Below are 138,939 nucleotides of genomic sequence, written 5' to 3'. Positions count from 1 at the left end.
CGAGAGGGTTTGACATCGTTCTCTTTCTAGAAAACTTTCCCTCTAAACTTCGACTGTGTCGCTGTCTGATCGTTTATCAAATCGCATTTTCCACTGCGGATTGCAATTACATAAACGTGCTAAATGTTACCCGCAAGAAGGAAAGCGTACAAGCCACACAGTATCGGTAATGAAAGACTATAAAAATTAGACGAATTGATTGTTTTTCAACGATGCCACAGCAACGAACCTCACAGCGCTGGGACAGTGCATCCTCTCGGCTCGTGCACGTCCAAGCCCTGGCAAAAGAAAAGGGAAAGGCACCTGAACGTCACGGGCACGACAGCCACAGTGCCATGAGAATGAAGCGCAAAGAACAACACCGGCTGCTAAACAGCACAAAAAAAGAGCAAAACAAAACTAATCCAACAGCGAAAACCTCATCACAAAAGTGCAAACCCGTAAATGAGAGTGGTTTGCTGACATGAAAACAACATAAACCTGGCAAAACAACGACAGGTAACCGTGCACAAACCGCAACCGTTCGGTTGCCCTCGCTCAAGAGCGGAGCGCAGGAAAAATCGCTTTCCGCACCAACCACCACCCTCCCGCTGAAAATGGCTCGTTGATGCACGAGTCAGAGTCGGGCGGGTCGTAAGGTTAAACATTTGTCGTGGGTTGTCGTTAAAATTAGCGCTGCTTTATTTTTCGACTCCGGTGACTGCTGCACACGCGCGCGCGCGCTCCCGCATTCGACGGCAAGCTGAAGGAGCCACGAACGCGCCACAGTCGAAACCGATTGCATCGGCTCCTTATTGTCATGGGAAAAACCTTCCGCAAACCCCCCTCCCCCTCCCAAAATGAATCCTTTCATCTTGGCAACATGCAGGTGATAACTTTATTTCACCACTGCCGCTTTGATTTCTATTGCTGCAAGTAGGTACAAAAGACTGCAACGCTGGCAGCACAAACGAACCCATAAATAATATTAAACAATTTTCCAGAAATCACTGCAGAGACCCGCCGCAACAATGGACAATTAAATTAGCCGTGAAGATCAAATTTCACCGCGATCGTGGTGATCATTTTCCATAAATCTCATCCTTCGCTCGTGGGGGTTCGGGGGGAATGCCTTGCGGGAAGTTGGAAAAGCCGTGCCAGAGATGCCATTCACAATTGTCGTTCGGTACAATGGCTTAGCGCAGAAATGCTATATTGCAAGCCAATAGTGTTGCTTTGATCGTGCAGGCACAGAATAGAAACTCTCGTTCCGAATCCGCTCCCAACGAACTGGATAGCAAAGATTTCCTGCCAAAACAATAGAAAAAAAACTATATTCAAATATTGCCAACTACTACCAGCGCGGTGCGATTAGATATTTGTCGATGTAATGTACGATTGCCGTTTTCGATCGATTCTAAGCCTGGCAGTTGCAGATCTTATCTACCAAGCTAGCTTCAAACAACGGCTACAATGAAGGAAAAAAAGCTCATGAATAGGAGCTCCACCAGGGATAGAAAAATGGGACTCTCCCCCACCGGCTTCATGCCAATTCACTCATCCCGTTACAATCTACATCAGCGAACAAAACTGCACCGAGCGAAGATCACGTGCTAGAATCTGTTACCTGCGGGAGATTGCTGAACAAATAGCAGCCAGCGCATAAGATACACACTTACAACAACAAAAAAAGGCAACAACGCATTCGCAAGAGTGGAAAGAAAGCAGCGGAAAAGCGTGTAAAAAAGCCCTTTTTCGATAGATCAAAAGATCGATCACTATCAGCCGACAACGATCGGCAGCGTTCAGCGGCGATGCAAAACTACTTCCCCACCCCTGAAGAGAAGGGACTCAAAATCCCTTACTGAAAACGCTGGATGGTAGGGGCAGGGAGGGCAAAAGCACTCTGCAGATGTCATGCAAACTTCGTGTAGCGTAGTTTGAACCCGTGTTTTCCATCCTTGTTTTGCACTAGACCCATTTTCTTCGCGTACTTTTCCCCCGACAATCATCACCTTCGTAACCTGATTTGTTTCTATTTGAAGCTGCTCTGCTCGCACTATTTTATCGTTCTCACATTTGTGTTCTCTTTCCACTGTCCCGTGTGGAAACTCTTCTCCGATCTTACCGCTTTCAATGCTTGCTGATGAACATTATGTTGAATGCATATTTGAACGCATACAGATTCACAGACACACACACACACATTACCGGGGCCAATTCACACTCCCTAATCTCATAAATCATCGATGGGGCTGGTGAGTGTCAGTTGCATTTCTCGTGGCGCTGCCAAACGACGAATGCATCGCGGGAAGGTGTTTCCATTATGTCGGAATGAATCAGATCGGTGCGATCGATAGGATCGCGTACCGCGGTCTGGACTTTGTTCACCCTTTCGGCACGGAATACATTGTATGCTTTGCTGCCTCACAATACCGGTAGGATAATGGTTGGTTCGATAAATGCATACACGGTTTGATACACGGTGCCAAGCCCAAGTTAAGGTGTGAATTTTAGCTGCGAGGTGAAGCAGAGTGGTAATCGTAACAACGACAAACATCATCGTCACTGTCAGCATGGGTACGGTTGAGATCACGACGCACGAGTTCAGGAAACAATATGGTTCAACGGCTAGAGGAAGGACAATCAAGAAGCGGCCGTAAACCGTATGAAATTTGTGTGGGATTTTTAAAAAGATATAAAACGTTTAACCTGCTTTGAGGCCTGGCCTTTGCTTTCTTAATTAAAAAATAACCTAAGATTTAGATGGTTGGGTTATTACACCTCTTTCATTCATTTAAATACCAAACATAATCAACATAGCCACAGCAACTCCCGAATTCCTCTTCCATGCAATCACATCTCTATTACACGGCACAGCATCAAAAGCATTCTGCATCGGTTGCAAATAATTATATTTTCATGGAAATAAATTACTTAGCGCTCACTCAGGACACATTAAGCAGAGCGTGCACTTCACCAGCACCCAACCATTACCTGCACTCCGGTCCGGTAAGAAAGGAGAAAACCGAAGAGAAGCAAAAATCATAGACTTTTAACTACTGTCTTACCGAAACCATGCCGTCTTTAGCCTCGGAACCGAGCTGAGGTACTGCATTAGAAATGGAAAGCCACAAATCACTGCAACAACCACATAAGGTTCCAAAACCCCCAACGCTCGAGAAGTGGAGAAAAAGTCGTGCCTCGCCACAGCAAAGGCACGGGCCCCCACCCCGTCGCTAAACACAGAAATTATGCTAATTCAATGAATACAAAGTTTCGGGCTCACATAATTGAAAGGTGATTATAGACAAATACATATAATTGATTGGTAATTTCCTTCGCCTGTTTTTTACCAAACATTTTTCCCTCCCGCATGGTGTGGAACCTCCTCCGGCGGGAACCTCCTGGTCGAGGCCACCGCGAAACGGTTGAATATCTTGTAAAGCGCCTGCGGTTTGCACCGGTGCGGTCTGTCATGTCAAGTCAGCAGCAGCAGCAGCAGCAGTGGGCCGCTCCACTTTTCTGCTCGAAAGAAGAAAAGCAACCCTTCTCAGCTAGCTGCCCGCCGCGATTGCTCAATCGTTCGTGAGAGACGCTTTATCGTGCCCTGCAAAGGGGCTGACCGTGGACTAGAAAGCAAGTTAAAAGGATGGTTATTTTCCCCAGCGTTCTGTGGATGTAGCACTTTGTAGCAGTTCTGGCGGTGGCGATGGCTCACATGCAACGATCGTTCGAACGAAATGAGCGTTTATGCTGGGTGGTGAACGATGGAAAACTATTTCTCGTGCGGTTGGAGTGCCCTTAGTGCAAGGAAGGGACGCCGGTTCATTACTTACTTCCTTCAGCAGCAAGCATTTGGAGGGGAGGCAAGAAAAGGAATCAAATCAATGAGCTGGTCTGGTGGCGATCGTTCCAAACAGCACATGCACGTTTCACAATTAAATTATAGACCTGTACCGCACCTACCCGGCACGCTAATAGTCAATATCAATAGCCCACGAACAGCATCGCATTCCAGCGCTTTCATCCCCGTTCCCATCCGTACGCAGGTTGAAGAGATTTGTGAAAACATCAAAAGACTTCCCCCAGCGTACAAGCGACGAACCCGTCACTGCTTCCTCCCTGCAGTAAACACACGTTACGCCGATCGAAACGCGCACATACGTGCCCCGCGAGATTTTGATCTCGGCTGAAGGAATTTCTATCACTCCGCGTTTGTTCCGCGCGAGGGCAACTGCGCACGAAACCGCTCGGGAAGCGAAAGACGGAAAGATTCGCATGCAAATGATAGTTTCGTTCCAGCAGATTCTCCTTTTGAGCGGCTAGTCACCCCCAATCAGAAGAGTGTAACAAAGGGAAAATTTTCCTCCCTATTAAATTGATTGCCATCCCGTTGGCTGAGTGCAAAAAAGCCACCACCGTTTAGAAACACCCGCGGTGGATTGGTTCCGCAAAAGGAATGGGCAATATAGACGAAAAAAAAGCCACTCACTCCTTCTGCGTACAAAAACATGTTTTATCAATCAACCCAAATATTGCTTACGAGTGAAAAATGCACAGCCAGTAGCTGCAGCAAGTAGCAAAGGCAGCCAATAAAGCATTTAAAACATGATCCTTTTTTTTCCTCCCCTCAATCGTTTAATGTGACACTGCGAATGCATTCAGTGTAATTTACACGACAAAACACCGCACACCGCCGTAACGAGCTGGCAAGCCACTGGGCGAAAGGGCGATGGGAAGGGCGAAAAAATTACAGAAGAAAATCACTTCCCACCTCTCGTCTAGCGACTCAAAAGGATAGCTATAAGGCAGCCGCATCGTGTAATCAAACATGGGAAACAAATCTGCATTAGCAATCCACACTTGGCATCGGCAGTCGGCAGTCGGTGAGTGTCTGCCAGCGCCAGACCATCCGGTAAATAGGTGACACAGGCAATGGAGGACATGAAACAGCGCCCAAGGGTGTAAATCATTTGTAAACGGATCCCGATGATAGACTACACGGCATGGATACATTTCATTCGACTTTTTTGCATCTGCAGCCATCTTTTGCTGGCTAGCGAACGGTGTTTATGGTGATTACGGTCGCTTTGCTTGATTTTTATGTTTCTTACTTGAAGAAAACGAGCATAATGGTGTTTCTAGCGATGTTTTCTTTCAATGATTATGAGTATTCACAAATAAAAATTAATTTCATCACACATACAGTGAAATTAAAAGACTAGTTTAAATGTTTAAATTGCAACAAAATGCAATATTTCCCAAGGGCTTTCAACTATAATCAGTTACCAATAGCGCCGTACCGTCTTCCCTTCGAGCCAGGTGTAAACTAAGAACGTTGCTCCATTAAGACTGTCCCCAAGTGCTCAAAATGTTGTTAATTAGTGAATTTCTCCCTACTGTAGCATTGCCCATGGACACAACCATTTCCCCACATACACAGCCTCCGATCGTATATCATACCGCAAACTGCACATTGTCAGGCAGGGCTTTCTGGACCAAACCAACAGCTCACGGGTCACGGGCCGGGGCCGGGTGAGAGGGCAATCGTGTGTCGAATAATAAAACTGACTCACTAAATCGCACACCAAAAAAAAACGCTTCCACCAAACCAAGAGGATAAAAGCGAGCTACCCCCTTCCCATTTAAGGGCGAGCTGCGGTGGAACGACGTGTCAGCTGACTCTCGTATTTTCCCGCCATATTTCTATCGCTCCTTTTTGCCTAGGATTCACGAACGTGTGTGTGTGTGTGTGTGTGTGGCTCTGTGTGGTGAAAACAGCCCCACAAGCCACGCTAATCTATTCCACGAAAAAGCGCCCGGTCCTCACTCAACCAAACGACGACGACGACGACACGCCGCCCGCCCGAAAACAGCAATCGAAACAACGCCGCGCTGCCGTTGTGGATTTGTGGGAATATGGTTGCTCTATTTGACCCACATGAGCTTCCCCTTGGCCGTGCGGGGTGCAGCTCACGCTGTTTGCAACGCTCTGCCCATTCCTGTCCTCCGTATCTGCGCTCCCACCACAGCAAAATGGCTTATGCTAAACTGCCAGGAGCAAGCCGATTATGAGATGGAGGGACCCCGTACCATTCCGGTTGCAGTCGGCGAGCGATATGTGCTGCATTTTTGTGTTTGTTGTGTGTACGCTTATCATCAAACAGCAACAGACACAGAAAGCAGAAAAAAATCATTCGAAGGAATCGTCACCCGGAATCGAGCGGCGGAGCGGTAAACGAACTCGATCGTATTATGCACATTTATGCATACGATCGATCGATTATGAATTATGGCTTTTTTAGGATTTTTTTTCCTTTCCACCCGTCGTCGGCGGCTTAGTCGCCGCTTAAACCACCGGTTTAAATCAGTATTTGCTGATGCTACCTTCACGGCAGCCGGGGAGCAGCCGGCTTTGCACTCCGATTTTTATTGCTTACCAGTAGGCAGAAGGCAGTGAATCCGGTTCGATACTGGGTATTGGATTTCATCCGATTGCACGAGGTGCATCATCCGAAAGGAAAGCACGGAAAGCAGATTTGAAAATAGAAAAATTATTCATAAACCATACACGTTGGGCAGATGGCGGGATGCTTGGTTTTATTTTTTGCAGAAATAAAAACAAAATTCAACGCAAAATCGTTTGCTGCATATGAAACCATTTACGTAGCCGAGAAAGTGAAACCACCCAGACGAGGAATGAATCTTGTTATTTTTCTGTCTCGCAACTGTTCACTGCAAGTTCTCGCACATTATACTACGCCACACCGGAGCTTGAAATAGATGTTCAATATTAACCCCTGTTCGAACCCGGCCCAGTGGGAATGATGGGGCGCAAGGATGGAGAGTGGAGAGTGGATGGCGGCGCTGCCAAAGGTTGTGGAAAAGAAATCATTTCATCTTGAGCATGATTTCGATTTACCCACCCCTCCCCCCCTCTCCGAACACGTGGTGTAGTTCGTCCCCCTTTTCTCCTCAAACACCTATCCGTCCCATCCGAATGATTGCCAAGTGCACGATTCTATTATGAAACGGATCCGTCCACGGACTAGTGCCAGCATGGCCCAGGCGATGAGGATGCACATACACACACAGACAAAAAAAGAGGGCTACAGCAGAAACAGTATGTCTGCCTTGATTATGATTATCATTTTGACACGACATACAGCCCGCGAGATCGCGCCCACTGTGGGGGAGGGGGTGGAGAGTGTCGGAAAGATCCCCAAACGGAATGAGCGCCTGTGCCTCTCGTGTTTGCGCTGCTGCGCTTGTGCGGGATTAATGTTGCAACGACGGAGGAAACGGTGGTGTTGATCTTCTAGGGCGGACAATCCCGGACAACGACGCGGAAGCGGGGTGGAAGAGGGTTGACAGCTTTTGCTAAGCAGTCGAACAAGCGATCGCAAACAGCTGGCGGGTGTGTGTGCGGGAGCTCGCGCACTGGATCATGTTTCTCATGTTGTGCGATGCTGTTAACGTTTTTTTTATTCGTCCTCTTCTCCTCTTTTTTCTCTCTAGCGCACGGCTTTCTACGGGGCCGTACCCTATCGAACTTGGTCTCACACCTGACCAGCGTGCGCTTTTTGCAACGGCCGCACCACACCGAAAACCCTCAACACCCGCCTGAAGCCTTGTCGCTTTATCCTCACCGATTTCTGATAATCACAACCTGAGGAACCTTGCGGTTCGTTGCCGTTGCTAACGCTCAAGCCACCAGCGGTACGGAATCATCAGCATCAGCAGCATCATGGGAGAGTCCTACCTAGCCGTAAACAGGGGAGGAAGGCATAATCGAGACATTTTCAACACTTTGCTATTCATTCGCAGTAGAACCTTTTCATGCTGGCTCGGAGTGGCCCGCCGCAGCGGCTTGTTGGTATGATAATTTATTAAAATTATTAAATAAGCATTAAAATGGCAAACACTTTGTTGCAGATCGCGAGTGCTTTACGCTTCCCTCTCTCTCTCTCTCTCATACACACACACTCTATCTTGTGGGGCTAGTTTCAAGGGAAGGCTTGTGAGCAACCATTCTGACCCACGCCTGCCTCACGATCTACCACGCGAGCCTGCCCCAAGGGCTGGAAGCGATAGATTTTTTGATGGATGAACGATTACTAACACTGCACCAGACACATACATACCAAGGAGCCGGAGACTTTTCCAAGGTTTTCGCTATTACCACGGCGGTCAGGTTAGCGCAAAAAGAGGAATTGCTAATTATGAGCCATATCTGCTGTCCATAGCAGCTTGCGGCTGGCGGGCCAGGTTGCTGGTAGGTAGCTAAAATTAGCCAGCGAGTGGGTGGCCAGCTAGTGAATGGACGGTAATTTCTTTCTGACAGGGCACGGGCTAGTTCGAATAATTGTTTGTAACGATTATGGCCAATGGATTGTAAGATCCTTACATTGTTGTTTCAAAGATGATGTTATATCATATATTATTATGTAAAAGGATTTGTTTTAATTCTTGCTTAAGAATAAATTATGGTAACGTGCTCCAAAAGTGTTTGTAATATGAGCTTAAAATAACAAATCAGCTCTTATAGTTCAGTACCACATGCGTTATTTCTTCATAAATTTAATGCAGCAACATAACTAAAGATTGTCTTCCTAAAAAATGATATTGCACTGATGTTGCTGTCTTTAACACAAATTAAAAAAAAATGGAACAAGATAATAATTAACCCCACAACAAACATAATGAGTAATGCGATAACGGAAGCCATGGTGAGACTGCATCCTTAATAATTGAAGAATAACCTCCATCAACCTATGCAAACAACGCATAGGAACAGGTATTCTCCAGATATCAGTTTTTATTAATAACGTTTATCAAAATTGATTCCATAACAGACGTCTGGTTGCAATTTGTATCCCAAGATGTCCCTATGTTGCTCACAAAAATCACACAAAACCACCTTCCCACACAGATCAACCGTATGCGTGTACACAATGTGTACACTTTTGCGGCGCCTAGACGACAAAGAACTTTGTATTTCGTTTTCATCCTGCCTTCCCTTCTTGGTTCCACCTGTACCCTCCACTATTTCAGCTCCAGCATCGTGTCAGTTTGGTCGTAAAATCTCACTACCTATTCCAACATTATACATCGTCTTCTTGGGGATAGCTTCTCACCACCACCACGACGGGCATAAAAACAAAGACACCCTCCGCAAAACTGATTCCCCTTCTAGGAGGTTTCTTCTGTTTCGGAGTGGCGCATGTCGCGCGTCCACACACTCCCTCCAAGATCTGCCACAGACCAGACCATTGGTGGCGGTGTGCCTCATTTGTATTCCACCACATCGTCCTATCCCGGGGGTGCTGATCGTTTCCCTAACGCCCTCGTTTGTCACCCTCCTCCGGGGCATCCCTGGTGGCACGACTGCGAATGCTCAACTCCTCACTGCGCTCCCTACCGGAGGGGGGGGGGGGGGGGGAATCCTTTGGGGCACTAGACGCGGACTGCTGGCGGAAAGAAAGCGGCCGGCCCAAAACAAAACGAATGCGACGAGCCGCGCGATCCCAAACGCGCTATCGAGAGTCGCTTAGAGAGAAAACCCGAAGTCGTGACCAAAATTACACATTTAAATTCGAATTAAATTTCCTTAAATCCTCACTCCTATTTTCCCTCCTAGTTCTGGCCCGCGCGGACCAATGGGGGAGGTTTGCTTTTGCGCACCCTCCGTGCGCCACCTCGTCCTAGATCTTGGGGCGCTACGGCCGGTCTGTAATCTTCCCTCGGATTCTCCCGGGTTGGACCGGGGCGGTCGCGAAGCCCATCGGGCGAACGAATCAACCCGTTGTTGATATATGTACTTAGTCAGTTTAACATAATGGCAGCATCACTCTCTCCCTCTCTCTCAAGCACAGCACGCGAAATGATGAAAAACCCCTACCCTAACTACAAAGCCTCCGACACCGTGTTTGCAGCAGAGGGGGATGGACCCCGAGTGGCTCATCCCGAACGGCGCTAGATTGGGATTGGTGAGGGCTTGCCCGGGTGATTTTTTTTTCTCTCTGCATTTTGCACGAGCCGTGCGACGAAAGCCAACGGGTCTGGTGTCAGAGCGAACAAGCATGTCTCATTTCAAGCGACGCTCGGCAAGAAAAGCACGCGAACTGCTGCTCGGGAGGGAAATAGTCCTTCCCCGTGGCTGGATGGGAGCAGAGGAAGCGTGGTGGATAGAAAATCAAACTATCTTCTCGACATTAACATTACATGGCGTTAATGTTTGCCGAGACTGTCCGCGTCTGGCGGAGGCCCTTAATATGTTGCAACAGTCGCACGACGCTCCGTGATTTTAGTGCTTCGCTGGTGTGGCAGGGCTTTGCATGCACAAGATTGCAGAAATCAAAGCCGTTGCCAGAGGGGTAAAGGTAAGCAGGCACGACGTATAAACTTTGCGCGGAATAATTGTGTTGTTAAGGATTAATGATAGTACGCGGCACCGCTAGGAGTTAATTTCCAAATAATTTGCAAGATGATTTCAATGCTGCTTATTACTTTAGTTTGATCGTTCCGATGCCCCGATTGGTACAAAATCAAACAATTGCCTTTTATAGATACAAGCTCAAGGTAAACAAATTGGTTCATAAGCATTATAATTTTGTTATAAACCCATTTCTTTGGATAAAAACTATTGATATTTCAATGCTCTCCATGATAGAAGTTGTCTATTTAAAAAAACCAAGCTTTTCCCTTTTCTATTCTCTTTTCCCAAGGCTCACACAATCGACGAAAAAGGTTAACTTTTCATGCCCTCCCGAATCATCACGATGTGCCATGTTTGATCTAGCTCCTTAACCGTCTCACGTGCTTGCCATGATCATACAACACCGTTCTCCCGACACGGATCGCGTTCGGTCGATATAATCATCGAAGCACAACAACCACATGGAGCTACCCGACAGGCGAGTATCACGAAATAGAGAAATATTTCATCGTCCAGTTTGCCAGCGCCCCAGTTCGCCCTCCACCGGGATACCGGGATGTGTCGAACGGTGTAAATTGGCGGTGTAAATTATTTCTTCGCAAGCGCAACCTCCCCACAGCGGCTTCCCCGGGAACGGGTACAGAAATCCGATTCCGATTTGCACGGTGCACACTCCCACGGTGTACACACTAGAAAAAAACGAAATCACCACGATCGATGGCACTACCACGCTCAATACTTGGCTTCAGTTTCGCCGTGGACAGCCTGGACACAAACTGTAGCCTTTTCTCTCGGATACATCTTCCTCACATCTTCGCCAACTGCTATACGAGGAAGAGCAGCGGTACCGACCGGCTGCTGTTAAACCAACAGTTTAGACAAAATGATACACCTTTGCCCAGCGTGGCGTCCGAGTCGCGTTTGTACGCGATCACCACACACTTTCACGGGCCACAATCGGTCCGAATCGGTTTATCAATCGATTCCAGGCACTGGCGAGTAGTGCGGCGAGTGCTGGGAAATTATTATTATTATTGCACTCATTACCCAACGCCCCAATCGATTCTGCCAACCCAGGATGGTACGGAAACGGTGTACAGTTTCGTTCCGCGGCAGAAGACTATGATTCGGCACTCGGAGGATAGTCCAAAAACCAGGGCAGCACCGCAATAGAAAGTGTAAGCGTGGGAGTTGTTGTGCTGTGGCCCACCAAAAGCCCCGAACCTGAACCCATAATTTGCGGCGCTCGAGGAGCGCGCGCCGGCGGTGGTCAAGAAGAACGACGCGCATCGCAAACTGCCGAAAATGATATCGTATAATTTAACGATGCGCGTATTTTGTGCCCGGCGTTCCACCTTCTTGACTAATAAAAGCCGCTATGCCAGTCATTTTGGGGCGCTGTTTTGGGCTGGCGTGAGTATTGCTTTTTAATGAAGATATCGATATTTAAACGCCCTAAAGCGGGCTGAAAGTGATATTTTAATCGTAATGTGTATTTACGTCCTTACTTTACTGTGTGCTGTAAAGGAGCTTTAAAACAACATCACAGCAGAGGATTGCATATTACCGTCTGATACACCGTGCTGAGCAGCGCCGCACTTTTGCTCACAAAGTTATTCCTTGGGTCACGTTACAATGTATTCAAAACACATTTGCCAACCCGGAATGGCTACGGCACGAACGTACAATTAAACAAATCGCGATCTAAAGCGGTCCAGAACGTAACCCCCATCGGCGTAAATTTCTATTGGTCCATTTTTTTTTCTCTTCCAGCTGCTTCCCGCTGCTCTCATTTCCCGATCGCGCACACACTAATGGACTTCGTGAAGCGAGATGCAGGATTACGAAACTCCGGTCCCTCGCTCTAATGAATTTTCCAACCTCCAAAAACCCATTTCCCGAAAACCATACAGCCACAGCCCTCGAATCCCAGCGCGATAAGTGTGAGAAAAGTCGTTTGGCGCGGTACCTACTTCACGAAAAGCCATTCCGGCATGCATGAATGCAAAGTGCCCGCTGCGCTTGTTGTCCCTTGCCGCTGCCACGGCTGTAAGTTTAACTATTTTTCAATATTTATTTTAATCATTAACCTCCGAGGTCAAACAATTACCGACGGCTAGAGCGGAGCCAGCGATCTCTCGCTCTTTATCCCTGTCTCGAGGGCTGGCTGGAAGGTAGGCGACGAACCGGGCATGGGACAAACCACGGCCAGAAAGCGATCATAATGTGTGCCAGTGGACTGCGCCAGAGATGGTTGATGGTTTTGTTTCACAACACGCTATTTTAGCACGGGTTTGCAAGTGTAAAACTCGCTGTCAGTTTCACTTTCTGTGAACAGATAATGGAATAATGGTAAAGAATACAGAAAGCTTTATTGTTTTTGAAGCACATGTCGAAGATTAAGGATTACAGTTTAAAAGACGTTTCAAGTTCCAACTGGAACACTCCAAGAGGGCAGATAAAATAGCAATAATGATAAGAAATACTAGTAAAGGATACACGCAACATGTTGGCTTATCTTCTTAATAGCTTCAACAACGCATTTCCATACAGCTCCAGGCACTCTAAAGTGAAAGTGTCGCCCGGAAGCACCTCGTAGCGTCGGCAGATGCATCGCCATCATTGTGTGCAAAAATCACCCCCCAAAAACGCATAATCAAATTTGGCACACCCCTCTCCGCTGCTGCTCAATACCACGAACAAATCATCGGTCAACGAACTATGCAAATGTGTGTGATCCACCCGAAGCAGCCCGAACGACACATTTTGTTTTCTTTCTGGACGAAAATTTCATCCAACCGCACCCCAATAGCAAAGGAAAAAAAAAACACAAACACACAACCCAACAAGACAAGTGGATTTTAAGCTTTATTTCCGACAGGAACAGGTAAAACAGGGGGAGAAAAAAAATGAATCCCCCATCGGTATAACATACACGCATCCTCCTCATAACTCACGGGGAACGATTTTTTACGATCAACAAATTTTGCATTTGCCAAACCCGACGGCATTCCGACCCGAGCGAGCCAGTTGCGCTGCCATGTCGGTGAAAAAGTGACCTCAAATCAAGCGACCAGCAAGAAGATAACGCTCAACAATCGATTCACCATACGGGCTGTCCAAAACTGTATGCAAATCGGTCGGGTACGGCGGTGGAAACACGACATGCACACACACACGCAAACACGGCAAAGATGCGCCTTCCAGCAGCAGCAACGTGTCGACGGCGAAAGGAAACACCGAAAAATATTTTTAATCCAAATAAATTTGAGAGCCTCCCGTTGCACAGGCCGTTGTCTACGTTCGGCGTGGTTCATCGTCCCGGTGGACGGTGAAAAGCAAAAAGATCCGAAAGCTCTTGTCAGGCTGTGAAAACGATTTCATTTTTTCGCAAACCGTCCATCGGGTAGGTCCCGGTCGTCCCTATTGCAACCTCCGACCGTCCGACGCACCGCGAGAGGTCCTCAAGATCAAAGCGTACGCCACGAGCTTCACGATTGAGGTCTGGACTCGAACGGATTCAAATTAAATTCAACCGGTCAACCGATGGAAAGCAGCGAAATTTTCCTCGCTTCTCTCCTTGTTCCATTTGCGTTCCACGTGCTCGTATCGGTTGCTCAATGCCACCAATGTAAGCCGAAGCTTCCGATTGCAGTAGCAAGTCTGCATTCCCGGGTTTGCTGGATTCGCCGGGCCGTGCCGCGATCCAACTTTACGGACAGCAAAAATCGTAATAAATCGTGAAAAGCTTGACCTCTTTCGGTGACCCATCCACCACCGGTTCGGTTGGACCGGTGACGGTTGGTTCACCCTGTTACCGATATATTCGCATCCCTGCGCGATCGGCCGCGGCGGCTGAATTCAGAAGGGTGTAGAAGGCAGCGATCGGGCTCATACTGCACTGGAAGCGTGCGAGCGGACAAAAAGAAGCATACTACACTGACAATCCACTGCTGTGCAGCTTATTAGCGCAATGCCTACCCAGTCCGAAACGAGGTTTACGGCGTTCCCCTTGGCGTGACGATTGCGCATTGAAACGCAAGATTCGAGTTTAGTTTTATTATTTCTACTAAACGATTTTTACCCTTTTTTGCCGTCTTTGCTTTTTTTCAATTTCATTTCACCTCTCCCTCGCTTCTGTCGGCTTGGGTCTACTTACCCTGACCCAGCGGTTCACGGCTTTATCCCCGGTGATCGCGGGGCGATCATGAGGATGAATCATGAACCTCGTGCTCTGTACCAAAAAAAAATGAAACACAAAAATGCGCAAAATTCATAAAGCTTCATACCGCCGTACCGAACGCTGCGCCAGGCTGCATTATGTTATGAAAATTATTATTAATTATTTTACCAAACATCGTACACTGCGGCGGCGGCGTGATCGTACTCGTCTGGGTTTGCTGAACACCCGGGTCGCCGCGGACCGTTGTGTGCGCCCCAAAACAAAGTCAACAAATTATAGGTGCGCCATTTTTTTATAGACACTGTGCTCGTGAGTAAATACTAATTAATAGACAACTTGAGCATCGCGCAAAAAAAATCGACTTGCCAGAACCGTTGACCGATTATGAAATTTCGCTCACAAGCAACGCACGATCTGGTTTTGCAGTTGTTTGTTTGTGCGCTGGTCGTAAATTTTTGTGGCATATTATTTATGGGCGAAGAAATAGATCACGAAGTAGGTTCGTTTTATTATCTGAGCAATTTTACCATCCAAATTAAAGTATTCTCCTTTCGTATCACGAGCGGTTGTACTATTCAGCGTTACGTGATGTTAGTACTATTACAGTCCAATAGGTGGCGCTCTTGAAAGAACCCTAAATGATGTGTTTACTAATAAAAAATGTGTTCATTATTGTTGAAAAAATAATACTATCATTGTATTATCAAAATTAAAATTAAAATATTTTTCTGATAATAGGCAAATGCTTAAAGTATCTTAAAGAACTCATTTTTACCATCAAACACTGCTCAACCACCGTTAAGTTCGTTTCTTTGCGCTTCCCATTTATCTCAGCGCATGGCGCTTGTCACACTAACGCAGCGGGAAATCCCCATTTCCTGCCGTAACGAGCCACCCGGATCAGCTTGTAAACGCCTTCGCCTTCTCCTTCTCCCTAAGCTTCCCTGTTTCTACCCTGCCGATCAACCGCAGGGTCAGAAGGTGCCATATGCCACACGATGCTTCCGCGAATGGAACGGCAAGGAGGCAAAGCTAAATCGACAATATTTTCCGGCAACCTGCTGCGATGGGCTGGGAATAGCAGCAAGAAAGCACCAACAATTACAGCGTACATTTTCTAGCTGAATTTTCTCACTGCAAGGGCTGCAGTAGTTTGCTTCTCCGAACGGTTGCACGGCACTCGATACTATAATGTAGCTAGTTCGTTTCGCCAGTTGCCTGGAACTGGCTGCGAGATTCGAAAACGATTCGCGGCTGCACAAAAACAAACTACTTCGGTTTCTATCGTCACCCCTGAGCAGTCACCCAGTCACTGAACCTCCCAAACCAACGGAGCGAGGTGCGATAATCAACAACTTAACTTCTGCCAACTGTTTCGCTATACAGCTCGTGCCATTATCCCGCGCCACAGCGAAGTGTGTTGTTGCGTTTCAGCCCTCTGTGCAAGTGATACGGCCAGCATCCGTGAAACGGGCTCTTTTGTGAAGTTGCTCGATCGGATCAAAACACAGTTTCGCTCGAACCCATCTTCACTCTGGAACCACTTAAGGTGCCGCTGGCATTGATAATGGTGTGCAGGCCGGGGGTGTACGCCGGGTTTGCTTGCTACCGTTTGGCTTGGCTCGACTGCAAGACAGCGACAACTGCACCCAAGGGGGTTGCGAGTTGCTTTATCTAATTTGATTTTTACTCTCCCGAATGCTAGCTACCTCCGAACAGTGCACGACTTTCGTGTTAATCTACACCTCGTACTATCTCGGCACCAACGACATTTTGCACCGCCCCCGGGGTGAGGCGATTAAGGGGGGGGGGGCGAGGAGTGAAATCAGGAGCAAGAGAAAGACTAATCGGATAGACTTTGGTGCTTCATTATCGCAGGGAGCAGTAAGTGCTTACGTAGACATACGGCATCGTAAATCATTTGCTCTTGCCTGGGATTTTCACTCAGTTTTCGTTGCAATTGTAGTGTCAAGGAAATATTTTGTTTTAAATAAACGCAAAGATCTCTTGTAACATGCTTTGCAGTGACTGCAAGCAGACTAACAGCAACGTGGGGACGTGTTTTATTATTCATCATCCAATGGAAAGCTTTCTAAATTCTTAAAACTACAAGCAATCTGCGCTGAAAGTTGTAAAGTTCCATATAATTTTCAAGTCAATATCTAAAATGTCATCGCACTTCCCAAAGAACGACCTAATCCGTCATCGATCTCAAAACCGCCAAATACGAATAGGATGTTTTGATTATCTTTGCGAAAAGAAAAATTATTTATAACGAGTTCCTAAATTGTTGTGGCTACCATTTTGCCTTACCGTCACAAAGGTCTGCATGCTCAGTTCGATTGTAAAAATGTACTTCGCACTGCATTTTATTCCTCGAGCGGTTCTGGAATTGTGAAAAGCGTATTAAGAGTTATCACACGTAGAATACGGCTCTAAAAGCTTACATCTGTTGAAAAGCTATAAGAAGCTTTCTAGTTTTGATGTTCATATCCGGGTAGTTCACAAAGGCGGTCGCTTGATGCACCTTTTGAGCCTTGAATTGCAATAACGGTTACAAATACAGCTCTAACTGCAGTATTCAACTACTTACCATGTAGTTGATTTCATTGCCAAAGTAACAGTATTGTACCACTTGTATGACAAGGCACACCAAGTACATTACCGCCTGCATCGTGTCGGCCATTGTGTTCACGTCCGTAAGCAAACGAAACTCGGTAATACACAGGATGAACACGGAACAGTACAGCTGAGAAAGCATCGGTCCACTGAACAGGGTCAGCACTTCGCGAAGAAATCTGCAAGAAATAGAGAGTTCATCTAAGAGTTTTAGAACAATTCCAGGGCTTCATCCCTTTATCTATCTACCCAGTTACTTCCTGATGAAAGATAATACATTGTAGTAGTTCATTGTACACTACATCTGCATCTGATTTCATTGGGACGCTCTGAGTATCACTATCAATTGGAGAGACCGTAATCATACGCTTATTAGCATCCTTCGGCAAAATCAGGCACTGATGTCCTACCTAAAAACCACAGGTACAGATCAGTGTTGAATCAACTTAACTCTTTACACCAATACACCACCTTTAATAGCTGTATTTGCAGACGATGCAGATGAGCGTTAGTTAACGCCAACAGTGCTGCCACCAGTGAGTCCCATGATATGTTAAACGAAGCGTTGAGAGCGATTGCCACATACTGATACAAAATAACCATTAAAACCACCCAATACGGTGTGGTATGATCTACTCCGGGCCACACCGGTACAATCAAAGTAGTGAGCAACAGCGATATCACTAACCACTCCGTAACCAACCCATCGGAAAACATGAAGTACAAGACCCAGAATATAGTTGACTTCCTACGTGCACTCGCCAGTGGACTGCCAATCGATTACATAAGAAGGAATAGCAAATGATTCAGACATCAAACAATATCAGCAACTTACATGTCTTCTTCCGCATTTTTCGACTGGTAGAGCTTGCCATTCAGTCTACGGATGAGCTGTTGAATTTTGGACACGTTTTTGTAGAAAAACTCCATCTTCAGTATCATCACAAGCTGAGTGAGCAGCACAAACATTCCAGCAAACAGTTCCTGTACGGAAAGACCACTCAATTTAAATAGATTTTTTACCAAAATTGAGTACATCTGCCCATCGCACCTCACGACTAGTCACAGTGAAGTTGTAAGCTAGCTGTGTGGCTGCTGAAAAATATATGAAAAACACACGAAACAGCACACCCTTTGCACGGTACCACCAGAGAGCACTTTTCTCCAAATGCTCGTCCGGCCACGCGTAAAACATTCGAAAAATGAACAAAATCATACGCAACGATGGTAGAAACATCTCTGGCCTTTCATCCTTCCTAGTAAAGAGTTTGGTTACTCTAGAAGTAGTTAAACATATTCGTAAATTCGATTTGATCAGCACAGCAATGTAGTACACTAGAACATACCTTGTTCTGCGGAAGAAAAGCCTAACCATGTCTTCACGCGCTCAAAAGCCAGTTGCAAATGTCCTCACACGATTTTGCATTTGCTAACTGCGCTTCAAATCCTTTTGATCTATTGGTCCTCATAATGGGTGCTGTATTATTTACCATGCAAGATAAACGTTCGACGAAAGGTGTCACACACATGGTCGCGATTCGATTATATATGAATATTTGAATGCTCCCTATTTTAATATTTAAGTTCGCACTTCATCCAATTCTATTTCCGCTTTCGTGCCACCGGGATCACACAGCTCACACGTACAAGATTTAAATCAATAAGCTATTACAATCATGTTTGAGCAAATGAAACAGCTCCTTAACTGCTCAGCTGCCGAACGCTGTATCAGCTAATTGATCGGAGTTTAACAGCAAAACCCTAATCGAACCCACCACTGGATCTCTGTTCCACTGCATCACACTGGCTGAAGGTGCATACGGTGGGAAAATCGTACCTTCCTGCCACCGACTACCGTGCCCAGTGCACTGCACAGACACGCCGAGGACTGTCCCGACACGCCAACAGCTCGTTCTAGAGTTATTACTTATTAGCAGCAAAATGTTGTTTTCTATATCCCCTCCCCACAATCCATGCTCTCGTATCCCCCCCCCCCCCAAACCGGTGAGCTTGGAGCACGCTATTTATTGCTTTATCTACGATCCCCTTCTCGTATTAGTTGTTACTGCTGCCCTGGTGTGTTTGCCGTGTTTAGCACGGAGAGCTAGTTCCCTTTTATTCCCGAGGATCGCAATCACAATCGCAAATGTCTTCGTCTGCGCCCAGGGAAGGTGAAAACGTTTGCTTTAATTTGTGCATCATCCAGCGCACATCACCATCGAGCGTCCTCTGTCACAGGGGGTGGTAGATGGGGGGAATGGTCGCTTGCGCAGGGATGGTCGTTTCGCTTGGTCGCCTCGCAAGGAGGCGAAGGTGTGATACTCATTATAATCCCCGCCAACCGAAGGGAGTTTCCTCCCGCAATTCCATCGTCACACGATCCACAGCACAAGACTTTGGGCCACGGCACGGCGACTTGTCGTGGTCGTTATTATGAATGAGAGTCACGTACTGTCGTTATCTGTTCGTTCCGTTTTTCATACCTCCGATGGCATCTCGTGTTTGGGGATTGTGGTAAGAATTCGTTGTTGTTTTTTTTTTCACTCTACCCATACCACCGTTACACCTTTGGTGGTGTCTGGGAGCGAAGCTGGAAGGCCCGGGACAGCATTTCTAGCTTAAAAGGAAAGCATTCGAGCGATCATAAACGGCAGGACGGTTCAAACCGAAAAGTCGCGCAGATTTTGATGTGTTGCCTTCGTGTTCTCCGTGGATTGCACGAAAACTTCAACCTTCTTCGAACTATGGGCAAGAAACGTTTCTTTCAGCAGCTCTGACTATCTCCTACCGCCTCTCCTTCCCCCTCCGTCCATCGCTGTGTTTATTCAAATCGTACCACATTACCAGCCACATTAAAACAATCACCACGTGCATTAAAAGCTGTCCGTAAATCATTCGCACACGACTGCCGATTGTCTGGCGCGACCCCTGTGTGCACCCTACGCCGGCGTGGGTGCCATACAGCCGCCTGCCTTAAACGCCAGCAACCGGAAACTGATCACGGATCACACCCAACGTACCGGGCGCTGCGTTGCGCAGGGAAGGGAAGCGCGCACCGTGCATGCGCATTTGCGCAAATAAACACGTGTGGGCAGTGGTAGAAATTTATTGCAATATTACTCCTTCACTGGGGGCACCGCAGCAACCCCTGGAGAAAGATCGGAGCAGGTTGTACAGCGCCTGGAACAGGTAAGTTACAAACGCACGGGCGTCCGTAACACGGGCACAAAACGTTTCTTTATTTCTTCGGTTGATTTTTTTTCTGTCCATGCGGTGGTATTATTGCATGTTCCATTTTTTGTGTAACTGGTACATGATCGCAACTCGTGACATAAAGTGGCGCAAGTGTCACGTGCCTGTCGCCGTGTCGCACAAGAGAATATCAGAAGATGAATGTTTAAATAATAATGTAGTAAGTAGGTAAGCAATTATGTAAGTATTTATAAAAGTAAACAATTAAGCAAATAGATTAACCAGCAAGTAAAGTAAGTAAGTAAGTAAGTAAGTAAGTAAGTAAGTAAGTAAGTAAGTAAGTAAGTAAGTAAGTAAGTAAGTAAGTAAGTAAGTAAGTAAGTAAGTAAGTAAGTAAGTAAGTAAGTAAGTAAGTAAGTAAGTAAGTAAGTAAGTGAATAAATAAGTAAGTAAGTACGTAAGTAAATGAGTGAGTAAGTAAGTTTGATAAAGTAAGAAAACAAGCAAGTAAGACATAAAGTAATCATCCAAGTAAGTAAGCCAGTATGTAAGTAAATCAGTTAGCAAGCTATAAATGAATAAAATAATTCACAGCAAAAACTAGAAACTTGCTTAAAGATATCTTTCACAAGCTCACATCTCCCGGAACACTATCAAAAGCTTTCTCATTTTCATTTTCATATCCAGACATAATTGACATCAAACAAATGCTGCACAAACAACAGGAACATCATCAAATCCCGAACAAAAAAACCAATTCACTAGAGAAACTTCTTCCAGCCATGACATCTCACTCGTCGGAGCTCATCAATCATTATGTAAAACAATTGTTTGCTCAATAAATCAAATGTCTTCCCGATGCGACGTACATTGGCAATACGCTTCGGCAATATTCATTCCCCTGTCCTAGTGGCGCCCCCAAGGGAATCTCGGCTTGGTTCGGCCGGATCAGTGGAATATTTAAATCTTATCAAAATGCATCCATTTGTCTACGCTTTGCTGCTGGGAGATAGTGAACAACGAGATACCAAGGTTTTCATCCCGCAGAATCATCCTGTACAACAGCATTTGCATACAGATTTGCAAACCGCGTAGAGATTTTTGATTGAATGCAAATACTGTGGACGGTACTTCTTTTCTTTTTTTCATGCATAAATATGATCAAATCCTAAACGATCACTTCCGGCACAGCGAGGATCGAAGAAGAGTCTGAGCGAAGATCGATTGCTTTATGCTCGCTAGCCGAAAAAGGGATCCACCAAACGAAAAGGCGGGACAACGCGCGCGGCCCACGATTTGCGTTTCCAGCGGCGTCAAGTTAACCGACTGACCTACATGAAGCATCGGTTTGCGGATGGATTGCGAAGGGGAAGGTAATTAAGGTGGATAGGATAAAAGCGAACCTCCGACATTAATCATTCACTCTGCCCAGCAGGATGGGTTGGAAGGTCGCTGCGTGCGATCTTGGACACACTCTGCCCAGCCAGCTCGATTCGGATAAACGTTCATTAATTCCATTCTAAACAGGGGTATCATTATCGACACTCGACCGGCACACAGCAGGAACTCCGAAGCATCTGCATCCGCGTGTAGATTCTGACGTGGCGGGAGGCGCTGGTGCAAATTAAAATCCGCCTTTTAATTCGATTTTAATCAAACACTTATACACACAACTTTTCGTACACAATAAATCCACATTAGACCACAGCGCATCGGAATAGAGCAATGCTCCTCCTCTGATTGCTGCACACGCCAGCTCGTTGCATTTGATGCATGTCCTCATGGATGAACTTTTGGCAAACAACTAACACAGTGTGACCTTGTCGGTGACTCTTTACAGGCCACCCAGAAAGCAGTAACTTCACATTTGCTCGAACTTTGGCATCAACTGGGTTAGCAAATTTTTGACTCGCCGATCGAAATCTTAATGTTTATTGCTTCGTTTCGAAGGTAGAAATTTGCTCCCCCTTTTCATGAGACTATGGAAATGAAGAATAAGGCACTCCCTCCTTCTAAACCTTAAGCTATGACAATGGTGTGTACCACCAAATCGCGGCACATCGGATGTCACACCGAAAGCATGAAAAACATGACTGATCTCTACACCTTTTGGTTGAAAAGAATTCGATTTCGTAGCGATGAATAAATCAATCGATTCGATGCTGCGATACAGCCCGGCAAAAATGACTCATTTAGATGGATCGCTTTTGATACGCGGAACAAATCTTGACGTTATGCAAACAAATCAAGACGGAATGGGAGTAGAGCTCATTCATCTGAAAAATAAAGAATAGTTGTCGATAAAACTTATTCATGGAATGACTGTTGTCTTGAAAAATAGTTTCAAAATAGAAACCTTTTTTTATAATAAATTCCTGCGTGCTAATGGAGCTACCTAACGATGATAAACAAGGAAACATTAAGAGACATCACATCCTCCTCCACTTTGAAGAGGGTAAACCATTTAAAATGCAATTAAACTTACGCCACAAAGCCACACACACATACGGGCACACCGTGAGAAAAGCACTCACTCAGCGCCTACTCTACGCCCAATCGCCCACCTTCAATGTAAACCAATACGCCACCGGCCATCAAAGCGGGATGCAGCAAATTGAATTATGCTACATTATTTTGCTACACCCGGAGCAACCCGCAGCGTGCTCCACTAACGAGTGCACTTGTTGCCGAGCAAGAATGATGCTGCGCACCTTTGAAGCTGCACACATCAAACATTTTCCCACACGTGATGTGTGTGCCGCAATCACGCCGAAGAGCGTTTTATGATCTGCGAAAACTACCGTGCAGCGGTCTATAATTAAACGATCAGGAGAATAGCGTACAGATGTACGGAGGGGAGGGAATAACCACCAGACATAATTCCCGTCTATGGAATGAGGAACACCTATCTGTCCCCGGATCGAAGTTGGACAAACCGCGGGTAACCGAACGCACCCGGAAACCCACTCGGGAGCTGTGGTATGTGTCAAGATGCCGCGACGGGTGTCAAATTTATGACATCAGCAACAGCTCTCACCAAAGGACCGCTCTTTCAGGACGCGCGCGCGCGCCCGCTCATACAATTCACACAATTCACAATTGTGCAAGCGACCATGAATGAAAACTTCGCCAGACGCTGGCAAGTCATTGGCGTAGGCAATTGATAAGCCGGCAGCCGGGGTACACAGCTCCCTGCGAAGGTAGTAGATGCAGTAGATGCATCTGACGCGGAGGTGTCAGGAGTTCAGACTCGACAAATGCAGCAGGTTCACCAAACAGTGCACGTACCCCCTGTCTGCGGGAATGCGTCTAGCGTGCCTGGTTTCGTGCGGGTTCGCGGTTAAGTGACGAAAATTAATGTGTTAATTAAGCAGGAATACTCGGCGTTCAATTAGACGGAAAGTGAAGCCACGACTCGAAGGGAGAGCGTCCAAACGCCCTTCGCCTGCAGATGGCAGACGCAATTGCGTGTTTTTCTTTTACCCTCAAAATGGAGAAATAGACGCAGACCCGTCAAGTGCGAACTCATCAATGTACGCTTTTGGCGAAATAGTGATTCACATTCCGGCACACAATTTTCATTCACTGCAACCCGGCAGGGCCTGATGAGGCAAAACAACGTTGTCCCTGGATGCATGTGGATGTGCCTCGGAGGAGAAGCAGTAGTGCCACATCACACCACTGCAAAATGATTGCTTATTTATAGACATGCAACTATATTCGCTTACAAACTTTCCCATGCCGCCGTACAGCGGCAGGGCACGCCGCTCACCTTTTCCTGGGGACGATAACAAACAGAATAGAGTCATCCGTCGGGGTAGCCGAGGTTCACACCGAACGATCGATTGACACGTGTTTGATTTTCTCAGTCACGAACCGGTGAGTCCCTTTTCCCCGCTCAGTTCAGAGTCCAAAATCTGGCAACGGTCGGGCGTACGATCGTTACTTTGTGGATGGAGATCGCACCTTCTAAGGCGTGCGACTTTACTTTCGCTCTCGCCTCTTTCTCTCCCCCCGGTCTCGAACCCTATATTAAATTGTTACAATTCTAAATTATATCCTATCTTCAAACAACCAATCTCTTTTTTGCTCAAACTTCACCCGGAACACAGGTCAGCAGACCGTGGTGGAGTACTAAAATGGTGACTCTATCCTCGGACACCTCTTCCACCCAAACTTCCCAAGCACTCGTCCTCAACTTTGTACTTGACCATTAGCTTGTCTCGCGGTACTTATGGAAAATGATAAATTGTAATTGTGGACCCATTTTTTAACACAACCAACAAGCGCTTTGGCGTGGGCACACACACACTAACAGATACTTAGTAGAACGGGTCGTTCGGTTCAATGTTTTTGCACCGTGCCGCCCGCGTCAAGTTTGCTAGTTTTGGCGTAAATCGTGAGCTACTCCATCCATCTCTCTGCTCTCGATCTCACGGCGTTGCATGATCTTGATATCTTAGCAAAAGCAACAGAAACACAACACCCCAAGAATGAACCTCCCAGGCGCAAGGGCGGTGTTCAGGGTTTGCTGGGAGGAAAAGCGCGTAAAAGGGAGTCCCTCCACAAGGGGAAAAGTGCTAATTCGCGTGCCGTCGCACGTCACAGGCGGTGTGAACTTAATCTTATCGCCCCGTATGCATGTCGAACAGCGATCGACTGCACGAGCACGATGCCGAGATCGCGTGTGATCGCGCAAAAGCCCTCGCAAACCCCCCGCACTGGCCGTCGCTCGAACGAATCAATTTATTGAGTGTGGCAACCGGACCGGACCGAACATTTGCTGGAAAGTAAATCACCACCCCATCAGTGTCCGGGCAGCGGCGCACGTCACACTCAAAACGCACGATACGCCCGGCCGTGCGCTATTGCTCCTCTCGGCTCGGTTTGCGACGGATTTACACGGCGGCGCGCCACGCGTTCTTGGCCTCCCCGTGGTCGATCCGTGACATCAGAGCATCAGGGACGATGCTCCTTTCGGCGGGGAGTTTTTTTTCCGGCAGTCGTGCGCTCTACCCGCACTGTCAAACAGCGAGACAGGGTTGAAGGGGTGCCTTGAGACACACGGGCCTATAAATAATCAAAATCTAATTATACTCCCGCTAAGGGGAAACGTTATTGTGCATGTTGCGGTTTATACACACCGCACCTTCCTACCGTTTCGTTCCACTCCGAGTGTCATTTGTTAAGATTGTCGTTGTGGGGAGGGATCAGCATGAGTTTCGTATCCCTTCGCTGGGAGGGATCGAATTTTTCTAAGGTTCTGCGCACAATAACTGGTAGTCGTTAAATGATGTCGAGAAGTGTCCGGTACAGAAGTATAGCTTGAAGCTTGCTTCAGTTTTTTGAGCTAGAACTTAAAACGCAATCACTGCATTACGGCATTTAATTTGTTTGTCTTTTTAACGATCCGTTCTCAAACAGCCCATATGTATGCTATGGCACATTTATGACAATAACTCCATGTCTTTTTGCAAGGACTCTAACAAATGAATTATTGTAAATATGTTTGTCTAGATATTCTCTATTCAATTTGAAGAATTATACATCAGACTTCCATCTATTTTTTTTTTACATAAGAAAACCCTTCAATAGTTTAAACCCTTAAGGATTATGTTCAACATTACTAACCGCTTTTGCATACATTAGCATTTAACATCCCACGCTCGTCTATCGTAGTGGAAAAATAGATGAAAACCAAATTTGCATACTTTTTCTTACCCTCTCAAGTCTTCTCCTTGCACTCACGAAATAGTATCTAATCTTTCTAATCCATACATCCCATACCAAAGGCTCTAACATCATCGTTTAACATGGTCGCGTTAAAGGAAAACCGCCAGAAAGAGATGCATCATCTACCATCGTTCCTCTGCTTGCCAACCATGCATCTCCACCGAGCAGCTGAGCAGGAGTAGATTATCCAGGAGCCTTGCCTAGCTGCATTGCGTGACAAGGGCCTCCCTGGTCTGGTACGAAGATTACAATCACGCACCGCTCGCTCGAATCCCATCCGTACGGGGTAGCGCGTTGCGTTGCGCTCATTATTTCCTTCGGCTCGCCGGCTCGTTACGAGCAGCGGCAACAACCGAAGCCTTCCCAGATGCGTCCCAGGTGCCGCCAAACGGTGCGGCCTCTAAGTTCAATGCATTTCAACGAATGTCTCGGTTTATCGGGGTCTGGCAGACTCTGAGAGAGTTGATTCAATTTTTATCTTCCTCAACAACCCAATTCTTTACCCACGCAGCTCTTCCTTCCCACCCTCGTTATCACTGTACGCTGCAGTTCGTCCAATTTATTCAGGGACTCAGCGTGCCAGCTCTCTGCTCGTAATCAGGGAAGTAATTTGATTTCGGTACAGAACGTGGCGGCCGGATAGGAACTGATCATCATGAACGCGATCGTGATCGCACCGCGCTGCCTAGGCTTGTGCGCCTTTGCTGAAGCAGAGGCGGCGACGGTGGGTTTTTTGATAGCGAAACACTAAAATTAGATTCGACTTCTGCTGGGCAAACTGCCGGAGATGGCGTACCGTCATTGTTACTCACCGCTTCGCTTCTACGCCTGCAGTGGGTTACGGTTTCGAATTTGCGAAAGCAATTTTTTCTGCCGATATTTCAAGTGCTCGGCGAAGGTTACCGGCTTGCCGGTGTGTGAGTGTGTACATCATTTGCACGTTGTTTTTGTTTTCTAGTTTGATCGTTTCGCAATGTTTTTGTTCGGATTCAATTTCTTCAACAAGGTACAACGCGAAAGGGGCGTGGAAAGTCGGGAGCTGTATGCCGTTGGAGGGGAAATTGTTTCTCCCGCTCCCGCGTCCAACGTGGCGTAGTGCAGTAGTGCAACCACTTGCTGGGTGGTTTGGCCGCGAAAGCCGACGAGAAGCAAGTGCAGCCGAGTCTAATCTCATCGTGACGGGTGATAATGAAAATTGCAGTTGCTTACGTGTGTTTCAGTGTTGGTACGTGGTACGTGCTGTGAGCGGGATTGTACTGTTCGAGTCATTTCTTTGAGTGAAAAAACCATAAAATGAAATAATAAAGTTGATTGCTTTAAGCATAACCTATTACGTATTTCAGTAAACACTTTCGGCGGGCGATTTGCTATCAAAAACGGGAACAATAATTTGTCAAAGTTTTAGATTACTTCGTCCCAAAGCAGTCACTCATCCCATGGGCTCAATCGGCTTACTCAAAACGAATCCATTCCACGCCGGTAAACTTCATCTCCACGGCAGAACTATTTCCCGTGACTTCCGGCTCTGGCGTTCAATACCGGTTATGGGTAACAAAGCAAACTTCAATTTGCTTTATTGTTCGCGCGATCGTGCCCTCCGGAAAGGCTCACCTTTCGATAATGCGATGATGGATTTTCCCAAAACCAAACAAGTCACGAAGATACAAGGTTTCGCTTTCTGGGGTGTCTTGCTGATGATCGAAAAAAAAGAAATACAACTCTCAAAACTGATCATCAGTTCAAGGCTACACCATTGCAGGACAATAGTTACAAAACGGATCTAAATCGGGGGATTGAAAAAGTGACTCATTGGAACCAAAGTCAGAAAAGAAGTCGTTAGTAAACTGCATTATTGAGCAGGAATTAAGATGAACAGAGTGTATTAAAATGCACAAATTCACCGTTTGCTATTCACGAGCCCCTTTTATTCAAAATACGTTCCTTTAGCTAAGATAATCTTTGCGAACAAAACCCGCTCAAACGGCTAGTAGTCAATTTGTGGTCTTTTCTCCTTCCAAGCTCCATCGCATATCTACAAAGAATCGCTCGATCTATAGTTTTCAAAATGCAAATCTAACAAATTCGCTGTCTCGTACAGTTATCGTTTCACCATCAAACTCTCCCCATTTTGGTTTCCTTCCACAGCACGGTCTAAGAGCTAAGAGGTTCAGTTAAAACAAACTAAACCCTGGCATAATCTGACATGCGTATGTGTGTCGAACCTTCAACAAAGCTGCCTCCACTTGCCGAACATCCTGTCCTCTGCTTAAGAGTCAAACAAGAGGCACAGAGGGAAAAAACACACACGGCAAACACGACAACGCGATGAAAGACTAATTAAGTCGTCTAAAGTAGAATGTTATCTCTGATTGCAATGCGATGCTGTTGCGCGGTTTGCGGCGTGCTTGCGCCTTAACATAATCATTTGCATTTTACATATCTCGCTCGCGGCTTAGGTCCGAAAACTGCGCTGATCTTCGGACGCTGGTCGGAGAATTGAATATCGCACCGTCTTTGCCGAGGCACAACGAGCCGGCCGCAATGCAAATGCTGCAGAAGCGGAGTGGCGAACCTACTCCCCTCCATTACCTGCCGACAATCTACAGCATTGCCAGCGTCTTCTGGGCGAAAGACGGCGGCGAATGGCGTGTAATTTTTGCGTCATTCCAGTAGTACGTCCGGCGGCGACGGTGGCAACGCCAGCTGATCCGAAACATCTTCCTTTCATCCACATTAACGAAGTCCGCCCTTGCCCAAAAATGGGAGAAGTGCCCGGTTGCGCGCACTTTAAGGGCGTCCTAACGAGCTCGGAAGCACGGCACGGAGGGGCACCGATCGGGTGAAACAATTTAGCGCATTAACTGCAACAATCACCAAACTCCGATCGGTGATTTGGAGGCCACTCTCTTTCACCTTTTCCGCCATGCAGATGGCGCAAGAATTTGGCGTGGCTTTCGATTCATACATTTCATTTGAATATTTTATTTATTTCATTTGCATTGCATTGCGCAGCTCAGTCAGCGGCTGTTTAATAGCCATTTCCCTGAGGTAGTACTTCATCCGTTTGGTTTACGTGAAGATCTGCAGTGACTGCGGCTCGTGTATTTGTGCCTCCAACTCCGGTGAAAGAAACCAGTAAATCAACCCCGGCTACCAGTACCAACTATTTCGGTTAATTTAAATATTTCCCAACCAAACGGCCCCCAGTGCGACAGGACCATGGGTGTTGTCAGGCGTATTATGGTTCTCGCTGACGGTGAAATGTTGCGATTGTGACAACCCTTTCTCCCTGCTCATTCAACTCTGCTTGCGGGAACGGATCATTTAGCGCGGTTGATAATACGCTGCGTGATCCTTTTCACACACTGGTTCCTCCTTCCCTTTGCCATGATTTCGACATGCGCATTCCCCGCGTTATCTGTGTCCGCATTCAATGCCGATTGGGAATGTGACCGTTGGCGGCCAACGGATGGTGCGATCCGTTAGAAGGGACATAGTACACGGCGTCGGTTGGTACCGTACGTTTCGCAGTTAAGCGATCTGGCTGTTTATCTCCTCCATTCCTAGCATTAAGTGGCATTACTGGCGTAAATTATTTCGTCAATTTAAATTCCCGTACAGGGTACGGGCTGCGCTTGCGTTTGTATGACACACATGGTAAGCAAACCGATCTTGTAATGCGCTGTAATGGGCTAAATGACTTAATTTAAGCTGGCAGGTAAATTACTAGAAAGTTGTCTCAATTGTGTCTTTTGGTGTGATCCAAAGACAATGTAGAAAGGGAGGTAAGTATGGCGTGATTCTACGCGAATTGATTGTAACATCTGAGTATTTATATATTTGTATGTTTTTTTTAACAGCATATGAATGTAGAATGTGCAACAGAGAAACATTAAATTATGTCAGACCTTTTGATGTGTTCAGTATTCCCCCACAATGCTCTCCGACATCTTTGCAGTACGTGTTGGTCGATTGTCATCTACGAGCAAACCATCCTCTCAAAGGTGTCTTTAGATCCTTCAGCACGATAGCTTTAACTTTCATTTTTATAGCGAAATATCATCCCAGCCCGAACTTAAGACACTTAAGCCAGCATCCTAGCCGTTCTGTCGCTGAGCAAATAGTCACGATATTTCCCAAAACTGACCTGTCGAGGCTCACCCGTCTTCCAGCACGGTTATTTTCATATCATCCGAGCACAATTTATGGCAAATGTATGTAATCAAACTGCAGGACGATCAAGCTAGCACCTCCATAATCCCCTGAAAGTGCCTGGTTAGGGGTTGTTCATACTCTAGCAACATCATGGCAATTCTTGCTCACTGCTCAACTCTAGGAATTGTCTCGATGCCCCAGCTCCGGGTCCTAAAGGAATACAATTCAATGCACACACCTTCCCTACGATGCTGCGCTTTGAAAAGCCCCCTTCCGATATCGGTGAAATGATCGAAACCGAAACATGTAAATTTATTAGCCTCAACAACAACACCCCAAACGCGAACCACAGCCACCCATCATTTCGGGCCGAACCTATCAACGCCTCCGTCCGGTATTATTTGTGCACCGCGGTGGTGCATAGATCCCACGGGGCCGCTGCTTTCGATTCTGCTCGACTTTAGCGCTGGCGTACAATTTGTCAGTCCCGTTTATTTTTATTTTTTTTTTTTTGTACTTGTTGTTACTGTTCAAGCAAACAGGGAAGCGAGCAGCGCTATACGATGGGTGAATCGAGAAAATCGTGTATGCCGCCGGGCGAAAATTGACTGCAAGCTGGCACACGCTTGCAGCAACGAAGCCAAACAACGAAAGTCGGGCTGCCGCACGAAACGAAACCCCGAGCACACAATGGGCATGGCGGAGCAGCCATCGACATAATCATCATCACCATTGTACCAGGTCTCATATGGCCTGCGTGGGTGTTAGCAGGCACCAAACCAACGAGGAAGAGTTGCCCGCTGAAATGCACACGTCTGCTAGTAATGCTGGGCGACCTAACCTAGCCCAGCCCAACCCCCGCGCGGAGCATCGGAGTATGTGTATGTGTGTGCCTTCGGACGAGTTTGAGACAGGTCTCTGTTATCCCGCTGGTGGAGACTGCCGTTGCAAGCCTCATTGCACCCTTAGGACCGTAGCTTTGAACTACTCTAAACGCAGGCGAGGGATACAAATTTTCTTTCTCCATAAGGCGCGCTTATCGGCGAACGAATTCTGCCCGGGGACACACACGTTTTTGCAGCGTCCACGTGCCTTACATATCTTACCGGCGGTGAATGAACACAACCTGGCCCGGTTGGAAAACGGTTGGAAAGTGCGAGTGCATCGAAAAAACAATAAATTCTGTCCTTACCGTGCGTTCACTTTGCAGCAGGCTGCAACACATTCCACCATGATTTGACCCTGGAATATTTTCCATATGACCTTACGGTTGAGTTGCAAAAATGGTTCCAAAGATAGTGCGCATAATGCGTTTAGCGAGTTTCTGTACACATTTTTTTCATTTTCTTCCAAACCAAAGTGTTAAAATAAAGTGGCTTTTCGTGGGAAAATGTAGCCCCTCTACTGTAGTTTAACGATCATATCCAATACTGCTCCTAGAGTGCAACGGACAAGTTAATTTCGCCCCACAAAACACCCTGCCACGGCAGCGAAACTGATTACCCTTCCAACGACAAATACCTCAAGCCGGGAGAAAAATGTACCATTGCTCTTTGTTTCGGATCGCTCTGCTCACTGGTGCACTGGTGAACGCTTTATTTCTGCTCAGTTGGTGTTACTATAGTCTATGCTGCACCACACACAAGCACGGTTAACAACTTCCCGCTTCGGACATAAATTACACTTTACAGGCAGACAGAAAAGGGCGCGTGTAGTTTCAAATTACGACATCACAATCAAACTCCGCATGTGATCGTTGTGTCGTTAATGAATTTCCAGGCCAAGACATCAGGCTTTCAGTCGTCTGGAACTACCCCATGCACCAACCACTTTTAGGGATGTGTCAATTAATAGTGGAATATTCAAATTAAATCATCAAAATGCTATCACCAATCCTCACCCTGCACAAAAAAACTGTATCCCTTTCCCCCTGCACCTGTACCACCACCACCACCACAGCCACTCATCTAGGTCATGTGGCTCATGCGGGAAGATTGATATCTCCCGCGTGCACCGCCTTGCTGCAGGTGTGGTGTGGCATCGGGTGGCGTCGTTCTATCCCGCGGCCAAGCCCAGCTCACACACACACACACACACGCGCAGGGAGGTGGATTAGAAATCATTTGTTATATTTCTCCACAGTTCAATCGTAATGGCGGTGCATACATTCATCACGAATGCAACACCGCGAGCTCCGGCCGTGGCGATGCATTTCAGCGACATTAATGATCATCAAAAAAAATAGGCACAGGGAGGGATCTAGGGAACTGAAGTGCAACTAGTTTCAGTCTCATGCAGTGCAGCGCTGTGTGAGCGATCTCACGGGTGAGTATACTAAGCACAGACCGTGCTCGGAAGCCCTTGCTACCTAGCCGGATACCCCGAGGAGAGCTGGTTGGATGTGTATAGATACGGCTTTTGTGTACAGATATCTTTACTAAAGCCTCACCGAACCGTAAGTTTTCATTCAATAAGGAATTCTTCTGCCGTGTCTTTACCCTCAAAAAACAAACCCATCTTCACATAAGGTGTGCTCTCCACGTTCAATCTAATTATACAGTTTCACCCGACCATCCGGGAAGACCCCTCGGGACGCAATCCACACACTCATAACTATGATTACAAAAATATACATTCCAAATTTGACCAAATTGATCGAAAACCGCCCATCCTGCCGGCGGGAGCAAAACGGCAGCGTTTATCCCCGATGTGACCACATGCTCGAACGCTCGCAATTGCTTTCCACCGGCAATGCAGCCGTGCGGTGCCCTATCATTTCCCGACCCCAAATGATTATTAATTGACATCTTTTGCTTCACACAGACAAACTTAAATTAAGACATTAAGGCAAAATGGTCCAAAGTAAACGCAAGGGAGGCGCGTTATGGTACAGGGAGTGACGGACACACTGCAGCATCGCTTTCGCGCTTGCAGCCTTGCAGGGGACCTAGGGGATGCATGCCGCAACACCTACGACCTACGACGTTGTTTGGCCGAAGAGTCTTCCCGCTGTTTTCGCAAGGCCCATCATCTCTTATCATGCATGCAACATGTGATCATGTGAGGGCCGAAAGTAGCGTTCTGTTTTGCGTGCCCAAACCATCAACCGGTAATGACATTGTCACGAACTTTTCTGCCCGCCACACACACACACACACTTATGGTGAAGTGATTTTACTGCTGCGTTCCTTTCTGTACGCTCTTAAATGGAGTAACGCCATCTACATGCCGATTGCCCTAAAAAACAACAACAGTTCCCTTTGCAGCGTTTTGGTAAATTTTGTGCAATGGTGCGGAAAAGTTAATTAAAAAGTGTCTGCCCACCAAACACACACACACACGCGGCCGGGGTTGGCGCTTTCTGCGCTAAAATGTTTATCTCTTTATTTAAAGAAATATTTACGATCGACTGTGTCTCTTGCCAACCAAAAAAAAAACACAGATCTTGAGAAGGCGGAGACGTCCATACGATTCTCTTTCACCATCTTCATTTATTGAAGTGATCATTCCGATCGATCTGACAGAATCCTGCTACAATTCATTCCGCGTCTTTACGTTCAACCCAATTTCTTTCAACAGCCCCCCATTTCAACGTTGGCACCAATGTTTGGGGAAAATTCAATTGCTTGATCAGATCTCCGCTTGGAGCCGCTTGGACCCTTGTCAGCCCTTGAATTATGTTTTATTACAACTGGTTTAATTACACACATTTAGCAAACGGGCGGGACGAATGACGAAGCAAACCTTGGGCCTCGATCAGACAAGCGCATCCTTCTACGTATGCTTCTTCGTCCAGACAAAAAAAAACCCCAACGTGCAATCCATGTGTTGGTTTGAGAAAACCAGTGTTTAAATGCTGTAAATATTGATGGTTTTTCGGTCGCAATTTTGAATGTTTATTACGGATCGACATGCCGGCGCGACAGTTTCGGTGGGTTTTGCGATCGCGCTACGGTGAGATGTGGTGATTTTATTTCGGGACATGTACGGACAGTGAGATTGCTTTCGCGCAGTCTGCGCGAACTATCAATTTGATATACTTTTTTGCTCGTTTTAGTTAAATTCGATTGCGAAGAAGTATTTTCTCCATGAAAGATCTCGTTTTGCCTCGAAAATTGACCACCAAAAAACAACACTGAAATTAGCAAAATGGGGCACTTTGGATTCATTTCTTCTTCAACACCCGCAGTCCGTGCACGCAATCATTCCTATTAATTGAATGAACACACGTTGCAAGTTACGGCGCTCAAGCACGTAAATGAAGCGCCTCACTTTGGCTTAAACCACTTCCTTTGAAGGTATAAGATCTGTTGTTCAAAGTTCCCAACTATTCTTGATATTAACATGTAGAGGTTGATGTTTCAATATTATTAAACGGTTCGATTTATTTTTTGTTATTTGAAGCCTCAATTAAGATATCCCTGCTGCACTCTTAATTGCTCGTGTCTCACCCCACAAAAGCTCCAAAACCCCCACTTTGAACCCCTCAACATCGCAATTAAGTGATCTGGTTTACTTATTGCCCCTATCGTTTCAAAATATTGATGGCCAATAAAACAATAATTCATGCCGCGCCGTGCCAACGCACACAAACTCCCGCGCCGTAATTTGTCCCGATTAACCCTTTAACCATCAATCACGGTCCAACCGTGCTTTAATTGCTTTTTCTCCCTCCCAAAACAAATGCAAATGCAGTCCCGCGGTACGGTCGTTTATTTGGAACCGTTTACCCGGGACGCAAGGGTCCAGTGGTCTGCCACAGTGCCAAGGTGTGTTTAAGAGTTTGCTCCAAATCGATCGTTTAATGGTTCCGCTGTCAGCGAACTCCCGCAGCTTACAGCGAAGGAAGAAGAAAAAAATCCAAAACACTCACACAGCTCGCTGACAAGTGGATGACATTTTTTATTGTAGCCCTGCTTACATGCAGTTTCGTGTAGTTGATTGTTAATTCTTCATGTAGAAGTGAAGTAATCTGGCTTGTAAGGTGAAGGTAGGAGTGATAGAGATTTTCAGAACTACTTTCCCGCTGTCTTGCTGATGTCGTCCGCGAGGACACAACATTCTCTTAACCTTTCGGGAGTTCGGGATTGCGTTCCAGTTCCAAAACACTCTCCACCAACGGTTCTTCGCGCAGAATGGCCTGTTGGGCCAGAATTGCACCAAAATTGCAATCCACTCTGCAAGATGTTCCCCGAAAAAGGTACCTACCATGACGTCCGTAAGCCCCACAACAGCTCACACGTTGCGATTACACACGTGGCATCAGCCACCGGTTTAAACCTGTTTCCCGGTTGCGTAACGATAAAACCTCCAAAAGGATGGCTCTACAGACGCGCCCGAAACCAAGAACAATGCTGAAGAAGGAGAGAAAGTCTCGACGTGGGTGAAATAATACCCAGACACTGTTCATTGATAAATCAGCACTCATGGAATGCCGAAGATGCTGACCGAAGATGGTGTAGCTTCTCGAAAAGTCCTTCAAACCTAGTGCACCACTTTCGCATCCTCGCTTGCTCGGCGAAAGCTGCAACACCCCGAGCAGGACCTTGCGCACCGTACTATCGCGAAACCATTGATTTTAACTGCTGCCAGTGCGTTGGGTTTTTCGCCCTTCTTTTAAATATATTTTGATCGTTTTATAAAGACATTATAAATTTTGGACTTTGGAGCGCCCCGAAAAGGTCAATTGAAATTGCTCCGGTAAAAATAAAAGCAGGATGCTGCGTTAAACGCACACGGTTACGAAATACAACCCGTCGTTGTTGTTGTTGGTGTTGTTGTGGCCGTAGTCGCCGCATAACGCCCATACACAGCTGTAGTGTCCGAGCGCACTGCAAAAGGCACAATAAAGAAAGGGAAAGAAGCGTGTGGAATGGGGAACAAAATAATTTAAATCATAAGCTTATAAATATGTGCATCGATCATCGCACAAATCGTCCGAACGAGATCACGACCGGTTGGGTCGCGCGTTCAGTATGACCCGGGACAAAAAGGCTGCACAAAAGGCTGTTGTCCACCGCGAGATCACGACAGCGCTATGCGCGAGAAGGAAGGGGCACCTAAAGGTGCCAATTGATTTATCTGTAGTAAAATGCACCATTTTCCAAAACCATTCCCAGGGCGGCGACGGCAACAACTCGAAGCGGACGATAAGCCACAATGTAGGCGATCTTGATCGATAGGAACTATTTTGGAGGTAACTTTTGCAGTTGATTATCTCCCCGTAGTGATACCTACTAGGGCAAAACAATGCGGAGTGCAATTTAGTGTTTACATACGATGGTCAACGATTACGCTAAGATGACCCTGACGATGAAGCTTCACAAAGGAGAGTTAACGTCGAGTGTTGAACGCGGCCCTGGTGTTAGCCTGCATATGTAGCTTATCTGATATAATTCCTTCTTTTGTTGCTACAGTGCTGTACCGAGGTGCGAACGGGGAATTGTTAACATTATTCATGCATGCTGAATAATGGAAGCTAATTTAAAAGTAATTAAACCGATCAACATGTAGTACTTACCGTGTGGAACTGAAGAAACAATGTAGCGCACTGCCAGAAACGTATTATTTCACACATGCTACCATTAATGGTGTGTGAGATGTGGTACGATTGTGGAAAGTATGTTGGGTGAGAAGAAAAAGGAAATATCTTAAGTCTTAACACGTATTTTATCATTGAAAGTTGCAATTGTATTACTTGAGAATTATTTATGTTTAATTAAAAGCAACAGCACGATTTATGTTCTAATCATTATCAACCTTCCAACCAAGCTCCCGATGCATAGCATATCCATCTTTTTCTACCATCAACATCCTTCACATACCACTCACTGCAACATCAATTCTGATGCATCATCGGACGGCTACATAACTTACGATCGCTACCGATCGACATCATGATCGGTGTGCTGCCACAGCTGACAAGCTCTCATCCCCTGCAAGAACGTTCTACGACAAAAGGCAGACAGACAGGCAGGCTCATAAAACCATGCTTGCTCGACACGAAAGCTAAAAAAAAACACACACACACGAACCGTACCGCCTGTTGCAACCTATTTCGTAAATCCATCAGCGTAATTGAATTTATTTAGATTTACTAGTTTTCACTGACGAATTGCTTCGCTCGAGCTCGATTGTAAATTGATTCTGTCGGTTTGTTGCCGTGCTTTTTGTGTTCCGTTCCGTAACAGCACCCGGGCAACGGTTCCTGTTGGGCACTAACAGTATTAAAAAATATATATAACCCTCCTCCAACCCATCGGAGATTACGAATTGATTAAGTTTCTGCGCTACCTGGTCTCTTTCTCTCCTGCGAAAGGCTTTCTAGGCGAGGGAAGAAAAACGGGAATGGAAAATTATCCACCACGTACCTCCGTCTCTTCCTTGCGGATGCTTCCATTTTCCCATCCCCAGCGTTTGCCTTTATGCACGTCCTGTGCTGCTGGATCCTCGCATTCACCGGTGCTACCGGTGCTGAGCGCCCGATCCGGAGATTTATGCGCACGTTCTATGCCGCGAACCGGGCGTCATGCCTCCTCCCAAAAGCAAACCAATCTTGCGCAAGCCGCACCAGTGCTGCGCGGTTGCGGTAGGTCCCGCTCGTGGCAACGCAATCCCTGGGAATGGGGAACAGGTTTGCACTGGACGGTACGGAACCATGGCATCGGCTTGGTGATTGTTTATTTTGTTTGTTGCAAACCTCGCTTCGCAGCCGATCCGAAGAACAATATGCCCAATATGCCCGAAATCGCTGATTGTGATCGAACGATTGAGGTGGATGGGAAATTTAAATACCATCCACCAATAGATCTGTGCTGTTTACCGCGAGGAGAAAGGAGTTTACCCAATCCGTTGGGCTTAAAGTTGGGGCCGGGGATGAAAAGTAAAATCTTGCAAATGCAATAGCTGCAGCTTATGGTACGAATAGAAAGGCCGTAGAACAAATTTAACTCTGCGCTTTAGAAACAGGAATGCTTTTATAACGGTCGTGAGTCTAGTATCGTTAAGTCTCATCGTAGAGCTACTCGTAAGCAAGGCTGCTGTGACTTAATTAACTCTTCGGGAGTGTCTTCTTCGATTAGGTATGAGCGTGACCAGTTTCTGTAGTTTCCTTTTACGAAGTTGTCTCTATCTTCCCAAGATCCAACTATCCAAAGACACTCCGAAAAGCCTGGGTTAAGATGCTCTCTTTGCCAAATTGGAGCAACGCAACGAAACGACCCAACATTGTATTTACCCGTCCTATTGTGACAACAGCAAACTGAAAGCATATCACTAGACCGGTTGCTTGTTATGCTCCAATGGCAATGGGATAATACAGCAGTAAATAAAATTATTATGATCGTACACTATCATCACTCTATACGGGCCCCGCTTTCATCGAACACTGCGGGTAATGATCGTGATCAGCCCGCTTCCATCAATAGCCGTCGTCAATGCGTCGTTATTACTTTCCGATTACCCTGGCGCTTATCACCCTAGTTAAGCAGGCTTTGTGTGTGCGTTTTCTCCTTCCTATCCCCAAAGGCGCATACATCCTGCTGCTCGGCTTTTTCCCCTCATCTAAAGCTATGAAGAGCTCCATTTTCGCACAGGCAATCCTCTACCGGTAAAGGCCCTTCGCCGCAAATCAGTGTCTTTCAGCCAATTTCTAAACAGGCCTGGGAAATGGAAGGTACTACTCCCCTACTTACCACAGATGCTCTCGCCCTGCTGATGAAGCCTAACATGCCCATTAAGATCCCCGCCGTCTGATAGCTGGAGACAAGGGCTATTATTGATTTTTACTTCCCAACCTCCAACCAGTGCCTTGTGTGTGCACAGCCATCGCTGAACGCTTCCCAAACGCTACGCAGAATCGAAGGTACAACGTAGAACGTAGGTAAGTCGTCGCAACAAAACCCTCCCACAGGTGATTTTCGGTGCAGACAAACTACGGCCAACCCGTGTGGTCGCCGTGCGGTGGGTCCGTGTTGCCAATTTGCGTACGGTTTTCGTTCGGCAGGCCAGGAAGCCTGAGTCTGAGTTGGCGTTAGTAGAACGGCATTGCTTCATGCCCATGGTGGGATGGCTAAACATAAGGCGAGATTACATTATTGCCATTTAGGGGTTCAAATTAAGAGTCAAATCTTCGCGTTGTACGTGTTCTGTTTGGGTTCAATGTAGAGCTGTTTGAGAATCTCTATTGTACAATTGTTTGTTCCGCTACAAGGCGTTGTAAAGGTCGGATTAGTTTCACATTTGTAGCAGGTTAAAGATCATCACTTTCGTGATGTAATGAGTGCTCCACATAAGATCTGATGAACACTATGCATAAGTTCTATGTTGAGTCAGCTAAAACGTGTTCGAGAGTTCTAATAAAGTCTAGAAACATACTTCAATTTGTAAATAATCTTTTGGACCTCTCTGGATTCGTTAAAACAACGATCGTGAAATCTAATATCCACTCCACAAACGTTATTCACCGTGAACTCGGGGCATAATTTACATCGAGCTAATAAAATGTTGAACCACCTTGCGAAGGCCACCGATGATTTACACTTGCCTGCACTGTACCGTTTTGCTCATGTACGTAAGCTAATTTGTCTCGCCGAAGGACGATCGCAATCGCGAGGTTTTACGCGGTGCCCAACATGTCACCGAAAGTCTGCCACCTGAGCCTGATCCACATAAAACGCTTCAGCACTGCTGTCACTAACCGCATCGCGCACAGCCAATTGCGACAAGTACAGTGACATTTCCCCGTTTCGTTATCCCTTTTTTGCAGGTACCATCACCGCCACCCGGTACAACCATTACCAATCCGCTGTTGGCCCATGTACCCATGTGAAATCTCATAATCCTCCCCTTTCCTTTGGTATCCATCGTGCAGCTTGCAGTAGCCCCGGCCCCCGGTATTAACATAAAAGATCGATCAATTATCCAACGCAACATGACCGCGCAGGCGTTATCTTCATTGATCTTCATCGCGACTTCAGCAGCAGCGAACGATGACGACGCGGGACGGCTTTATCTCAGCCGGCAAAACCGTGCAACCAAGCCGGATTCCCATTCGCATTCCCACCGCACGCGGTGTGTTCTGGTGTGGAGGCCAGCGTTTCCCTAGGTAAATGCGTACAGTTCATCGATCACCGATCAAGCGGAACCGATCGATCGCCATTGCCATCGCGACTCCAGCGAATTCTTTCGCAAACGTTTCCCAACGGGGAGAGCGGTGCACGGTGAAAATGTGCTCAAATTTGTACCCAATGAAGATCGGGGCAAATTATTCAATGGCCACCCGGGAAAAAAGATTGAGCTTCCATCTCGCTGAAGAAGCAAAACGAAAACGGGCCAGCGAGAGCGTAAGGTGAAAAAGACATCCCGTTTGCGGTACGATATGTCAATAAATTTATGATAGTTTATCGAACCGATTACTCTTCGGGTGCTGCTGCTACTGCTGTTGCACGGTTATCGGGACGAAAGGACGAACGCACAGGCCCAGTATCAGGGCGGACACGAGTATCGGGTGTCGCCCGGTATCTTTGGCAGTTAATTATTTTCATTACGCACCGAGCGTCTGCACGCGAGTGTCTGTATGTGACTTGCTCGTCTTTCGTGGTCGTTTCTTTATCGCTCCTGCGCCGTCAACGGCGGTTGTTCCTGGAATATGCTTCTTTTTTTATATATTTTCTTTTCAATTTGACTCTTTTTTTATGAACACTTTCTTCCAACGAGACGCCCAGACGCTTTTATTGGGAGCAGTCGTTGTTTTGCTGTTGTAAATTATCACACCCCGAAGGGGCAAATGGCAGTCCTAGTCCTTGACGCTTGTCACGTGCAGCTATTCATTTTTATCGTCCTGTACGCATTGTTTGTGATAACAGTAGACGCTACGCAAGCGAAACCTAAAAACCTAGAGAGCAAAGCAGAGCCTGAACCGAGCTCACAAAAACCCTTGGCTTTGTCCTGTTTTGTCCCGGACTCTCTCTCGCGCGCGAGTTGAGCGATTCGTGACGGGGAAATAAATTTGATTAAATCATGTCAAAATATTTCTTTACCGTTGCACCGTCGTTGTAGCGCAGAGTCTTAAAATTTTATTTTTATGCATAAACAATACGATCTGCAGTGTACGATCAGTGGGCCCTTCGCAGCCTCAATGCTCGATCCGCCGTAAAAGGGGGTTGCCCGAACTGCCGGCGGGCGTTCCCGAGAAACCGTCCCGGCTTCTGCCAAACCACCATTGGCCCTGCGTGAATTTCGCTCCCGGGGAAATATCTTTCGCACACATTGGCACAGTATGTTTTTTTTTTTTTTGCACTTCAAGACGATCCCGTTTTGCTGGCACCGTTGTTGCGCGTTTTCCTCCTTACTGTTTTGGAGCGCTGAGCTGCATGTTGAATTCGGGCTTGGCCGCCCGTTCCCCCGGGTTGCCTGCACGGGTCAGGGCATCCGCGTTTTCAACGTTTTTGCGCTGCATTGATTCCATTTGATTGATGTTATTGATATGCTAAATTTTATGACACCGAACCTTGCCGGACGGACGTCAAGCTCGTCTGTGAAACGCGTAATGCGTCCGTAACGGCAGAAGTGGGTACCGGTACGGCCGGCACAACCAGAGGCGATCGGGATGTGAGATCCGAGAGAAGCGAGAGAAGAAAAAAAGTCCACTCCAAAAACACAGCCCCGAATGTACAAACATTCCAGCACCAGGGAGTGCATAGGACCCAAGATGTTTGTTTCCCTCCCCGTTCGATTGCGTGCCAAATGCGTGCCGATATTTAATCGCCCGGTGGTTTAAACTGTCTCAAGCCGAAGTTATGAAATAGGTTAACGATAAGGGATGGGACCACCGGTTTCGTTTCGAGCTTGCTCGGCCGCTCCCGATAAGAATGTGCGGCAAGCGGTTAAACCATTTAGCGCAGGTGTGTTAAGCACTATCAAGGCAAGATTATCGGTAGTTATGTGATGCTCGGAGGTTTTATTTCGAATGTTTAAACATATTTGAGGCTCAATTTCGTTACGAGCCCCCCCAAAAAAAAACCTCCAATAATCCGCAATTAAATGTCGCAAAAAAGGCACAAGCGCGATATACCGCAGCATTTCCACATGCATTCAACGAATAATACAAAACCCCCGAAAATCCTTCCCCCCATAAACATGCGTACACTTATTGCCGACTCCGGCTGGCCACGTTTGCACGCACGCAGATGAGCGTACGTTGCTATTGCTTGTTGGACAGAAATACAATACGGTCGTAAAATTACGAAAATCTGCAAACGGCATCGTTGGCCATACGCTGCAATTCGATGCTGGCGTTCCGGGGCTATGTTGTGCAGATTCGTGGCACGGACAAACAATGCACAACGTGCCAAAATGGCTCGGAAAAGGGGGGTTTCGGGGGTGAGGAAGCGTGGAAGCATGTTTTCGCGATCCCAATCGCGAGGATGCGGTTTTTGAATTATTCGAATTAATGATATTATCGCTTGATTATGGAATCGAAAAGTTACGGACGGCGGAATCGATGGAATTGCTAATGAGGATGTTGGAGGTTGGTTGATGGAAATTTTACAAAAGCGTAAAGAATTGTGTTGCCTTTAAAATGATAGTATGAATTTTCTAAACTTTGGATAAACAAAAAATGAAATTCCATTCACTCATACTGGCCTATTCAATCGCTGTTCAAGATCTCCAACGCCAACAGTTTCACGTAACTGAAGCTTTCATCAAACTGTCATGCATTTGTACATTTAAACAAATCATTCCATACGCCTCTCCATCCATTGCAATTTCCTACAAAGAACATAATTGTACGTCAAAGGGATTTCAATTTTCACAGCCTCCGAAACCGACATTCGGACTTGACCTAGGACCTCGCCAGAAGCAGCTCCACATGCAGCGAGCATTTAACTGGCTTACGCCAGCACCAGCTTGAGGCAAACCAGGCAACAACAAAAACCGACGATACCGACGCAGTTACAATATATCATGGAATGCATGTCGGTTGAAATTACGGTTATAAATAAATGAATAAACGAGTTATTGTTACAATGCCGCGGTTAAAGTGAAATCTCTCCCTTACGCACTTCGTATGCGCTGGCAGTGGGTCAGCAGCAGCCCTGGTCCCTCCAGTCCCGGTTCCAGTATCATCACAACCGATAAGCGGAGCGGATACATCTAACCCGTGAGCATTGCATCCGCAACTTATCGTATCGATGCTCGAAGGGACAGCGGCGGAGCCCAACGAACGGCCGCCCCAAAAACCCGTAAACCATACAGGTAACAGCCGGACAGCAGCATTTAAAAATTAATTCCACAGTACCGATAATTCGATTATGCTAACTGAACCATAACGGAAGAAGGGCCAAATTGAAGGGCCGTAAAATTTGGCCACCCTCTCTCACTCGGTCCCCTTTTGTTCGGTGTATGGCTTAAGCCACCAGCAGCTCCTCTTGAACAGTGCAAAGCAAACGGTGCGATCGAACGATCGGTCGGAAAAGGAAACAAGAATTCGCACACACGAACCAAGCCGATGGGTTATTTATGTGTTTTTTAGGTGTAATTTCTGTGCAGCTTCAGTTGCATTCGCTTACCATCGTCCGAGTTTCTTTTCTTTCCATTCCGAGTGATAACGATTCGTTCGAGAGTTTCTGTCGGTGGGAGTTTCATTTCCCCCGAAAACGAGAAACGGTAGGAAGCTATTTAGCTTTTCTGATACTCTTCTTTGAGCTCCAAAACCGTGAAAGATGTACGTACGAGTAATCTCTTCGCTGCCGAAGTGAATTATGCTGTGTGTGATTTGCGATTACTGATCTCGCCAGTTGCCAGTTACTCTCACTCTCGTGTTATCCTTCATCCGTTTATTTTAAAGATTTTATTTCTTTTTCCGCCGATTAAGAATTCCTTCTCCACTTTCTCAACCACCACAAACGACTGGTTTGTTTTGGATGAATCAATTTTCATCCCACAATACCGTTTGGCGCTGCAATCGATCCCTTGCTCCAGATGTGCGCGCGGTGTGATTAAAACAATTAACCACCACCTACCAATAAATCCTTCCCGTACCCGGTGAGTGTGTGTGTAATTTTGGCAAATAAATAAATTGAATATTGCAAACCTTCCTTCCCGAAAGGCTCCGCCGTACAGTCGTTAACCTTCGCAAGGGAATTTTTTGGGTGCTAAATCAAGTGAGGCTTTTCGTGCCCTTTTTTCGCCTTGCGTTGGTAAAAAACCAGCTCGGATCGGAGCATTATCGAATGTTCCATGCTCTGCTCTCCCCCCCCCCCCCTGGGTCTCTAGGTGTGATTTCAAGATGCCCATGCCTGTCCTAGAACTGTCAAAACGCGCCACGCCAGAATTATGTGACATGATATTTATTTTGCTCCAAATAAACAATCGCAAGACCTGTAATTGATTCCAGTCCAGAGGGCTGCTCGATGCTGCCCTATAAGATTTATCTCGGCTTGGCAGCCGGTACCATCGAACGACGCTGCCTGTGGCCAGCGCACTTTCACGCACTCTGTGGCCCTGTCTTCGCGGAGCACGGTGCAAAAGGGAGCAAAAGAAGCGACAAACAGAACCATGTGATACTGATATCAAATTATCGTTGTTGTTTTTTTTTCTTCTTCTTCTCGGCATCCTTTTCCCACCAAACCACCGAGCAAACTGGTATCCAAATCTTGTTGTGCATAAATTGCCCCATCCCTCCGGGGGAAGGATAACTACCGGTCTCGATTGTCCGGTGGTGAACGGTGTGAAACAATCGCTCGGACGCTTCTGCTACAGTTTAATTAGTTCTTCTCGCGCTCCGAACAAAGCGCTCTCGCTTTGCCCAAACCTATCCCAACTGGGATGGGATTTGTGGGACGAATCGGCCACAAACGGACGGGTCATAAGGAAGCTGCGATCAGGCCGCAGTTATGATTTTTAACTACTCAATTAAAAGCGTCAGCTCGGTGTCCTTCGCAGGCGACGGATTCGTTACGGATTGTTCACTATCAATTAAGGATTAAGCACTCCGATGTGTTGCGAATGTGTACTGGACTGCTGGAAGCCACATTCTTGCTGGAACAAGGCTATTAAACGAAGGAACAATAACGGATCGCTTTACAGCCTAATAAAACTGCTAGCATTTTTTTGCCAATAAGGAAGCGTTTTCCTTCATTATTTCTCTTTTTTCGCTTTAAATCTTCTAGCAATCATGAAAAACGAAACAGTGCACTCTATAAAGCATACTTCTGCCTCAAAAGTGCTCAAACTTTTCCTTTCAACATGCCACCAACAACCGACCGATTGTAAAACTCCCATACGACCGCGCAAGAAAACGGCAAACCACCTAACTAAACGTACGAAAGATTTGATCGCGCGCCTAAGTGACGAACCGTGCGGAACAAATTAGCAGCCACGAAACGTCATCATCATCATCATCGTAGTCGTCGTTGTCGTTGGTGCAAACATGCAGCACAGGGAAAAACGAAAAAAATAACAAAGATCAATATGCTTTCTACCTAAAACCTAAACTAGAAAGTCCGAGGCCAAATTTCCCATCCTTTAGTCGCACACAATCGCTCTCTTTCACTGGCTCTATCTCTGTTTTGTAACCTCGCTTAAAGCACGGCTCCCGCAGGCTCCCTGTACGACTAACGCTTGGGCGTGAACATAAAACACACTCTCCGAAGGGCGCAAAATGATAAAACAACCAAGAGCCCGGGCGCAACGGCCCCGTGCTAGGCTCACGGGTAACGATCGCAAAATTTAGCTTAATTTTAGCCTTCCCTCTTTTTGCATACGAGACGATTATCGTTAGTTTTATTGTTATTAAAGTATAACTGCTAGGTATGGTCGGTGGCGTGGTTTGGTCTTCCTGTGGTGAATGCATCAACCCAGCCCAGTGGAAAGCAAACGGGGACCGCAAACGGGGACCGCAAACGTTGCACCGTAATCTTACGCTCCCTTTTTTCCTAGTCGATGTACCAATTGGAGTCAGCAGAAAGCCCAGCCACGGACAGTTAGATTCCTGCTGGTCATTACCGTTTTGTGGACCGGCGTCGTCGTTGTCGTTGTCGCCGAAACGATCATCATCAGTACTACTGGAAGCAACGGGTTTGCTACGGTTGCTAAGAATCTCGCATCGGAGGACCGAATAAAAATTAATGAAAACGAGTGTTTATGGCCACACGTTTTACCATATTTATTTGCGCTCGCCACGAACGCTCGAAAGACGATCCCGAAAGAAATATCACCGATGGGTAAAACGGTACGTAAATGCGCTTCCCTCACCTTCCCGCTTATGCAATCCCATTCCCACTCTTTCTCTTGGATTTGGAAAGCGAACGAGGGGACTACAAATGTGCATCTTGTTCGCGTATCGCGTCTGTCTGGACGTCTGTCGCAGGAACATGGGGATTTGCCATTTTCCACCGTGAGCTCCTCCCTCTTGTGCCAACATCGCTGGAAAGCGGGGAGGGGGGAAGGGGGAGGGAGGAGACACCCAATTTTACTACTCTAATCGTGCCCAGCTCCAGCACGGTGGGAATCCGATGCACTTCGGTGCACTTCGATGCGTGCTGCTGCTTAGCGGGACTACCCGATCGTCAGCCGTTGTTCCTCGATCGTCTCGATCGGTTTACGCAAAACGCATGTAAACCTCCGCCCCAGCTATCGCTCCTGTTGTATAATGATGAGTGTATGTGCTTGAAAGAGGGAAGCTCCTTACACCTCCTCCTCTACACACACGCACAAAATCTCGACGTAAAACAAACAAATCGTTTTTACAAATCTCAAACCCCCGAAGGTGGGTCGTCTAGCGGCGAAAAGAAAGGCGTTAAAGTTTTGCGAACGCGTTGAACGCGCGACTCTGCGGCAATGGCAATAATACAAAATCGTGCCCGGTGATGTGGGAAAACCTGGGAGAGGGAGGCGTTTTGCATCTCGAGCGAACGGAGCATCCAAAAGGACGCCCATTCCCGTTCTCGGCCAGCCCTCTTGCTGGCTGTTTGCAGTGCCTGCCATCCCGGACTCGTTCGGCTCGAAAGGGGACCACGGTTAGATAGTTAATCGAATCGTTTTGCAAATTTCGCTCGCTTCCAGCCTAGTCTTGGTCTTGGTAGTGGAAAAGGTTAGGATGATACCGAAACGAATCGTCATCGTCCCTGGTTCGCCTGGAGTTTGTATTCGAGGGGCAATCTTTTCTTTGTTTTTGTTTGCGTTGTGTTTTGAGAGAGAAGACTTTCTTTTCCTGCAATGCTTCATTTGTAGTTTATCTTTAAGTCCTAAAATTATTATATTGAAAGCTTCGTTTAAAATATTTAAGAATAGATTTAATGCTTAAACATTAGGTTGCGCTATTGTAAAACAAAACTGTACTAGGAACTGTCAGTAAAACTATTGTTGAGTTCGACTCTCCAGTATCATTGTCATAACATCTTCATTTTTACCTTTTTTTTCATATTCCTTCAAATTCCACATTGAGAGTTTAGTGTTCAGGAAGGGAGAGCTTGCAGTTCCTAAGGAGGATCTTTTTACCTCCACTCTGATCACCTTCCTCAAAGAAACGACGAAGATACAAAATAACAGTTTATTAGCGACAAATGGACCATAATTTCATTACCCAAAACGATCCCCCACGATCCTCCCGAGGTCCCAGATTGCTTTCTAAATCAATTGCTGCGCCTCGTCGCCGACCAACTGCAGCTAGGGGAGCATCAGTTTGCTTGTTTCTTCTCCTTTTTTGATTCCTTTTCCACTTTTCTACTCCCACGAACGAAAAACCAAGCTCCTTTGCTGTCGTACGCCCCTAGTTGTTTTTTCCTACTTCACCTACAGCAACAAAATCAACAATTCATTTTCCGGTTCATTGATTTTTATAACTCTATTTACAAATTTGCCCGCGAATCGTTTCCTCAATCCACCTGGCTATCCTCCTTCTTCCGAAGCGATAAGCGCCTTTATTTACTTAAGATCGAATCCATCCGATAGTGTGCCGAGCCAAAGAAATCCTACCAACTCTGTAATCTTGTGCCGATGAAAGCCTATGCGCGCAACGGTCGCCGTTCGATCCTGGCCCGGAAGGCAGAACACGGGAAGAACGCGGACAACGGTTTGAATCTCCACCCATAACGGCCGCCAGCGTTCGATTCGTGGCGCAGTGTCGATACACACAAACGGATCCGATAATCTTACCTTCTCCCCCATTCCCCCGGGGCTGGCTCGCTAGTTCTTTGGAAGTAAAAGTTGGGGCGATCGCCGCTTATCGCCACATCTATAGATCATCTTTGCGCGCGGCCGGCCACCGCGATCGCATAAAATGGGCTAGTCGCAAGCGAAGGGAAGCAAATAGAAGAGGTCTAATGCTTTGATCGAGCGAGGAAAGGCTTTTGAATGTGCACTTTTCAATGCACAATTGGCTGCACTACACACCTGCCCAACTGGTTAAAGCAGCAGCAGAAATAAGAAGAAATTTGTGTCCTACCCGTCCGGTGTTTTGCATTGAGCTGCATTAGTTAATAAGCCAAACACAACCCCAATCAACGTGTCCATGCCGCAGTACTGCATCATCTGCGTGCTGCACTGCGGGTTCTAAATATAGCATTAAAACTGAGACACCCAAACACTCACTCCCTGCGCATCGCGGCGCGTACGCATTTCCCGGATTTGTTGTGATTATGTCACGCGCTTACGCCGCATCTTGCACAGCTCCCCGCGCCACTTCAATGTGGCATGTGTGCATCATTATGTTGGCACATTTGTATCATCCGAACGCAGCAGTAACAGAAAAAAACACTCCTCAATGTTTTGTGTCTAGGTGCCTCGTGGACTAAAACGGAACGATCGTGTCGGACGGATGGACGGACGGACGAAGTCCTCGACGCTCTCTATTGCTATCATTAAAAGTTTATTGTGTCAATTAGTGATTGCAAATTTTCCTCCCCGTTTCGTCCACCGAACCAGGGCCGGACGAACGCGGTGAGACTGATTTATGGCGCAGACAACCTTTCTTACTGCTGCTTCCATCAAAAACGCGGCGCGCGCGCAACAAGATCGATGTTGTTTGGATAGAGTTTTTTGTCATGGTGGTGTGATGCACTGCGCGCGACAATGCGAGCAAGGGAAGACACGAGATTGCTGGTTTTGTTTATGCATTTTTGATGAGCGAAATGATGGACAGGACATGGTTTAGAAGGGGCTTTAGGTTTGTGTGTGTTTGTGTTCTACCACGGTACTGCTGATTTCACTTGAACAATATCAGTATTTGTTTTGGGAATGGCAAAGTGTGATGACGACCAAGGGGTCGTTTAGTATGATATTTTGACACTACAACCAGCTCTTATTGGGTGTGCAACACTCGATCACAGCGTAAGCCCCATTGTTTAGTCAATAGCACGGAGAACAGCTGCACAGACGATCTTAGTTCGAACCCCCTCTTCTAAGTCGAATTTTAATTATTTATTGACTTCAATAAAAGATTCGTAAATATCATTCTGATCCATGGAGAAGACCATATAGAGCTGATCAGAGATGCGTATACATACATATTATCATCTTTTATAAATAGTCCTCATAAAAAGAAACCAAGACGTTATCTTTCGTCTGAGGTGTGAAGGTCGTCGACTACCACATATTCTCTCATCTCTTAAAGAAACCCCAAAAATAAACAATCAAATTGGTTTACTACACCACTATTACAACGCTTCTTCTGTTTTTGCAAAATTGAATCATTAACATTCTCGATTAATAACCTGCAATAAAACCGATTCATTCATAAAGCTTAGCTACTCGTGCGAGAAGCACATTTATATTAATTTCTATACAGTTTATTCCTTTCCACACTTTGCGCTCCAATTCACCAACAATAAGCTGGCCAATGTATTTCGCCATTGAGGTAGCATTAAATAAAATAAAACCTCAATGCTTCCCTTTCGTCGGCCTTGCATTGTACGTGAGTGTGTGTGTGTGTGTGTGTGTGTGTGTGTGTGTGTGTGTGTGTGTGTGTGTGTGTGTGTGTGTGTGTGTGAGTGTAGGGCAACATAATTGAATATTTTCCCCGTTTCCTCCTGCAAGCAGGGGTTATATGCACTCTGCCCTCTGCAGGACTTCTCGCACACAGGGTGGCCGGGGAAAAATAATCATCACGTCACGCACACACACCCGTCGGCCGTCTGCATTGCCCGTCCAGCGCACCACAATCGCATCCGCCATCGATAAGTTATTGTTAATTGGCTGTTTGATTATTTACTACCGTTTCGGGATGGCGCAGGTACTGGCGTATTTCTACGTGCCCGTTTACTGCTTTAATCGATTTGTGGGGCACTGCCAAATGCATGCCGAGCAGGCACTTACTTCCGAAAGTGTGGAAAGTAGAGTTGATGTGGAGTAATAATGCTGGAGTGCCTTGTGATCGACTGGTTTGCGGGGAAGAATTGGAATGCAGTTCTTAACTTTGGTCGGTGGTTAATTGTAGGCTCTTTGCTCAAGGTGCAATGGAACCATTTTAATAAGCGGCTCCTTATTTGCACGACACATGCGTGGAGTATGTCTACCGCGATTGCATTGCAACCAGCTTAGTCGTTCTAGTAGTATACCGCTGTCATATTGATTGCATTTAAAGACAAGCTCTTACTGAAGCACAAACAAAAGCGCCCGCAGATGATGAACGAACGTTTAAAACAATCAAACGCACCAAAACACTTCCCCATCGAGCCCGCTCCTTCTGACAGGCTGGAGCTTCATCCCGTGTTCTCTCTTCCTTCCAATTGATTAAAAGCACCAAATATGGCTAATAATCTACACATTAAGCACAACCTTGCACACCCCGCCATGGCGGCACTTATTTTTATTTTGCTCTCTCTCTCTCTCTCTTTCTCTATCTTGCGATTCTTCAATGGCGGCTTCTTGCCTCAAGAAGTTTAAAGAGTGGAGTTGACGACACACACACCAGCCCAAAGAAAGAGACGCTGCAACGCTGAGGGACGCTAATTGATTCCACATTTTTCATCCCACCCCGGGATGGTCCCCAACCTCCCCCGGGGATGGATGAAGCGAACGAAAAAAAAGATACAAGGAACGCAAAGCATGCGCTCTTCCGCAAAACGCCAAACGGAACGAATTTCACGGGCGGAACGGGCCATTTAACGTCCGAGGGGTTGCGCGAGCCCTTAAAAACTCCATTTACCCGGTGCAGTGTGTTTCGAACCATTCCGGTTACCTTGAAGTGCGGGCGATGGTATATTTGCGCCTGACCGCGCCTGACGTCCATTTACGGGCGGGATGACGTTTAATTTGCCTGCGGTGCCTTCAGCGGGTTGTCTGCAGAATGTAAAGGAAAGGGAGGGGGGGGGGGAAAGGCAGGACAAGCTGCCTTCTCAAGCTGGTTCACAGCTTGGCAGAGTGTGTGACACGGTTGTGCAAGGTAGAATAGCACATTGGAGTTTGGAGTGGACGGGTGAAGTCAAAGAACAAGTCAATTAGGCATTGAATTATCGGCTTTGGATCTCGAGCGATCGTGCTGGTATGATCGACAAAGAAGCATAATGTAAGATAAGGGTGAGAAATGTTAGCGGAGGAGAGAAGAAGGGGTGGATTTTGAAGACCTTACTGCAATGAGAATATTCTTTTCGCCTCAAAGGACTGCAAAAAATTATTATTTTTAATTGATGATCTGCTTCTGAGGTCTTTTTTTGTTTAAATGATCAAAAAAGCGCCATCTGTTGAGAAATAAAACAAGTACATTTTATTGGTAACATCATCTGAAACGTATTCTTCAATACTTAGTGCTCATTTCTGTTGTGAAAATTCCCACAAATCATGCCATGCACGTTTCTTATTTCCATACACGGCAAACACTTGCACAGAAATAGAACCACACCGCAAGGAAACGCAAATCAAACCACCAGATCAAACGAGCTGCCGATAGGTGCACTGGCTGCTGCAGTTTAGTAGCCGCGTAACAATTTATCAACCCAACCGTTCCGATGTTGCGTGTCACCGAGATCATGTCAGCGTGTGAGTAATTTGCCTGCTTCATTCATCCCGCGCTCCCGGCTCCATCGGGTTCCTACGCTGTGGTATAAAGCGGCCGGATAAATAAAAGAAAATTTGCAACATTATGCGCACGCTGTTTCCAATGAATAATTGTGGTACATGTCTTCAATGTAATTTGGGGCAGAAAGAAAATCGCGTACTCTTTTCATGGAATATTGTGCACGATCAAAGACGATCGTGCAACGGCCTGTAGCAACTCGCGCGATTTATTCCCAAATACTAACAAGGTAATATTATGTTATTGCCCTTCTTCTCCAATGCAAACTACTTAATGATGCTCACCCCCCGTCCCCGACACACCACACCCCGCCTAATGGAATGATTTTGTGTCAAAAGCTTAAACATCATTATCTTCACCGTGTAATTGCACTATTATACACCATTTGCCCCCTCCGCAAACCCCACCTCCCCGTATGCAGTCCAATTGGAGGTGACAGTGCATCGGGATAAAATTAATAGCAGCGTGATTAAATGCTTCCAAAGCGTGGAATAGAAACTGATCAACCTCCTCCTCGGCAATGGGTTGCTCACAAAGTGGAGCACCGGCTATGGCGAGAGCCCGGAAGATTCCTTCTGCTCGTTCCCATATAAATATCGCCGTCCTGACTGGCTTAAGCTAGCGTTTACCTCTCCCTCAACGGGGCACCGTCGGCAAGGTATGTCCAATGTATGCATGTAATGCGTATGTTCCCACCTCGTTGCTCGATCGAACGTTACGGGGGGGGGGGGGGTTTGCGTGCAGAGGGGTACGGATTCGGAGGACCGATCGCATCATGATCGTATGGGAGGATCGTGCCGATTTTGTCTGGCTTGGAGTTGCTTCCTTTCCTTCCCTTGCTCCCTCAAATGACCGATCATCATAAATTAATCTCACTCGAAATGTATTACGCTAATGACGAGACATTCTAATGTAACCGAGCTGGGAATACATATCCTCCTGACACTGTTCCTGGCTGACTCGATTTTGTACGTCGGATCTGCTCGGGCCTGTTTTCTGCCGCACACTACATCGTTGTCGTCGTTGTCTGTACACCTGCAGCTTCCTAGTGGGATGAATGTGAAGCGTTATAAATAATTTTTCCCGATATTACATGCCAACGTCAAGATGCAGGCGCTGCCAGACAGCACGGCTACAGTCGTGTCGGTTTGCTTTTGCCTTGGCGCGCATACGCTGGACTGGGCAGATGTTCGGTGAGCATAAATTTTGATGTGTAGAAATAACCACCATCGGTTGGGCATGCAGACCTTGGGATGCGAAAATTCGATCGTCAGTCGGGAGTACTAACAAAGAAGCAAAGGAATAGTGTAGCTAAATTAGTTCCCTCTGACCGTCTTTTCTAGACGCCTGAAGGTATGCAGTAAAAAATTGCATCAAAATAACCGACACGTTTACTTTTTGTTTGGCGTTTTTGTGCATCAAAAAGCTGATACCAGACATCGAATAGTACAAAGAGACGGCTTGTAGAACAAGTGAACATATTTTCTCCAACTGATCATGTGGTCGACAAGACATACGATGCGAGGATTATAATGGCTCATCTAAACGTTTCGAGCATTCAAATATTTTTATCAAATTTTAGCATTTTTTTAACTTTTATCAAATTTGTTAAAAAACGAAATTTTCCTTTTATTCCAAAATTTTGAACGTGACAATTTGCCTGTCCTTTCTTGTGCGCTAAACTGTCATCGCCCTCTTGACAGATCATTGCACGCTGTCAACGCGCACCGCACGAACCGACCCGTTTACACACCGACCTTGTGTTTGGGCGCCAATTCGTGTAAATCCGTGTTGTGTTGTTGTTATCTCTCCTCGCAAAAATGAACGATAGCTGTAAGCCAAATTAACTGTGAATTGATAAAAATACGTTAACTAATTGTGTTTATTTACATCTTCCCCGTTTGTTTCCTTTTCCAGTTGGTGCCGGTGGATTTAACGCGACCGCGGGCGGCGGCGGTGCGGGAAACGAGAACAAAGCGGAAGGCGTCCTGCCGCTCGTCATCGAGCAGGTGCTGGAATCATCGGACGGAGGCATTTCGCTGTTCGGGCACCAATATGCCATGATTACGCTGGTTGCAATCATCCGCAACGTCGATTACTCCTCCACCAAAGTCACCTACCAGCTGGAAGATCACACAGGTATGTACGGTGCTGCCGGCAGCCGGGTGGGGAACACCGACACACACACAAGGGACGTTCACGCATTGTTTCCACATTCCAATGCAGGCCGAATTGATGCACATCTGTGGATAGAGGACGACGGTGTCACCAGCACGCCGAGCATCGTGCCCCAATCGTATGCTCGCGTGGTTGGATCGGTGCGCAATCAGGGCGGTTCGAAATCGATCATGATCTTCAAGATCGACCAGATCAACTCCCCGAACGAGGTGACCACCCATCTGCTGGAGGTGCTGCACGCCCGGTACAAGGGCGAGGAGAACAGCAAGCGCAAGGTGGAGGGTGGGTTCGACACGAACGCCAATGCGACCTCGAACGGTGGGTTCATGGAATCGGACTCGGTCGGTGCGTCGCTGGGCCTGAACGGGAAGCAGCTGGCTGTGTACAAAGCGATCAAAAGCCACGTATCTGACATCGGCATCAGCCGCAAGGAGCTGCAGGCCAAATTTTCCCACATCAGTCCCTCGGAGATGCAGTAAGTAGTATTATGAGTGTAGGATGTAGAGCCCTTGTGGTAATTGGAGTTTAACGTTTCGTCTCTTTTCTTTGCAGGAGTATCATTGATCATATGGGACAGGAAGGCATGATATACACCACGGTCGATACCGATCATTTCTTCTGTGTGGACGCATAAGAAGCATTTCTTTTGTCGGGGTTTTTACGCTCTTCTCTCTCTCTCTCTCTCATTCCCATCAATAAATAATCACGATACTACTATTTACCACAAAGTTGGATGAAGTATTGTTCTGTGATGTGTGTTGTGTTGGAGCGCCGGCGATCGAATGAATGAATCATCTTTTAATAATATATTATTCTAATTGACTCATTTTAGATATTTGCTCATAGGCACAGTCTAAATTTACTTTTCTAAAGAAAAACACCCAATACCAAGTGCGGAAAGTTCACACAAGAAATTGGAACCTAAATCAAATTCCCTTTTTCCCGTAGCACACGACCCCTGCAATTTAATGGGGAAGTTCCCTTTTTTCGAGCTGTCAGTGGCGATGGACGAAAGCATAGCACACTATCAGCCGGTCCAGCAGCAATCACAACAAACGCTACCTAATTATCATTTTTTGTTTATTTTGAATTGTTTGCGCTGTTCTCCATCGCGCTCCCAGAGGAAGTCCAATCTTTTCCAACCCAACTAGAACAAACATGTAGTGATAATAGACGCAACAGCAGGGCGAACTTAGTTCCGAACGTACTTCTCACGGGCACCAAAACAACACTGCCGCACGATGGTGCTCGCCGCATTGGGCGACTTCATCTACCACTGCTACATGCTGCTGTACTACATCATTCGTGTTAGCACCTTCGTGGGGTATTTACTGTACGATACGCTCAGCAAAATAGGATGGGCCGTGCTGTGGTGTGTGCAGAACGTGTCCGTGTTCGCCAGGATCGTGTACGAAGACAACCATCATCACATCCAGGACGTGCGGACCATCATCGGGGGAATATCCGGTTTCTTCATCAGCAATCTGGTGAAGGTTTGCGGTGCAGTGTGGACAGTCTGTTGCCTGTTTCGCGAAGCGCTGATAAAATGCTGGTCGTTGCTATGGCAAACGGTATGGTGCATCAAACGCAGCCTCGTGCTGATCGGAGAAGCCGTCTGGTTGCTGTTTACCGCTCCGTACCAACTGCTGGTTCTGCTCGATGAGCTGCTGAGCTACGGGACGCAACAAACCCTTCAACTAGCACGAAATACGGCCACGTTTTGTGCCAACGGGGTGGTCGATTTAGTTCACTACACTATCCATGATGTACCACTGGAATCGGCCCTAGGATTAGTGGTTCTCGGACTTATCTACCTCAATCCCGGACCGGCAGAGTGTGTACTGCAGTTTCTTCTGAAAGCTGCCCGCTTCGCATACCGTGTTGGACGTGCAAAGGCACAGCGTGCTGTGGCCACGCTCAATGACAAATTGTCCCGAATCGCTCTAGCGGCGTACATAAGGATTTTGATACCACTTGGAGAGTTGTTAAGACGCTATCTACACGGGACCTTGCACCTGTTGCGCTACGACAGGATTCGTAGTCTGATTCAGTCGATACCGCTGAACCGAAACATGCTCGAGCTTAGCACTCCCCAAGAAAACCAACAAACGGAGCGTAATAACCGTCAGGAACCACCAGCAGCACTGCCACCACCACCACCACCACCAAGAAGTCGATTAACGCCCCAGCGTGCGAAGATTGGCTCGTGCATCATCTGCGAGGACGACGATCGGACCATCGTGTTTGTGCCTTGCGGACATCTTTGCGTGTGCAAAGCGTGTGCGCGCAACATAGCCTACTACAATCCAGTGTGCCCGGTGTGCCGGACGCACATCGAAAAGCAGTTGAAGGTGTATCTTTAGGGATGAGGGGGGGGGGGGGGTATAGGGATTGTAGATTTACATAGGAGGCTCAACATAGGAATTAAGAGTAGGCGACGAAGAGTATGAGCAGGCTCAAGAGATGATTGGATGTGAAAAAGATTACAAAAGACATTAAGATACGCAATAAAAGGTCAGGGGGTGTGAGTGTAGTCAGTACGAAACTAAATAAATGTAAGGATTTATAGAAAGCCTTTATCAGTCAAAATCGTCTCAATCGCAAGATAAAAATGGAGACTTCATGTTTCATGGTTTTATAAATTTTTATAACAATTTTCTCTATACAACCAACAACAGTTCATGTACCTCTGTCCCACTCGTTCTCTACATTTCGGTAACAAATTCGGCGAACCTCCCTATCCCTAACCACTACAAATTACAAAGCTTGGAGCTTTTGCTCAAACACGGACAACCGCATCCCGTGGCGCAAACGTCGTGCCGCTCGAACCATATGCGCATATGCTCGGTGTGTCCGCCGTGCCCACAGTGCAGGCAGGCGTTGGCCGCACCGCGTACCGGCAGCCGGCACAAGCTACAGTACAGTACCGGCTTCTTGCAGGTCGCACAGGCGGGCGCCCCGACCCGGCAGCAGTTCAGGCACTCCGTCACGAACTCGACGCACCGGGGCGTATCGACGTAGCTGGACAGATACTTCAGCACCTTGGCCCGCTGCACCAGCAAACCCCACCGGTACAGCATTTCCGCGTAGCTGCGCTTAAAGTTGTCGTACAGGTAGCGATTGCTGTCGCCCAGCAGGCTGCGATTGATGTCTCCGACGAAGCCGATGGACGTCCCGCCGCCGCCGCCACCGCCACCTCCAGAGCCGAGCCGTATGTCGTCCAGCGAGTCGGACCAGGAGTTGCTGCGCAGATGCTTGAGCTGCTGGGCCAGCAGCCAGCCCTGGTTGGAGGATGGATCCACTGGCAGGATCGTATGGTACGGTGATCCGCTAGGCTGCTTGGCCAGCAGCAAAAGAGAGGGAATTAAAAAATGAGGGGAAAACACATATTATTAAACGATTCCGGGAAAAGCGGACACACACACACACAGGCGATGACGACCACGGCCATAGAGAGACAACGGAGGGGGGGAAAGCATTTCCAGCACACACAGAAACACATTTACACGGAAGGATACGACGAAGCGAAGCTTTCCTTCGAAACCGTTCGTACACCTAAAGCTTTAGGACAGGCGGTATCCAGCACAGTCACAGAGGGGGGATGATTGTTCCTAAAGTCCGGGTTGAAATGTACAATTTTTGTATGTGGTTAGCGGCATTCCGATGAGGCAATGATCACCAGGGGACAAGCACAAACACTCTGCACCGCAGCGCACACCTTCGGCCCTGGATGGAGAGGGTGGGATTCAGGCACTAAAGGCACATTGTGGCGCGACGGAAGGCGAAAGAACACGTTAAACTTTAACACAAAGCACAACGAAGCAACGTAAAACAGCTACAAAGGGCAACGAAGCGTGAGACAGGAGCACCCGACCAAGGGCACCAGCACAAGCACCATCCATCATCCCGAAACGAAATCGTAGCATGCTTTGCGCTTCCACCTGTTGGTGGGATGTGGCGCACACAAACGAGAGGACGAACACAGCGAGAGGATTTTCTGTCGAGGAGGGAAGCGTTTTTCTGAAAGAGCTAGGGGCATTAGCAGCAATAATTTCATCATATTTTGTTTTTAGTACAGACGAGCAGCGGGCATAGCGTAAAATTTGGTTTGCTTTTTTGTTTTGTTGCATTTTTGGATAACAATCACACATTGGCCGGGGGAGAGTTGGTATTATATACACCTGATTTACCTTAATTTTTCGATGACCGCTAAGTAAGTGCTATAATGAAGGGTTGAAGGAAAGAAACGGAATTAAAAAGCTAACGGAAAAAGAAAAACAAACTACCGCGTACGTGTCGGGTTGTCGGCGTTTGGAGGGCTGTGGGAAGGGGGAGGAAGGGTTACACAGGGAATCATCCTACTACCACAAACCCTTGGGTTATTTATACTAGGGAAAGGATAATTTGAGAGGACTCTTTCGGTAAACAAGGAACAAGAAATGAATGAAGGATTAAATGAGGAAGGATGTTCATTTGATGCTACGTTCCGTACAAATGAATTCATTGGTTAAAATAATATTTAAATGGTAAAACTATATAATGATTCATTTTATACATCTGTCCTGTCGAACGGGAATGTTTAAAAGTTAGTCAAACATTGCATGAAAGTTTAATTTTGTCTTTTAGGAAGAACCATGGAACGTCTGCAAATTATGAAATAAACAAGGAAGACGATGATTCATGCCGGCAGTTCCCCGGTTGGAAAGGAAGTAATATGCCGAAATGGACCATGTATTAGAGGGATGAGCGTTATCAAACCAACTATCCAAGGCACCCGAGAATTCCTGCGCCTATTGTAATTGAAGGGGCTTTCAAAGAGTTACTTAAAGAAGGATCAAACGGAACCATTTCACTAAAATACACCGCGTTTCTTGTTGCATGTGCTTTCGAGCACGATAGACGCGATTGATGACGTTTAAAATAGACCAGAAATTGATTAACTTACACTTTGGTTAATAGATTTACTGCTCGAGCTGGAGCTCATGGAAAGCTCGAGCGCCGAGGGACAGTGTCGCCCGAACGCACAGCACAGCATGGCGGCCGTCTGCACGTCGTGTATGCGGGCAAAGTGGTGAATCCTAAAATAAGTAGAACAGTCCCATTAAAACGTCCCCTAAAATGAAGCACACTAGAAGAAGCAATTACTACTCACAGCGACTCGAGCAGACTCTTGGCGAACGGATTCTGGGCGCACAGCATATCGTCGTCCGTTTCGAAATCCGTGCTCGGCTGGGCGATCATCTCCGCCAGCGACCAGCACTGTACCAGATCGGGCCGGCCGTACCTTTCTGCCGCCGCCCGATTGTGGCGACACATTTCGGCCACGTTCGTCGTGTTGATGATGTAGTTCTCTGCCAGCTCGCGGCTAACGTACAGTATCTTCGACACGTCGTACACGTGCACAGGCGATACGTTGATCTTGACCGACGATCCTCGATGGCGTGATGATTTCTTGTGGTGCGGAGGGGAAGAGAGTTTTGATTGCAACAAACCCGCCATTTCAGACAATTAGCACACTTACCCTGTCCGGTAGGTAAAAGGAGGACGTGCTCGGATCGCGATGGGCGTACAGAATCGGCTGCGAACCCATCACATTCCCGAGATAGCCACCGCTCAATGCGGACAGAGCCCTTGGGGTGGTGTTTTGCTGCTTCAAGCTAATGCGCTTGGTGTTGAGCGGCCGCGAGAACGTCACGAGTATGCCCACCTGGCTGAACCGCACCCCGGACGTCTTGGGAAAGGGCACGCAGGCATCGTGCAGGGCGCTGCTGAGCGCACCCTCCAGCCGCGGCGACTGCAGCCGCAGATGCCGGTCCCCATTGCTGGTGGAGGACTTTTTCAGCTGGTCCACCAGCGCCCGCAAACACTGCTCGAGGCACGTGCGGCCCTTCTTCACCCGCTGGCTAGCGGTCATGCGCAACACCTTCATCAGCGTCAGCGAAAGCGAATCGTCCAGCGACGTGCCCTGGCAGTAGTGAAACTCCGGCACGGTGCCATTGTTCGGGTAGAGCGCGGGGAAGTTGACCTGCAGCATGATCACGTACCCGTTGACGGAGATTCGGACCGTGGCGGTGCGCTTGATCGGATCCAGCACCTCAATGTCGATGTGCGGGATGTTGGGATTCAGCAGCGAAAACTCGTGCTGTAGCGATACCGACGGTTGCTTCTCGCGCATCGGGCTCTTCGGGCAGACGGTCGCGGTGAATTTTCCACCCCCGATAGCGCCACCCGGCACCACGCTGCTGCCGCCACCGCCGCCACCACCATTCGTTTCCTCGATCATGAACCCATCGTCATCGTCGGGCGGGAAGCGCTCGCACAGCTTGCGCACCTCCTCGTCGATGCGCCAGATCCGGATCGTCTGGTCGCGCGACCACGTGATCAGCTCGGGATCGTGTATGTCCTTCCGGCCCCAGGCAAAGTCCAGCACCACGTCCGTGTGCCCGACCAACGCGCAAATGGGCGCGTCCTGCTTGGAGTTGTTCCACATCAGGAGACTGTTCTCGCCGCGACCCTGCTGCGGCACGCTGGTCGTAACCAGCCCGTCCGCGAACGGGGTGTACCGGGCCCGCCACACTGGACAGGACGTCGTGATGATTTTCTCCGCCCGCCGCGGGTTGTTGATGTCGAAGTACTTCACCGTACCGTCCTGGCTAGCGGTGGACAGGCTCGTCTCGTGATCGTGGCTCCAGTTGATACCGTGGATGCGCGACAGGTGCGCGGTAATGTACTGTATCGGACACGAACCTTTGCGCTGGTCCCAGATGCGCAGGTCGCCATCGTGCGCCGTGGCGACCAGGTTCCCCGAGACCCGATTAAAGCCCACCTGACTGGCACCGGACATACAGACGGCACTCAGCGACAGTACCGGCTTCCGGGGATCGCGCAGATCCCACAGATGCGTGAACGTGTCGATCGAGCAACTGGCGAGAAGGTGCGGCACCTTCGAGTGCCAGTCGATGTCCGTTATCATTCGGGTGTGCGCTCGAAGCGAGTGCTGCAGGGTCGGCTCACCGGACCGCCACGTGACGACCTCGATCTGCTGGCAGGTGGCGATCGCGCAGTACTCCTGGCTGTGCTGGCAGATGGCCCATTCGGCCGCAGTCACCTCGTACTTGGAGTGGCGCTGGAATTTGCGCAGCCCGCAATCGACCGCCGGATGGTGATGGTCGTCCATCCGCGGGTTGCTCGCGTCCGTCGATTCGTAGTCGCGCAGTGACTGCAGGGCAAGCAGCCGCCGGCCGGCCAACAGTATCCACGAGCCGGTCCAGTCGACGGACATGACGTTGGCTTGCAGGTCGCGGTACTCCCGCACCCAGGAACTTTTGCGCTGCAGGCATAGTGGCTCGCTGCCGACCGCTCCCGCTCCGCCGACGCCGATCAATCCGCCCAAACTGCCGCCCACTCTCGACTCGGTGTATGAGGACATTCTTTTTACGCGTTTTTCGGGAATAGGATGTTTCGCTTTAATCCATCGTCGCAGGTAGTGTTTAGAATTGTTTTCTGAAAAAGTGCGCAGCAATTTTGGAGTCCGCCCTGGGTTGTTGTTTATGTTTTTGTCTGTCCGTCTTTTGAGTGACAGCCACAGCGGACATATCATTTGACAGCTGAACAGTGTGGTGTAACGGTTGATTTTAAATTCTTCACATAAAAATACATTGAATTATATATTTTATGTGAGAAAAAAACTCTTGGAAATAAAATTAAATCATTTTACTGAACACCATAGCTGTTTGGATTGATTTAAGGACTTACTTCCCTTTTTTGTTTGCGTTGACTAATGTGGTGTAAGCACGTTGTAAACAAACATGTTTTGACAGCTTCCAAATTTTCCAAAGCCAAAGCAGAAAACGCCGTACAGCAAACACCGGATGCGCAAATACAAGGAAAAGTAAAAGCTATTAAAGAAATTCGATTCTCTTCCCATTCTGGTGCATCATGCCGCAAGGAAGGCGCAAGGTAGCGTTCAGTGGAAAACAGAAAAAGCAACAGCTGCTAGCGAAAAAGCAGGCGAAAAGTAAGTTTGTTCCGGTTGCTATCCTTTCGAGGAAGTTTCTAGAATTGTTGCGGCAAGACGTGCCAATAGTGATTGCTTTTTCATCTTCCACCACACAGGTAGCACATCGCACAACTTAATACGAAACCTGAAGGATGAGGAGTCGAGCGACATCAGCGAGGACAGCGATATGCCGAGAACGTTCGGGCAGAACATTGAAAAGATCAACCTGCAACCGTTGAAGGATCCGCGCAGCAAAACGAACCGATACGTGCTGCAGTTCCACCGGGAAACGGCGAAGGAACTGCGGGAGATGAAGGAGGAAGCCCGGAAGGGGCTGGTGTATCGCAGCGAGCAGGAGATGGAGCTGGGGGACAACTACTTCCAGCAGTACGATTTCCCCACGCGGCCCAAGTGGACGTACGAGATGTCGAAGGAGCAGCTGGATGGCAACGAGAATCGGTACTTCTTTGTACGTTTTGGCGTTTGTGGGTGGCTGGTTTGTGGTTTTTCATGGTTTTCCCTTCCCTTTTGCAGAAGTACGTTACAAAGCTGGAGAAGGATCATTACGACGACATGAAATCGCTGAGCTTCTGTGAGTTGAATTTAGAAACCTGGAGACAGTTGTGGCGTGTGCTAGAGTTATCGGACATAGTTTTAATCATTGTGGATGCTCGTTTCCCTGTACGTGTGATGTTTTCCTGCTCCCGTACTTCACCATCGCGAAGGAAAGGCTCTTTAAATAATGAATGGTTTTCTCTCCCGTAACAGACGCTCATGTTTCCTCCTGCGCTTTACAAGTACGTGACGGAGGAGCTCGGCAAGGGAATGATGCTAGTCATCAACAAGATCGACCTGGTGGAAGCGGAAGCGGTACTGGCCTGGAAACGATACTTCGAACAGAAGTATCCGCAAATCCATGTGGTGCTGTTCACGTCCTACCCTTCGTACAATCTGCGTGGTAAGCAGGAAAGCAAGTACGGGCTGAAAATTCGTCGCCGCCGTGGCCGCATGCGCATGGCGGCGGAAGGAGCGCAGCAGATCTACGACATCTGCCACAAGTACGTCGGCGATGAGGTGGATCTGGGCTCGTGGGAGCAAAAGATTCTCGAGGAACGCAACGCACCGATGGAGGTGGACGGGGACGAGGACGAGAAGCTCGTTTCGGAGCGAACGCACGAGGAGGAGAAAGATTTCGCGTTCGAAGAGCACGTCAAGTTTAAGAACGGCGTGCTTACGATCGGGTGCGTCGGCTACCCGAACGTTGGCAAATCGTCCCTGCTGAATGCCGTCATGGGCCGGAAGGTGGTCAGCGTGAGTCGTACGCCGGGCCACACGAAACACTTCCAGACGATCTTCCTCACCAACACGGTACGGTTGTGCGACTGTCCTGGGTTGGTGTTTCCCTCCTCGACACCACGCCGGCTGCAGGTGCTGATGGGAAGCTATCCGATCGCGCAGCTGCGCGAACCGTACGCCTCGATTCGGTTTTTGGCCGAGCGGCTCGATCTGGTGCGGCTGCTGTCCCTGAAGCATCCGGAAAGCGAGAACGATGAATGGTCCGCGATCGATATTTGTGACGCTTGGGCGATCAAGCGAGGCTTTCTGACGGCCAAAGCTGCCCGTCCGGACACGTACCGAGCGGCCAACAGTATTCTGCGTATGGCGCTGGACGGTAAAATCACTCTCTCGCTGAAGCCGATCGGGTATCACCTGGAGAAGGAGAAGCTGGCCACCGATCCGGGGCTGGCACGGGTGAAAGAAATCCAAGCGATCGTCGAGAACGATGGTAACGACGATGAGGACGATTGCTTTTCGGACACGGATACGGAAGACATGGCTGGAGCGAGCAATGACGGTGATAATGAGGAGGATGAAGATCCAAACAGTACGATGTCTCCGCCGGCAGGCTCTAGCAGTGCAAATCCGTTCGATCTGCTCGGTAGTCCCGAGTAGGAAGGGGTGGGGTGGAATTTCGATTGCAAGTTATGTAAATTATGGTCTGAATCATATTTGTCTCGCTTTTAATAAATGTGTTAAAGTTACTCCGCTTACCTCCTGTTATCAGATGTATGTTTAGGAGTTTTTACAGTACTGTCCGAAATGTGTGGTGGTGGATTATAGATACAGGACGATGCTCTTGTGCGCACAAGTACCGGCAGAAGAAATGTGATCCACAATAATAATTGAATTAATTTGAATAAAGTAAAAGTGAATAGAGTAACGAAAACAGCTTATATTGAAGACATATTGCGTAACATGAAGCAGGAATGTATATTAAAACTCAAATAAAATACCGAAACATGATCCGCGGATGATAATGTAAAACGGGTACGTGGTGCTGGACAAAAAATGGAATCATTGCTGATTTGCAAAGCAGGAACAAAAAAGGGGAATCAAATGCAAAACCAGATCTGGAAAGGGAATTGCAACTTTGTCGGGAACGGAAATTACTCCAAAAGAAGCAAAACATAATCAATAACTAGCCGGCGTAAAATATCGGTTTAAACATAAGTTACCGGTTAATTCAAAATCTCAGTAGACAGTCGACATAGATTTTTCTTCTTCGGAACCTATATATTGTCAATATAAAGGCATTTGCAATGATTTTCAAGTAATTTTTGAAAAATTAATCACTAATATTAATTTATCATTTTACCAAACTCCAGTTAATAGGAAACACCGAAAGAAAAAAGATGTTTTTTTCAAAAAGTGCACCGAAATCGACCACTGTGGCAACATTCGGGCGAACGTCATGTCGACCTGCGGGATGTCTTCCTGCCAGCTGTCAGATGGAGCTGCTACCAACATGAAAGTGCTGCTCGGCCCACAGCAAACTGACAAACTCTCTTTCCGGCTAACGCCACTGTAAAACAGACGTGTTGAAAGTAAATAAGATGAAACTTTTTCTATTTTCTCCGGTAAAACGGCACGAATTCGTGAAACGGTGCCCCTTTTCCGAACGCGTGAACATTGGCCGTGCAGGGCGTTGTGAAAGTTGCGTGCCGATCGGGCTATTTGATGGTAAAATTTCGTGAAAATTTTGTGACACCGAGAGTGCCGACCGTGAGCTTAGCCACCAACCTCTCCTGGGCTCGTTGAAGTTGGTAGGGTGTGGAGTGAGGGGATGAGGGTTAGGTGGTGATGGTAGGCAGGGATGTGCTGAGAGGGTAGGTGAAGACTGTCAGTACGACAGCTCGTTCATTTCCTCCTGGACCATCCTAGCGCACGTGTCGGTGTTCTCTCGAAACCGGCCCTCAAGTTTTGCAGAAGTCTCTTGATGTGTCTTAATATTCACAAGAGATTGTTAAACTTTAAAACGGTCATCAAGTGAGAAGAGCAAGTTCACATTACCCCCCTGCACAGTTGAATGTTCGATCGCGTTTGCTGCCACCGTTTTGTGAACGAATTCGTGCCGCGCCGCTTGTTCACACGCGCAACCGCGTGGTTTGTGTGAAAGCAACCGGAAGCCCCATTTTTTTGTTGGGTTATCTTCTGCAACTAACGCAAGCTTGTGTGTGTGTGTACGCGCGCGGTGGCTTTCTTTTCTGGGTGTGTTTCGTGAATTTTGATCACCGTCCGATAGCACCATGGCTGACGAAGCATTTGAAAACTTCGATGAGGAGGCGGCGGCACCGCAGGAGATGGACGATGCCGTCCAGGATGATCAGGCAGCGCAGGTCTACGAAGAGGCACCCGTAGTCCAGACTGCCGAGCTTCCCGAGATCAAGCTGTTCGGCCGATGGAGCAGTGATGATATCGATATTTCCGACATTTCCGTTTCGGTGAGTGTGGCGGCGTCGTTTAACCACGTGTTTCTCATGCCTCCCCTGTCTGGAAAGCATTTCTCGAGCACATCTGTAAAATAAAAACTCATGTTTTTTTCGCTTTCCTTTCCTCAGGATTATATCGCCGTGAAGGAGAAGCACGCCAAATACCTTCCCCACTCGGCCGGTCGCTATGCTGCCAAGCGTTTCCGCAAGGCCCAGTGCCCGATCGTCGAGCGTCTCACCAACTCGCTGATGATGAAGGGCCGCAACAACGGCAAGAAGCTCAAGGCGGTGCGCATCGTGCGCCACGCGTTCGAGATCATGCATCTGCTGACCGGCGAGAACCCGCTGCAGATTGTGGTCCACGCCATCATCAACTCGGGTCCGCGTGAAGACTCCACCCGTATCGGCCGTGCCGGTACCGTCCGTCGTCAGGCCGTCGATGTGTCTCCTCTGCGTCGTGTGAATCAGGTAGGTTGTGTGCGCGCCACTGTTTTAGCGCGTAAGACAAAATGGTAGACCGATGCTAAGGCATATTGGGTAGACTCGATTTTCCCCCACGTCTTCTTTCAATTCCAATAGCGTCGGAAAGTGTGCCCTCTCGCAGGCGGCATGGTCCGCTCGGTTCAGATTTCGTTGAGCTGGCGCGTTGCAAAACGACATCGGCTCAAGGTGTGCCGAGTGATCTGTTACATATTGTCCACACGTGCATTCGATGTTTCGTTCCCATTTCGCTACACGATTGTTAATGCGTGTCCCGTTTCTCGTTTCCACAGGCTATCTGGCTGCTGTGCACCGGTGCTCGTGAGGCTGCATTCCGTAACATCAAGACGGTTGCCGAATGTTTGGCCGATGAGCTGATCAACGCCGCGAAGGTATGTATTTTGACCGTAAAATGCCATGTGTCCTCGAAACTCGTTATTAATATTGCTCACTTGTTTCGAATTCCTTATTTTCCCCCTTTTGCGTCGTTACTGATCCGTCTTGTAAAATGGGCTTTGTTGCCGCCATTTTCTGTTCCCTCGTGCCGACTCCATGCATGCTTTGATATCGCTTTGACGACACGCACACCTCCAGGGTTCGTCAAACTCGTACGCCATCAAGAAGAAGGATGAGCTGGAGCGTGTGGCCAAGTCTAACCGATAAGCTGCCCCATGTCACGTCTCGTCACTTTTTGTTAGGAGGAGAGGGAAAACCGTTGCTTGTCGGTGGTGGTCCCTTTTTTTTTTGGAAGGGCGTGTGTGTGTGGATGGTTTTCGTTCTTTTTATCTCCCCGTTAATGTGATCTACGGCGAAAAAGAACGATAGTCTCTCTCCCTGAAACAAACCAACCAGACCGCGGGGGGAAGAAGCATGAAGAAGGGTTACGAAAACATCCTGAAACCCGTTCTCATTACCATCTTTGAAGAGAAATGGGATTTTTTTCTGGAAAAGTGTATTACGCTGTGTGTTTGTGCTTACTCCAACACACATCTATCACCTTTGCAGAAAAGAAGGTGTCAATAAAAATGAAACAGGAAATCCAAAATCTAGCAGGCTTTGTTTTATTGTTGCTTTTATTGCGGTGTACCTTGTAACGATGACGGATCTCGGTGGCGCACTTTCGGGAAAGGGGAACTTTCTTTTGTCTCCATTTAGGTCTTGTCGGCGTGTTATTCTGTTGCGAAGAAAATCCAACCTCTGGAAACTGCTTATTGTGGACCTGGACTTCTTAGCTTTGCTAAGGTGAGTGTTGTATTTATTTACAATTTTATGAATATTGTCGTATCGTCTTAACGCCCAGCAAAGTTTATTATGCTTTTTCCACCTTCAATTCGACTGGGCAAATGATGTTGCTGGGCAAAAGCATATTCGTTCACAGGTATCTTGGATCCTTGACTTAATTCAAGACTCTACATCGCAAGTTGTAACGACATTTAAAAATGAATCTGATCATTAAATTGAAGTAAAATGTATGCAAACCCTTTTTAACAATTTACTTTTCCCTTTTATTCTATAGATAACCATTTGGATCGCACGGAGCCACGGATTGGTGAACTGGAATGTCCTTTGCTTTTTAAATAGGTAAGAAATTGCTCATGCCTTTCCTGTATAATCCCCCGTCCTTCCACGTCACATATATAACCATTTGAAGTGGAACTAAATCTTCTTTCACCTCGAAAGGAAAAATGTGACCATAGCAATAGTTGGCGCTTTGCAGGGTATGGATGTGTATCTTCTTTACCCCCCATTAAGTCCAATGACAAAATTTCAACCGACTGCTCCATAATCATTCCACTGCTATTCTTCCAAATATTCATATTATTGTTTGTTCTTTCTTTTGCAGATAAAAAACCAACACAGTCCATCTCCTCAGTCCATCCATCAGTTCCATCTACTACAAGAGTATTGGAATTCGTTGATGATTTATGTGAAGGTGAGCAATTTTATGAACTTTGACTCTGTCTTAAACTGTCTAAACCAATATTTAAATGATGTTATCATTTTATCAGTTATCCCTGGCTTAAACATAATGCTGATACCTTTTTGAATCTGAAAACTTATTATTAGAACAGTTTTTATTACCGTGTGTTGCGTTACCTCAGAGCAGTGTTTCAATATCTTTTCTTGTTTTCTTTATATTTTTACAGAAATAAACCGGAATACATATATAATTGCAAAAATATGCAAAGGTAAGCTTCTTTCTCATATTTATTTCTATTAGTCTTTATTCTCCTCCTATCTCCATTATGATGAGACCTTAACATAATTGATGTACCGCTCCAGGCTGAATCAATTTGATTGATATCAATGTTATACTGAAAATTAATTGTATTGCAAATCTCTCCATCCATTCGCTGTTAAAAATGTGTCTAATAGATGTTTTGGTTTTGTTTATTTCCAGTTCGATATCGTTCGCATCTCGTATTGATACCATTAGCTGCTGTATTTGGTGTGCTTGGGGATAAACTCAACAACGTTCTAGAATATTTGGCGTGGGTGGCCAGGATTCGCGATTTGATGGTGGTACAGTAAATGTAAGTTTCATTTTCGCAAAGCTATCAATTTTAGTACATTGTCCAAATCTCCAGTCAGTCATTTAGGCCACAATACTTGGCTAAATGATCTCCATTATTGGACTACATAAAATGGTATGGAGATCAAAATGGTTTCTTCTTTTGTCACTTTCGTTACTGGTGACAAAAGATTATTTCGAAGTACCGACAAAATGCATTAGTTTACATAATCGCACTATAATTGCGACTATTACGATAATGAGGAGGAACTATTTTTAATGTAAGACTTCGTATCTCCGTTTTTAGATTGGACGACCTAACGCAGAGCAATGCTAAGATCTACGACAGCCATCATGGGGGGTTGAAATTTACTTCGCATGAAAAGTGTGCACTCAGGAAACCCACTGGTAAGTTTAATTTGGACAAATTTCGTTTCAGACTAATTTGCATGATTCGCATGCAACTCTTTACATGATGAACGTAAAACTGTATGAAACCACGATGTTTAAAATAATAATAATATTGTATTTCGATTGGTCTTACTGAATTAAGTTCTGTTCAGCTCAACTTTACTGGAATTAAAGGTGTGCAGTTTAATAATTCATGTATTTTTATTTTTATTTGGCACAGGTTTATCACATCATGTTCGAAGGACCGAATCCAAATGACGGTTGAAAAGCGATGATTACACCTTGCTCTTGATGCCGTTTATCAGTTGAACCGACCCCTTCGTGCATGTTGCTGGCTGTACAATACTGTAAGTTGAAACGCTATCCTTGAATAAACAGACACATCTATAGCAGAAGCTATACTTACGGGATGAATTGAAGAACTCAATGAAACCACGATGTATAAAATAATATTTTTTTAAGTTCGATTGGTCTTACTGAATTATCTTCTATTCATTTCAATTTGATTGAAAGTAAAGCGTTTAGTTTAAATAATGTTTATTTTTTATTTGTTTTTATGACAGGCTTTTATCAAACCATGGTTCAACATCGAACACGATTCATTCAAAAGACATTGGAAACACAATGTGGTGACACCATGCTTAGACGCCGTGTATGGTCTAAATGCTGTAAGTTTAAAAATAAATTCTGAATATTAACAGACACATACTAATGTATGCGCCTGCACTGTCCATAATCTAATCCAGAAAAGGCAATCTTTTTCATGCCTTATTTTGTTTCGCATGTGGACTAGAGTAAAACACATTATTCTATCCTAATTTATGGGGCTAATGTTCAAATGTTCTTTAAATTGCGGAAAATAATGCGACAGTACTTCTTACTAAAATTTCAAATACAATTGATGTTTGTTATTGGTGCTGTTTGTCTACAATTCTTTTTCTTTGTTTATTTTTTCAGATTACGTACAATACAAAAAATGGCCCGAAAGCCTGCAGGTCGCCAAGATGCAATACCATGGAAGGTAAGCTTATTGTTAATTACTCTTATCTTAGTCAACTAGTGTTTACGTCTTCTGTACCCTCGGTATTGTCTCCCATCATCACGGGACATACCGTTTTATATTTTCGAAGACAAGATTAAATTTTGTTACTTCATCCACAGCTACAGTTGCTCTCTGGAGTGTGTACTGATACGCTGTCAGATAAAGGCAAACAAATTCGTCTGAGTGGTTAAACTAACGCGTTAAATTAAATAGTTTTCTCGATTGCTAATAACGATTTCACACGATCGAACTTTACTCTGATTTTGAAAGGCTGAGCGTTACTTGTTCGATCTTAAGAATTAATTCAACAATCCATCATCCTACAATTGTCTTTTCAAAACTTCTTCTTCATGCAAATACGCTTTCATTTTTCTGTTTTAGATTAGAACATTTCGATTGACGCTGTAAACACTGCAGAAAATGGGAGAGTCGGGCTAACAAACAAAATTGAAAGGTAAGCATTCTTCACACTGTATTTCGAAATGTTAATACCTCTCGTATTTTCATGATGAAATCTTAGCACTATTTTGTACCGCCCCAGGCTGAATCAATATGAATGATTGCTATATTATTCTGAACATGAATTTTATGTGTAATAATCCTCCCATCCGGTAAATGTGGAACCACGTGGCTAATCGATATTTTCATGTTTTGTTTTGCAGTTTCAACAAGATCACAATTGGGCACGGCTAGTTGAACCAGACAACTGTGAAAGGTAAGCCCTATTTTCACTGTTTTTCTATACATTTTCCCCTGGAGTATTTTTCTGATGAAAACTGATCAATTTAGATGTACCGCTCCAGTCTGAATCAAATATGATTGATTACCATATTATGCTGAAATTAAATTTTATTCTACACTTATATATTCAGTACATCTTGAACATCTGTTTAACTCATTTTTGTTGTCTAATTACTTACAGTTGTAAAACAACATCACGTTTCATACGATACTGGCAACAATTGGTGTGAAATGGGCTACTTGAGAAATATCGATCTAAAGTGGATTTTTTTGGGTATGCGTTTTGTTGAAGGTGAAGATGCCATTCAATACAAAAGGTACGTTATAAAAAAAGTACTTGAATTTGTAAAATCCGTGTTGAGATGATGGTTTTAATATACGCATTTTTGTCTTAAAAATCATGCAGACAAAACAAGTTATTCGGACTTGCCCTATCTGATCATTTTGTTGAGATCACATAAAGAATTCGTAGTAAAATTGTCTGTAAATACTAATAAAATCTTTGTCTTGTTCTACGTCCACAGAGGCATGGTATTCGGGAGTACGGCAGCAACTGCATAATTCCAAGGTAAGATCAAATGTAAAATTGTTAGCTTATAATTAGCGAAGTCGTTTTGAAATGATGGTTTAATATACGCTTTTTTGCCTTAAACATTCGTGCAGACCAAAACAAGTTATTCGGACTTGCCCTATCTGATCAATAACAATTGAAAAATATATATCATTGAACCTTTAGAGAGTCTTCTACAAGTGATACTTACATTTTCTTTTATCTTCTATGGATTTTCATTCATTCCAGATTTTATATCAGTGGTACTTGTTATTCATCAGTTCAACGACTATGCTAAACGACCAAAATCTTCGCACGAAAGCACTAGACGCAGTTAGGGTGGTACATCTGTGAGTGTGCGAGTTACGTGAATGATTTGATGTAAGTTGATAAACAAACTTTACTACCTCTGATCTAAAGAAACATCTATACGACTCTTGTACAGTCCATTCTCTAATAAATGAAAGGCAAACTTAGATCTTTCGTTTTTCGCAAATGGACTAGAGTAAAAGACATTATTCTATCCTAATTTAGAGGTTTCTTGTTTCATGCCTTTTAAATTGCGGAAAATAATGTGACATTTCCTCTGCATTCATTAATAGCACTGAGGTCCTGTGTATTCGTTTCATAAAAGTTCTAATAGTTCTCTTCCGCGTTCTTTGTCATCTATGTTTCAGATTGGTTTAAATAAATCACTGCATGATTCGGCTGTATTGAGATACTGTACAAATGAAATGTCAGGTAAGTTTCGTTTTCATTCGTATCTAATAAACCTTCTCCGCATAACCCCTCCCTATCCTACGTCCTGAGAAGACTAGAGCCGTACGGTTGTATCAACTGGTCGTATGGTCTCAAAGAGGGACAATAGTAATTACCTTTTGGTCCAATATTTTGGCAATGGAAGATGAAAATGCCACGGCCTTTTCTGTGTATCAAAACACATCTACTCTTTGCCGAAATAGATGAAAAATAGTGAAGATCGTTAAACCACCTAACCTTTTTTTTATATTCTTTTCGTTCGTCGCTTTAATAGATGTTGGGATGAAGGTACCATAACTACAACGGAAGTTGCGAAGAATCATCGATTGTGTATCGGTTATTGGAAATCATCTGCTTCATTTTTAAAGGTAAGATTAATATTACTGTATTCAACTTAATTAATCATCAACCAATCTCATATCTACAATAAAGCGCACCTTAACCTGGTAGATTTTATATGATGATCAATAATTTATCCTTACCTACATTGTCTGAGTGAATCAGTGACAGAGGATCTTTGAACTGATAAAGTCTATCGCGCTTAGAAACATATCTGCAAACTGCGGTTTAATGATTAGTGTCCAATGAAAACACTAAACGATTTTTTCCTTTCTTTTTCCACTTCTAGGGTCAAATGGGGAGCATCTAACTAAAAGTGTTTGTGAAAGGTAAGTCAAATGAGACCACCACATCTAAGAGACCCTGGAACACACTAAATGAGTTTTGTTTTTGTTGATGATAAAAAAGGAACTGGTTTCGCAAAATAATGTAATGAGATACAAATATCATTGATTTAAGCTTCCTTGGCTGTCTGAAAACGTTAACTTATGAATTGTGCCACTATTCTCTATATTAGCTCCATTAGTGTTCATGTGTTTTAATTTATCATATCGTTCTATATCTTTTCAGATATTAATGTGTCGTGATCATGTGGTGATAGTGACAGTTCGAACAACAGTTTGTAAATCTGAAGGTACTATCAGGTAAGTAATGTGTTGTCATTTGTTTTCTTTGCTCAACTCATCTGATTCAGTTTTCGCACATGCTGCTGAACTCGCTGAGACGTGTGAAGTGAGAATGTTTCACTGGCATTACGTTACAGGGAGTTTAGCAAGCATGCACACAGTATCAGATCTGTTGACCATCACTGTTATAAATATGTATGATGAAAAAAGTCAATAAAACTCTTTCACCTTAAAGAAATCACTAAATCATGATTGTGTAAATCGATAAGTCGTCCGAAATGTATGTTCATTCTTCATTTGTTTCTCCTTCTTGATGTAACCAATTCGAAACTCTGGTAACTGCAAACTCTGCTACACTGCATACTATAAAACCCAGATCGATGATCATGCATTTGTCATCATTTTTAAGTAGAACACACGATCCGCGCTTCACCGTTCGTTTAGATGCGCCCAAGAGCGAGACTTCCTTTCGATTCGATTTATTTTTGTACTATGAAGTAGGTATAAAAGACAATAGAAAAAGAGCTGTGTATGCGTTGTTGACGTTGTGTTGTAGCTATTTTGCTAGGGCTTGTTTTTTTAATGTAGGCGAACACTAGCTGAAGAATGGTCCGGGTCGGGGGGGGGGGGGGGGGGGGATGGTTTTCAGTGTAAGAGATGGTAGAAAACGGACGAAGCTCAACGCTCTTTTTTGCACGTTTTATTCGAAAGCAGCGCAATGCGTGTGTTGCGTGTAGTGGTGTAGTGTGTTGCGTGTAGGTGCGTGCAATGCACAGAACTGCCGCTGTGTGTATATTTTTGGACAAATCTAGTAATCGAGTTTCATTGAGGAAAAAATGTTAAAGCTCTCTCCCGCGGAGATCAATTCAATTCGGGTTGTTGTATCAGTCGAAAAAGCTACAAACTACTCGAGATGATGGAGGAGAGGGAGTTGGTAATATCTACTAGCACTCTACAGCATTGCGTAGTTTTGTGAGGAGTGTGTGATGATTTCCAACGTATATTTTCAGCAATTTTAGCTTTGATGAGGAATGTTGTAGTTGTTTCGATGTCAAAGCGAAATGCACGCGCTACGACGACGCATTGCTCTAGTAAAATAACACAAGAATTGAGGAAGCAAACTAAGAAATACTCTCTAGTAGTGTAGGAACAAAAGTAGCGCTTCCCCATGTGCGTGTTCCTCCTCTAGGTGGACAAGTAAGCATGCGCGGATTTGTACATCAGTTCCTACCGGTTTCATTGCAATTTTGCAGCTGCTTTTCTCGTGTTTCATCCAAAATCCAGGAACCAGAAAATTGAGCTCCAGGATACACGATTTAGTAGTGTGTCAGTCTTGTTTTTGCGTTCTTCCTTCCCATTGTTTTCTTGCTGTTGTACACATCCATGGCGCGCATTCTTACTTGCATATATATCATATCATCAAAAATCAATCATCTGCTAATAACGAAGGACTTTTTACTACACCTACCATAAACCATTACGAACAAATTACTTAGGGATAGAAGCAATGTAACGATCTTCTTCAATAGTACTATGAAAAATGTTCTATTGAGTGCTAAACTAAACAACAACGCCTTGTTATAACTGAACGAGAACGATTGCGAACCAATGCTCTTCTGGACTCTCTCTCTCACCCTTTCTCTGTTACGTGCTCTACACAGAACGCGTGAACTATATACGTCCGTTTTAGCGCAGTAGATTATCCTTTTCTGTTGTTTTTTTTTTAAATTACATTATCATCTCTTACACATTAAATTCACCTAATGTTAGCATTGCTTCCACGTGTTTCGTGTTTAATGCTGTTTTATTTTGTTAGTTTTACCTTCATTATGCTATTTTAATAAATTAGTTTTCTCTTCTCGTTATTGGATTCATTCGTTTCTATGACTCTGTGTGTTGCACATCAATTGCCTATCTCCTCCGACTAAACCACGCTGTGTTGGCATTGAGTTAAAGTAAGATTTGTCTAGCATGTTTCTCTACGTCCACGTCCTCTCTATATCTTGCACGATGTTTTTTTCTGCTTTGGTTTAGTGTTGTAATCTTCTCTTCTTTCCTGTGAAACAACTACTGCTCTTCTCCTCTTCTTCTTTCTTGATAGCTCGTCTTGCTACCTTGCTGTGTATTTCCTGTTGTCTAGTTTTCACCTCTATTCTCTTCTCTATTACTTGTAATCTCACATTAAACTTCATCTACATTTCATAGCCGTGTCGTTCTATTGTAGCAGCTAAGGAGAAAGAGAGAAAAAAGTAAGACGATGATAAAAAAGAAGAGAAAAAATGGAGAAAAAAGAAGAAACAAGAGAAGAATAGATGAGAAAAATGAGGGAGTGGTGATGTGTGGCGCACAGCAAAAAGCTGGGTTTTGCGTAAATGGTTTTTGTGTTGCTGCTGCGCGCACGGGGAGAAGAGGGCACGTACTCTGCTGTGAAGAGGTATTGTTTTGCAGGACGAGCAATTGAAATACTATTGAGATGTGATGAGTTAACAGATGAAGGAGACGATACACGATGGTCGAAAGTAGTAGTAGTAGTAGTAGTAGTAGTTGGTGGTGGTGGTGGGACGAGCAGAGGAGCAAAACCTAGCTGGCGGGCTAGAGGGAACTAAGAAGAGAGGATCGATAGATAATAGAATATACAAGGGAGATAGTAAAAGATTATGGATTAAACACACAGTGTTATGCTAGTTTTTAAAGGGTTTTGCTGTTGGTTTTTGTTAGCAAACATAATGTGTGGATGTGTGGAGCAGGTTACATCTATAAAACACACATAGCAATTTGATTGTTACACACATCGAACGGAGCAAACGTTTTGATATATATGGGGTTTTTGTTGGTAAGTAAGGAGAAAGACACATACAGCCTGCTGGTACACTAACTATACATAGATATAGACTCTAACAAACAGCAGCAAAATGCACAACAACACACTACACAACCTTCAGTTACATCAGTGCAGAAGCTCTCTCTCTAACTAAAGAGCAGCTAAAGGAGCTAAATGGGGGGAAGGCATTAATGAAGGAAATGTCGGAGAAACGCAACAATGCAACCGTGTCTCTGTGAATGTCACAACACTGTATTAATATTCAAGCCATGCGCCCGTGTTTACTACTTCGAATCTTTGGAAGTTAGGAAAATGGGATACTCTTTGTAAATCTATCTAATCCTAAATCGAGAGAAGTGTGGCGCTAATATTTGCCCGCAATTTTACTGCCATTACAACCTGGCTCTAATATGCTTATTATGTATCGATGATATGACTGAATGTTTCTACAGATAAAAAAGAATCACTTTTCGTTCAGTAGTTTAACAGAGAGCTTTTTATTTTACTTACTGGATCGCTTTTTTATATGATGTATATACGCCTCACTAGTCTTGAGAAAAGAGTACGGATGGTCTCACGAAAAAGAGCGAGACCTCTAATCAAGAAGGAAAGAAAAGTGTATTTTTGTGTGTCGTTTGTACTTGTGATATTCGTCTATATATGTAACGATGTCGTCAGGAATGGTCAGATCCTGTGCGTCCTCACGCCAGTGAGATTCCTCACACTCTTCTGACCACCGATGACGTTAGAGTGTCCTTTATGTATGTCTGTTATTTGCTAGATAATCGCTATATCATTATTAAACAGCAGGGCTCTTACATTATTAAAATACTGTGGTTTGTTTTGAACTGTGTGCAAATCTCATATCTAAAAGATCTTGTTCGCTTGTGGGTGCGTTCATCACTACAACTAACCCCATCTCTCTCTTCGTTCCCCGGAACTCCTAACGCGCAAGCAAAATTGACTAGAAGTAGCTATTGTTAAGATTAATAAAGATAAGGGAAGTTTTTCTTGTAGAGTAGGTGTACCTGTAGGATGATGACCAAACCCACACAGCATGCCTTCTTAATGTCTAAATGTCTCACTCTTTGTATGTACAGCAATGTGTGTGGGACCATGTGGGTGCTCTTATGTGCTTGTGCTCTAGGCATATAGCTACTCGTCCCCAAACTATCCAAGAAGCTGCTTCTATTGGCCATTTCTGTCCTATACTGGTTGTTGTGGCATCGTAATGAAACCCTTTCCACTGGTTTTAGTAACAGTCACTCTTGCTTTAATGGTAGATTGGTCTTTAGCTACGCTTGGTCTTCTCCTCTGCTATGTAGTATAACTTCAGAATACTTTTCGTAAAGAGGGGGGCGGACTTGACTAATCTCGTTGTGTGGATCACATCCTACATAACGACGACACACTGGTCAATCTTTGCCTGAAGACAGTTGTGGACAGTTACCTCTCAAAGTGAACTTTACTTGGGAAAAAAGAATGATCTTTTCATCGAAAATGCTGCTACTTCTCTTTCTCTCTTTCTACTAAGCTATTTGGGTTTTATAATTTGCTCATCCTTAACCTGCAAATCCCTCTTCTATTGGTGTCAAAAGTATGTGAATAAACTTAATGCCTCAACAAAAATGAACAGAAAAAGAGGCAACATATGACGCGCGAGAGGAGGGGGGCATGTCACAAAAAGAAGAGCAAATCCAGCCACACACAAAAAACATCAGACGCGCGAATATGGAGCAGATGTGCAAAAAAAAAACCTCCACTAAGGGCATAAAGCTATAACCGATCACAAAATCACACATCACATACGAAGAGCAGAAACACACTCGCACGCACATCACAAAAGTGAAACAAAACGAAACATAAAATACAGTGTCTTTGTGTGTGAGTGTGTTTGTAAAACGAAGTGAGTGTACCATACATCGACAAAAGATAGCAAGAGAGATTAAAAGAGGAAGTAAAAACAGTAACAACGAGTATAGGTAAAAACAACACCAGCTAGTAGTAATCGTACACATCCTTGCGCAACAGCTGCATATAGATGTCTCTACCGTACCTTTCCAGCAGACGTCGCTTCAGTTCCGGTGGATACGTCACGTAGATGTAGTGTTCGCTCTGTCCCAGCTCACCGAAGTCGCCGCTACCGGTTGCCGCGCCGGCCGATGATCCACCTCCCGCACTACTCGCCGCCAGCGCCGCCGCGGACGTACTAGTTGCGGACACATCACCGCCACCGCCGGACGCAGCGATCATTCGAGCAGCGGCTGAACCGCCTGCGGAACCTGCCGCATAGCCGTAGCCACTACCACCGTCGTCGGCCGTCGTGTAGAGCATGGCGGAAGCTGAGCCAACACCACCACCGGGGGAGGCATGTATCTGGGGCGTATGCTGAATGTCGTTACTACCGCTCGAGCCCGCAACGAGGTTGTTCAGGCTGGCGGCAGAATGATGGCCACCGTCCTGCAACCGGTAGATGCCGGAACCGCCGCCGCCGCCACCACCGCTGCCGCCCGTTCCCGGTTGTAGGTAGTGCCGTCCGTGGTGCAGTAGATGGCCACCGCTGCCCGGTGTCGGATGATGGCCTCCGAGCAGTTGTTGGTTGGTCGTGGAAGGACTAAAATCTTCACTGCTGCGCTCGCCATTTCATTTCGAACGAGGAAGGAAGGATCGGTTTTTTTTTGTATGGTGGATAGAGTTCGGTTCATATTTGTGTATCCCAAGGAGGTGTGGCGGGTTGTTGTGCCCCAGGTAAATATATATATATAGACAAAAAGAGGAAGAAGGAAAGATCGATACGTACATATACCAAGAAGAGAAGGATTAAGATAGGTGAAAAATAACAGACAGATGTTGTGGATAGTAGTGAGAGTAAGAAAGGAACAAAAGACGACAGAGTATGGAAGAAGAGTTAACGATCATGGTGGGCACATCATGCACTCGCAAAGTATTCCAAAGAAAGTATCATTGAAGCAACAGAAAAAGAACATTGGTGTAGAGGTGAGGTGGTAGTGGGATACAGCAAGATAAAGAAATGGTTTGCAGCCGCAGGAAGTTGGACGAAAATAGGACATGATGGTGGCGCGTATGTGTGTGTGTGTGTGTGGGAACCAACATCATAAACTGAATTAATTATAACAAGCAAATGTGTATGAGAATGATCAGTGATCGTACACTACGCGTGTTTTGCACTAATGCCGCGCCTACTATGAGCAAATGCAGGATCATGCTGCATCCTCCCAGCCCGCGCAATACTCACTCGAACAGTATCCAGATGATGTAGTAGCAAAGGCAGACGCCCATCGAAAGCACCATCACGAGCACAAACACCAGCCCCCATGGGAAGGGGCGCTGCTCTAGCGGACCATCCTCCCAGTATCGCTCGCACGTCAAGTACCAGCAGATGGCACGGTTCATCTCCTCCTCCATGCTACGGAAGTCCTCGAGCGAAAGCTGCACCAGCAGCCCGACGATACAGTCGCGCACCAGCACCTCGCAGCGCGTCTTCAGCTGGCCGATCTCTTCCGCATTACAGTTGGCCTTCATGCGCTGCATCTCCGAGAGGCGTTGCTGCTTTCGATCGACCGGTGGCAGCGAGGAGTCGACCAGATTTTGCTCACACTGTGACGTGGCGTTGCTATCGTTCTCCGACTCTTCCTCCTCGTCCTCGTCATCCTCATCGTCCTCCTCTTCATCATCCTCGTCGTCATCATCTTCCACTGGGTTGTCCTTAGCTGGAAAAGAAGTGGTAGTTTGAAGCTGTTCTCGCTACACAGTGACTGTAGTCATTTCTAGCACACACCTTCTTTATCTCCGTGACCAGATTTCGATCCTTTCCGACTGCTCTTCGATTTGGTGGCATCGTTCTTGTCGCAGTTATCGGCACCTTTCGTCTGAAGCACTGAGGTTACACCTTGGGGTGGTTGTCGATTCCGAAACACGTCGTCCCGAATGGTCTGTAGCATCTTCGGCAGCAGTGACTTCCTACTGCAACGGCAAAACATACACACACACATGACAACACTTCCCAACTCCTCGAATCTCCTTTAACCCTTTTTGCGCGTACCTTTCCGGAACCTTCGCTACATCCCGCGGCCCTGATGTCGACAGCGCCGTCCGGTACGCGGTCGCCTCACTCCACACCTCAATATCGGTCGAGACGGCATTCGGATCGCTGCCGAACGCTAGCGTCGCGTCCTTCGCGATCAGCACCTCACAGCGCATCATGTCGCAGTAGTCCGCCAGACAGACGGCATCTTCCGCCGTGTTGATGTTGGTCCGGTGCCGATTCTCGAAGTGCATATCGAGATGCTTCTCCTCGAAGAAGCTCTTGCCGCAGAAACCGCACGTCCACTGGCTCGGCCGGTGCTGCTTTTTGGCGCTCTGCTGCGGCCCGAAAATGTCGCGCAGCGGATGAAACGGACACTCGAGCGGCAGCTTCACCTGGTACTTCTCTAGGATGGGCAGCCAGCGCGAGTGCACGATCTTGCGCACGACGCGCGAGCTTTCGCGGGAGCATGATATCTTGAACACGCTCGGGCCGGGCCATGGTATGATGGACAGCAAGCAAATAACTATCACCTGTGGTAAATGTGGGGAGAAATGTAGAGGAAAGAATGCTTATAGTAAGCTTCAAGAATCAAGGGACTGTGTTGATCAAGTTGTTGATTGAAGAAGTCAGCGTTTAAGGTTATTTTGCGCAGAGCTGTCATCACATTTCTTACTCTAAAATCTATGAGTTTGATGGTACGAGAAACGGCCATTAGAAATAATCATGACAGTTAGAGACGCTCAGCAGTACGCTTTGCCTTTTTGTTCATTTCAATTAAATTCCTTATGGGAATTTTGAAATGCTGGGCTTTAAAAGCTCTACCTGGATTTAAAATGTCTAACAATACACCACAAATCCTATTGTGTTGGATTCCAAATGAGAATGTGCAAAAAGGGTACTACAGAGTCCACTTCCCATCACATTAAGTTCACTTCCCGGAAGAATTAGTCAAGAAAGTATCCCAAACTTATGAAAACTTCTGTAAAATCGTTTAAATTATCAATCGAAAACAAAAAAAAACAACCCAAGAACAATATAAACCGAAAGACAACACTACATTTTATTCAAATTTAAACTGATACAAAACACTCAAAACATCATTAACGTAACACCGCATTGCTGCTACTTCTCCCAATAATCTTTCTTTCCACTTTCACTTCACCAACACATTGCAATGTGCCGTTCCTCCGATGCGACTGCACAGCGTCTTTCCGCACCGATCACAGTCGGTCGGGAGCACGGGCAACGGTTTCCGGGGAGGCGAAACGGCAACCACATAGAAGGTGGTAAGCATCATGCTACCCCAAAAGCACAGCTGGTACAGCATTCTCCATGCCACCAGCAAGGGACCCGTGAGACGACAACCAGCATCGCTTTTGGATTGCCTGTTGCCCGATGAAGGCCGATGTTGCTGTTGCATTACTACTGCAACTCCAGCCATTTTTGCATCCCTTGCTCTGAACACTGATAAGGTACTGCTGTTTGTTGATGCTCCTTCCCACTTCGAGTGTGTGTCACGGAGGTTAAAACCCAATCGTCGGCACTCGTCTTACGCAGCTTGGGCAGCACGCACCTTGGACAGTATCAGCACGGCGTACGACCTAGTGAATAGGCAACACATTGCATTCTGACAACAACCACACAGACCGACCAAGCAGGCGGTGATCCGAACCGTTGCACTTTCGACGCGTAACTGGTGACCAAGAATCGCAAACGCAATCTACTACACTGACCCAGACCACAACACCGCCCGTCCTAGAACGAGAAGTTCACAGAACAGTTCACAAGCCATACATGCTCGATGATTCCGTGCTGCAGCTTATTTCATCAGAACGGAAGTCAAGTTAGGGGTCCTTCCTCTCTTCTACCGTTGGCTCGTGTGCTGCTGCTGCTGTTCCACAGGCCAACAACAACCATTTACTTTCTCATTAAGCACGACAAAAACGTGCAAAGTACACACAAAAAAATGTCAACGCTGTATATGGAATAGAGCAGCGCACGTTATTAATCGTGCCTGGCAGCGATGAGACCCATCACCACTGGGGCCAACCTTTAGGTGCGTGCAAAAGCGCTACCATTTCACTGTGTGTTGCTTACATGAACAGTGTAATAGGTGCGTCACCTCAGCAGACTAGTAGAGGGAAGTGAAAATACATTTAATTTCTAGTTGCCGCCCTTAAGACGCGTCTACTTCAAACTTCCCAAAAACGAATCTCCATTATTATACTACGATTGACGCTCGCCCTGAACGATAGGTTCATTTACAAATGAGGACGCGCTAGGGTAGTTATTATACCACGGCCACACAATAATATCTCAACATCGCAACTCCTTTCTCTATGTAAATATGTTTCGCACCGACGTCTGTCTCACCCGGTGGTGAAGGTTTACGATAAGAAAGAGCATCCGCTAACCACCATGCTGGAAAAATCCTCTACTAATGAAACTAACACTCGCCATATTTTAAGCTATCTCTCGTGACTCTCGTCCTCTTCCTGGGCACGCTTCTTGTGGTCACCTTTTTACGTGGTTTTGGCATTAAATAAAACCTGACCGAAGATGTTATCAGCAACAGCAGCAGCAGCAGCCGCAGCAGCAGTAGTGTGTAGGGTAGCGGAATTGTGGAGAATAAAAAATAATAACCTCGGCTGTAACCCCGAACCGAGCCGAAGAGAAAGGTGGTAAAAAGGGCGAAGAAAATAGTCATCAGACATCAGACATAAGCTTCCGTGTTAAGGTTCTTTCCCGTTCTGTCCCGGTTCATGTCGTACCGTTACCGTTTTATGGTTTCTTATTTCGAAAGGGCAACTCGGACCTGGTGGTTCCTCTGTACGAGTCATCAGTACTGCGCCGCCCAAAATACCTTCATTTATTTTTTGACACTCTCATACAGACGAGGGGGGAACTCCAAAGAGCGTTCAGTACGTGTTCGAGCTATGATTCCAACAGAGTAGTAGGGAGTACAACGTTAGTAAGGGAAAATGTTCCTCACTCGCTTCAAACAAACTGCGTTTAACAATCATTAGAACTGCGTCCGCGGTGTGTTCCATGTAGCAAAATAAATAAAGCCCCCCTGGCTTAAGGCGTTCTAGGTAATTTCCCTTTAACACCTTCAGTGCTTTCATGCTGCGCGTCGCGTCATTATTTGACCCCATCGACTGTCGCATGAGTGAAGCGATTTCCCCTTTTTGGTGTAATTCTTCCTGTCGAAATGACGACCACCACCTGAGCCCCGTCAATGCTAATGAGCTAATGAACGATATGCAAACTCAATCATCTGCTCGATTTACTCCTCTTCGAGAGAGGGAGGTAGGTACTGGGGGGAGCTCCACTAGATTCACAGGGGTAATGATTTTTTGCAGCCAGTAGTAGGTAGTAGCAGCAGCACTCCCCCAACACCTCCAGCACGACGCCATTAACTTCCGGCAGGGGTTTGTAGCAATAATTTGCCTCCGATTTCACTCCCCACATTGAACCGGCTAGTTGGCACGTGTATATGAATTCAGGTGGAAAGGTGTTAGATTTGTCATTTGTGCTCTCACCGTTTTACCACTGCTGTTGACTCTATTTTGTGACAAATATATGCTTTTGGTTGTGTAAAGAACTTATAAATTGTTGATTGCTCCCCCATTATGCTATTTACATTGGAGTTAATTTGGGTATAGCGTTAGCGGTGTGCATTGTGTACACTGTTTAGAGAATCCCCAGTGATTGCTCCTTTAAAGACCCAGAGCTCCCCCATCGGTGGTGCGTGCGTGTGGGTGAACAAATCGATCAGTAACTAGGTCGACTGGCAGGCAGCCCACTACCCGATGTTTCCCGACCCTTGTGCTCGCTCTCTCTCTCTCGCTGGCGTAGCAAACACATAAACTCTAGCTAGTTGCTTGATGAACCCACATCAACGGTCCATATATACTCAGTCACCCAGTCAGTCATTCGCTCGCGCTTCCTTATCCATTATCTAGCTCTTTTTACATTATTTTCACCTTCTTTTTGCACTTCCACGAAGTGGTGCATACCAAGGGAGAAGAGAGGGAAGGGGTCAAATTGTTCACTCCTCACACTCTCATCCAGTCACCGACCGAGCCCGCGCTCTGTGTGTTGTGCTTCAGAATTGCATGTATAATTTATGCAAACATTCAAATTGCTCAGTAAATGCCGCATAGTAAAAACGGCGAGAGTGGTCTTTTTTGCTTTCTTACAACGCTGTAAACTTCTTCTACCCAAAGCAAAAGTGTACCACCTTTTCAACGTTCGCTTCGCGGAGGTCGGTGCAATGCACTTGTGCAGCAAGCGGTTGTTGGGAGGGGGCGACTTGCAGCGATAAGGGCATCGTGTGATTTTTTCAAACGTGCTGAAAGCACAGTTTTCTAGGCGCGCGCGAGAGAGATTAAACGAGACAAAAAATAACGTTCACTGGAAGGAGGAAGTTTCGCGTAATTTGCTCCTTTTGATTACATAGCGCTAGGAGTTTTTGCACGGGAGTGAGCAAAAAGAGGGCATTAAAAGGGCATTTTTTACCGGGTCATGCATGTTGTTTTTCTGTTTTACTGTTTGTAGAAAATTGAAATATTATCATTCAATTGGTTGTTAAAAACAATCAATCCGTCGACCATGATAAACAGCGGCAACAGCGATTGCAGTCCTCGCACTGCTGTGGGGCGTATTATTTCAAGATTGAATTGGATTCTTTTTTCATTCCAATTTGTGGTTAAAAGACCTGAACCAAAACCAAAACATTTTTAGCTTATCAATTTTTAGGCACCTTGGGAAGTGTTTTTGATAAAGAAATTCAAAGTTGCTCTACAATCACAGTGTTTGCAGTGAGTTTCGTCACGTTGAACTTTCCAAGAATAGAGCAACAGTTGGCGAAGCTCACACAGAAGTCAGCCACCCTGATAGACAAATGGACAAACCAGACGAAAGCTACTAAGCTAGCGGAAGTAGAGCCTAGATATCCGTCACTTATTGTTCGACTCATAGCAGGATATACCTTCTAATTGATATCTTAAATATCAAAAGATTTAAAATATACAACAACTTAACATTACCAACTAATTCCCTTTCACATTTATTGGTCAGATGAGACGGACTCCTACTTAGCGTTACACGTCCAACGCGGACATGCCGGGCTATATAAGGCTTTCGGCTTTATTCAGTACCACGCAGCCGGATATAGTCAATTCATTGCTACGGGGGACGATCCATTCTAGGCCTGAACCCACGACAGGCATGTTGTTAAGTCGTGTGGGTTGATGACTGTACCATGGAACCGCCCTGAGAAGGGGACCGTTCTGGTAGATGAGGCTACTACCTATTCTGATAAAACTTATGTCAGGAATTGTACGGAAAAGGGTATATGAGAAACATCCCTCAATTCGATTCCAACTGAAACATTCAATAGACAGCCTTAGAATTTCTTCAAACCTTCCATTGCTTTTACAGCGCCTATTGATTTCCTTCCACTGTACAACATTGTATCAAAGTGGCAGGTGGCAGACCCACTAACACGCGTTCCTCAACTTCGACCAAGTAGTACAATACAGTACATCCCCGCTGCAAACACATCAGCAATCTATTATTTATGTCAGACATTTGACCTAAAAGAAAAATCGAACCGCACACGAAACACATCATCCACTTTCACTCCTTCGTTTAGAGCCTCCAAACACACACCGAAAAGGGTAAAAAAAACACACACACAAACATCAGCAAACTCAGCAACCGGAAAACGGCAAACCGGAACCGGAACAGCCAGCTAGCCTAAAATCATCTAACCCCAGCGTGGAGCGCGAATAATAGTGCGAATTTCCTGTCCGGCGTACGATCTCGCGAAGCACTGGAAATAGTCGCGCGCGTTTGTGTTTGTGTCTACGAAACCAACACTACAGCTGGGGTAAGAAACTATTCAGAAACTATGTGGCATTGTGGTCTTGCTTTATGTCTCACTCGGTGGGTCTCTCCCTCTCTCTCTCTCTCTTATGCTCTTTGTACATCTCTTCCTAAGGACGATGACAAGAAATCGATTTGGTTGTGTGGTTCCCAAAACCACGAACCTCTTATGTATATATATTGGTCGATTGCGTTTTTTCCCTCTTACCACCCAGTGGGAGGAGTGACGTATTCTGGCAGTTCTATTTCTATAATCATAGTGCCATACTGGACTCACCCCCCCCCCCACCCATTTCAATCACCATCTTGACGTTGCGTTAATTTCTCTCCAGTTCGTTTCGTGCCAGCAGAAGACGAACTCCATATTTCGATACATTTTGATCGTTTTAATTTCCAAACCAACCCAAACACGAAACCACGGGCATGGGGCAGTTTGCGTGCTTGTGACAGATTCCTTTGGTGAAGAAGCAGGGATGTGGGGTCAGAACAGCGGAAAGCTAAACATAATTAATTTGAAATCAAAACTGAAGTCCCCGCGTAAGCTGGGCGGGATGTGAAGTTGTCTCCCATGGGGAGGAGCGATACGCGGTCGTCCGGACGTATCCACGCTGGGTGGTGGTGGTGGGACTATATACAAAATTTACGACTTTTCGGGCAATCGATCCAATGTCCCAATATGCCTGCCACACATATAGCTTCGTCCGGATGCGTGTGAGCTCCGTCGTCGGTCCGTTTTAGGCCACAGTTTTAGCGGCTTATTAGCCTCAATCCACTCATAAATCTTCCGCAGGGAGGGTCCGTCTGGTGTAGTGTACAAGTCGGACGGCTACCCCAACGAGAGGAGGAAAAGGACGACCCCTCCGATTTGCGTACGAGCGCGCTTCGAAGCACTTATGTCGTCTGTCCCTCACTGGGTGGATAGTTTTTCGACTTTGTTCCCTCATTTTCCATATTGTCCAAACTTTGAAGGCTTTTTCGGAGGCCCCTTCGTCAAGCTTCATTTCATGCATTATCATCTACAGCGAGATGTATTTCCGGGGGCTCTAAAAAAACAGAGAAGCAGACGGGAGAAGATGCGGTCACAACAAATTTGGCTGCCATCCATAATGAGGACCGGTTTTTTTTTTGCTGGCGTGTCCTACGCGAAAAAGGGCACGCCGGGTTTATGTCCTCCACGCCCTGGCATCTTCTTGGCCAACTTGGCGGCCCTAAATCTTGCCCCGCAACGTCACTTTATCACTTTTTATGTACTTTTACTTCACTGCCTCTAAGCGGCCTTGCTCCTTGCTCGTTTGGGACAGCTGGTGCCTTCTTTGCTTCATTTTACAAGCTGCCAACTTCTCGATGCGCTGCGCTGCTACTTGGATCAACAATTAGGAAAGTTTTTGGCAGCGCCCGAGGGTCCGGTCGGTTACTGAAGTTACTGGCAGTGGTGGTGGTGGTGGTGGTGGTGTTACTACTATTCTACTATCCCTACCGAAACACCAAACATCACGTCCCTACTGCGATTGCAATCTATTCAACAGTTTATTATGCACAGTAATCCTTACCTCCGCGAACGGTGGGGAGAACTTGTGGGCCTGTTACCGGCTACCTGTTAAAGTTTTGGCAAGGTCCGTCGAAGCACCACCGCGAAATTCACCATTTATATAAATTGAATGGCGGTGTGGGATCTTTTTTTTTGCGGATTAAGAGAAGCCACAAAGCTTAAAAAGGGAAAACGGCACGTTTTTCTTTTACCTTTGGTTTTACAACAAGCTCTCAAGTTGTCTCGCTCTCGTTCTGTTTCTCACGTTCAACCCTTTCTTAGCACGAACGGGGTGGAAAATGAAGTTAACAAGAGCGGGAGAGTGCGCTAGAGATAGAGTGGTCCTGCTTTGTCGCACGGTTGTGCAAGGACGAGGGGTTGTTAAATGGCCATTTGCATGATGATGTGGGCAGGTGGTGGGTGGGCTGGTGAGGTGGGTTGATTATTGATATGAAATTCAATGAATCGGAACATGTCTAACTAGAAGCTTTGTAGGTGTAGTATTTGTGCGGACGAATGTGTGTGTGCGCGCATATTTTTCTCACACCGTCTCGTTCCATCCCTCGTATTCTTGTTTCTTCTCTTACCTCGATATTAATCGATTTAGTCCACATTCATAATCCTCTTTCATAAATGATTGGGACGAAAATGTGCGAAGACCGCTCTGCCGGGGAAAGAGAGGGAGTGAGATAGGGCAACGGGGTTCCCTGTTCGTGTTAAGGGGACGTCGGAAAGAGGGGAAATGGTTTACTATTAATCCTTAGCCGCGTGCAGACAGCCGACTACATAATCAGTCGCGGCCCGACACTTTGCTATTTCTTCACCTCACTTTGCGCTGGACACTTTTCTTTATTTTTCACTTGCACACACACACACACACGCACACGTTTTTGCACTTCGATTGATTCACTTGGGAGCACTCATTGCGGAACAGCAGCACCACTTCTCGCTTTTCTAGCAGGAAGATGGAACACTTTACACCGAAATTCACTAATCACAATCCGTCAAAGGCATTGCGGGGTTTGCCTTCGGGGTCGGGGTCCCCTACCTGTGTTGCGGACGCGACTATAATTACACTACGGGGAGAAAAACTCGGTCCTCCGGTACGGCTTCTTGCTCTCTGCAGTATCTTTTCCCCCCTCCCCTTTCACACACACTCAGTTAACATAGTTTGCAGCAACAGCAGCAGTGGTTAGTACTGCCAGAGCGCAGCAGGTCGATTAGAAGCACGTACGACACGGTGCAAATGGGCCTCTTCCAATGGAATGGTACGGTTGTGTGTTACAGCGCAAACTTACCATCACCACCGCCAGTGACAGGAGAGTGTCCTTGCGCAGAAAGGACCTCATTTCCTGCAAACGCCACCAGAAAGCGGCACTTTTTGACGTTAGAGCACAGGGGACCGAGATGGGGCGATCGGGGCCCGTTTGCAACGCCGCCGATAACTTACGAAACGAAATTGTCCCAATGTTCCATGGATTGCTGCGATAAAGTTTATCGTTTTTTGGCGAAAGGAAGTCTTGTTTGGCGTAACGGTCGTTGCACAAGTTGACTTTCGGAATTGAAGTTAAAAAATGTTCTTATTTATCGATGAAGCGGCAGAAATAAAAGGGACACTTTTTAAGTGTAAACCGAACTATCAAATGAATGAAACGGACAAATTTGCTGGAATTAATATTCAAAATGCAAAACATTCTGATCACGTTTTTCATTGTGCCTCTTCGAAAACCCTGTTTCGTGTCAAAAATCCTACTGTTCGAACACCGTCTGCTCACCCTGAACGTTGACGTTTGGCGACGTCCGACGTTTGACAGCCGCTCGACCAATCAGAAAGCACCAGCTAAATGCTAAACAAAAAGGGAAAAAATAGGTACACCACGCCGCACTGATTCACTGTGATAGAAGTGGGCAAAGTTGTAATCACTGTTTCTAAATGCATTTGTGAAGCAAAAGTGCATTTATTTGTACAAAATCAGCTGCGGCGCGTGTTCTGTACCAAGGCGCTTCAACTAAAGGCAGACAGGGGGAGAGAGAGAGAGAGACAGAGAGCAAATATGAGGACGTTCGATTTTTGCTTCACACTGCTCGTCGGCGCCGCCGTTCTGCTGCTCGTTGCTGACGATGCACTTGCCGGACGGGACTTTTACAAAATACTGGGCCTGCGGAAAACGGCCAGCAAGAACGATGTGAAAAAAGCGTACAGGTGAGTGTGCCGACTTCCTGCCGCGAGTGCCCATTTCCCGTTAGCTCCGGGTTTTGCTGACGTGTTCCGTTTTTCCGTGTCATTGCAGAAAGCTAGCGAAGGAGCTTCATCCCGACAAAAACAAAGACGATCCGGATGCGTCGCAAAAGTTCCAAGATCTCGGTGCCGCGTACGAGGTCCTGTCCGACGACGACAAGCGCAAGCTGTACGATCGGTGCGGCGAGGAGTGCGTGAAGAAGGAGGGCATGATGGACAATACCGATCCGTTCGCGCAGTTTTTCGGCGACTTTGGGTTCGGGTTCGGCGGGCAGGAGCAGCGGGAAACGCCACGCGGCGCGAACATTGTGATGGACCTGCACGTCACGCTCGAGGAGCTGTACAGCGGGAACTTTGTGGAGATAACGCGCAACAAGCCGGTGATGAAGCCGGCGTCCGGCACGCGCAAGTGCAACTGCCGGCAGGAGATGGTGACGCGCAATCTGGGCCCGGGCCGGTTCCAGATGATGCAGCAGACGGTGTGCGACGAGTGCCCGAACGTGAAGCTCGTGAACGAGGAGCGCACGATCGAGATCGAGATCGAGCCGGGCATGGAGAACGGGCAGGAGACACGATTTTCGGGCGAAGGCGAACCCCACATGGATGGGGAGCCGGGCGATTTGATACTGAAGATAAAGACCGTCCCGCACACCCGGTTCGAGCGGAGGGGCGATGATCTGTACACGAACATCACGATCAGCCTGCAGGATGCGCTCGTGGGCTTTACGCTCGACATTGTGCACCTGGACGGACATAAGGTGACGGTGACGAGGGAGAAGGTGACGTGGCCGGGCGCTAGAATACGCAAGAACGGGGAGGGTATGCCGAACTACGAGAACAACAACCTGCACGGCACGCTGTACATCACGTTCGACGTGGAGTTCCCCAAGTCGCAGCTAACCGATACGGAGAAAGAAGGTAAATTTCACTTTCGGCGGGGTTTCTTCACTTTCGGCGGGGTTTCGGTTGAGTGATTTGGGAGTTTGAAAGTTAATTAACAATGTCTTTCCCCCTTTTTTTGCAGACATCAAGAACCTCCTGAATCAACCCTCGAACAACCGGGTATACAACGGGCTAAGATACTCATAAGAAAGGAAACACGTCAAGCCCGGATGCATTTGATGTGTTCGCAATTAGGAAACGGTTGTGGCGGAGGCGGGTTTTATTCTGTAAACCCACCCTCCCAATCAACCCAACCATCACGCAAATAGGCTGATAACAAATTTAGTGTTTGCTACAATTAGAACAAAACGCCCTCACGGGGGGCGTGATGATCATAAGGCCGTATCTCTGCATTACGTTTGCTTTTGAAGCAGTCGTAAGCCCCGCGACTGTGCATTATGCTTTTCTCCGATGTTCAGTGAAGAGAACAATTAGAATTTTCAACCTCCCCCCTTTTTTTCATTCTCCCCGTCCTTTCCTTCCCGTTCTCTCTGTGACTCTTTCGGAGATCGCTGGACCGTTTTTGTGTCCCACCTCTCTACTAGATGGTATATTTATTTTGTTTTCTCTCTGGTTTCCATTTATTCCCTTTTTCTTCTTCCCCCCAATGCAACAATGAACGAACGAACTATTTTGCTCTCCATCCTGTGTTCTAGTAAGACGAATTTGTACATATGAGTTGTGTCAATAAAACAATATCGACCAAAAAAATTATGTATTTGAAAAAACCTCCAAACGAACAGTTTGATATCTTTCAGTGTAGAGTCCTGATGTATGAGAAATGAAGAAAATAGTGATAAATGGATAATAATTTGGTTTTTATAATCTGTTTATTTAATTCAAAAAATGGAATTACTTTTTTATTACAACTGTTTTACTATTCATTCCCTTAATTAATAACCTTAATCTATTCCTCAAATTTAAACCATTACAAAAGTTATATGTTTAAGTTATACATTTGATTCCTTCTTCCTATGCTCCAATCCGGGTTTGAAATAATTTCCAACGCATAAAACGGTTCCCCTTGAACAGGAAACCAATTACGGGCACCGTCCCAGGCCCTGGCAGCATGGTGGCTCTGCCATACTGCCGGAAATACGGTACGCTTGCTGCATACATTTTCCGCACAATACGCCCGAGAAATGAATTGGCCGGAAATAATGTGACTATTGCAACATCGCCTTATGCTCTAGTGCTTCTTTCCATTCCGAATCGTCCTACACACATTCCCAAGGTCGTCCAGGATATTGGTGTGGACGGACGGTTGGACCGTTTTCGCTGGCTTGTAGATAAAAGGGCGCCTTTGAAGCCGCTCGTGCACCACGCGTACATGTATGTGTTTGTTTTCAAAACAAAACACCCGTTTCTTTCTCCAGCTCTAAACCATCCTCTTCTTCACGGGGCGGGGGGGTGCCATTTTCCCCCCTCCAAGTGTGTCATACCGTCCCCTTTCCTCCATCAAATGTCCAATAGTTCCGGTTCACGAATACCGTGTCGTTGGTGTCGTGTTGGTCGTGAGCCACGACTTCGTCTCCAACAAAAGAGAGAGTGAGAGAGAATGTGAGAGAATTGACCATCTCTTCCATTGGAATGTTACCATGACGATACGCGTTCTCTGTTCTCGCATCGATTCTCCCGCGGATGCTGTGGATGCTTCGATCTTCTGCTTGGCGAAGTCTCCTAAGTCCTCTCGCAGCGCAAACTCCACTAGGGTTCCGGTTTGCCGTCTCGGAGGGGGGGGGGGGTGAAGCTCGAGAGAGCAACATCGGCACATAAATTCCAGCATTTGTGTGTTCACTCTCGCTTTTTCCTATTTTTTTGTTGTTGCTTTCGTTACACGACGGAGATTTTGAAGGGCGACTCCGTACGGTGGAGGCGCATGGTGATCACGTTTATTGAAAGGAATATATAAGCAGGGAGGGAGCGGTAGTGTCGGTGCTGGGATATGATAAAAATCTCCTGAATCTCTCTGCAAATCACTCATACCGGGGCAAGCTCAGCTTCAGTCACTAAAGTACCATCAGCGCTGCCGGGTACGGATGGTACAGCTCCTAGTAGCCCTTGGAAACGTGTGAGTGCGTCCCTTTTCTCTCTGTGTTGGTGTATGTGTGTGTGTGTTTATCCATTACAAATAGACAAAAAGAAAAGGGATTTTATTGTGTGTAAAAGATTGCTTTATCTATTCAATGTGCGTTTTGTAAAGTCCTTGCGCGTGGACCAACACCCGCCCCGCCCGGGTGCCGAAGGGACGTCATGTCGTGCCCGTACACTGTGCAGGAGGCGCTAATGAAGCGTATCCGTTCCTGCTTCACTGCGCTGGCCACTGGGACACACTCTCACCACGCTCAAGGATAATTACACTCCGCCTGTGATGAAAACGCGTGAAGCAATTGGTGGAAAATATGAGCCATAACAAACATCAATAAAATATACACAATGTTTGCGACACGAGAGCACTAATTGGAACACTGGTACTGGGAGGAAGTGACACAATGCAACGCATGAAAAGAACAAGTCGTCCTGCTGCTTCTGTAACATCGGTGTGAGGTGAAAATAGAGAAAACGGGCTAGTGATCCGCACCCATCGGAACACGCACTCGTAGCTGGAAATACAATCCCACCGGATGCTACTACTACTACTACTTCTGCTACTGTCGTCGTCGCCATCGTCAGTGAGATGTGCCTCGTGACCCCTTTTCCGGCTAATGGTTGTGGGAAAGTGTGCGCTAGAATTGAATTAAAATTCAATCCGAAAGGATTTGCTTCGGAGCAGGAACCAGAACCGGATAAAAAAGGAGCTTCCCTAACGACGCTGTGTTTGAGCCCTACGGGGCTACGGAGAATCTGGGAAGGCCAATAAGCCATGCTGCATCCTTCGTGAGCGCCCAAGGCAAATAGTGTCGGATGTCGTTAGTTTAGAAGCAAACAAAAAAAAGAAAAGAAAGTTACTCAAAAGAAAATAGAGAAAAACACTCCAGCTCCAGCCTTGCGCCACCGGAAGAGCTCTGATCGTGTGCCCTTCGGGTGGAGGCGCAAAGAAGTTCGTTCAGGAGCAAAACTACGAGCCGTCGCACACACGCGTACGTACCCTCGTCGGCCAGGCGTCAACAACCTTCGTTCGCGTCGGGATGGCTGAGAAAACAAGGTAAGCAGATAAGCTCTGCCAGCGAGAGTAGAGCCAAAGTGCAAACATCTGCGCTTCCCGGTAATGAATCGTAAAGGCGGAGGCAAACGGATTGATGAAACTTTCCTCTCGGTTTGGGGGGATGAGTTTTTTATTGCGCGTTTATTTCAAATATATTGAAGAAAAAAAAATCATTTCGCAATTCTGCATCGCTGCAGCAAATTAGAAATGCTAATAATGATAATTTTTTAAGAATATTACGTAGATATTACTCTGTTTTCTTTGTGTCATAGAAATCAAAGTAATATTCAATGAACACATAAAAAATCATTCGCTTAATTCCTTTACCTTGTCACTTCCAATTCAATGAAGATATTCCCAGGCACCAATCCAAAATCAATATCAATCAATTTTCGCCCATTCAATTAATGACTGCCTAATGAAGTAGCAGCGCCCATTGAAAGTACTAAGCCCCAAGGTACGTCGCAATCTGCTAATCCTTTTCCATCTCATTATTTTCCATCCCTGCCTTTGATGCGCTGCGATAAAGCTTCCTCTGTTCGCTGATTAATTGAGGACGCTTTGCTTTGTGCCTTCGTTTACCGTCACCAGCGCAAGCAGCAGTCGTTATTAATCGCTTTATGTAATGCCCGTGGTGGAGCCTTGGAGAAGGGTAGTTTAAATTGCAATTGTCAAGGCATATCGGTGCCAAAGACGGAACAAATCAGCAAACAGCCTATCTCGTTCCAATTACAATGTGCCAAATGGAAGCCAATCGGAGCCAGAGCTTGATTGGCCCGTGAGCCATCACCCCGTGGTCGTTTATTCAATCGAGCAAAACCGATGAGCTTTGAGACAGCTGTGCCAACACACCATACCAACAACATGCCGTGTTCGCGCCTACTCAGACGAAACGTGGTGATGGATGTGGCGAAGCACGTGGTGTTGGAAGCAGGCATCCAATTACCTTGAAGCGGGAGTGATGCAGCAGGCGCTGGAACGGAAGATTTCACACCTGAAGACACGCCACGAGCACCGGGGGATGAGCCCGGTTGCAGTGGGAAATGTGAAATTGAATTCACATAATTGCCATTTATTAATTAACGTATAAACGAATGGTGCTGTGTCTAGATCTCTGGGTAAAGGGACACTCCGATGGATCTGTGTGTCCCCACTCCGATTGGGCAATAAATCTAGGTTTATGGCTTTATTGCAGGGTTGTTAGGATTCGGTCACCCTGTCCAGGCCTTCGGGAAACTGTGTGTGTGTGTGTTTTGGAACAGACAGATTGGGAGGGATCCGTTTTTTTTGGCACAGCTTTAGCTTACCTTACCCGAATACGGTTCCATATCGGTATGTACGAAAAGCAGGACAAAGAAAAGGGGTTTTCTTAGCACCCCAGGCAGTAAGAACCAGGCCAAAAGCCCCCCGACAGACACGAAAAACATGAAAATTGGAACATGACTTGGACCCGGTCCAAACGGGGAGGAAAGTTTACTGATTTATTGGCTGGGCACACGGGGCTGGGACATAGTTGAACAATAGTTTGCCGAGAGGAGCCGGTGGAGCAGACAGAGAAAGCGAGGTAGTGTTTTACGTGATTCTTCCCACTATAGTTGCCATGATTAAGTTCTGCTTTGTCGTTCGGCCATCGTCAAGGGTTCGGTGACCGAAAATAACAATCAATTTCATGTTTGGAAAAGATAAGAGAAAAATACTTACAAACTTACTTTCAAACTGTGGTGAGTGTAAGGGCAGGACATGAATGAACAGATGAGATGGGTTGCAGAAGATTGTCCCCATACATTGTGGCGAAACGGCATACAAGGTCATGCTTGTCTGTCGTATACAAATCTTCATAGACATTTTGGTACCACGTAACCCCGTATGTTCAAGTCGTTGAGAATAGAACCGGTCCGGTATTGATGAAGGCGGTGCGCATCTCTCTAATAGACCACCGAGTCATCTAATGGAGGAATGGTTAAAACACCTATTTGTTGTACAAGGTTGTATACTTGGATTCGACTTCAAAAGTGTGTTCACCTATCCGTTCGTCACCTCTAGGTACATCTTCTTAGTCGATCTGCTGGTCACTTGGCCACCACCATCAGATTGATCTTAGTCTCGTTTATCTGCAATCCGAGATTGTATGCCACCTGCTAGATCCCTTGGTAGGCTTTAGGCTACATATGAGAGTTGCAGTCTTATGCGGTCTATATTATCAGCTTATGTTAGGGCCTGGGTTGATAGGTAGATGATGATTTTCAAAGTTGGATTGGAGACAGGCAAACCTATTGCCCCTGGCGTAGACCCTGGGAAGTAGTCTTCTTCTACTTCTTCTATTTGGCTTAACGTCCTACGCGGACATGCCGGTCTTATACAGGCTTTCGAGACTTAATTTATTACCACGCAGCTGGATAATAAGTCAATCCTTACTACGGGGGGACGGTCCATTCTAGGCTTGAACCCATGAACCCATGACGGGATGTTATTGAGTCGTTTGATTTGACGACTGTACCACGGGATCGCCCTCTGTTGGGAAGTAATAAAAGGCTCTTTTTTATAGATACCTTGAGCCGATTTGCCTCATTTGCCTTTTTGCGGGAAGTGATCATTTTAATGCGCTGATGATAAAGCTGTTACTATATTGGATCTTATTGACGGGTAGTGATTCCTATAGCACCGTTATTGTACAGACACCCTAATAGGAAATGGAATCTAATTGGAATTATAATCTAATTGACAGATTCCAGTAGGCGGAAATTCAAAAAAGCTCATTGCGCTCATATAGTTTTATTCTGGCTATACTATCATGTGCGGCTTTGAACTGTATGAAGAGATGGTACGTGGTACTATTATATGTCTGTATTCGGCCATCTTCTCTATTATCTACCGCATAGTAAAGATCATTCGATTGCCCTTCATTTACTTCAATTGCACTGCCAAGCCTTTCCCATGGTCATTTCAACCACTTCCTCTCATTTCAGCTTTGCTCACCGCTACCGATCGACCCACAGCGTGCATCACTACAAACCCCTCCTGCCCACCGATCGCAGGATGGGCCCGATACGCAAAAAGAAAACCCGCTTCAAGGTGCTGCTCATGATGGGGACCGTTTTCGCCTGTCTGCTGTACGCGATCGAGCGCCCCTTCTGGTGGGACTACGACGCACTGGAGGCTCCGCTCTGGAACGAAGCGCTCGAAACGCGTGACGACGAGCAACACTTCAACTACAACAGCTCGTACTTTGTCAACACGGTCGGCTGCAAGATGCCAAGCTTTCCGGTAACGAACGCGCAGATACAGAAGTTTGTCGAGCGGCCGGAACCGATCGAGTGTGTGCCGGCCCTGCTGGAAGCGGACGAACGGTGGATCTGGTTTCAGCTGTCGATGGAGGACATTGAGCGCCATTACAACGTGACGAATGCGAGCATGATACAGTGTTGCGTGCGGTCGTTTGAACGGTTGTCCGACCAGGAGGAGCATCAGGTGGGCAACGAGAGTTGTTTCGACTATCCGGAGCGGTACGATGCGCGGGAGGAAGAGTTCGCGATGGTGAATTGTCATCACGTGGGGCTGAAGGATCCGTTCTACTGGGACTACTTTGCGTTTGTGCCGCCGGGGAAGAGCGCGGTTGAGGAGCGATTGAAAACGGCCAGAAGGGAAGGGTTGGCCGAAGGTGAACAGCGGCTGAATGTGATGATACTGGGGATCGATGCGGTTTCGCGACTGAATCTACACCGCCAGATGAATCAAACGACCGACTATCTACTAAACACCTTAAATGGTATGTGTTCTCTATCGCTATCTCTATCATCCTTCTCTATCTACTCTAGCTACTAAACTACTGCGTTCTTTTCCACCCGACAGGCATTGAGATGTTCGGTTACAACAAAGTGGGTGACAATACATTTCCCAACATGGTGCCGGCCCTAACCGGGCTGGACATCGAGGAGCTCGGTGCAGCATGTCTTCCAAATGCCAGCAGTACCTTTGACCTGTGTCAGTTCGTGTGGAACAAGTTCGGCGAGGCCGGCTACCGGACGGTCTACGCCGAGGACAGCTCGGCGATGGGCACGTTCAACTACGGCAAGAAGGGCTTTCGCCGCCAGCCGACCGACTACTATCTGCGCAACTTTTTCCGCCAGATGGAATCGAGCGTCGGCTACAACAAGAAGCTGAACGCGAAACTGTGCTTGGGCGGGCGAAATCCGACCCGCGTGCTGCTGGACTATGCGCGAAAGATCGTCAAAACGTTCGGTGCGTCGGAGCCGGTGTTTTCGTTGCTGTGGGGCGTCGGTATGACGCACGATTTCTTCAACAATCCAGCCCTGATCGACGATGACTATCGGCAGGTGCTGGAGTTTATGCAGGAAGAGCATCGGCACTATCTGAACCGTACGGTGCTAATTCTGATGAGCGATCACGGCATACGGTGGGGCTCGTTCCGCAACACCTACCAGGGCATGATGGAGGAACGACAGCCGTTTCTGATCTTCGTACTGCCGGCGTGGTTTCGTCGCGAGTATCCCGCCGCTTACCACAACCTGCGAAGGAACCGATTGCGGCTCACGACACACTTTGATCTGTATGAAACGTTGAAAGAGTTTCTCGATATGTCCGGGTTGCGGACTGGGTCGATTCGTGAGCGAACGGAAGAGCTGCTGGAAGCGAAACCTATCCCTCGGGGGATTAGTTTGTTTCTGCCCGTTCCTACCACGCGAACCTGTGAGGATGCGGGCATCGCTCCGCACTGGTGTACCTGTCACGATCATAAACCGCTGCCGAAGAACGATCATCAGGTGATACAGGCGGCACGGTTCGCCGTCGAGCGGGTGAATCATCTGCTGCTGGAGTACCCGCAGTGCAGCGTGCTGCATTTGAACTCGATCGACGATGCGAGCGTGGGCATGTCGCCGGAGAACATCACGGCCAAGCACAAGTTTAGCGACATCAGCGTGCGGTTTGTGACGAAACCGGGCGACGGTGAGTTCGAGGCGACGGTGCGGATCGATTCGAACAACGATAGCTTCCTGACGGGGACGGTCAGCCGTACGAATCTGTACGGCAAGCAGAGCTTCTGTGTCGATGACTATCGGTTGAAGCTGTACTGCTTCTGTGGAATTTAGAGGGTGAATAGGGTGCGGAAGTATTCTAGTTAGATAGACCTAGGTCCGTTGGGGTAGGTTGAAAAGAGCTAGCTTTAGAATAGGCGTTAAACGATCATGCAAAATCAAACCAAGAAATGGGAGGAAAGGGCTCCACTGGGAAATACAAGTGATAGTGTAGAGATACGAGATTTCCACTTACCATTTTTAAGCCTCACCCTTTTTCTTACTACGGGGGGTGAGCTAGTGAGGAAGATAGAGAGGGTGTATTACCAAAAAGTGTACAATGTATATTTGTTATTTGATTTTCTCCATTTTTGTATTGTGCTTCCGTTGTATAACACGGTAAATAAATAAAGAGAAAAGTATTATTTTCAAATGACATCCGATTGGTGTGCTTTTTCTTTTTGAGAAGCTTGAAAATTGTGTTTTCATTTACTAAAATAATAAAGTGTAACGTATAAAACTACTTCCAAATTTGAAATCACTACGCGGCTTCCCACTGTGCAGCACTTGAGCCAAAAAAAGTCGATGAAACGTCAAAACGACACACGGCACACGGATAATCCGTTTGTTGTGTTTTCTGCGCGTGCAGCACGCAGTCTTCGCTGCCGTCGGGGAAAAGATCTCCCAAAACACACCGAAAAACGCTCCTAATTCACAATGAAAATCACCAAACACAAGAAAACTCGTAAGTATATGAGTTTTTACATCAACAACTTTGGATTTCGCGAACCACTGCTCGTGCTGATCGATGGAAGCTTCTGCCATGCAGCGTACAAGGTATCCCTTTCATTCCGTCCCGAAAGCAACGTGCTTTTGCTTTTTCGTTTTGTATTTATTAACTCACCTCATTAACAACTCATTATTAAAACTCTTCCAGATCCGCCTGCAAATAGAAGAGCAGCTAAAAAAGTACTTCCAGTGTGAGGTAAAGCCTATCGTTACGGCATGCATCATCACCGAGACGGACAATCTCGGACCGGGCTTCACCGGCACCAGTCAGCTGTTGAAGAAATTCCTCGTACATCGCTGCGGCCACGAAAAGCGACCGCTCGACGGTTCGTCCTGCATCAAATCCATGACCAAATCATGCCACTACATCGTTGCAACGCAGGACCGAGCGCTGCAGGAGTGGGTCCGCGAGCATCCGGGTATACCGCTTTTCTACCTGCACAATGCATCCGTCCCCACGCTGGTGCAACCGTCGGAGGCTCACCGACAGGCGGCTGCGGAAGGGCAGAAGAGTCGGGTAGGAATTCGTGAACTGGATCAGCAAACAATACAAAAGCTGAAAGTGAAGGAAGGGCTCGTTACACCCGATCCGAACGGGGGCCCCAAGAAGAAGCGAAAGGTGAAAAACCCCAACCCGCTGTCGTGTAAAAAGCCCAAAAAGACGAAAAAGGGAGTGGAAGGAAAGGGGACTCCGTCGGAGAGCAAGCCACCCACCGTGGGGGAGGGTGGAGTGGTAAAGAAAAAGAGCAGAAAGCGCATCAAGCTGCCGAAACACGTCATAGAGCATCTGAAAGCCGGTAACGGTGGTGGTGCTGGGGCGTCATAAATGTAAGCAAATATTGTGAAATAAAATTCGGCAATTAAACCTCATTTAACTAACTCATCGTTGTTTTTTTGTGTGTTTTCTGGTGTTGGAGTATGGACACAGTTTTATTATCGAAGGTTTTCAATTTGATTTGCGTTAATTACAAACTAAAGTAAATCCGCGGATGGATGATGATTGTTTCTTTCTATCGTCTCGACATTTACACGACACAGCGATAAAGTGGTGTGTGTGTGTGTAGTGCTGCTACTACACACGAACATCCGTTTCCTATTCCGGTGTTAGAGTGGGGATTTTTACGTGGGTGTGGTGTGACAACGAGGGGGGGGGGGACATAGGAGGGGCTGACGACATGGAATGACGCTGGACAGCATGCAATTGTGCTGCGCGATGCAGTGTGTGTAGATGAGCGCGCTTTTATAGTCAGAAAGGGTAAAAAAAGATCAAAAAGTGTCAAATGAAGTTATAACAAAGCACGATTTCAAATAGAATTTCCAAACGATCGAACGTAAAAAGTAGTTAAATAAGTGTCAAAATTGTACTTAAAAGTAGAACACGGACAGGATGAATCCTAAAAATGGGACTGAGTTCACGATTAGTTCCTCTTGAGATGAGGTGTGTTGGTCATGTCTTTTTTCATCTAAGAAGGGACTGTGTGTGTGTGTGTGTGTGTGTGTGTGTGTGTGTGTGTGTGTGTGTGTGTGTGTGTGTGAAAGGTGTAAAATTTGAATTGATTTGATTGCTTTGTGGGGGGCTTACGATGGGGGATGGGACCACTTCTCTCTCTCTCTCCCTCTCTCTCTTTGAATGTGCTCTTTCAGGTGCCGTCAGTCTTGGTTCTGCCGTTGGTTACTGCTGATTACCGCTACTTGAACGGGTATCAGGTATTCTTGAAGCCAATGTACTGCGCGGCAATGACCAGCATCTTCAGACTGGTGCAGAGCGGGTTCTGGGGGTTCGCGGCCATAAACTTCTGACAGTTGCTGATCAGCTCCATGATCACCTTCGGCGAGTGTTCCTTCGTGATCGGATCCTGAAAGTCTAGATTGACGATTGCATCGGACAAGTACCTGCAGGGGTGGAAAATTAGACGTTAACATACATAAACAATCCTTTTTGTCGATTCGTTGCCATCCTTCCAGTCCACTCACTTGTGCTTCAGTTCATTGTGGTTTGCCATGTCGGCGGAAATTTGCTGTATGAGCGACAGCAGCACGGTTTGCTCGAGCGGGCACGGATTGAACACCTGCTTGTGGTCGGCCCGCTCGAGCAGAAACTCCACCAGGCTCAGATCGTTCGACAGCAGCGCCTTGTGGAAGGCTTTGTTGATCTGGCCCCCGTTCAGGTACTGCTTGATCTGGTCCTGCACGTCCATGTTGCTCGGGGCGGGCGTTTGGGCCTGCGAGCGCACCACCGACAGGACGGAGTCTTCCAGCGAGGATGCCTGTGCCTCGAAGCCCTTCTCGATCTCCTGCCGGATGTGTTCGCGCACCGACCGGAGCAGCGACGCGTGCAGCCCGCGCATATCCTTCTCGATCGTTTCGCGCAGCGCCCGCACGGTCGCTATCGTCGTTTGGTCGGCCGTCGTGCTGAGCTCCTTCGGCAGCTGCCGGACGCTTTCCACCAGCTCGCCGGTACGGTCCTGCATCTTCCCTATGCCCTCCAGGTGTTTGTCGACCTTTTGTATGACTGGAAAGATACGGAGGGTGGAAATAAAGAAACCATCAAGCACTTGCTACAGTGGCAGAAATGGAGAGAAAGTGAGACGGGACTTACGTTCCAGTATGCCGTACGAGAAGGCTTTGCTCATCTGTCGGAACAGTTCTTCACATTGTTTGCTGTAGCTGGGCAGGATCACCTCGCGCAGCGATGCGTGGTACACTTCGTACAGCACCGTCCGCATGCCTGTCTGTATGGCCGTGGACATTGCCTTCATGACAGGCTGGATTGCAAAAGGAAAGTATTAAAATTTCCTTCATCAACAAGCACATTCCCCCTTCACACTTACCTCACTTCGCACCGTGCGCTGAATCGAGTCCCGGATGGCGCCTTCGTTGGTGCGCAGCTTTTCCGCCAGATCCGCGGCGACGGCACGCTGCACCATGTCCAGCTTGCCGTTAATCGCGGGCAGCAGCTTCTGCTGCATCTCCTGCACGATCGCCTGCAGCAGACGGCCCTGCAGCTGCGCAATCATCGCCTGAGGTAGGTGCGTTAGGGTTTCGGCGATGCGGGCCTGCTGGTTGTTGAAGCAGCTCACCAGCGTCTGCTCCATCTTGAGCGAGTGCTGCACCAGCAGCCCGGACAGTTGCGTTTCGATCGTTTTCGGCAGCGTCTGGTTGAACCGGTTCATCGTGGCACTGTTCTTGCGCTGCTCCTCCACCCGGGCCTTCTTCATCGCGTCCAGCTGCACGTTCAGCTGCTCGATCTGGCGCGACTGTGCCACCATGAGGTCCATCATGCGGTCCAGCTTGCTGCTCAGCTCGGCAATTTGCTTCGAAGAGTCGGGCACGTGCACGATGGTCGGTGGGGCCAGCGTCGGTGGTGCCGTCGTAACAACTTCCTTTCCAACCGCCGGCACATCTGTCGGTACGGATGACGGCCAAAAGCCGGACACGGAGGGCTCATCGTTCGGCTCCACCTTCGCGCTTTCCTCACCTGGACTGTCGCGGAGCAGGGCGGAGGACTTTCTTTTCACCGAAACTTCCTCCCGCTCGATGGTGGTGTCTGCTGTCGGTTCCTTCAGGGCGGATGCTGCAACCGTTGCCTTTTCTGCGGACAACAACACGCTAGCGTCTGCCACGTCCGGCTCCGGATCTTTCTCGTCCACATCCTCGTCCGCATTGTCGTTGGTACCGTTTGGTACCACAACTACCACACCGTCCTCTTCATCGAACCGGTCGGCCACATTCACCACACCTTCCTCTTCGTCGTCTTCCTCCTCCTCCTCCTCCTCGTCGTAGTCGTCCTTCCGCTCGACGCACGAGTACAGGAACAGATCCTCGACCATGCTGATGACCGGTCCCTTGGTCGACATGATTTGCTGCACCTCCCGGCTCGGGCTCGAACCGCCGCTAGCAAGCATCTCCGCCGATGGCATCGGTGGTACCGTTGGAGCATCTATAAAAGAACCGTTTAGAAGTTGTTTTAGAAACTCACCCCGGACTGTCTCGTTGACAAATTCTTCCTACCTGTAACGCTATCCTCCTCCATATTATTGCCTGGCCCGTTGGTGGAATTTCGATGCTTCGCCTTACTGGCCGCCGCACTATCGTCGGCCGCTTCCGAGCGATTCTTCACCATGTTCACAAACGCTTCCAGTGCGTCCGTCGTCGGCATTGTGGTGGGCTGCGTGACCTGCTGGCCTGCGGACGCCACCATATCCGCAACCGACGCTGGCGGCTGCTGCTGCTGGTGCTGTTTAGTGGCTTTGGCCAGCATAAACAGGGTGCTGAGTACGTCCGGATTGACGGTTTCGTCGCTTTTGATTTTTTCTAAAACAGAAATCCATACATTAAAATCACTTCCAGAATCAAAAACCGCCCAATAGAGAGACATATAAGCCTTCCGTTTAAATTTAAACACAAAGAATCCGTTAAATTAACTACCTCGAACCGTCGGCGGTTCTGCTTCGTCAAGTGTAAGTATTTTCGTAAAATGTTCCATCGTCAGTGACGTCCCCGAGACGCTAATGACGGCGCCGCCGCCGCCGCCCGCCACCGGTTGACCTACTGCGCCCGTCCCGTGGCCCTGCTGCTGCTTTCTGCTCTTGCCCTGCTCGCCTACCGTGCTGCCGTTGGCCAGCGCAAACTGGGCCCTCTTCACGGGTCCCTTCTTCTTTCCCTGCTTGGACACCGGCTTCGGCTCGGCGTCCGTGTCTTCCTCATCCCCATCCTCATCGTCCGGATCGTCGGTAATGTCGGTAATGACTCGCTCGGAACCGGCCACCGAGGCAACGCTTGTGTTGCCACCGCCTTCCTCCTCTTCCTCTTCCTGCTCATCGTCGCTTGAGGCGCCACCACTGTCGCTAGACGACACGCTACCGTTCGCGCTGGCCGTGCTCGTGATGGACGAGCTGGCGGCCTTCCTGGCGCCGGTCGTGGTGGCGGTGGTGTTGGTCGTAACCGTCGTGTTGACCGGTGCGCCCCGGCCCCGCCTTCGCCCTCCCGTGGGGGCCGTTCGCCGATCGTACTGATTCATGATCGTTTCCATTTCGGGGTAGGGCAGCTCCGAAAGGTTGATAATACGCACGTCCTTCACGTTCTCCTTGCCTGCTGCAGCGTCAGAGAAGGGGGAACGAAACGGAGGGGAAAACATGGCATCGTTACCAAGTGTCATTTTTTCGACCGAAAGGGATCGTTAATGAAAGGAGCAGAGGGACATTGTGTTTGTCTTTTCCTTTCATAAAAACCAAAGCTAATGTATACAAAACATAACTACAACAATAGCTTCCAGGAAGTACAAACAATAAATAACATAAATGTCTGCAAGAAAACTAAACGCACACAAGGGTAACTCTTCAACTCGTAACCCTCAACGGTACGTTACATTTGAAACATAATACGTTTTACTTTGCAAAGCTAACTAATAGAACGAATAACTGAGCTACAAGTACTAAACACTTAATACAAATATCAATACAAACAATTTAATTTCTAAATAACATCTACAAAACAATACAAAAAACAAATGTGAGATATGTATGGCCATCTTACCTGATCTGGTAGCGCTGCCCGGTGTGCTGAAGGAGTCCGGTGTCATAAGATTCACTTTGTTGCTGCTACTGGCCGGCGTCGTAGGTCCACTCGTACCACCAACGTTTGTTCCCTCCGCCGAAGAGTTTGCCGTGCGGATGGATACAAACACGTCATTTAACTTCTGAGCCGCTTCGGCCATTTTCAGCGCTATGGGGTTATTGCTATCATCCTCTTCCTCCTCTTCGACATTGCCCGATCCGTTGTTCAGCGTGCCTTGCGCACCGTTCTTCCCATCAACCTTCTTGCTCTTCGCTGCCGTTTCGTCCACCAAACGATCATCCTCCTCCGATGGGCCGTGCGACACATTGTTGTCCGTGGTTTCGTTGGAAGCGGAGGACGACACGGACGACGAGTTGCCCGTGCTTTCCGTCGCCTCCGCATCATCCCGGACCGGGTCGTCCGTTAGCTCCTTCGTTAGCGGTTCGCTTTCACTGTCCGGAATGGCTTCGTACATGAGCGTACAGTCCTGCAGGTTGTTCGGTTGCACGAGGAACATACGAATCATGACACACTTCGGTGACGCCTGCTCGTCGTCCTCATCGTCGTCGTAGTCGCCGTACTTCGAGTTGCCGGCCGCTGCGTACAGTATCGAAAACCCGAGCACCGACGCCGACAGCGGGTACTCCGCAATCGACACAATGTACGGCTGCACGATCGAGCGTGTGCCGCCCTTGGAGAGGGTCGGCTTTTTCGGTTCGCTTTCCGCCGTCGAGCCCGCCGACTGTCCCTTGCGCACCTGCAGCACGTAGATCTGGCGCGTGCTGCGCTCGGTCAGCACCAGGTAAGTGGAGGATATGTCGATTTCCGCCTTGAAGTGGAGCGACGCTTCGACCGGCGACGTTAGCCGGACCGTCTGCAGACACTCCCAGGACTCGCAGCACCACACCTTAATCTCGGCGTTGTTTTCCGCGCACGTGATCGCGTGCTTCCAGATCGTCTTGTTGTTGACCGTCTCGGTGTAGTTGTCCAGGAAGAAGAAGCTCGTGATCGGCTTGCCGTCGTGCGGTTTCCACAGGTGCAGCCGCCGGGGGGACCGATCGTTGGCGTGCTGGTACACCTGGTAGAACCGGATGAGACCGTCGCTCGAGCTGAGCGCGAGCGTGGTACCGTCGTCGGAAAACACGCTGCCGGTGATGGTCGCCTCGCCATCGTTCGCCTTAAAGCCACCCTCCTCGATGTCGGACGCTTTCAGATCGGTCGTATCGATGTACGATTTCGTCAGCACGCTAATACTGTAGCACTGGAAGGTGGAACCGCGCGTCCACACGAGCAGTTGTTTCGCAAACTCGTCGTTAAAGTCGGTACCGTCGCCCAGGTACGGGCACCACGTGATGCGATCGCAGATCGGCACGTGCCCCTCGAGCGGGTCGACGATTTTCACCTTCAGCGCGGTGGTCACCTTCTCACCCTTCACCAGCACCTGGTGCACGTGCAGGGTCGTCCGTTCGATGATGCCGAGCAGACATTCGGTGGTGCTGTTGTGCGAGAACTGCAGATCCAGTATCTCGTCCGACAGGCCCTTGATCAGCCCCCGTTCGGGCAGGTCCAGATGAGCTACCCGGACCATACCTTCGCTCTTCGACTGCTTCGTTACTGTTGGGAGGTGAAAAGAGGCGCAGATCGGTTAGTGGTGGGGGAGAAAAAAGGAAAAACCTGAAGCAGTACTGTACCTCGAATCGAGTAAGCCAGCAGATAGCAATCCTTGTGGCAGGCTATCAACCGGCCCGGGTAGTTTTTCTGTTCCCATTTGAAGTTGACCACGTTGACCAGCTTGATCTTCGAACTGCCACGGTCATGTTTGCCCTCGGTACACACGACTGTGATGTTCTTATCGGTGGTCTTGAAGGAATGTTGACTATCGTCCGCATTGAATACGCTGCAAAGGAATAGAGCACGATGCCATTAGGATCGGAAACTGCGGCATCAAAAAAAAGGGACAACTTACAACTTCTTGCTGCCGCTCGCGACGGTAGAGACGGTTCGGTCGGTGGTTTCCATGGTGAACTCAAGGCGCTCTAGCAAGGACGATGATATATGGTTCAATAAAGGAGCTGACTGGTGCTGCTGCTGCTGCTGCTGTTCTGTGTGTGCAGGATCTGCTAAATATCGGCGCAAATAAACGCGTTGCAACAACCGAGACAACTCAACTGTGGTGATGATGGCCAAAATTAGCATAACATCATGGGGGGTCAGCACATAAAAAATGTAAGACAATCTTCACTCAATGCAGGTCTGTTGTTGTCTTCCTTCGTCGAGTGAGGTTCGCTTATGAGGATGGCGCTGTGCGATAATGAATGATTACGGCGCTTGTCTCACAATCCCACGTACGTAGTTGTGCACACTACTATACACAGCGTGGAAGGAATTGTTTCTAAAACATTGATTTTCTTTAACCCCCAAGCGCGCTCTGTCTCTCTCTCTCTCTTTCTTTCTCTACGGTCACGGAAGGGTTCGTCGCCTTTCGCGGGGTAAGCGAGAGGTGTGGCGGCGATGGTGAAACGGAAAGAAAACAACAAAAAACGAAGAAGAAACTAGGGAAAGCACTTCTCCAGTTAGTCGGGGGGAAGCTAAAAAACTGCAACCACTGCAGATAGTCCCGTTTGTGCCGATTGTGTGTTTTCTCTTGGTTTCTTACTAAACGCTATTAAACGATACACTTTTACTACGCGCTGCTTTACTACGCGATAGATGCGTTCTTCTTCGTCTCCAGTATCCTTTCCTTTCGGAGTCCGTCGAGCCCGGCGGAACCTTTTGCTAGGGGGCGGAACGGGCACACGCACTAGGGTAAAACAAATACACACGCGATGCAGAGGCTCGCTAAAATGCGCCCCGCGGGAAACGGATACGGATATGACACGAAATGTGAACGGGTGGGGCGGGGGATATATTATATTTCCCGAGATTGCAATTCCCGGTTCGTCCGAACGCTTCGATTTTTTCAGCAAAAAAATAAATGCAAAAAATAGCTTTTTCTGCTGCTGTCATCACTGTCAAGATGAAATGGGCAGAGTGGCCAGATTATTTTTTCGGTTTTCGGTAGGCGCATCAAAATTTTATCGGTAGTTTTCGGTAGGTTAAAACTCGAAACTTAAAAGAAGTAAAAGCGAAAGAAGTCTTAAGCGGGATGGGAGGGGGTGCTAATGCGGAAAATTAATATTCCATCTCACGAGAATATGCATCCTTTATTTAGGATATGGATTAGATTTGGTTCAGCGGTTACACAAATGAAGATTTTTCTAAAGTGTCGATCTGAAAATTGGAATTCTAAGCCAAAGAAGGACTAAGATGCACATTTTTTTATGGTGACAAGTTCTTTTTGTCGGAGCTCCACGCGACCGCTTGGAACCGCAGCAGTGCTCCATTGAATACGATTTTATCGCACGTGTTGTCATTTGATTTTCGCTGGATTATTTAGATTGATTTAATTGTTTGGCTGAGTTTTGTAGTTCAATGATTAAAAAATTGAGATTTTTTCCTTCAAACCCTAGATATATATATATATATACATCGGTATTTCGGGTCACTTTGCCCACAGAGCAAGGCGAACTTTTTGGCGGCCACCGTCGCAAAACCGTCGCAAAACGTCAAAACCGACGTCGCATGTACTGCAAACCGACGTCGCCAGCGAGCGAAACTCGCAACGATTTCGAGGCGCTGGCGACGGTCGTTTTTGACGTTTTGCGACGGTTATTGACCTTTCGAGCGAGCTTTTGCCCTGCAGACCAGTGTGGCCAGATTATATTGGCAGATTTCGGCAGGAGCACTGTTGAGAACGCAACCATTTAAATTTAATCAATTATTTTAACGATCAATTTCTTTTTACCCTACTAGCATAGAGAATGAAAAAGTGTGCGTCTTTTATAAATAATGTGTGAGGTTTGAAGTAAGATTGTGTGAAGCTATGAATCAAAAGTTGTTTTTATTTGTAATAAAAGTGATACAATATTTATAAACCAAGTTTGATGTGTTAAAGTTTTTCTTTTGATTCGGGTGCACCAAGTCCGTGTAAAGGGAAGCGCACAGCGCGCTAAGAAAGAAACGAGCGGGAGGGGGTTTCAGTTCAGCGCAGCGCAACTCGCTGGAATCAAGTGGGGTACCAATTCAGCGCAGCGCATGCCGAAAGAAACGGAAAGGAAGGGGTATAGGGAAAATACAATGAAACAGCGCGATCGAGCATTCTACTTATTATGAACATTACATTTTAACGGATAAAAATAAAAAGTGCCAGACAAACAAACGTGCATCAGCGCAATAAGTAACAAATGAGGTTAGCAATCCTTGAAACAGAATCCCAAGCGCCACAGATTAAGCTTAAACGACTGAAAAATCAAATATTTGTGATTTTCGGTAGGTTAAACGAAAAATCGGTAGTTTTAGGGGGCTTATCGGTGAATCGGTAGGCATATGAAAAATCGGTAGGAATACAGATAAATCGGTATTTCTGGTCACTCTGCTGGGTGGATTTGAAGGAACATATTTTTATGTTATTTCTACTATCGTTTTTAAGCGAATTTACAATTGACAAAAAGTTGTTCAAACCCAGCAAATAACACACCAACAATGTATTTCCATTTGCAGTTATTTCAGTAATATTGGTTCAGATACTGGTATCGCTATTGAAATGTAGATGGCGCTAGCGCTGACGGTTTGAAAATGTCGTTTGGCTAGAATGAATGTGATTTGAAACTCCTTATTTTTTCGAGTCACGTTTTTCATAACGGGCAGCAAATGGGATAATGAGGAAAGAAGAAGACATAAAGACCTACTTTATTTAATCGCTGTATTCCGAAAACTAGAGTAAACTTGAAACATAAAAATAATTTAAAAAATGATTATTTACAAAAACATTAGCAACAAATTAGACATTGAAAAGAAAAGCGAAGATCAGAGGAATAAGAAGATGAAGATGATTTGCAAATACATAAAGAAGCTCTACCTTTGACGCCGATTGAATCATTAATCAACCTCCACCATGTGCATTGCTCCATATGGCGGCGCAATACACCTTCCGTGCGGATACCGCGGGACTCCACGCGAACAACCTTCGCCAGCCCACTATCAGTCAACCGTTCGAGGTAGAACCAAACGGTGTTGACCATAGCCAACCGTTCCTGGCTCCGCAGTTACATAAAAAAACGATCGATTCTGCGTGGAAACTCTGGCCACTTTTTTTCCGATTTCCCGGCTATTGTTAGTTGGCGCGCTTCGGTTCCATGGAGACGATGCGCGATGACGACGGCTTGAAGTTGTTTGGTTGGGTGAAGAGCGACCCAGCAAACACACTCCGTCACCCGTGTGTGCGTTGTGTTGCGGTGTGTGGTGGCTTTGAAACCATAAATGTAATTAGCATGTCCAGAGCTACGATACGGGAGCGTTTTTAAGAATGGACGTTGTGTAAAGCATCGGTGTGCGGTGTTTATTAGTAGACCTTGGAAGGGTCCGTAGTATCGTCATGTGTTTCGGTCAGCCCAGTCATTGGTTGCGCTGGGTGGGTTTGTGTGTACCACATTGTCGTCGATTGTCGGCTAACGACTAGAAGGTCCAACTATTTGTCGCAATAGGCAGTGACATCGAGTGTGCGTTGGAAGTTCAAGCATCGTTGGTTCTAATTGACGGTGCGAAGTGAACAACATTGGGTGTCTTTGTTGTTGAGCGCTTGCTATGAGCGTGCAAAGAAGAAGGGTGCTCTGCAAACATTGGCTATATGCGTCGTCAGTGTGTTAATAGCCCTAGAACCTAGCAAAACGATATTGCAATATTGCGACACGAAAGTAGTGCCTTAAGTGAGTGTATCGTAAGGGAGTCACATCGAAAGTATTTTTTTTTAAAGTACAACTAGCCGTATTGGAGTGGTGAAATTAGCATTTTACAGTTCAGTGAACTTGTGTGTGTCGTTCATGGCGTGACAGTTGTTAAGGCGCAAGTGTACACCGTCTCGCCCTAACTCACCCGCTTTTCGTGCACACCACACACGTGTGATTGCATGCAAATATGGTGCACCTTTATCAGACGACGACCGCACCGCAACCGTCCCCGAAGACGGTGACGAAGCCGGCCAGCTTTATGGCCAGCCTGAAGGGTCTGTTTTTCCGCACCAACCAGTCGAAACCGAGCACCGAAGGTCCGAACACACGCCCCAAATCGCTGTGGACCCGCAACTCGGCACCGCAAGCACCGATTGCCTCGCCCGAGTCGGGAAGTGAACCGTCGTCGCTAGTGTTGCCCCGCGTACCGGAAGCGCCCATCCAGCCGCTGACCGTACACCGCACCGTAACGATACAGCTGCCCCACCACGGCGACAATCGGTACGACATCCGGAGCGGCCGGTCTCGCGGTCTCGGCAAGGATCGAAGGCGCGCCAAGGCAGCGATCAAACCCGTCAAGCGGCGCTCCTTCGGCAAACGCATCAACAACCTGTGGAGCAACTTTGGTCTGCTGCGAAGTTCGGAGAAAATCGTGGAGTTTGCCAACGGTCACGGTGAGTCAGAGGGGTGATTTTTTGCTGTTTTTATTATGTTGAAAGCAATTTAATTTCCTCGCGCCGTTCGAAACCAATCGAGTAAATCATCCTTTTTTTCACACCTTCCGCATCGCGCATTGGGCGTCTCCATCCGACTGTGCGGCGATGTGGCAGTTGGGAGTGTCGGTTGCTATTCGCGATGAACTATTGGCACAGCTGTGCCGAACGAGCATGGGTTTCTTGGATGTCTTCGATGTGTCTGCAGCTTAGCATTCAGCGGTGGATATCGATTGTGTGTGGTTTATTTACTTGCATACTGCCGGAGGTGCGGCGTGTGTATACACATCCTCGCTGTTGGGTCTGCGGTATTATTAGAACACGCCGCAATTTGTCTATGTTTTCCGTTGCTATTTCGTAGGAAAAATCAATCCACCGCATAGTCGATATTAAACGAAGGCGGATGGGAATGGGAGGGCCGCAGATTGAGTCGTTTTGTGGAGGTGTGGAATGTCAGCGAAACTTCCAGGTGCAAATGAAACCCGCGTGTTTCGGCGCAGTAAATGGGAAAGAGCAAACTGATGACTATCGTACGGTTCTACTTGTACAGTCAATGCAAGCAGGGCTGATGGATTGGGTTTGGATGATTGTCTACGAGTCTTGTGGGAATAAAGAAATAGGTCATCATGGGTGGAAATCTCTTGCATGTCTAAATGGTTTAAGACACACGTTCAAAATACAGGAAATCCCTACAGTCCTCCATCACCAAGAACGCATAAGAAATATTAAAAAAACCATCGAAGGGTCTTTTCCAGCCCCAACTTTCCTTGAGGTATAAAGGGACGCATAATGAACACGCGGGTGCGCGTGTGAGTTTGTGTGTTATGAAATATAATGGATTTTTTGTTCACCTTTTTCCCCTACGCTATTCTATTGAAGACACACACACTCACACTGTTTACTACGCCGACAGCAAACAGAGCCCTCACTGCACGTGCTGCCGTCGATTGACCTGGAAAACAGGTGAATGAACGAAACCGACCCTTTCCACATATGTCTACGCTCTGGCATAACCCCTCTTGCCTTCTCAACCTTCTCAAAATTCCCTGGTGACGTGGTTTTTTGTGACATTATTCGAACCCCTCTGTTATGCCCTCACTGATGAGGTCCTTGCGTGTAAAAAAAACTCCTCCCTCTGGTTGCGTTGCTTCGCTTCCAGAAAGCAAAGACCACAAAGCGAATGAGGGGAGCGAAAACCACCATGCCGTCATTCGATGCGTTTAGACATGGGTGTTGATTACTGTGCGGGCACTCTTTTTCACCTGAGTCACTCACACCTGGTGAGTGTTCGGTGATGCAACGCGCAAAGGCCCAAAGGTCCACTCACGAACCATCTCACCACGTGGGGACTTTCGAGTTGCTCCGAAGGCATATCCCTCTAGATCTCTCTCGCCCCTAAAGGCCCCTCTCTCCAACAACAACCGGTTATGGTACGCTTCCCGAACGGCTTTGTGGCGTGAAACCCCCTACTCTTCCTGCTCCCTCTGGTTGCAAACCCCCGCACACATTCCACGGCCATAACGTTCTGGCGGGTCTCTCCCGGGAGCCCGTAAGGTCCGAGCAAGAGTAAGGCTTCCGTTGGCTGTGGGCTTGCCGACCGTCCGTCAGTTGTGACGGTGTTGTTGAACTCGCTCGATCGGCGTCGAGCGGGCCCGCGTGCGAGTGTTGGTGGCGCGATCGGTGGAATCGCTTTGGAAGCGAAAACATCCCGCGTATAAGCGTAAGCAAACCGTGCACACAGAATACAAAAAAAAAAACCTGTCCGACGAGTCCGACGCGATAAAGTGTTTCTATTCAGCTGGGCAGGGGTGAGCGAGAATTTTTGCACGATCAGAGCAGTTCTGGCATCACTGCGATCGGTGGTGATCGATTAAGCTGCGCGTTGGGTACAGTGTGCTGTATGTGTGTGCGCTAAAATTAAGTTAAAAGTGTAAGCGAAAGGAAGCAGCAAAAAAGAGGAAAATATCATTTTCGTGGAAATGTCGTGAATGGAAAAAGGGAGGAGGAAAACTCTCGCAATAACGGTCGAAAATTGATGGCATTTCTGTCAACAGCTTCCGAACGTTTGCGGGTTGAGCCCCAGGTTCCCCCAGGTTTCGTGTGTTCGTGGACCTCTTTGTGCAGTTGCTGTCTCTGTGTTGTCGGTGTGTGGGATGGAAGTGTGATTATTGAGTTTTCAGTGCGCCAGCAGTGATCGTGATGCTGCAGACAGTGTCTTTGGTTGTGTTGTTTTACCAGAAAATGAATGTCACCATATGACCTATGAGCACGTTGGGTGGAAATTCCGAGCGAAAACGATCATTAACGACCATCCGGACCTGGCGATGAAGATGTTGTGCAGGAAACATCCCGAAAACGATCGCCAGACAAGACACACGTGGTTTGGAGCGCATCTCCGCTGTGCTCCACACTAATGTACTCCAAATGTTGCAGCACTGTGACCCACTGTGAGGGACATTCCTGAGCAGCCAGGGGCAGGTGCATGCGTCATAAGAAGGAACGTTATTTGCAACCGTCAATCAACTGTCCCACCCCGGTGCATATACTTTCTACCCCGCGTCGACACTCGAGTCCACTTAATGCATTTCCCCCCTTTCACGGCAGATGGTGCGGAGCGGGCGAGCGGAATCGATTAAGCAAATTAAACTCCCATCCATCTATCTATGATTTCCGGATAATTTAAGATTACGGCTCACTGCCGTCCGATCGATTAATTTTACTACTGTCTGTGAGCCGGCCAGCCGGTTTTTGCCCTTCTGCACACTCGAACACACACCCGTGCTGCGACCGTCCAAGTCCAAGAGCTGTTTGGTGATTTATGAAGCAAAGTAGTGTACGGCGGAACCGGGGCCTGTCCGCCTGATGCATGCCGCGTGGTGTAAAAGAACGCAAAAGTCCAAAGTCTTGGCGCGATACACATACAGACCCCCTCTCTGCTGGTATACGGGGGTGCAGTGGGCGTATTTCGTTGAACGGTTCGTTTATTTTTGCATTTTGTATTTTTCTTCCCAACACCCTCTCTCTCTCTTTTCCTGACTGTTTCTCCTGCTCTCCGGATGAACAGAGCTAGAAATGGTAATTCATACTGTCATATTTAATTCACGACTTGACCGACTCCCACATTCTACCCGCGTGCGTGCGTCTTGGGAAATGAAATTGAGCTCCCCAGCAGGGGGGGGGGGGTTTGGTTCTGGACAAACAGTGGCCGATGCACAACAACGTTCTCGTGTTACGCCGATTGGAAACTGGAGATTGTGCAGTTGTTTCGGAAACGGTGAAATGATCTTCATGCAAAGCCGGAGTGAAATCGTCCGTTTTCGGTCGAATGGAACGGAAGAATGCAGCAGCCTGGAGAGTGGTCTGGTTTCGTGAAGAAAGTGTAGCTTTAAAAGAGGCCCTAAAGAAAGAGGGAGCTCGCTTTGTGGTAGAAGTGCTTTAAAGAAGCCGGCGTGCTATTTATCATGTCTGTTTTGTCATGTGTCGAGCTATGTCGGAGGGGGAGAGAGAAGACTGCATAATGTGATGAAAAATCGGTGACAGTTGCAGTAAGGCCTCCCAGGCGGGGACTGTAAACGGTCTGATTATGCAAAACATATGAAGTGGAAGTGGTTTTAGTTAGCGGGTGAGAAGGGGCTAAACACAATGATAACAGCTATAGAGAAAGGGCTTCAAATTTGGGTCAGTTTTATTCAGACGACATTGGAAATGGGAACTATCAGGATTAGTAGCATTGATAGCTGGTTTTAAATACGCTTGATTGTGTTGGTCAATTAGAATGCATATATTTTCCAATTGTGTGCAAAGATTATCTCTTACAAGAAGCCGTAATAAGTATTTGATAAAATTCTTATTAAAGTGTCTTCAACGAAAAACTCTAATGGAAATCTCAAATGTCAACCTTCTATCACTAATTCCCTTTATCAAATTAAACCACCCCACATTAATCGATCTTTGAGCCCGCGATTGTTTGCAAACTTCTCGCACCAAAACATTAAAAACAATGTTCCTTTCCCTGTGTTTTCCCTGTGGTCCCTCCTAACCCTCCATTTGTTGCTTATTTGTTCGCGTTAGCCACACAGTCAGTGTTTTAGTACATCGTCCAACGGGTGTTAGTTTACCCACATGTCAAAACACGCTGTTTGACAAGCAGGAAGAAGATCGACCCGAACAGACCAACCGATCAGAAAGCAAACGTTTTTTTTTTGCCACCAATGATGGTCCAGCCTGATGGAAATGGGAGTGATGGGGGCTTGGGAGTGGAAAATCGGAACATTGTTTACCTTCAAATTGTTCGCAAACACGCTGTTGTTTGATTTGTGCCCCCTCGCTGTCTCTCGGGCTGGTGGAAAACCAGCGCAAGGGAAAACGGGAACATATGTGTGTGCGAATGTAAACACATTTGTCGTCATCGATAATTTCCACTCGCCTGCGGTGGTGGTGGTCTGCTTTCCGACCGGTCTGGGACATTGGAGGTTTGGTGTGGGGAGGGCACAGATTGCTCGCTTTCTTGTTCTTGCACGATTACGCTCTCGCCAATCTCACGCTCAAACCTCACATCTTAACCCATTTCCCATTTCCTCGCGCGTGTGTGTCGTCACCGATCGGCATGGCATGGGTTGGAGGGAAAACTCAAGCAAGGAAAATGCTCTCACTCACCGTATCGCACGCAGTTCGCACTCTCCGCCGGTGGCACGATCTCGCAAACACTTTCTTCCTCATCTCAGCGCGTCCGAGCTGTGTGACGTCACGGATGCACGGACAGTTTCGGACGGCAGGCCCGCTTTTTCGCCCGCTTACACCAAATTCGTGCGACCGCGCGGACACGATCCGCAGTTGACGATAGTGCGCGGCCGAGCAAGCATTGTACCACGCGTGTCGGTGCCAGTTCCGTCTAGCTCGCGCCTTGAGAGGCGGAAAGCCGACAACGACGACGACGACGACGTTTGCAGCAACGGTTCCGACCGCAGTGGGTGTGCGTGTGTATATGTACGTGACAGGTCACCAACAATCGCCTACGGATTTCAGAAAATTCCTCTTCCCCAGCACAACTCAGCGGCACTAGTGCGTGATTTTTTGTTTTTTCGGGTGAAGTGTTTTTATCGGTGGCGCTCTTATTTTTCGGCTCTCCGAGTGTGTGTGTGTGTGCGTGGTTCTGTTCGTTAAATTTCCCTGGTCGCTTGGTAGAATAGCAAAGCTTGGTGGCGCGCACACGGTTTTGTGACACCTTCGGGGCCGCCGTGAGCTAGGACACGTTTGTTGTTTGTACACTTATGGCATGTTTCGAATAGCACATTTGTTACATACATTGGCCGCTTTTTTCCTTCTTCTTCTTTTTTTCTTTGAGAGTTCGGTGAGCAATCGTTTGCGCCAGACATTTGTCACGCTGGGAATGAACGTTCAAAACGCGGCGAGATTAGCGGAAGTCGATCGGTCGTGGCGGTTTGGACCCGTTTGGTCGGTCGCAAACAATTGCTCATGAACAGACAACACTTTCACACTTTTCTGCTAGAGCTCATTAACTGCGTTCCTTTATTTTTAGTCGTTTGAATCACTTGCCTGCTTGAGCAGTGGGAGAGAGTCATTTAAGAACGAGTCACCGGTTTCTGTTCTTGTGTAGGCTAGTTTTCTATTTAATTACGCACCACCGTATTTCTGGTTCGTTATCTCAATCCGCTCGCTCTCGCTTTCTCTACTTAATATGTGCCAAAAACGAAGTGCGCTCAAGTGATCGTTTCGGCTTTGTACCATATGTTTTCCATCAGAATGACCCGTCCCACCGGGCGCGGTTCGGATTAATGTGTAAGCTTGTACGACATCGAAAGGGATTAGTGTTTTTGGGCGTAAAATTTTATGTGCTGCATCCTCTCGTCGCTTCCCGGTTTTTCGTTTCGTGCATGATCTTCGTATGATGAATGTGTGTTTTGTTGTGTTGTTGTGCTGTAGTAGTGTGATTTAATTTTTAAGCTAATATAATTAATTTACGTGTATTGAAACCGACAAGACAAATAACGTGAAGAATGTGTATTCTTAAAAATGAATTTAAATTGTAATATTAATGTTTGTGCTTAATGGTTTCCCAAGAACAAGTTATTCTTTTGTGGCAATTGCTTATTAATTTTGGTGTTCGTTATCAGTGTGCTAGCAATTAATTGGTTGTGAATGAAATTTAGTGTGCCTGCTTGCTCCACCTTCACCGAACTGCAATTTTGTGCACTTTAACAAAACCTCCCCTGTTCCGTGTCCCCTTTTTGTCGTCCGTTCAAATTGTGCCCCACCTTGATGCTCACCTTCACCGCGCCACGATGGTTCGATTCGGCAAAAAGGAAACCACCGACAAACGGCAGCTGCTGGCCAGCATGGACTCGATGCATCGATACGGCAGCACCAAGCTTGACAACGGTAAGTGTGCGGCGTTCCGGAAAGGGGGGAAAAACCGCGATTCATATCTGGTTAGCATCCTTTCCCTTGCGAAACGGCAGAACCATCTCGAACAAGTGCTTGCGCGTGTGTGTGTGTGTGTGTCATCCGTACTAAGACACTGTGTCGAAGGGCACCTTTTTCCGCCCATACTGTCCATTCCTGCCTTCCGTGAGGCGCCCATCGCGTGGCGGAGAGTGAAAATGAAAATAGAAAGTACATTTCAACGCCGGTCCAAATATCGTTTTTCCGCACTGAGGTCGCCGCCTGAGGTTCCTGTGGTAACGAATTCATTACGATATTTTCGGGTACTGGGAAGGTACGGACACACGGCGGTGTTGGTGGTGTGTTCGAATTCTTGCTGAGGCCTAGAGCTGTCTAGCCCCGTTGTGTTAAGCGGCCGTGGTTCCCGTGAGGTTCAGCAAGACGCGCTAATGATGACGACGTGGTTTTTTTCGACCGCTCCTATCCACTATCGCCTCGGCTTTCGGCTGTCTGACACCAAAACGCAGGGAGCTTAAAGGGATTCTATCTTCCAATTCTTCCGTCTGGTGTGCCTCAATCGCTGAATCGCTGTGATCGCCGATTTTGGGGGATCTGCAATTTTTCAAGTGCTCCCTTTAATGTTCCCTCCAAGGCCCGCGCCGTGCACCGCGATGGCGTGTATCTGTGAATGAGATTTGATTTAATTGATTAGTAAATGCCGCTTTCAAAAGAAGGGAGGAAAGGGGAGGCAGGTGGTGTGTGCGCCTAAGTGTGCAGTACGAAGCGAGCGGAGGTTTTATTTCGTGGTCTGCAAATGGATGTGTAGGCAATTAAATTAGACATGCTCGGGTTTTATTGGCCCAATGATGATGGGCTGCCTGGCAGCAGGGGAGCGTGTTGTTTGCAAGATGCGCGTTTTTTTGGGATGGGGTTAGGTTTCGTGCACTTGTACGAGAGAGAGAGGAACAATAAGCTGTGTTTGGGTTGGTGGGAAGGCGTCGCTAACGAACGTGAATTAAAACAGTTCGAAAGTTGAAGCATAATGATTTGCAAACCTATTTACAGGAGAAAGCAGATGAAATTATCTCAGTTAGTTTTGAAAACATAAATTGGTATTGGTTTTATTTTTTTAAAGTCATGTTTGCATTAGTGACGAAAGTAGTAAAAATGCCATAATAAATTAAAATATATTTGTAAATAAAGGAAACTATTCTAAACAATTGACAAGAGACAAGACAACAGAAGGCATGCTTAAAATAAACTGAAAATTGTATTTGGCAGGTACATCATATTTCCAACATGTTATACCAAGAACAAATCTAAAGAAGCAGCAAAGTAAAGCAGTAAAATGGTGAGACAAAAAGCTTTGAATAAAATCAAATCTAAATGGTTCGCATTATCATACATTGAACAGCGTCACATCAAGATAGATGCCCCATAAACCCTGCGAGAAAAAGGAGTATCCTTTTTATCCATTTTGTATCCACTCAACTTGATGCTTAAATTGAGGCGTTACTTAGCACATCAATTTGCGCTAACCCATAAATTCGTACCCAAAACACACGAAAAGTGTCTACCCCGTACATGGCTGCTGCATCATAGACGCACATTTTCGCATAAGTTAGCGTATTAGCGCGACCGTAGACCGTACGTCGACAGCGACGACGGGTGGTGACGACGACGACGACGACGACGACGACGACGACGACTTGTTTGACCCCGTCAGCGCATGATGTTGCGCTAGATCACGGATCAGCTCATGACATCCCTCTCGGCACGTAAGTAGAGCCAAATCGTAAATCGCCAAACGTCGGGTTGAGCGACCGGGATTGGCGACCATGGCAGCAGAAGCCGCAAAGGCAAGAAAATATGCACCAGCAGAAATGTGTGAAAGCCGGATTATTATCACACCGACTTTTTTGCTGGGGGTTTAGAACGGTGTGGGATGGTTTATTTTGTTTTTTTTTTGGCTCTGCTGGTTGCTATTGCTGCGCCGTATCTCATACACACAAACCAATAAAAAGAAATCTTACCACGGAGATGAAAAATTTTATAAACAAACCATCACTTCTTGGCGTTACGCCGGCACTTGCCGTGGGAGAGGGGTTTCATGCGCTTCCACATTTTACTGCTCGCGGTTCAAAACGAGGCCGATTGCGGTGAAACGTTAACACTGCGGCGAGGATGACTGCTCGGGGAGGCACATGCTAATCTCAATTGCAGTTACTTTTCCAACCTTTTTTTCTTCCTTTCTCTCCTTGTTCCTTAGCCAATGTTCTTTAAAACCGCACTGCAATCGGTCGTCACCGTCATTGGTTGGCTTTTTTTTTGGCGGGAAGGTGTTTATTTGTACGAAGGAAATATTGTAATTTAAAGACAACAACATGAGCATTGGCGTACGTGGGGGTGAGTTTTGGCTCAGCAGGAGCAGGTCTGGATGGTAAGAAGCGCGTCGTTTTGGTGCGCTTGTCGTAGCTGGTGGTCCACAGGGGTTTGTAGATCAAACGGCCAGGGAGGATATACGCTTATAGATAAATATTATTATGAATAGCATCTTCAAAGTGTCGGGTGGAATGATTTGTTTGGCTTTAAACTATCCGGGGGCGTTGAAAGGAGCAGAGCGAGCGCAAACAGTTTCGGAATCACATGTGAAACATTTGGAAAACAGGGGAAAATAGGAGACCAATAATTGGCTCATTTGTTGGCAGTTAGGACGTAGAATTGGTTTTTAAGTCTTTGTTGAAATAATATGATTTAATCTATTGTCCAAGCATTGCAATCATTTAGTCTTTTCCTTTTTCTTCGAGTTCCTTTTAATAATGTTTCTGTTTTATTGAATAAGTAAAAGGCTTCTCATATGATCATATTCTCTTGCTAATCTTCCTAATACTTTGTTACTCCATTCACACCCATTCAATGTATTTTATTACCTATTCTCAATGTTTCCTTACGTACAAGTGAATGGTTTCAAATTTTTATTGACTTCCACGCTATTCCCCTTACGATGCGTATGTGCGCTTGCTCCCAAGCAGCTGTAACTTTGTAGCAAACCGACCGTTAATGCCAATCCCTCTAAGCTCTTCCTTAACGTTCTCCCTTGCCGCCGGTGTTACTTCTGCTTGGTTCATCCATTTGCTAGCACCATAAAGTCGTTGGGTGTAAAACTTTGGATCTACTTCCCCCTGAATATGGTGTCTTGTGTCTCGTGGCTCGTGAGGCCGTATGTTTCTCGCCTTAAGGACACGCGAAAGCACCAGGAAGGTAATGGGGCAATTACACAATTTCCCCCCGAAACGTAGAGTGTGCGATCATAAAGCGATAGAAAGAATGTCCCAATAAAATTGGAACGCATCTCGCCACGGAATAAGGAGGAGCGGTTCGAGGTGATTTGACCTTACATTTGGTTTTATTCTTCGCTTGGAAGTGGGTGAAGCACGGACAATGATTAGTGGATGGTTAGCAGTAAAATCTAACAACAAAATACATTGAGCCACAAAGCCGGAAACGGTGCTCGTTACCAGGTGGATTGATTTGTCGTGCTTAATCTTATGTCTTTTCCCAATTTTGTTTGTTGGTATCGTTTCAGCTGCCTTTCAACACGTGCGGGAAAATTTGACAGATCTTAATGGGCGCTCGGAGGCGAACGAAACGGATCTGGTATTTCTGCAAGGAATACTGGCCAACCCAGCCGTTACGCAGTTGATTAAGGTAGGTGTACACGTGTTGGTTGTTTGTCTGGAGGAAGAAGGTACCATTCGGCACCAGATGTTCAGCAGGGTAATTGAATAACTTAGCACACATACGCAGGAGGGTGTGTATTTTGTGTAGGTTTCACACATTTTTCTTTGCTCCAGCACTCTATGCGGACATTGGCATTGGTCCTGGGGGACAGCTTCAACCGAGGACCTTACGTGAGGGGGTTTTTCTTTTCGGGGGCCTAATAACGTCCCAAGCTGACCGACCACGGGCCGCTAGCGCATGAGGAAATAGGTTGTTTATTTTCACTAATTGGATTGGCTGCAGAGCCAATTTCGCTGCACATAAAGTGTGGCGCGGTTAATTGGTCGAGTGACACATATTTCCCTGTTCCCCGAAATTGACCTCCCGACGTGTGGTCGAGATGCTGCGAGGCCGAAACGGGAGGGATTTTTGTGGAGCAAGTTTGATGCAACTCTTTCGAGAGGCGTTTGTTGGCTAGGGCGGAAAACTCAAACCACACTGTGTCAGTAGTGTGTCGAACGGTCCGACATGGGATGAAATGTGGTCGTTACGTGCCTGAGGGAGCGTAAATTGGCTGACGGGTTGATGCGTGTAAATGTGCGTCGGAAAGCTAATTGGTCATGAATCAGTGACCTTCCATCACCCTGGCGTAGTGTTCGCGCTTGACTCCAGCACTGAGGTTAGCCGTACTCATTGATGAATTGCAATTAAATCAGATTGGTTTAAATTGGTTTAGTCGGAGAGGAAGAAGCGGTTTTGAAAGAGATGTACAAAGTGTTACGCGCCGTGGAGGAATAGACTGAAGAAAGGTGGTTGTGAGTTTCTTTGTCTTTGTAAGATTTATCAATTAATAGAACGATACCATCCTCAGCGAAGACTAATACAAAATTGCTATCATGCCAAGAAGAGTAAGGAAGATACTATTTCTTACCTTACGAGGATGTAAGACCTTAAATACCTGACTATGGTGTTAATAACTTGCTTTGAAATACTTAAAATTGATATTTAATACCACAGCATGTGTTCATTAGTTGCCTAGCCGAATTTCTCTCCTTTTGTTTCGCCAAGCAACGAGACCAATCTGTAGAACATATGGGAGAATAACCTTCCAAAAGAATGTTCTTAATTTCCGAGCCGCAAAACAGGAAAAACAAAAAAACCAACTTGTTTCAATTTCGTTACACCGAGCCACTTCTTGCTCAACCGACCGGAAAAGGACCGCCTTGTTTCTTCTGATCTAAACTAATGAACTTATTCCCACCGAAGAAGGCGCTCCGGTAAGCCCGCTCTCGGAATGAAAGTCTGCATCACGAACCTTCCCGCAAAAAAAGCCAAACCAAAACCCGCCCCAGCATTCCTCCAGTCAGGGTGAACAAAAAGCGCTGCATCCCCCAAAAAAACGACGACGACGGCGGCGGCGGTCGTACACAACGCACTTTTGAGCAACTCATTTTCTCATCGCTGATGAGCTCCACAATCTTGGGGAGTTTTAAAAACCGGTTCCACAACAACAAAAATCGTTATCGTTGTTCGCTTTCGTCCGGGTGGCTGTCCGGGGTTTCGGGCGTGGTTTGTGTGTGTGTGTGTGTTTTGGGGTGCACCATAAGCCTTTTATGTTTTTGGTTGCGATGTTTGCCGAATCCAAAAAAGGGCTGCGAGTTGAGTTGCAGCCGGCTTAAGCCTGCCAAAACCCACACAATCAAAACGTTAAAGCCGTAGTGTATCTGCTTGTGTGTTTGTGGGCATCTTTATTCGGAGAAGCGCTGAGAATCTTTTCTGTGGTGGAGATGTTGTTTAAGTTTGGAAATGACATCAGAGCTTCTACCAGCGGTTAGTTTGAGTGAGTTGGAGTGAGTTGAGTGAAAGCTTATCATGTTGGTTTTGTTGGATTAGTCTACGCTTTGCTGACGGCAAAAGATGACCTAAAAGCAAAACATAGCAAGTCACGTGAACCTAATTAACACTTGGTTTAGGCGTTACGGCAAGTGAAAACATCCCTAAGCCCTTTAAGTCCATCGCTCAACAAATAAAAGGTAAGTATCACGCTCCTTTCACGCTATCTGTCAAGAGGATTTGATTACTCGAGTTGCATTGTGAAATGCTGGGTGCTGTTTGTGGAAACATTTATCCACCGGTGAAAAGTGTCTCGGAGTCTGTATCGCCGCGTTACGGTGTTCAGACACCCGTGGTGACGAAATGTGGTTACGGAGATTTAGTTTCGCGCAACGGCGTTTATGTGGTTTCTCTGTGCGCTTATGCAATCTGGACGGAATTAAGATCGGAGTTGTTTTCACTTTTGTTTCATAATGTCAAGCATAGCTGCACCGAAACGAATCCGGCGTTCCTCTAGCTGCAATTGCATCCTATTACCGTACATCGTGAAAGGTTGAGTCATTGTATCTGCACCTCACCAAGAATGTGTCCGTAATACGGCTGTCTGGGAATTTCGGAACGATGCTTTAATGGCCCATGGTAGCTTCGTCCCAAGTCTAGGCCCGGGACTCATTGGCTACATCATTAACTTTGTCATGTTTACGGTGTCAGCCTTCTCCAACGGCACACGCTTGTCTACATGCCGCCCGTGATCATAGCATATTTATAAAACAATTAATCAGTCCAACGAACGTTTAAAAGGTGACGAAGCGCGACCATAGGTACATTTGTTGGAAATGTATCGTTGCCAGTGAGTTTGTCCCAGGGGGGGAGTTTCGATGCTGTGCCACTGATCAAAACACCTGTTGCGGAGGGATTCAGCGCGATTGAAGTGGACGGGCACCGCAGCCGCTATGCTTTATGGATGGGCTGAGGAACGTGCTAGTGGCAATTCGCTTATTATGTCCCATTAATGCCACTGGCACGTCGTCATCGGGCAAGAGTCGCGGGTGTACGGAAAGAAAAACATCGTCTCACCCACGCGGCCGCATCGTCATAGATAGCAAGACGATCGTCGGCCTGAGCGTTAGTCTTGACCTGCGGCACCTCTGCTGCGAACAAACAATCTCTTATTGCTCTCTTCCCCTCCTCAGGGCGGGTTTTCTTGAGTGGGAAGTATGCCTTGATTCGCCTGAACGATCAAGTGCTGATGTTTTCTTTGTACAGGCTGATGAGCGCGATCGTCTGGCGCTGCGATGTGGAGCATCACTCGAACGTTTCCCCGTCGTGTCGCTGCTCTCACACTGTCGTGTCGTGTGGAGTTTGCTGACCAATGTTGTTCTATTTCTCATTTCTGTGCACGACGCTTGAGCAACGATGTGTGTTCTGTTTCCGTCCGTCGTCTCGTGTACTGCTCGAGTGAGGTCGGCGTTAGAATGCATCACTGACGTATGCGCACGGGCACGGGTACGGGGTGTTTCGTCATCGTTCATGAACGAATCGTTCGATCGCACGAAAACCTGTTGATGGTGAGAATATGCATATTTATCGAGTGGATGTTTCATAAGAAGCTATTGAGAGAGAGATGAATGCATGTGAGTATGTGTGTGTGTGTGTGTGTGCATCGTCAGTACTGTTTCTATGGCACTTACGAATAGATCTTGTCTGACTAATGAGGGAGGTTATATTGAAAATTCATACAGGATAGTTGTATGATGGCTCTGTCTATACTTTATGTGAAAGTTATAATAATATGTTTATATGTTTTTATAATTATCTTTTAAAACTCGAGTTAATCTTTTCACCTAAAGCAATGTTCAGTGCAAATGAATCTTTTATGTGCATCATATAAATATAATTAAAAATAGTAATTCAAATAAATGTTGAGTCAAATACGCAACTGTACCGGTCTGAACCACTAAACATGATGATCATTCAACAAATACACCCCAACGAGAAATACCTTTACAGGCTTCTCTTCTCATTCACGGTATCCATCACACGCAAACAGAGCCACCGGTTATGTTTGATGGTATTCTCCCCCAACATTAAAACCAACCCCTTACGTTAGCTGCACAGCATACTCACCACGGCGAGCGGCCAAGCGCTCGAATTCACCACGAGAGCACCACAAGCAGCGAAGCATTCGTGCCGAAGCGAAAGAGCATCTCTTCGCAGCGTACCACTCAGTGGTAACTCACGCGCTGGCTAGCATTTCGAAACGGTCAAACCGTTAGGAGCGGGTACGTGTTGAGTTCATTTGCGCGAGAACCATTCACGCTGCTAGTTGCGTGTGCTTCGGGTGCGGTATTACAACGCGGCAACCTCAGCTCATTAAATTCACCCCCCTGGGATATATATCTCCTCCTCCCCCCTTCGGTTTGTGTCACGGTGTGTTTGTGGTGCGTGTCACGCTTGACGGTGTTTGCCGTACGATCACGGTGTGCGGTGACAGTACAGACAGAGCCGAGTGAATTGTGAAGATCTGCATACATATCGGAGCGCTGTGTGAGTTGGCAGACTCTGGTGGTGTCTAGGTGTATACGGTGTTTTTCGTGACCAGTTGCCATCGGCGACGGGTGATTCATAGTTGCGCATAGGGAGGGCAACACCAAGCAGGGGCAGTCCAGAAAATCGATATCACAGTGAAGAAAGCAGCAGTGCACAGCACCATCGGACGAACCATAGCAGACGACTGCGGCCCATCGAAAAGGAGGTTAAATTTAAGGTGTGTACCGTGTGGCCGATGTGCGTGTTGCGAGTCGACCTTTCCCGAGGGAGAACAGCTACAGACGTTTTGTGGCTTTCCCCTGGCTTTTCCTCCAGTATGTGAGTGATTGTGTATTGGGGGAAAACGCGGGTGGAAAACACACAATCTCTCGACATACCAAAGCTTCGTTAATGTGTGTTGCATACCGTACAGGAATAGGCTAGTGTTGGGCTAAACGTGGTAATGGAATTGTGATGATTGAATTGGAAAACCAGGCATTGGGAAGAATAGTGAAACAAAATGTTCCCCAACCTGGGAATGGGAACGATGCAAGAGAAACCCTCCACTGACCGTAAAGGGTCATTATGATTCAAAATGGCCTCCACCAGAAGCGAGTCGTCTGTCAGCAGCGTTACCTGTACGCAACGCAATAAAGGGTTGTTTTCTCCGCTCTTGCAGGGGGGGGAGATGTTTTCAGTGAAAACGCATGGATAAGAAAATTGTTTTTGCATACAACAAAAAAAGCTGCCAAACAGCGGAACACTGAGTCACCAAAGTCATTCTAAGGGAACAGAGCGAGAGAGAACGGAAAAAATCCGAGGTATCCACCCATAATTAGCGCCCAGCCGTTCGCATCAGTATAGGTGCGATCTTCCAAGTTGGGGCCCGAGCAAAACGGGTCGTCGCCGTCGTCGTGCGTCGTCGTAAGCTCAACCTCGATCGCATCATTTCGCGTCAACTTCTGTGAGGGAGTGCGCGTCTGTGTGTGTGTGAGAGAGAGAGAGAAACTTAAACCGAAAGGGAGAACGTCTTGTCCGATCGCCTTTCAGTCTTTTGTGGCCAGTTGTTCCAAGGTACGCGCTACGAAGCCAAGAAGGCAAACGGTGCGCGCGTTCGCGTATTCTCAACGCATCTCGGGATGAGAAGTGCGCGAGAGTGAGCGACCGGGCGGTAAAGCCGGCGGTGTTGTTTACGTGCTGACTTCGGTCTTCGGCTGACATGATGGAAGCGGCCTCCATGCCCATTCTCTCGTTGAAGTCTCGTTCGGGTTTGTGTAGCTGGAGGGTGTGCAGGGGAGCGAGATTTGCCGAGGGTTGCGTCGGAGGGTTGCTGGAGGTGAAAACAAAGCGATCGTAACACTGCGAGGAAACCTTCACACAGATGCGCGCTCTAATGGGATGGGGTTTGCTGGTGTGGAGCTTGAGGGATGAGAAAACCTGTTTTGAGCCGGACAGCTCGTTCTTTGTGTTGGAAACTCGACGCCACCAACACCGGCACAGTGGTGCTGTACAGCATAAGCAAAGACGCGCCCTGTTGCGGTGGAGAAGCTTATGCTGGAGCAGCGATCTCTGTGCGGCAGAGGTGCAGTTTGCAACGATCGCATACTAACACACACATACATCAGAGGGCGTGAAGAAAAAAAAAACGCAGAAAGAAAAGCAACACATCCGTTGCAGGGGTAGCAAAAACGTGTAGTTACACCGCATATTTTCACTAACATGAGCTTTTGTTTTCTTCTTATTGTTGCGTAATGATAAAAAGCACAAGCGTTTCACTTTTACCTACACTATCGCCGAGGCGCATTCCCGGTGCCGACGTGAGCGGAAAAGGCGTGGAGCGTGGTGTTTAGATTTATTGGTAAACAATTAGCTACCATTTGCGGGGTGTTACTGTTGTGTGGGCAGGGTGGTAATTGCAAACTGCCTCATCCATCGAACAGGGTGACACGATTTGAAAGCCGGTTGAATGTATTCAATTTTGAGTTTTTCTTCACCTACGAGGCAATGCAGTGCCTTCTCGGCTCTGGGAAACGACCATTGGCGAGTGTGTGGGTTTATAGTGTGGCAGATAAGATACTGGAGGTGCCATAAAAGAGATAGTTTTATCGGTGATTTAATTCAATTCGCGACATTTATCCGTACTTGCGTTGGAATATTGAATGCTACTGTGCTGCGTTCTTTGCGTTTATCGCTCACTTGACAGCGTACAAGCGTTTTTTTTCGCAGAAGCTTGTTAGAGGGACAAGCCTAAACAAACTCCCCACGCCAATAAATACTCGTTAGCGTCCTTCCAGTATTTGCTAAGCTGGCTTTAAGCTTATTTGCTTGTAAAAATACCAATTCCAAAACACTCGCAACACATTCCATCCTGTATGTAACTCACGTTAACGAAGCGACTACTTAATATGGGCGGCTGTGTAGCCCCGCACTAACCTCAAAATGGCACAAACGTATGTACACGAACTGCAACGGCAAAACGAAACCGCTCGAAAGAACGACGACACGAACCGATGCGATGACGAGAAATTTCAACATATGAACATTGACCAAAATTGAGCTAACGAAGGGTGTAAACAGTGGCTGTAGCTGTAAATAGGAACAGCCAATAGGGAAGATATTATGTTAAAAGTAAAGAAAAATAGTAACAGCTTAGTAGGAAAAGAGAAGCGAATGGCAAATAAAAGTATGGACACACACGCATTGTTCTGAATCAAAATGGCACAAGACATACATTTCCGAGCAAACTTTCACCTGTTTCTGGCGTGCGACTTTATTTTGATTTTTTGTTACTTTTTATTACATTAACGTTCTTCCTTCCGTTACCGTAGCGTGCAGTGGTTAGTTAGTTTGTTTTAACGTTAATGTGTTTTCCCACCCCTATCGCCGCTAGTGTAGCTTGAAATTTCTCGTTTGATCGATTAATGTCTCGTTCGTTCGGGTTCAACGCTCGCAAGTGATGAGCTCGTTTTTTTGTGCCATTTTTCTTTTTCTCTTGATGCTCCAAGATACTACCTTTTCCCCCTTTCAAACTGAATGATTGAATAGGAAAGTTTACTGCAAAAGTAAAACCAAATCATAACAAAAAATAATAAATAGTACGTCAATGGGAGATCAGTCTTCCGAATTGCCGGTAGATGTCGCGCCTGCTCGCGTGCATGTCAAGTGTCAAGTTCATGGTGTGAAATTTCTCGTGAATGCGTCGCAAACAGCGTGTTTGTTTTGCACAGTCGTGTGACATATTAAGGTTGTACTGAGAAGCTTCAGAAGAAAAGCTCAATGTTTGTAACACTGACCGTTCCGTTTCTTCCAGTGTGACCACCCAGAGCTGCCTAAACGTGCCGCACAATGAACTACGGGCGCAAAACGCCGTCGACGTACCGGTCGACACCGTCGGTATACTCGCACATTACCAGCCGATCGCAATCCAATCTGCACTCGCAGCGATCGCGCTCGATGAAGTCCGTCATGGTGCCCTGGTACCAGAAGCCGCTCCTGCACAACAACAAATATCTGGACATTCAGCGCGGCGCCTTCATCATGGGCCTGTTCTCGATCTTCGTGGCGATCTTCACGATCGGTACGGCCGTGTTTGACATCTACTGCCTGGCGCTGGCAGCGCCGGGCTCGTCCCACTACGGCTACTACATCATCTCGTACGAGTTTGTGTACGTGGGCAATGTGCACGTGCGCAATGCGCTGATGGTGGCCGCACTGTTCTCGCTGATCGGTGGGCTGGTCGTGCTGGTGACGAGCATCATGCTGGTGCACGCGTTGCGCAAGGAGTACGAATCGAAGATCGTCCCGTGGCTGTGGTCGTTTGCCATCTTTACGCTGTTCCGGCTGCTGGCGTTCCTGTTCTTCTCGATCGTGAACGATCTGATCTTCGCGTACAACATACTGATCACGCTGATCTGGAGCGTCATCATCGTGGCGTCCCTGTACGGCTGGCTGATGGTGTACTCGCTCTACCTGGAGCTGGCCGATCTGACGAAGCTGGAAGATCTGGCGCACCTGCGAATGGGTACGATGCAATCGCTGAACGCGTCCGTAGCGCACTCGCTGGCCGGTTCGCGACCAACGACACCGCACAGTACCGTCTCGACCATGCCGGTCGGCGACACGAAGTTCATTTAGAAAGCCATCCATCCGACATTGGTTCGACATTAACCGTCCGTACATTCCGTCCACGTCGCAAAAGCGACACAACCCTCCGTACAAATTGCAAAACGAGGACGACCAACCGCCAGTCTTGATAAGGGAAAACGTATCATTAGTTAAGCGCACAAAACTATCGAAGCACAGGTGTGTTTGTGCGCTAGTGCTGGGCAGAATTAGAAGTGCCTGGTTTCGAACCGAATCGAAAACGAAGCAGTCTTTTTTTTATTAAACGTTTAGTTTTGTAACCGTAAAAAGTAGCTAGTAAGACAGTTTTAATGTGCGGTGACTTCACTTCTTCGGCGATGGCGCAGGTGACGAACCTCCTCGTCAACGTCAAAGAGGGGGAAGTGGCCAGCTAACGTTTTGTTTTAATCATTTCACAGTGATCAATAAATTATTGATTTCTCGTATCGAATATTATGAGTTATTTTTGTGTTCTTTTTTCTTCGTGTCTTCAGTTTTCGTATTTTTGTTTATTTTCGTTCTTTCTTCTTTTCGTTTTGTTCACCTCACGCGCTCACTCAAGCGTAGGAATTCCTTCATTGCTACGGTGTTTGTTCGTGGGTGTTTTAAAAAAAAGTTCTAGTCTTCCCTCTTTTTTGTGACCTTCCACCCGAAACGTTCATTCACCCCTACGCTTCTGGCGGGCGGTGAAGAAACGATTCTGTTGTGATGGTGACTTTCTCTAGCATAGCTTATTTCAGTTTCTTCACTTACGGTTCGTTACCATGCTTTACAACGTGTATGTTTCTTGTGTTTTTTTGATTGTTGTTTATTAGGGGTTTCCTTCAGGGAGACAAAGCGTGCCTAAAACATAAGATCTAGGGAGCGTTGACCTGCATCGCTACCTTTTCGGAGCCGCAAGAGAAACACCCTCAGGTGTTACGGTGTTCTTATCTATGATGTGACATCTTTTTTGAAACATCTGTTGTGTGGTGGAATTTGAAAGAGTTTGTCAAGCTGTGGTAGAGACGATAAAAATAACCTACATTTTATTGTTTCTACTTACTATGCTTCTGTTGTACAAATCGCTCTATTTCAACTGAATTTGACGTCACGTGATGACCTTCTATGAAGTGGCCGGACAACAATATGATTGCCATAAAGCTTCGGGCGACAGAACGTTATCCCTTTCTACTCTGCGCACGCTACCTTCAGTGGGCACTTTCAAATGCATAGGTAATCGCTGCAGCCCACAGGTAGAAGGGAAGAGCGTAAATAGAGCACCGTGAAGACATTGGCGCGAGGTTATGCTGTGTGGTAAAGTCACCAGCGATCGCCAGGAGAATGGAATTCAGCTGCATTTTCAATTAGCAGCACCGTACGTCAGCACCGGCCGGTCGCTCCCCCAGCTACAGGCAACGGCTCCGCGGTGTAAACGATCAGCGTCGCACTAATGCCGTTTGTTGTTCTACCGTTTGCGGTGCATTAGCATACTGGTTTGTTACTTAATAATGCGCTTTAAATGGAGCTCAGAATAGCACGGCGTTCTTGTGCGAGATTACCCTTGACGCGCCGTTACGAGAGCGAGTCATTGGGAAATGGGATTGTTGCGTTTCCTATTTGCAGGTTCATGGATAATGGTGGTGTCTTTGGTTGTTGATTTCTAGCAAAACCTAGATCCAGTATCTTTGCCGTCAGTTATGTTCATTATTTGATACGTTTCATGCTGACAGTCACAAACAGAATAACAAACGACTCGCTCATGGAACGTCTTCCATGGTGACGCTACTTTCTGGAGTGCCCTCCCCACACACCACAAACAAACGATTCGGTTACTTCGCGCAACCAACGCCCCTAGCCGGTTGGATGCATCACACCGATAGGCAGATAGGCATCGGACGTAATACAACCGCCCGAAGTCATATAACAAGGTGGGAGGTTTGTCTTGTCGATAGTTGGAAGGTTTGGGGATGTGGTTAAGTGGTGGTGGTGTTTTTGTCCGAAGCTCGTAAACCGCCCCTGACGGGTGGAGTGTGCTTCCATCAGACGTGACCTAGAAACCTGGCACGAGCGGGCCAAGAACCCGTCTTCGTTGAGTTTATTCCCCGGGCAGGCCGGAAAGGCCAGTTCCCGGTAGTTAGTCGAGCGGAACGCAGCAAGTACGGCTGTGTGTGTGTGTGCGTTTTGAAGCTGAAGCTGTTGTGCTTTCTACAACCGTCATCCGTCATACAATACGGCGGAAGATCATTCCGGCAGACTTTCACGGCAGCAGTTTAGAGGTCTCGGGAAGATCAGCAATATCCCTTCGATCGAGTGTGAGTGGTTGTGGTGTTTCTGTCTGCCGAAGAGGCGGTACGGTGGAGAGTAGGGGGAGCTTTTCGTTTGCATTGGGCCCTTTAAGTGAAAGCGCATACAAGTATCAAAAGTTGTTCCCTTCCTTGGGCAAACTCTCGGCAACCGAAGCCAGCGTCGCTGGAGCTCCATTGTTCGCATTCCCTTTCTTTTCGTGCACCGAGGGATGGATGAATTGTTCGTCTGCGCTTTTTAATGTATCTTTCGGCCGATGCAGCGAAGGAACATCACAAAGCGGAAGCGTGGAAGGTCAAAGAAATTAGGAATAGTGAGTTGCCAGGCAGCTTAGGGGCATCTGTAGCTGTGTGAGTGAGAGAGGTTGCGTGGTTGCTTACATTCCTCTTCGAGCGAAGCTGCAGACGAAGCATAAACCATCATGTAACAAATTATGAAGAGAGGTGTTAAAATATGAATCTAGATGTGAAGGGAATAGTGAAGAGCTAAAGATTCATCAGGTGTTGTCTTGGGACCTTCTTTAGACATCGTCAGCAGTGGCTTTCATTTTTAAAATAAGGGTACATGGTGTTGAATAATTAGGATAATGTTTCGACCGGATTTTTCGAGCGGAAGTGCCTACCCGTACGGGAATTCATCACTCGTCGAGCCAGAGTTAATGAATATGACTGACAATGATGTGTTAATATTCTGGCTTCTGTGGGGATTTAAAGATGATGCATCGAGCCTTTTAAATTGTCTATTTCCTCAGGGTATTTAAATTATCGCCTCGGCCCTTAATCGGTCTACGTTGCTAGGGTAATGTTGAAAAACATTCATAGAAACAAGTTTTAATTAACTTGCATTGCTAGTCTTCGTTCACAATTGTTCAACATTGCTTCAAAGTTAGTTTGAGCATTGTTTTTCTATGCTCTATCCAAAACAACAATGGACAAAGTACACACAGCATGAGGCAGTAAATCAAAAACTTTTCGGTGTAAATGTCCATGCCCTTACCTACGATTGGCATGATAGTTGAAATTGTTTTCGAAGTTAGGTGTATACCTCCCTTCACCCTCGTAGCGTGTTTAATTGCCATTTAAACACATTTGCATGCATGTACATTGGAGTACGATTGTATGATTTTAGATGCACTTACAGCACAAAATCATCCCACATCGTGTTGAAACGTTTCAGTTATCGTTTGGATGTGCTTGGAAGAGGTTTAGCAGCTTTGGAGTTATCTTGTTTCACTGTGTTCAAGACCATCGGATGTTGGTAAGAATATAGTTTTTTTTTTAAATTTGCAACGTGCTTCCAAGAGATGGTGTGACAATGTGTTACTATATACCGATATTACATTGCTTTGCGAAATTCCCGCTTTCAAGGGGGGGAAGCACATAGGGAGTCACCTTTTGCTCTCCACCGTTGATTAAGCGTAGTACCGCTGCATCAAAACAATTGAATCGGTATGATTCATCCACTGCGTTCTGAGCGACTGATCCGTGCCCACCGTATTCCACCGTTCCACCATCACGCCAACATTCTGTTCGCCTCCAATTATAAACGATTCATTTGGAACTGTCTTTGACAAGCGCGTGCTCGGGCAACTGAGTGTGTCAATTGCACTACGCGCACCAAACAACCTCGATCGTACGTATCACGTACGTGTGCGTATGTTTGAGTGATCAGCGACCACATGTCGCTGCGGATACATGTGCGCACTAGGTGGGGCACCACCGTGTACTGCATCGCATACCACACAACATTGCGTCACCTTGATCATACAGAAAGCTCTCACACAAACACTGATAGAAGCGCACGACAAGATTCGAAATCGTGAGCAAGTGGTTGTGTGTTGTCACGAGGGTTTTATCCCACCTTCGAAAACCCACCCCGTGTAGTGGGGCTGATCGACGACTCTGGTAGTGAATGGTACTATAGTACGACGATTGCACTCACACGGCATAGCTGCGTTCAGTTGCGCCCTCTCTGTTGAGTATCTTTCCAGATTGTGCTAATAGTGTGACTTTTCTTCTTCTCGTGTGCTCCCCGCGAAAACAGATCCAAGACAAACTCGAGGAAGCACCAGCGCCACTGCATCCAGTGCGAGTGGACAACGCGCCCCTACTGAAGGAGGTGATCGATCGCTGTAGCCTGTCGAGGAATCCGCACGCCCGTGAGCTCGCTCGCATCTTCCGCTATCCACACTTTCGCGCCCTGCTCGAAGCGCACGACGAGATCGGTGAGACGCAGCTCGAAAAGCTAAAGCATCCCCCCACGTCCGCCACGTCCAGCCCGGGTGGCAACAGTCAGTACCATCAGGCCAGCTCATCCAGCGAGACAGTCGACGGGTCCGGTGTGGAGCTGCTCACCATCAACGATATGCCCGGGGAAACGATCAAGATGGTCGGGATCCGGAGAAATCCGGACGAACCGCTCGGCCTGACGGTGGAGGTCGACGAGCACAATCAGCTGGTGGTGGCCCGAATCATCGCGGGCGGCATGATCGATCGGCAGGGCCTGCTCCATCCGGGCGACGTCATACTGGAGGTGAACGGGGTGCCCGTGACCACGCCCGAGGAGCTGCAGGGCGAGATCTCGGTCGCGAAGGAGTCGGTAACGTTGAAGATTGGGCCGAGCGTCGAGGAGGAGATGAAATCTGCCCGCATCACCATGGCCGGTGGACAGGTAAAGAATGGAAGAAATTTAGACTCGGGCAAGAAGCTGACGGTAAGTGGAGTGTTTTACGCCTTGACTGGCTTTTCTTTATTGGTTTTAAGTTTTAGTTAGTGTTTAGTTACGCTGTAGCTTTTAGTTTCGTACCTGTGTGCTTGTGGCACCGACGCTGTACTAACTGGTTTCCTTTGTGTGTGTTTGTTCTGTTTGTCTCTCGTTAACCTTGTTTAAATAGATCAGCGTTTGCGATTCGTTGAAGTGTGGTTTTAGTTTTGTGAGTTGGAAGCATTTATTTGCCAATTTGCCCTATCAGTTTTGGCTGCTTTTGTGTGTTCAGTTTGAAATTTGTGTTTACATTTGAGTTATGTTATTCGTTTGCCTTATGTGTTCAAACGTGCCGTCAGCAAAGACCTCCTAACAAGCTATATAGAGTGGACGTTTGTCGTTACGGAAGTCTCACCACGCGTCTCTGGCACCCGTTCTGTACCCACAGCCACGCTAAAAGTGCACTTCATCGATGTTGCAATGTATGTACAATGTAGTATGTAGTGTCGCGCAGGATCTAGCACCAGCCATACTCAGGACTTACATTCATAGATAAACCAAAAAAGCTAGTTGATAGGATACTTGTAGGGCTGTTAGAAAACGTGTTGCTTCCCAATTTCCTCTAATCGTATTGGTTCTTCGCTCTCGATTGTTACTCAATTTTCAGTGTTATATGCGGGCGCTGTTCGATTACGACCCAAATGAGGACAATCTGTTACCGTGCAAGGAGATTGGGCTGTCGTTTTTGCGCGGTGACATACTGCAGATTATCAACGTGAAGGATCCAAACTGGTGGCAGGCGAAGCATGCGGGAGAGGATGGACCAACGGGGCTCATACCGTCCCAGGAGCTGGAGGAACGCCGCCAGGCGTACGTACCTCCGGAGGCAGATTTCGTGCATAAGATAGGCATTTGTGGAACAAGGGTAAGTGTCAAAGCGTGGAGTGTTTATACAACAAGAGAAGGTTACTGCAATGTCTGAATTCTTTGCAGATTTCAAAGAAGAAGCGAAAGATACTGTACAAAACGAAGCAGAATAGCGAGTTCGATAAAGCGGATCTGATGCTGTACGAGGAAGTTACCAAAATGCCACCATTCAAGCGGAAGACACTGGTGTTGGTGGGCGTGGCCGGAGTTGGACGACGAACGCTAAAGAACCGACTGATCAACAGCGATCCGGATAAGTTTGGATCAGTACTGCCGCGTATGTATTGGACATATGTCTCATTGGAATTCCAAAAACATAGTGTTAACTGTCATATGCTTTGCCCATTGCTTACAGACACTTCACGTCAACCGCGACCGCTGGAGGAGTCGGGCAAGGCCTACTGGTTTACCGATCGTGAAGAAATGGAGCAAGAGATCCGGGAGAACAAGTTCTTGGAGTTTGGTGAGCATAATGGTAATCTGTACGGTACCCATCTGGATTCGATTCGTGACGTTATCCGGCAAGGTTAGTATTTTAGTGATCGATCTGTGTAATCATGGTGCTAACTGTCGCCTATCCCGATTTCAGGTAAAATGTGTGTACTGGATTGTTCACCGGCAGCACTGAAGACTCTGCACAACAGTCCCGAGTTTATGCCGTTCGTGTTGTTTATTGCGGCACCAGGAATGGAGCAACTGAAGCTGCTTTACTCCGAGCGCAGATCGGCCAGTGGATCGACGAGGAACTTGCATGTAAGAATCGATTTTTCTATTAACAGAAGCTTGAATGTTTGTGTTTTTATGGATGTGTTTCACGCAATACCACAAACAAAACATATTAAAACCTATAAACACGTACCGTTCTTCTGTGTGTCGTTGTATGTTGCATGATAACTAATTGCTCGTATTTTGGTGTGGTCGTGGTATGTTTTTTTCTTCTGTTCATGCTTCCAGTTTGATCGTCAAAGCTCTATACGCTTCAGCTCCCGTCGAGCAAAGACTCTGGAATCGTTGGCATCGCTGTATGAGGTAATATTCAAATGCTCCAGCATGATCGTTCATAAGTGATTTGATGTTTATCGAAAAAAAATTGTGCTGTTTGATATAGTTTCATTGGATAATAATGTTTTTTCCCCTTCTCGTAGGACGATGATTTGATATCGGCGGTCGAGGAGAGTGCACTGCTCCAGCGAAAGTACGACAAGTACCTGGACATGGTCATTGTGAACGAAGACTTCGATGACACATTCCGGCAGGTGACGGAAGCGCTAGAGCAGCTGTCACACGAGCACCAGTGGGTCCCGGTAAACTGGATCTACTAGACTCCATGCGTCCGTCTACTCGGATGCAGATCTGCAAAACAAAATGTGTTCAAATCATTCGGCTTGCAAAGAAACAAATGGAAATCCTTGATCGATACAAGTAACAGTTCAAATAGCCATATAGCAATGCATTCATTCAGCTTCGTTCGCTGCCCTTTAGATAGGCTCGGCAATAGAAACGGTATTCTTTTCCAGGACATTCACGTCGCGGCGGGAGCATTCGTTGCAACCCTGCCCTTTTAAAGACTCTTTACACTCCAGATGCCTTATCAAACATTATAACAATATATGAAGGTGTAAACACTGTTCTCTCGAGCGCTTTACATGTGCAAAACCCTTGTCTGAAACGGCGCCGGGTATATTTATGATGCAATCATCACGGATCACGGAAAACCGCGCTAGTACTATCAACCACCACAACGATATCTGCACGATCTTTATCCATCCTCTTAGCTGATTAGCGTAACGCCTTTGATGTTTTAGTATTTTTCTAGCGTGTAAGGTCATAGTCGAATTCGTCCATTTTCTTTTATTTCGTACTGTTCATTTTAAACCTTGAAGGAATCGAGGACACAACTCGCGTGTGCTGCTGGAGGGCGTGTGCAGTAGCTGCACAGCGCGAGGTTTTTTAGACGTATGGTATTTCTTAATGAGTAAGATGAGTTTTATTCGTTTACGTTTTGCCTTCTGTAGGTCGTTCGTTCCCGGTACCGTCCTTTTTTTGCGTTGTGAATGAAACGATACGGTTAGTAAGATAGTAGAAAATCGAACGAGAGAGCGATTGCGAATCCTCTCGCTAGCTGCTAGCCTGTAAGCGCCGATATGAATGGTTTAAACTGT

At 46.9% G+C, this 138,939-nt stretch overlaps 13 protein-coding genes and 1 long non-coding RNA gene across 34 annotated transcripts; 10 read left to right on the top strand and 4 right to left on the bottom strand.

Annotated features, from left to right (window-relative positions):
• Positions 1-17,046: 17,046 nt before the first annotated feature.
• LOC121595459 (odorant receptor Or1-like) lies at positions 17,047-18,781 on the bottom strand. Its single transcript, XM_041919463.1, has 7 exons — positions 18,569-18,781; positions 18,274-18,499; positions 18,058-18,206; positions 17,694-17,991; positions 17,472-17,632; positions 17,197-17,401; positions 17,047-17,139 (listed from the first exon to the last, which is right to left on the bottom strand). The coding sequence occupies exons 1-7, from the start codon at positions 18,595-18,597 to the stop codon at positions 17,047-17,049; spliced, it is 1,161 nt and encodes a 386-aa protein (XP_041775397.1). The 5' UTR covers positions 18,598-18,781.
• A 35,267-nt stretch (positions 18,782-54,048) lies between these two features.
• LOC121596223 (replication protein A 32 kDa subunit) lies at positions 54,049-55,246 on the top strand. The gene is made up of 4 exons (XM_041920985.1): positions 54,049-54,150; positions 54,235-54,456; positions 54,544-54,970; positions 55,048-55,246. Exons 1-4 carry the CDS (start codon positions 54,138-54,140, stop codon positions 55,127-55,129), a joined length of 744 nt encoding a protein of 247 aa, XP_041776919.1. The 5' UTR covers positions 54,049-54,137; the 3' UTR covers positions 55,130-55,246.
• A 490-nt stretch (positions 55,247-55,736) lies between these two features.
• LOC121595458 lies at positions 55,737-56,858 on the top strand. Its single transcript, XM_041919462.1, has one exon. It carries the CDS (start codon positions 55,737-55,739, stop codon positions 56,856-56,858), a length of 1,122 nt encoding a protein of 373 aa, XP_041775396.1.
• A 262-nt stretch (positions 56,859-57,120) lies between these two features.
• LOC121596056 (GATOR complex protein Wdr59) lies at positions 57,121-62,062 on the bottom strand. Of its 2 annotated transcripts, XM_041920656.1 has the most exons (5): positions 60,017-62,062; positions 59,648-59,946; positions 59,441-59,573; positions 58,686-58,715; positions 57,121-57,830 (listed from the first exon to the last, which is right to left on the bottom strand). In XM_041920656.1, the coding sequence occupies exons 1-5, from the start codon at positions 61,922-61,924 to the stop codon at positions 57,246-57,248; spliced, it is 2,955 nt and encodes a 984-aa protein (XP_041776590.1). In that variant the 5' UTR covers positions 61,925-62,062; the 3' UTR covers positions 57,121-57,245. The 2 variants fall into 2 exon arrangements, with proteins under 2 accessions (XP_041776590.1, XP_041776591.1); XM_041920657.1 differs by lacking the exon at positions 58,686-58,715.
• A 264-nt stretch (positions 62,063-62,326) lies between these two features.
• On the top strand, positions 62,327-64,545 carry LOC121597368 (guanine nucleotide-binding protein-like 1). Its single transcript, XM_041923082.1, has 4 exons — positions 62,327-62,512; positions 62,611-62,963; positions 63,029-63,175; positions 63,263-64,545. The coding sequence occupies exons 1-4, from the start codon at positions 62,434-62,436 to the stop codon at positions 64,445-64,447; spliced, it is 1,764 nt and encodes a 587-aa protein (XP_041779016.1). The 5' UTR covers positions 62,327-62,433; the 3' UTR covers positions 64,448-64,545.
• A 726-nt stretch (positions 64,546-65,271) lies between these two features.
• On the top strand, positions 65,272-67,793 carry LOC121595295 (40S ribosomal protein S5). Of its 2 annotated transcripts, XM_041919180.1 has the most exons (5): positions 65,272-65,379; positions 66,078-66,276; positions 66,394-66,732; positions 67,038-67,136; positions 67,339-67,793. In XM_041919180.1, the coding sequence occupies exons 2-5, from the start codon at positions 66,082-66,084 to the stop codon at positions 67,405-67,407; spliced, it is 702 nt and encodes a 233-aa protein (XP_041775114.1). In that variant the 5' UTR covers positions 65,272-65,379; positions 66,078-66,081; the 3' UTR covers positions 67,408-67,793. The 2 variants fall into 2 exon arrangements, with proteins under 2 accessions (XP_041775114.1, XP_041775115.1); XM_041919181.1 differs by lacking the exon at positions 65,272-65,379 and having other exon boundaries at positions 66,061-66,276.
• Positions 67,794-70,702: 2,909 nt separating this feature from the next.
• LOC121595296 lies at positions 70,703-73,988 on the top strand. Its single transcript, XR_006005152.1, has 9 exons — positions 70,703-71,163; positions 71,372-71,424; positions 71,632-71,767; positions 71,975-72,018; positions 72,250-72,381; positions 72,678-72,741; positions 73,034-73,127; positions 73,388-73,427; positions 73,669-73,988. It is a non-coding gene; the product is annotated as an uncharacterized LOC121595296 (long non-coding RNA).
• Positions 73,989-74,710: 722 nt separating this feature from the next.
• LOC121595292 (keratin, type I cytoskeletal 9) lies at positions 74,711-89,514 on the bottom strand. Of its 9 annotated transcripts, none has more exons than XM_041919176.1 (6): positions 89,312-89,513; positions 80,609-81,123; positions 80,345-80,529; positions 79,802-80,276; positions 78,602-79,174; positions 74,711-76,326 (listed from the first exon to the last, which is right to left on the bottom strand). In XM_041919176.1, the coding sequence occupies exons 1-6, from the start codon at positions 89,360-89,362 to the stop codon at positions 76,317-76,319; spliced, it is 1,809 nt and encodes a 602-aa protein (XP_041775110.1). In that variant the 5' UTR covers positions 89,363-89,513; the 3' UTR covers positions 74,711-76,316. The 9 variants fall into 9 exon arrangements, with proteins under 9 accessions (XP_041775110.1, XP_041775109.1, XP_041775111.1 ...); XM_041919175.1 differs by having other exon boundaries at positions 74,711-75,951; positions 89,312-89,512; XM_041919177.1 differs by lacking the exon at positions 89,312-89,513 and adding an exon at positions 82,167-82,499 and having other exon boundaries at positions 74,711-75,951; positions 78,602-79,171; positions 80,345-80,526.
• Positions 89,515-89,847: 333 nt separating this feature from the next.
• On the top strand, positions 89,848-91,924 carry LOC121595294 (dnaJ homolog shv). The gene is made up of 3 exons (XM_041919179.1): positions 89,848-90,216; positions 90,305-91,170; positions 91,277-91,924. The coding sequence occupies exons 1-3, from the start codon at positions 90,068-90,070 to the stop codon at positions 91,339-91,341; spliced, it is 1,080 nt and encodes a 359-aa protein (XP_041775113.1). The 5' UTR covers positions 89,848-90,067; the 3' UTR covers positions 91,342-91,924.
• Positions 91,925-92,976: 1,052 nt separating this feature from the next.
• LOC121597382 lies at positions 92,977-99,797 on the top strand. Its single transcript, XM_041923106.1, has 3 exons — positions 92,977-94,339; positions 97,306-98,105; positions 98,189-99,797. The coding sequence occupies exons 1-3, from the start codon at positions 94,323-94,325 to the stop codon at positions 99,445-99,447; spliced, it is 2,076 nt and encodes a 691-aa protein (XP_041779040.1). The 5' UTR covers positions 92,977-94,322; the 3' UTR covers positions 99,448-99,797.
• A 204-nt stretch (positions 99,798-100,001) lies between these two features.
• On the top strand, positions 100,002-101,031 carry LOC121595916 (rRNA-processing protein UTP23 homolog). The gene is made up of 2 exons (XM_041920312.1): positions 100,002-100,209; positions 100,310-101,031. Exons 1-2 carry the CDS (start codon positions 100,090-100,092, stop codon positions 100,985-100,987), a joined length of 798 nt encoding a protein of 265 aa, XP_041776246.1. The 5' UTR covers positions 100,002-100,089; the 3' UTR covers positions 100,988-101,031.
• Positions 101,032-101,625: 594 nt separating this feature from the next.
• Positions 101,626-108,697, bottom strand: LOC121595914 (enhancer of mRNA-decapping protein 4 homolog). 3 transcript variants are annotated; one of them, XM_041920309.1, is made up of 9 exons: positions 107,684-108,697; positions 107,409-107,614; positions 105,697-107,331; positions 104,590-105,255; positions 104,173-104,475; positions 102,993-104,101; positions 102,761-102,926; positions 102,136-102,673; positions 101,626-102,054 (listed from the first exon to the last, which is right to left on the bottom strand). In XM_041920309.1, exons 1-9 carry the CDS (start codon positions 107,911-107,913, stop codon positions 101,865-101,867), a joined length of 5,043 nt encoding a protein of 1,680 aa, XP_041776243.1. In that variant the 5' UTR covers positions 107,914-108,697; the 3' UTR covers positions 101,626-101,864. The 3 variants fall into 3 exon arrangements, with proteins under 3 accessions (XP_041776243.1, XP_041776244.1, XP_041776245.1); XM_041920310.1 differs by having other exon boundaries at positions 104,590-105,252; XM_041920311.1 differs by lacking the exon at positions 104,590-105,255.
• A 2,288-nt stretch (positions 108,698-110,985) lies between these two features.
• LOC121595829 (MAGUK p55 subfamily member 6) lies at positions 110,986-138,169 on the top strand. 9 transcript variants are annotated; one of them, XM_041920093.1, is made up of 10 exons: positions 113,861-113,975; positions 118,390-118,654; positions 122,244-122,365; positions 135,191-135,859; positions 136,518-136,775; positions 136,844-137,054; positions 137,133-137,303; positions 137,367-137,530; positions 137,732-137,806; positions 137,923-138,169. In XM_041920093.1, exons 2-10 carry the CDS (start codon positions 118,558-118,560, stop codon positions 138,097-138,099), a joined length of 1,944 nt encoding a protein of 647 aa, XP_041776027.1. In that variant the 5' UTR covers positions 113,861-113,975; positions 118,390-118,557; the 3' UTR covers positions 138,100-138,169. The 9 variants fall into 9 exon arrangements, with proteins under 9 accessions (XP_041776026.1, XP_041776027.1, XP_041776028.1 ...); XM_041920094.1 differs by lacking the exon at positions 113,861-113,975 and adding an exon at positions 114,171-114,185; XM_041920090.1 differs by lacking the exon at positions 113,861-113,975 and adding an exon at positions 117,076-117,316 and having other exon boundaries at positions 118,579-118,654; positions 135,191-135,817.
• Positions 126,889-130,973, top strand: LOC121595831. Its single transcript, XM_041920099.1, has 2 exons — positions 126,889-126,977; positions 130,050-130,973. The coding sequence occupies exon 2, from the start codon at positions 130,085-130,087 to the stop codon at positions 130,871-130,873; it is 789 nt and encodes a 262-aa protein (XP_041776033.1). The 5' UTR covers positions 126,889-126,977; positions 130,050-130,084; the 3' UTR covers positions 130,874-130,973.
• Positions 138,170-138,939: the final 770 nt, after the last annotated feature.

This window comes from Anopheles merus, chromosome 3R (genome assembly GCF_017562075.2).
Source record: "Anopheles merus strain MAF chromosome 3R, AmerM5.1, whole genome shotgun sequence".
Classification (NCBI taxonomy): Eukaryota; Metazoa; Arthropoda; class Insecta; order Diptera; family Culicidae; genus Anopheles; species Anopheles merus.
Note: the sequence above shows the minus strand (reverse complement) of the source record. Positions and strands in the feature narration are given on the sequence as shown.

Excerpts from the sequence above, each read along its gene's own strand:
- LOC121595459 (XM_041919463.1), bottom strand. The coding sequence starts at position 18,597 with ATGGTTAGGCTTTTCTTCCGCAGAACAAG. Across the intron at positions 18,207-18,273 it reads TCACTGTGACTAGTCGTGAG|GAACTGTTTGCTGGAATGTT; the intron begins GTGCGATGGGCA and ends CTTTCCGTACAG. Across the intron at positions 17,140-17,196 it reads GCAATGAAATCAACTACATG|GCTCAAAAGGTGCATCAAGC; the intron begins GTAAGTAGTTGA and ends TTGCAATTCAAG.
- LOC121596223 (XM_041920985.1), top strand. Across the intron at positions 54,457-54,543 it reads CCAGCTGGAAGATCACACAG|GCCGAATTGATGCACATCTG; the intron begins GTATGTACGGTG and ends ATTCCAATGCAG. Across the intron at positions 54,971-55,047 it reads ATCAGTCCCTCGGAGATGCA|GAGTATCATTGATCATATGG; the intron begins GTAAGTAGTATT and ends TTTTCTTTGCAG.
- LOC121595458 (XM_041919462.1), top strand. The coding sequence starts at position 55,737 with ATGGTGCTCGCCGCATTGGGCGACTTCATCTACCACTGCTACATGCTG.
- LOC121596056 (XM_041920656.1), bottom strand. The coding sequence starts at position 61,924 with ATGTCCTCATACACCGAGTCGAGAGTGGGCGGCAGTTTGGGCGGATTG. Across the intron at positions 59,947-60,016 it reads CCTTTTACCTACCGGACAGG|AAATCATCACGCCATCGAGG; the intron begins GTAAGTGTGCTA and ends CCGCACCACAAG. Across the intron at positions 57,831-58,685 it reads GCGGTCATCGAAAAATTAAG|CCTAGCGGATCACCGTACCA; the intron begins GTAAATCAGGTG and ends CTGGCCAAGCAG.
- LOC121597368 (XM_041923082.1), top strand. The coding sequence starts at position 62,434 with ATGCCGCAAGGAAGGCGCAAGGTAGCGTTCAGTGGAAAACAGAAAAAG. Across the intron at positions 62,964-63,028 it reads ACGAGAATCGGTACTTCTTT|AAGTACGTTACAAAGCTGGA; the intron begins GTACGTTTTGGC and ends TCCCTTTTGCAG. Across the intron at positions 63,176-63,262 it reads TTGTGGATGCTCGTTTCCCT|ACGCTCATGTTTCCTCCTGC; the intron begins GTACGTGTGATG and ends CTCCCGTAACAG.
- LOC121595295 (XM_041919180.1), top strand. The coding sequence starts at position 66,082 with ATGGCTGACGAAGCATTTGAAAACTTCGATGAGGAGGCGGCGGCACCG. Across the intron at positions 66,277-66,393 it reads TTTCCGACATTTCCGTTTCG|GATTATATCGCCGTGAAGGA; the intron begins GTGAGTGTGGCG and ends TCCTTTCCTCAG. Across the intron at positions 66,733-67,037 it reads CTCTGCGTCGTGTGAATCAG|GCTATCTGGCTGCTGTGCAC; the intron begins GTAGGTTGTGTG and ends TCGTTTCCACAG.
- LOC121595292 (XM_041919169.1), bottom strand. The coding sequence starts at position 89,362 with ATGAGGTCCTTTCTGCGCAAGGACACTCTCCTGTCACTGGCGGTGGTG. Across the intron at positions 80,530-80,608 it reads GTAGCGAAGGTTCCGGAAAG|TAGGAAGTCACTGCTGCCGA; the intron begins GTACGCGCAAAA and ends TTGCCGTTGCAG. Across the intron at positions 79,175-79,801 it reads ATCATCTGGATACTGTTCGA|CAGTGAAGATTTTAGTCCTT; the intron begins GTGAGTATTGCG and ends TGGCGAGCGCAG.
- LOC121595294 (XM_041919179.1), top strand. The coding sequence starts at position 90,068 with ATGAGGACGTTCGATTTTTGCTTCACACTGCTCGTCGGCGCCGCCGTT. Across the intron at positions 90,217-90,304 it reads GATGTGAAAAAAGCGTACAG|AAAGCTAGCGAAGGAGCTTC; the intron begins GTGAGTGTGCCG and ends GTGTCATTGCAG. Across the intron at positions 91,171-91,276 it reads AACCGATACGGAGAAAGAAG|ACATCAAGAACCTCCTGAAT; the intron begins GTAAATTTCACT and ends CTTTTTTTGCAG.
- LOC121597382 (XM_041923106.1), top strand. Across the intron at positions 98,106-98,188 it reads TCTACTAAACACCTTAAATG|GCATTGAGATGTTCGGTTAC; the intron begins GTATGTGTTCTC and ends TCCACCCGACAG.
- LOC121595916 (XM_041920312.1), top strand. The coding sequence starts at position 100,090 with ATGAAAATCACCAAACACAAGAAAACTCGTAAGTATATGAGTTTTTAC. Across the intron at positions 100,210-100,309 it reads TCTGCCATGCAGCGTACAAG|ATCCGCCTGCAAATAGAAGA; the intron begins GTATCCCTTTCA and ends AAACTCTTCCAG.
- LOC121595914 (XM_041920309.1), bottom strand. The coding sequence starts at position 107,913 with ATGCTAATTTTGGCCATCATCACCACAGTTGAGTTGTCTCGGTTGTTG. Across the intron at positions 107,615-107,683 it reads GCGAGCGGCAGCAAGAAGTT|CGTATTCAATGCGGACGATA; the intron begins GTAAGTTGTCCC and ends ATTCCTTTGCAG. Across the intron at positions 104,476-104,589 it reads AGAACCGCCGACGGTTCGAG|AAAAAATCAAAAGCGACGAA; the intron begins GTAGTTAATTTA and ends TTTCTGTTTTAG.
- LOC121595829 (XM_041920092.1), top strand. The coding sequence starts at position 111,730 with ATGGTGCACCTTTATCAGACGACGACCGCACCGCAACCGTCCCCGAAG. Across the intron at positions 135,860-136,517 it reads ACTCGGGCAAGAAGCTGACG|TGTTATATGCGGGCGCTGTT; the intron begins GTAAGTGGAGTG and ends CTCAATTTTCAG. Across the intron at positions 136,776-136,843 it reads TAGGCATTTGTGGAACAAGG|ATTTCAAAGAAGAAGCGAAA; the intron begins GTAAGTGTCAAA and ends AATTCTTTGCAG.
- LOC121595831 (XM_041920099.1), top strand. The coding sequence starts at position 130,085 with ATGAACTACGGGCGCAAAACGCCGTCGACGTACCGGTCGACACCGTCG.